General features: G+C 41.7%; 2 protein-coding genes across 4 annotated transcripts; both read right to left on the reverse strand.

Annotated features, from left to right (window-relative positions):
- Positions 1–1859: 1859 nt before the first annotated feature.
- On the reverse strand, positions 1860–12696 carry LOC106601487 (phosphoinositide-interacting protein). The gene is made up of 3 exons (XM_014193711.3): positions 12257–12696; positions 9156–11645; positions 1860–8752 (listed from the first exon to the last, which is right to left on the reverse strand). Exon 2 carries the CDS (start codon positions 11618–11620, stop codon positions 11216–11218), a length of 405 nt encoding a protein of 134 aa, XP_014049186.1. The 5' UTR covers positions 11621–11645; positions 12257–12696; the 3' UTR covers positions 1860–8752; positions 9156–11215.
- A 25116-nt stretch (positions 12697–37812) lies between these two features.
- Positions 37813–110823, reverse strand: LOC106601482 (protein shisa-6). Of its 3 annotated transcripts, none has more exons than XM_014193705.3 (9): positions 110575–110823; positions 109028–110025; positions 102644–102792; positions 95493–95585; positions 94630–94701; positions 52947–53012; positions 50309–50329; positions 49187–49327; positions 37813–41200 (listed from the first exon to the last, which is right to left on the reverse strand). In XM_014193705.3, exons 2-9 carry the CDS (start codon positions 109570–109572, stop codon positions 40572–40574), a joined length of 1716 nt encoding a protein of 571 aa, XP_014049180.1. In that variant the 5' UTR covers positions 109573–110025; positions 110575–110823; the 3' UTR covers positions 37813–40571. The 3 variants fall into 3 exon arrangements, with proteins under 3 accessions (XP_014049180.1, XP_014049179.1, XP_014049181.1); XM_014193704.3 differs by having other exon boundaries at positions 49160–49327; XM_014193706.3 differs by lacking the exon at positions 94630–94701 and having other exon boundaries at positions 49160–49327.
- Positions 110824–144179: the final 33356 nt, after the last annotated feature.

The raw sequence follows: 144179 nt of genomic DNA on the forward strand, positions 1-144179 counted from the left end.
CACTGAGCTAGGCTGAAACACCTGCATTTTGGAGCTGCCTTACTCAAGAAAGCAAAAAAGATAAAATTGTTTTAATTTTTTAAATATATATTTTTAGCTAAACAGGTGGGGCTCAAAACAGGTGACCTGCCCTGAGAGACGGTTCGTCTGTCACGTCCTGACCAGTAAAGTGGTCATTTGTCATTGTAGTATGGTCAGGGTGTGGCAGGGGGTATTGTTTCTGTGTGTTTTGGGGTTTGTTTGTTTCCAGGGGATATGTTCTAGTTTTCTTTTTCTATGTTCATTTTTCTATGTGTGGCCGAGTATGGTTTCCAATCAGAGGCAGGTGTCTTTCGTTGTCTCTGATTGGAAGCCATACTTAGGCAGCCTGTTTTTTCCTTTGGGTTTATGGGTGGTGGCTTTCTGTATAGTCTGCGAACCTTACAGAACTGTTGATTGTCGGTTTGTGATTTTTGTTTAAGTGTTCACTCTCTTTAATAAATATACGAAGATGAGCACTATACCCGCTGCGTTTTTGTCCCTTTTCATCGACGCCTATGACATCGTCACTGGTTCAGAATATAGGATAAGTGGAAGCAATATGGCAGAGACCCCCCAGGTGATTTGCTTTCCCCTGTGGCTCTTCAGATCAATGCTCTAAAGGCAAAGATAATTTGCCTCTTCCTCTCTGCTAAAGGTGAGGAATAAGGCTTAGGTCTGGTCCAAAAACAACCCCTAGGCCCATACTCCCTTAGGCACAGAATTTGTTCTTAACTGACTTGCCTAGTTAAATAAAGGTTAAATAAAATAAAAAGTCAATGACTTATTTCCATTGAGGTCCCTAAAGTGCATGGTGCAAAAACATTACATACAGTAGATACAGACATAGAAACATTCTTACATACAATAGATACAGACATAAATACATTATTACATAGGTACAGACATTAAGATAGTTCTATTTTTCAATCATCAGCTAGCTTTTGAGATTCTTTTTAAATTAAGATATGGTCGGTATGGCGTTAAGTTGTTGTGGTAGTTTGTTCCACTCCACAGCTCCATATATAGAAAGGTATTCTTACGTATAGACTCTTATGTTTTAAACAAATCAGAGGCTCTGGGTTAAGAACAATTCTTACATGCTTGTTTTGGCTGGTCTGTAGCTTATTCTTTAGATGTTTATGGATGTGAACCATTATGTGTATGCATAATTAAGGTGACACTGAACCAGTGTACATGTCAGTGCCATGGTATCACCAGTCAGGTACCTATCCAATTCACACCCGTGGTAGCAGACCACGAGTAGCCCCCTTTGACACTTAAACCAGGGAACCTTGCAATCTTTACTCTAGAACCAAATCCGATGGATTCTGTTTTTCCAAGATGCAGAGAAAGTCTGTTATTTTACAAATGCCTAAATTCTTTATTAGCTACACAAGTGCCTAGGGGTAGGGGTGAGTGGTTGTTTCTGGGAAGACACTAAACTATTCTTTTGAGATGAATGCACCAATAAACTATATGAATATCCAGCTACCACTGGAGGGAGGCATGCACCTTCCTTAACAATATTCACAAGATGGGAGAACCGCAGCAGAATGCTGGTAAACTGTACCAGGGGTTTACAGGAATAATACATATCCTGGCATAATAACTGATTTGATAAATCATGTTCAGTCATTTCATAACATTATTTATGGACATGAAATGCTTTGAAGACATATGTTACTGGTTTTGTAACATGAAAAACACGACAGTATTGCATCAGCTAGTGTTTCGCTAAAACCAGTTTGTTTTAGCAGGCCATAGAATGTGACGTGCACTCTCCATTTTAACTGTTTGTGTTCGAGTCAGAAGCCATATGAACCATATGAACAATGTGGATCATTGCAACACATGTTTATTTTTCCTATACGAATCTCTTATATGCTGGCAACATACAGTAAGCAGTAACCCTTTCAATAGATTTGGCAATCATACAATCGAAATGATTTGATATTTCAGGGTACAAGAGCAAATATTTGTGAAAGGATTATTCTGTTTTGTTATGGTTCATATGTAACAGCTTGTACTTATTTGTATACAAACTGCTTGTATACCAAAGAGTGATACGCAGGTGTATGAAAAGACTGGCTCACCTGTGTGAGAATATGCTAGAGTATATATTTGTGGTAGGTTGATGTACAAGCCCATAATTGTAAACATTGTGTAAAACAGGCAACATAACTCTTGCCTCACCTCTCCAACATGTCAAGGCCTTATAATATTCTGCCACTGGAGTGTGAAGTGATAATGTGCTACTGATGTTTATGACTCACGCCACCATGACAACCTAAAATCGAGCATTAGCAGGAAATCCAGGGTCCCGCGAGGCTCTGAGCAGCGTGGTTTCCATACCACTGCTCCTGGGGAGAAGCTGCTCTAATGTCTCTCCTCCATTTCCTCTGGCCGGGGCCACAGCCAAATGGACTCATTAATAACACTCTCCATGAGGGCATCATAGGGAGCTAATGCTGCCCAGAGTGCTGATTATAGGGCAAGGGGAATCCCAGGGGGCGAGAGGCTGAGGATAGGCATAATGAAAACGTCCTCTCCTTAGTCAAACTTCAACTCAGAGTGAATAAAGGGAACACACATTGTATACACACATACAACAACTAACACAAGCACACATGTAATTGTTACTTGTTTGAGTTTGACTGAATCAATATTCTGAATGTTTGTATACCGTCTATTGCGCAATATTCTGTACTTACAATAGATGCTACTATACTGAACAAAAATATAAACGCAAGATGTACCTTCCATGTTTCATGAGCTGAAATAAAAGATCCCAGAAATGTTCCATATGCACAAAAGCTTATTTCTCTCAAATTCTGTGCACAAATGTGTTTATATCCCTATTAGTGAGCATTCCTCCTTTGCCAAGATAATCCATCCACCTGACAGGTGTGGCATATCAAGAAGCTGATTAAACAGCATGATCATTAGGTCAAAGATGTATAAAGTTTTGAGGGAGCGTGCAATTGGCATGCTGACTGCAAGAATGTCCACCAGAGCTATTCCCAGATAATTTTATGTTCAATTCTCTACCATAAGCCGCCTACAAAGTCGTTTTTTCGAATTTGACAGAACGTCCAACCGGCCTCACAACCACATGTAATCACTCCAGCCCAGGACCTCCATATCCAGCTTCTTCACCTGTGGGATTGTCTGAGACCAGCCACCCGGACAGTTGATGAAACTGAGGAGTATTTCTGTCTGTAATAAAACTCATTCTGATTGGCTTGGCCTGGCTCCCCAGGGAGTGGATCTGGCTCCCCAGTGGGTGGGCCTATGCCCTCCCAGGCCCACCCATGACTGCACCCCTGCCCAGTCATATGAAATTCATAGATTAGGGCCAGATGAATTTATTTAAATCTACTGATTGCCTTATATGAACTGTGACTCAGTGAAATCGTTGAAATGTTCCATGTTGTGTTTATATTTTTGTTCAGTATAATTTTGAGGTAATAAGTTTGACTATAACACTATTTTGTGTTCTCTGTCATGTCACACAAATATGATTTTATGTCACTAAAAACAGTGCCCACTACGGTTGATATGTCCGTCAAACGATTCTGCAGTCTCCCTGCTTTATTCAGCTAGATTTCTCTGTCGCCGTCCTTTTAGAAATCCTTAGTCATTGCTGGAGTTTACTCTTTTTGTTGGTCTCTTGGTTGGGTGGATCTACTGTCACATCCTAAAGCAGAACCTACATTACTAGTTAGACTAGTTTCAGGCAGCCTCACTACTAATACACTCCCGTATGTATTTATTTAGACAGTGAAGCTAAAACTTTTAATTTGATTCTATACTCCAATATTTTGGATTAGAGATAAAATGTTTTATATGAGGCGACAGAAAATGTTACCTTTTATTTTAGGGTATCTTCATACATATCTGTTTTACCGATTAGAAATGAAAACACTATGTGTCTAGTCCCCCCATTAGGAGTTGTCATTAGTACTTGGACAAATTAATGTATAGCAGGGGTCGGCAACAGGCCGACCCCGGGCCAAAACCGGCCCACAAGTGATTTATTTTGCCCCCCAAAGTTTTTAGTTGGAAATCTGTTTAAACTAGGAAACCTGTTTCCAATTATTCCCTCAAATAAAGAGAGACATATGTGATCATGTCTCAATATAACCAAGGTATGAAATGATTGTATTTGAAAATACATTCTCTTTTTGGGCTTCCTTGTAATCAATTTGAATTTTACTAATTATTATATTTATGTTTCGGCCCCCCCGAACGACAAAAATTGTCCCGCGGCTGAATCTAGTTGTCTACCCCTGACTTATAGTGTTTTACATTTAGTCAAAACTTTAGTATTTGGTCCCATATTCCTAGCACACAATGACTACATTAAGCTTGTGACTCTGCGAACTTGTTGGATCCAAATGCAGGTTGTTTTGGATGTGTTTCAGATAATGTTGTGCCCAATAGAAATGAATGGTAAGTAATGTACTGTATTGTGTCATTTTGGAGTCACTTTTATTGTAAATAAGAATATAATATGTTTTTTAAACACTTTTACATTAATGTGGATTTGTCCAAATAGTTATGAAACCTTCAAATGGGTAACTAGATACATAAAGTGCTTTCATTTACTAATGTATGAAAATATCCTCAAATAAAAGATGACATTCTAAACTGTCGCCTCATATAAAACATTTGATCCAAAAAGCTGTAGTATAAAGCCAAACTAAAAGTTTTCACTTCAATGAATAAATATGTAGGAGGGTGTACATTTAGCACTCATCTTCTTCAAATAAATCAAATAAAAATCAAATCAAATGTTATTTGTCACATACACATGGTTAGCAGATGTTAATGTGAGTGTAGCGAAATGCTTGTTCTTCTAGTTCCGACATTGCAGTAATATCTAACAAGTAATCTAACAATTCTCCAACAACTACCTAATACACACAAATCTAAAGGGGTGAATGAGAATATGTACACGTAAGTATATTGATGAGCGATGGCTGAGCGGCATAGGCAAGGTGCAATAGATGGTATAAAATACAGTATATACATGTGATATGAGTAATGTAAGATATGTAAACATTAATAAAGTGGCATTATTTCGAGTGCATTGTATAAAGTGACTAGTGATTCATTTATTAAAGTGGCCAGTGAGTGAGTCTCAATGTAGGCCGCAGCCTCTCTGAGTTAATGATTGCTGTTTAGCAGTCTGACGGCCTTGAGATAGAAGCTGTTTTTCAGTCTCTCGGTCCCAGCTTTGATGCACCTGTACTGACCTCGCATTCTGGATGATAGCGGGGTGAACAGGCAGTGGCTCGGGTGGTTGATGTCCTTGATGATCTTTTTGGCCTTCCTGTGACATTGGGTTCTGTAGGTGTCCTGGAGGGCAGGTAGTTTACCCCCGGTGATGCGTTGTGCAGACCACACCACCCTCTGGAGAGCCTTGCGGTTTATGGCGGTGCAGTTGCCGTACCAGGCTGTGATACAGCCCGACAAGATGCTCTCGATTGTGCATCTGTAAAAGTTTGTCAGGTATTTGGTGACAAGCCAAATTTCTTCAGCCTCCTGAGGTTGAAGAAGTACTGTTGCGCCTTCTTCACCACACTGTCTGTGTGAGTGGACCATTTCAGTTTGTCTGTGATGTGTATGCTGAGGAACTTAAAACTTTCCACCTTCTCTGCTGCTGTCCCTTCGATGCTGTTTCCTGAAGTCCACGATCATCTCCTTTGTTTTATTGACGTTGAGTGAGAGGTTGTTTTCCTGACACCACACTCCGAGTGCCCTGCATGGCCACGCAGTCATGGGTGAACAGGAAGTACAGGAGGGGGCTGAGCACCCACCCTTGTGGGGCCCCAGTGTTGAGGGTCAGCAAAGTGGAGATGTTGTTTCCTACCTTCACCACCTGGGGGCGGCCATCAGAAAGTCCAGGACCCAATTGCACAGGGCGGGGTTGAGACCCAGGGCCTCCAGCTTGATGATGAGCTTGGAGGGTACTATGGTGTTGAATGCTAAGCTATAGTCGATGAACAGCATTCTTACATAGGTATTCCTTTTGTCCAGATGGGATAGGGCAGTGTGATGACGATTGCGTCGTCTGTGGACATGTTGGGGCGGTATGCAAACTGAAGTGGGTCTAGGGTGGCCGGTAAGGTGGAGGTGATATGATCCTTGACTAGTCTCTCGAAGCACTTCATGCGTCAATGAGTCATTCAAAATGTTGAGTCTGTCACATTTTGAAGCTTCTCTTTCTGATATTATTTTTGAGGATATAAGATGAACATTTATTTGAACAAATATTTATTATTTTACACATACTATAAAAGGAGTTAAACATGTGCTGATGCAGTCTTTAAGGATGGACCCAAGTGCTTTAGAGTTCATGTCCCACTTCAACCCAGCACAGATGAAATCCTGGCTGTCTGTACATGACATCTTGTCATTCTACATCATAGGTAGAATAAGGTGCATATGCCATTCTTCACTTACAACTGGAGTTGTTCCAGGGTCCAACAGGTTCCTGAACAGAGGAAAGTATATATATTTTTTGAAACAACAGCCATGTCTTCATCATTATTCATCATCATCAGAAACAGACACACACCACTTGAACTAAAGCTCAAACCTTTTTTAAAGAAAACAAGGGCCTCTGGTTCACAGTCCAATGAGAAACATGGTCAAACACCCAGAATCCAGAATTCTGTCAACTCCTTAAAGTTGTGAGGGTCAAGCTGTCAGTCCAGGGGGACCAGCCATTGGTCACCTTTGACCATGTTTGGGTGTCACTTTGGCAACTTGAGCTCTTCGTAAGGCACTGTGAGACTCCCCAGGTACCAGAATATCCAGAAGACCAGGCTGAGGAAGATGAGCAGGGGCCCCGACAGCACAAAGAAGTCCCAGAAACTCAGAGGAGCAAAGATCCCCAGGAAAAATAGGATCAGACCGACAACGTCAAAGACCAAAGCCAGGATGAGAAAGAAAACACAGCGACCCATAGAAGAGGTATCCATAGCAGGGACATGGACGCTGTCTGGGTTCCTGTCGGCTGAGGACTTTACAAGAATGAGGAGAAGCCTTTCCAGCCACAACCTTTTTAAAACGTAAGTCGCATTCTTCTGATTTTCAGCACGCCTTCAAATTCTTCCAAGTAGGAAACAGCAGCAAAACTGGTATCCAACCACATCAACAGGTTGTACTACTCTGAATGATCCATTAAAACATAAAAACCAAATGGTCCAACCTCATTCCTTAGCAATCCCTGACTTGCAGCAATGTAATTACAGTGCTTGAAATGGATCATCTCATTAGATAACTATTTTTATTTTGGATGCTTATCAAGATCATTGGATGTATATTTTAAATAAATACAAATCTAATGCACCATGCGTCTGTGTATAAAATAATAATGCATTTGATAAGATTTAGATGCACTATTGTAAAGTGGTTGTTCCACTGGATATTATAGGTGAATGCACCAATTTGTAAGTCGCTCTGGATAAGAGCGTCTGCTAAATGACTAAAATGTAAAAAAAATAAAAAAAAATAAATAAAAATGTAAATATGAAAAATATGACATCAGCATATATGTATAACATCTAAAATTATGAACAGTGTGGGAAAAGATACTGTATGTTGGGAAGATATATTTCAGTGATTCTATCAGCAGTTTATATTTAGCCTGCAGTAGGCCTACTGGACGCATTCCACAATTATTTACTATTTCATGCTTCTTACATCATGACCGAAAGAGGAACTGCAGTGAAAAACCTCTCCCTTTAAGTACCTTGTTTGACCAGTCAGACAGTCGTGGGAGTTTGGTTTACCTCTGTGCAATACCTATTCAACTGAGGACCGCAAAACAGAGTCAACAGGCCAGGATTAGGTAACATTAGCGTACAGACAGGCAACGCCCTGAGTACAATGACTTGATATGCACACGCTCATTATCAGTCATGTTAGACAAAACCTGTATGTTGGTAAGGCAACTGAAATCTAAAGAATATTAAGAAATAAAATATAAAAGAAATCACAACATAAAAAAAATGCAGTCTGGTGGAATATACATTTTATAAGTTTGTGCACATGAATAAAAACAAAATCGGCCTACTCATTGAACAGTTAAAAGAGTATAGCCCAAATGTCCATGTAATGTCAACATGCAGGTGAAACCAAGCTCAGTGCCCCAGGCCACACAACGTTTTGTTGAGGGTTTACGGCCTGCTTTGGCAATGCAATTGTTGTGGCACAGACAAACCTGCCTGACTACTGTTTTTATGTAGTGTCAACAATTGTAAATGCAGGTGATTGCATTTCTGGGTCTGGCTTGGAGAGAGTCTGTGTTCAATTACCTGCCGTTCAGACAGGGGCCTCTAGGATTTCCGTCTGAGACTATTCTAGAAAATGGCTACGATGGACCTTAACATGTCGATATGTTTATATGACAAAATATAGCCTTTCCACATAATATTGATCCTAGAACATAAAAAGTTCACATAGCATCACATGGCGATTATATTAATAATTGATATATAAATAAAAAACTAAAACAATATAATATGCATTCAGAGCAATATCTACAGTAGGCCTATATCCCTAGGACTATGGCTCATTTCACCCCATAATGATGAGTCTTTGTTGTCAAGAACTGATGTCCAGGCCAGCACTGATTAATGTCCTGAATTGTCTGTAGTCCCATTCCGTGAAGTGTACAGTGTTGAAGGTAGTCTTGGGATCAGAAAGTGCTACAGAGAACCTTGAAATTCAAATGAGAAAATACCAAATCAATAGACTGAAAACGTTTCTTCCCGAATACAGATTTATACATTTTCCAGATTATCATTTTACTTTACATTTTACAATTAGGCAATACAGTCCCCTAATTCAGGGTTTCCCAAACTCGGTCCTGCAAAACTGCACCCGGGTCGCCCCAGGACCGAGTCTGGGAACCCTTGCCCTAATATGAGTTACCTGTGGTGAAGCTAATATTTGTTACCTAGGCCTACCGGTTTTATAATGTTCTTAGAGCAAAATAGCTGAATGAGGTTAGTGTGTATATCACAGAGGACTTCTTTTTCATTAGTGAAAATTAAATATAGTTTATTTTCCTGAAATTATGCACAATTTATTAGAAGCCTACATCTTATCCCAAAACGTACAATCAGAACAGCCTTTCAACATTACCCCTAGCGAGGGTCTGCACATCCACGTTCTGTATATCTGGTGTCTGTTTCTCCTTCTCCATCGAAAAGGAGTCCAAGCTGGAGTCATAGCCGCCATTCTGATAACCGAAAGATTTCCCCCACGTTATTCGAGAGGCGACGTGAACAGGTGAAGGCGTCACAGCTTTAACCTTGTTTTCCTCGGCATACTTTGTGGTTACATGTTCAGGTTTGCATTTTTTGGAAAGCCTCTCTGACAACTTTCTGGCCAACTGTACAAAACTCCGTTTCTTTTTCATTAAGCTTGTTCCAAAGCTGTCTTCTGAGACCTGTATATTTCCCACGTACCACATAATCCACCAAGCCAAACTTATGAAAATTATAATTGAACCACTGTAAATCAAGAAATCACCATAAAACCTGCCATCGATACGCAAATTGGCAAAAATTCCAATGAATAGGATAATGAAACCAATAACATCAAAACCAATAGCCAGACAAAATAACGGCACACACCCGCCTATGCATCTAAGGTCCATCATTGTGTCGATACACCCTGAAAATAACGGAAGGTGCGTCTATTCTGTTGGTTCTATTCTTCTCGCACCCAGAGAGCACACCTGCTGTGAGAGCCGCCCCAACGTGACGTGTTCAGAGCGAAAGGTAGACAGTACACCATTTATTTTCTTCTTCTTTTAAAAAAGTCCTTTGTCACGATAGACTATAATTTCATTGATTAACAAACACATAAAATAGACAAACAAAACGAGCTATACTTTCTTGTGGCGCACTTATTTTACAGTAGCCTATTCACCAGAAGTGGTTGTCTCGCATATGGTGTTGTTGCTTGATGCAAATGATGCAGCTTGTGTGCAGGTCAACTCAGTTCTTTCGACGTAATGTAATTTGCCAGTCAAATGAGTATTCACCTACAAGTGAAAATACATAAGGGAATGTCGTGGAAATAATAGTCGGCCTACCCTATACATCAACAAAATCGACCACGTTGATATAATTTGCCACATTTAGACAAACCTAGTCAGTCACATACGGCATTCTGAACAGAAACAGAATTATTCTAATAGTATTTTATAGTCACTCTAAAATTGAAGTTGTATGAAATCAAAGTTTCAGTCCAGTCACGAGAAGGACATTCAAATGCTATGAAAAGTGATGTTCTTCACTTTCCCTTGGCACTAAAAACTTTCCATTTGTTGGGCCAGTCACAAGTGTCACACTGCCCATCACAAAGTTGACATCTAACACACATCACTGGAAGTCTATAATAGCTGTGGATGTGATGAATATAGCCTGCAACTGAAAAGAAAATGCATCCATCACCAAATGTTATTTATTTATTTAACTTTTATTTAACTAGGCAAGTCACTTAAGAACAAATTCTTATTTTCAATGATGGTCTAGGAACAGTGGGTTAACTACCTTGTTCAGGGGCAGAACAACAGATTGTTACCTTGTCAGCTCATGGGATTCAATCTTGCAACCTTTCGGTTACTAGTCCAACACTCTAACCAATAGGCTACCTGCCGCCCGAAATAAGCACTTATGTTATTTATTTAATTATTCATGAATCAGTAGCCTACCACAAAAACATGCTGTCAATACTCAATCCTGCTCTCATCAATGTACATGCACACATCTTTCTTCTCAATATGCTTGTCACTCATTCTAATAATTATGCATAAAAGCAGTGGACTACATTTAGAATTGTGGTATTTGGCAGCATGGTCATTTTCTAGTACTTTCAAATGCCAAAGAACCACGTGTAACTTGGTTATAATGTATACTTTGTCATGCAGATATTAAAATACTGTATACATCCGTAGTGGTGGAAGAAAATTGAACGATTCCTGTCCCCCTATAAGTTCATTGTCTTTAGAGCAAACATTCATCATGTGAACGTGTAGCCATGCTCAGCAGGGAAGTATCGAATCCTCCATTGTGCTTTTGGGAAACGAAATGGTCTGATAACCAGACTGAGCCTGAGGACTCTCCAGGATCACAGCATACAAGACAGGGATACCCCGCCCGTGCCCACCTCATAATTTAAAGACTGGTTGCCTGTAGTAACTGAAGGGCTTCTTCATGGTGGGCTGCTTCCTGTTCTCCTTGGTGATGGGGATCAGCACCACGCCCACCACCAGCACCATCAGGCCAATGGATACCAGGGCCGGGCCCAGGATGTTGGTGGCCTTCCTGCAATAGCCAGCAAAATACAGGCCACTCAGGATGAAGCCGCAGGCAAAGATGCTGCCCCCGGTGGACATTAGGTGGAATGGGAACCAGTAGATCTCACATGTGCTGCGGGCCGACTCGTTGGTCCAGAGGGACTCGCTGCGTGACAGGCTGAACACGGTGCTTTCTGTCTGGGGAGTGAGCTGCTCCTGGGACTGGGAGTGTAGGGTGCACTCCCCAAGGGGGATGTTCTCTGGTAGTCCAGGCATAGCCTTTAGCCTTACCCCTCCTCACCTGGGAGTCAGTGGAAGAAGGTGAAGGTTCAACAATGACCCATACATCCCTCTCTCTTTCTGTCTATTTTCACCTGATGCTGGAATTTAGAGTGGAAGTAATTATTACCTAAAGGATAAGGGGTCCAGGTTGGAATAGATTCTACTCTAAACAATAAAATGTATACCGGTGTCATATTTTCGAAGTTTGCATTTCACATTACATTCCTTGTATTTTCAAATAAAATGAATGTAAAAAAATGGAATAAAAATGTGAACGGCACTAGTGCGTTAGAATGCATCCATTAAGAGGAAATTGCCTCTTGTGCTTCTTGGACGCACCCTATTTTATCTTGGATCTCTCCTCTGTGAGTACAACATGAAGCCGATATCGTATCACCTCAGTGATACACATCAGTGTATCATATCACTTTCACTTAATACTTCAATGTCATGATAAAGGGTCGATATAATACTATACAACAGATTGCAAATTCAAGTTTCCGTCTTACTTTCCAAGCCATAAATCGAACACAGAGCATATTACCAACTTTTAGAATGTATTTGCTCTTGGCAAGTCTTGAGAAAATACAACTCAAGGCCAAAATCTAAAGAGATCAGATAACGACCTACCTTTGAGATGCTGAGTAACTTGCTGCTTTGATGTTATCCCTGCGGTGGTAACAGTATCTCAGTGATCTTAGAGACCATTCCAAAAGACAGAGAAAAAAAAATGAATAAAAAGCTTTGGGTGTGGATGTTTGTGGACCGCAAGCCCAGTGTGGCCAGCTGATGCACTGCAGATAACCTCCAGAAAACAACCCCCCCTTATGGTCTCTCCACCCCCTCAACAGACCCTTCTGACTCCTATTCATGCTAGCCCTCACAGCATCTGCCATGGCTGGTATTAAATTAGTACTGATGATGCTTCCTGCCTGGGCTAGGGGCTTGCCTTGCTGTCCCTAGAGAGCTTTCATCCAGTCTCCCAAGTATTGAGTTGCGCCTTCAGAATTCATGTGAAGATGCATGTCGTGGTTAGAGAAACCTCTTCCCCAGATCCACAGGGTAGTGTTTGTTGATCTGAATGTCTGAAAGCCTTTATAACTGACCAGAAGAGAGAGCGAGAGAGAGAAGAAATCAATGTACAGGAAGACTATTAGAGATGAGAGGGGAAAGCAGGGCAGGGCACTGGAAATGGCTGACATCACCCACGACTGTGACTTCTCAATGCCTCTGTATGGAAATCATCTAGTATTTCACATTTTATTATATGTAACCAGGAAAATTAGAAACCTCATTGGCAGGGGGGGCCTGGCAAGAGGTCACTAGGAAGTAGTCAGTGTGTAGACTCAACACACGAGCATAATACCAGCGGTAAACCGTGGATATTGGGCCTTCAGTGGGGGAAAAAAAATCTTCCAAAACATTGTACCAAACAAAAAAATGAAGAAAAACACAGAGCCAGCACCCACACTAACGTTACCAGCCACAACTACCACAATGCTTACACAACCTATGGTAGCCTAACGCCATCACTATCACCAAAAACGACAACAGTGACATATCAAAGGATACGAGTTTGACAGGCTTGTGATGCTGAAAGGACAGCGACTGTAATACCGGCACACTCCCATGTAGAAGAGCGCACTTTCTGTAAAACACATAGGCCAATAGAAAGACAGCAGTCACACACAGTTAAAGAATACTCCAGTAAGTCCCAATCATAAGAATACAAAAACACAAACATTAGGCTAAGCAATTCCAAATATAAGTGTACAACCATTACTTCCCATTGCAAATATCGTTATCATGTTCAGCACATAAAGTTACCAGTGATCTAAAGTTTAAATGCAACAATGTTTCACACACATAACAAATTATTTTCAGAGAGATAGCTAACAACAAGTGAGCTGCAATTTGAAAAAAATAACAGTTCCAATCACCAGATGATGATCATTTGAAATGTTACTTCTTGTTGAAAGTTAATCTTGAAAAGGGCGACGCTAACACATTAGCGTCAACATCCTCTTCGAAAACACTTGCTACTTAAGCCGCCATCGCACACCAGCCTACAACAAAAAAATAGCTAGCTTAGACCTTGGGAAAACTACTGCTCTTGAGAAGGTGTAAGTTTCCATAGGTTTCTGTAAAAATAGTCTCACCCATTACAAGTAAAAGTGTGATTGATTGATTGATTGATTCCACGGTCACTCCAAAATTCTGCTCTAATACAGTTGAATGGAAGATGCTTTCTATCAAGCTTCTGAGGGCCTAGCCAATAGTGACCTATTTAGCTAGATTTATCTCCTCAGAGCACCAAAGAAAAATTATCAGTGCTATCCGGGATCCTTGGGACATCCCTACCCTAAACACTAACACTAACCCTAATTGGATCATTTTTCTCCTCAGTTTTAACCCTTTCCTATCCAACACAAACTGAAGAGATTAAATAAGAATGTCATTTAAAATAATAATATAATAATATTATTGAGAGTCGAAATAGAAATTAAAACAAAATCCTTGGCCTTCTCTGAAGGTGTAGAAGGCATTGACATATAAAAGAACTGAAGACTGCTTCCAGAATGGACACCCTTGTTTTCAACTTAATCTACTCGCGTTCGCATACTGCTTCCAGAATGGACACCCTTGTTTTCAACTTAATCTACTCGCGTTCGTGGTTGCTGCCATATGCTTTACAAAGCTTATTATGCCTGTGTACTACCAAAGGTGGTACAAAGGTGATAACAAAAATGTATTTTGTGGATTTTTTCTATTCTACTTCTCTATGGGGCCATCAACGGGAATATCTTTTGGGGCTCAACTTCAGCTAAACTGCAGTATTGAAAGTGCCCTCTGAGCACAGTGGATAGTGTGCTTCCAGACCGGAACCCTGGCCCCTGGTAGAGGGCCTTGACGGTTCCCACTGCACAATACAATACATTCACAATGGTCAACAACATTTTACTCTATCAGACCTTTAAACTCAGCAAGAAATTCCCTCTCCTGCAATTGTAAGGTATTTTGCAGCTCGTTCCAAGACCAAGGAGCATTGCAGGAATATGAAAATGTTCCACTTTCAGTCCTGGCCTTAGAAACTGTGAAAGTTAGTATCAGCTGAGAACAGGCTGGAGACTATAAATTAGTTAGGAGCACAGATACTGTAAGTAGGCAATAGTACAAGCACTGCTTTTTACACAAAGATGCACCAGTGCTTAATGACTTTTCATAGGAAGGGAGGGCCACTTCACCATGTCGTATAGATCACAGTGATGGGTGAGTGGTCATGCATTTGTTATAAATCTAAGCGCCCCGTGATACACAGTGCCCAGTATCTCAAGGGTTCTGGATGATGCTTTCATGTAAACAATATCCATATATTGGAGGATTTAAATATTGTTCAGAGAAAAAAGGATAAATTAAATATATTATCAGACTGGAGAAAGTGCCCTAAGACTCAGCAGATGCATCAAAAGGTGTGAAAATATCTGTTAACTGTACTAATTTCTGTGTTGTGTTAATTAAAGGTACACTGTAAAGTGGTTTCCATGAATTTGACAGTAACTTACAGGCAGCTCGTGGCAAGTAAAATTCTGTATTTCAAATTACCTTCTGTAATATAAATACGGTATCGAAGCAAGTACTGTGTAATGACACTGTACAATACTGTAAAATGTATTATATTATAATATAAAAAAGTAAATGCTACTGTAATCAGAATGAATGAATGGATAACTGAAATTCATTGAGGGAGGGGTTTGTATTTCAGAGTATTTTGGTTAGCTGCAAGGTAAAGTGTTTACATATTACAGCATATCAATTATTATTTGGTGTTTTATATAACTTGCACTTCTTGGGTCCTTAAGAAAGGCTTCCAAACTGGTTGCGACTACAGTGCCAAACAGACCAAAATGACATGGCATTGAAGGTTTAAGACTCCAATCTGTCCCCTAAATATTTTAAATTCATAGGGCATTATAACCACATACGAGTTATATTGGTACAGCATTCTCAGACGTGGGTGCAACAAATATAGCCTCTTACAAGACCCGCATCATAATATGTTAATGAGCCAGAAACAACAATACCGTGCACCCATTAGTGGTCAAAAGGTTTTTGCCTCTCACAATGCACCATCATTTACAGTATGATGCAGTAAAATGTTTCAGTTTTTTTTACTGTCGATAATAACAAAAATTACAGTATAAATGACAGTTTTCTGTTAGAGTGTAGGTAATGTTATTTTCAATACTTGATCATTGTCTAAACTCCAACTCTTTGTAATGCACCCATCTATAGCTAATAATTGACTTTAGTCAGGTTGTTGAGTCAATATACATTCTTTCCTCATTGGTGTTCCATTGAAGTGCCCTGTTATGATCTCATCGCTTACAGTTAGTTTAGCTTGGCACATTGTATGATAATTTGTGAAAAAACTTGGTGACAGTTGGTGACGATTGATCTTTGCAACATAATCCCTTTGTTTAATTCAATCAGGATTCACAAAGAGCTCCTTGGCAGGGAAAATGGCTCATTCGAATTGGCTAGAATTTGCTATAGAAAAACAAAATTTGCACAAGTGCTCACTATTGAATTATTCTCAAGTTTCTCTGTCATGAGTCGTGACTGCTCCATGTGAATGACTCGTGCTCCCTGACTGGGTGTGTTCTTACAATGTTAAGTCAAAATTCCATATTGTGTAGTCAATGTCTTTGTGGTGCAGTAGGCAATATTACCCACTAGAGGGCAATGCTGGTCTTTACTAGGTTTTGCTATATAGGCTCTGCGTTAGAGATTTTGCACCAGGATTCATACTTGCTCCTCCACCTAGCAGAATTCCCACTCAGAATGTAACAGTTTTGTGCACCGCTATATGTGAGACATGTATTAGCGGTTGCCTCTAATGTACCAGCTTCTGCTTATGATGTGTTAAATCTATCTTAAATGGTCCATTTACTTTGGTCGTAGACACCTAGAGTAGTCACCCACTGACACTCATTTATTATTACCTCATATTCTCTCAACATAAGTTTATGGATGAAGAGAAAAAAGACATTGACTGGTCAGTTGTAGTGTGTATACTATTTGCAGACATGTGCATCAAAGATACATGGTAAGACTCCCAGTTTTTTGGGGACGGAGAAAGAGAAAAATATGGGATGAGACCCTTCAGGTTTTGAAGATTCATTTGTCTCTTATTCACAAAGTACACCTATACTTGTTTGATCCAAACTCTGCGTTTCCCCTCTGTCTCACCTTCTCCTCAAAGGAAATAGATCATATTACATTTATTTGGTAGGCTGGATTTACTTATACTCTAATTCTCTCCCATATCCTTTGACAAGGCCTCCGTATTTATTTATCGCTACTGAAGAGAATCACGTAGCACACCACTCAACAGTCTCATATTATTGTGTATGTAAATCTGGGACACTCCATTTAGTATGATAGGTTACGTTTGGTATGGCTACACAAGACAGATGGTTACTTAAGGCAAAAACTTAAGGTGGGTGGTTTGTCGGGGTGGATGGGTAACCCAAAAGGTTGCATGTTGAAATCTCATCATGGACAACTTTAGCATTTGAGCTAATTAGCAACTTTACAACTACTTACTACTTTTTTGCTAATGTTATCGACCTAGCTAGAATTCATAACATACCATAAGTTTAGCAAATTCGTAACATATTGTACATTTAGCAAATTCGTAACATATAATACAAATTGTAATTCATAACATATCATACGAAATGGGTAATGGTCATCCACAAATTAAAACATACCATACAAAATGTAACATATCATACTAAATGGATTATCACAGGTTTACGTAAGGAATAATGCGAAATGCTCTGAGACCAGGTTGCACTCAAAGGAGAGGCATATGTAGTCTCCTGATGCTTCTTGTTCCTGGCCCCCATGCTATTGTGAAGTCAATGTCTTGCACTGTGCCACCCCTGATAAAGTGTGTCAGGGAGATAGATAGACAAAGAGAGAGAAAGAAAGACAGACAGAGGGAGTAACAGAGAGAGAAACAGAGAGGGAGAGAGAGCACTAATGCATGCAGTTGGGAAGGTGTGGATTGTATAAACAGATCAATAGCTCAGGCAGGTCTTATTTCTGACAGATTTGTTTTCCCAGTCTGGTAATTGGCAGGGATGGAGCCCGCCACACTCCCTGGTTGATCTCAAGGTGCTCTGTTTGCCTTCTTTGCTGATGTCTGCCTTGGATTGTTCATTGAAGGGTGTTGATGGCTTCCGATTGAACTGAGACTGGCCACATGGTTTGGCTCTATATTAAAGTATGGGGGCTCACTGAGGATTAAGTTTAAGAAAGCTGTCTTTCATTATATCCTCTTTGAATCTTTAAATCTCTTACGAGCCTGGCCTTATCTATTAGTAATGGTGAAGGATCAGACCCATCTCTTCATCTTCAGTCAGTGCATCTTTCTCTCTCTCTAGCTGAGTGGTTACTATCATGGGTAAAACCAAACCCTTCAGGTTATGTCTCTCGGATTACATTTTCTGAATGGATCTTCGACAGAGAAGATAAGAATCATTATGCAAACAGAGTTATGAAAAAGGTTTGATTTCAGGTCATAGTCAGTTTTGAGTTCCAGGGATTCTAAATAGCCTTTTTGAAAGTGAGTTTCTTAGGTAACTTTTTGGGACGTGCCCTGTAAGTGTCATCTCAGTTTAAACTCTGTCACTGCTGTTCTGCATGAGTGCAGTTCTTTCAGTGAGAAATACAACCATTCAGGCAGAACAGAAGACTTTCTTTATGGCAGAGGCTATGCCCGTATGGCACCATCAGAGTCCTAGACGAACCCACCTCGGAAGATTCAAAATATTTTCATTTAATTAGTCGGTGGTGACTCGACATCTTCCATAGTGGTTGAGATGGGCCATGGATATACTCCTATTGTCAGTTTGAACACTTGGCCCCAGTGTTGTTGGATATGTGGAGCAAGAGGCTGAGAAGCTCTAGTCAGCCCAACCTACACCACTGTCAGCATCCCCTAGATGTCATTTGAGGTAAAGACACTTTCAAGAGTGCCGATGCCGATGTTCTCTGCAGCCTTACACTTGAAAATGAAAATGAATTTAGCAAAGACAATACGATTTTAGAGGACTGCCATACATCCAACTCCCATTCACACAGACCTCAGTCCACTCTGAGTCCCAAACAAAAAGATTGAATGGCCTTTGGCGGTTAACAAACTTTTATTGTCTGCCATCCTTTCTGCTCTATATAATCCCCTTAAAAGCAATAAAGCCGGTATGGTGTCAGCACCAAAGTGGGGTTGAGAGAGTTTCATTCAGAGGTTGCAAGCTGTCCACGTCGGGTAAAGCAATATACTGCAAGTTATGATTGTGCTTCATGAGAATCTGACCTCTAATTCCAGGTATTAAGAGAAAGGCTAATGGTATCAAAGGGTCAGACCATCCTGAGCCATGGGAAATAAGAGCAATCGATAAGGGGTCAAAGAGATAAACAAGGTGCAGGCAACCCAGAAGTACGTATCTCTGCCTGTAAATATCTCTGTTCTCTGACCAACAACACTTTATCATGCCAGTGCTGTAGATTTATACTCTTGAAGGATGCCCATGAAGTGAGGAAAGGTCTGCCTGTGACACTAGAGGTCAAAGGGTACAGTATATTACCAACCGTGTGGGGAGGAGGGTTTGTTTGTCTCGACACTGCCAAACTAAGGCGAAGGATGTGTCTCCCTTGGACAGCCCCCCCCCCCCCCCCCGGCGGACGTAACCTCCTAGCCGTAACTATAGAAGCTTTTGAAATGCTAATCCCCCTGTGAGCGGTGGGTCCAGTCGATGGTATTGATCCAACATGCCCATCAGCATTGTGGAGAAGGTCCCTCGTTCTCATGGGAAAGTGCTCTACCATCCCTCCTCATTCTTACAGACCTCGATGACTTGTTTGTACCAAAAGGGGCACGGAGTGCTCAGAGTTTAGTCAGGGCTAACCTTCAATGACAGCTTGATGGCTAAGGCAGTGCAGATGTTGAAGCCTAATAAAGAAAAAGGAGGCCTATTTTGCATCATGCTTAAAATCCAGTATGGCAGCTAGACTGTTACCTGTTAGTATTCTCTGTGGGGTATGTAGCCTTGCAGACTTTAAATTAACAGGGAACTGTTAGAAAAATACCTATGTTAGTATGTAGAAAGTAAGTATAAAGTTTTCACACTAAAGTATTGCTTTTAAAGGGAATTTGCAACATTTTGGTATATATTGAACACTTGGCCTCTGTCACAATGGCTTCTCTAAATTGATTTGTGAGTGGAGGTATTTTTATCTTCAAATGCTTTTGAATGTCAGTCTGAGGGGAAGGTTCATCTTTGTGTCCAAGTGCAACCTCCTCCATTTTGAAGTGAGAGGGAACATGGCAGTTGGATATTACACTGCCCAGACAGAAACCCTGGAGACTAGCTTTCAATAACAATAAGAGGTGGCTAGCTGATGTGGCTCTCTGTCCCCTCAAACCAGTGTGTGTCCTCATGAGGTGAATTCATTACATTGTTTCACATCTTGTTAGATTATGCTAGACTTCCCATTCAGCAAAGTCTAACTATTGCTGTCAGCATCTATTCATCCTTGAAATGTGTAGCTGGCTGACATTCACAGTTTTTCGATTGTTTTCACAACCATTTACAAAGTGTTTAGATCGCACCAATAGTCTCAATGATTAAAAACCCTACAAATAGCAACAAATGGTTCTAAGACAACAAGTGAATGTTGTTAATGTCAAAACTGGTAACTATCAAACTCTTCCAAGATATATTGCCTAATAGTGGATGTTGTCAGGCAAGTCGGTTTTTGGACAACACCATGAAATGTATACACTGAGAATACAAAACATTAGGAACACCTGCTCTTTCCATGACATAGACTGACCAGGTGAATCCAGGTGAAAGCTATGATCCCTTATTGATGTCACATGTTAAATCCACTTCAATCAGTTTAGATGAAAGGGATGAAACAGGTTAAAGACGGATTTAAGCCTTGAGACAGTTGAGACATGCATTGTGTATACAGTATGTTCCATTCAGAGGGTAAATGGGAAAGACAAAAGATTTAAGTGCCTTTGAACAGGGTGTCAAGAACTGCAACGCTGTTGGGTTTTTTTCACGCTCAACAGTGTCCCTTGTGTATCAAGAATGGTCCTATGTTTGATATACTCATTGAACCTTTTGGGTAATATTTCACATTGATCAATTCCTTTGGCTGTGGAAGTCTCACATTTTAGTTTAAAGACTCTGTTGTTCTGTTCAGGCTCCAATTCTGATCTGTCCAGACAAAGGAACATTTATGCCCCAGGATTATGTCGATAATATAGATTTTGTCTCTTATTTTCATCCTTTTTTTGAGAGAAGATTTCTTTATTTCCTCACCAAAAAGGGAATGAAAATGTCATCACAGTGACTACTCAAGTCAAATCTCATGTTATTACATAATATATCTGTTTCTTAATTTGAATATAACTAATGTATATCATGCAATCAATCTAAGTATCATACTGTAACACATTTCATATTGGGTTAAAATATGATAGTCACAGCTTTTTGATTTATAGCCTTGTCAATGTACTCTGGGGATTTGTTTTATGAGAAACAGTTTTTGGTGGTACGTAATAACATGCTGAACATTGTCAGTATTAACATATTCTAGGAAGCCTTAATTTTTCTGCTCTCACAGTTCATTATAAAGTGGTGTTTACTGAGGGACTAAGATACTGAATAATTCATGAGTGTTTTTCTTCCTTTGTATCAGTTTTTGCCTTCTACAAACTGTCTTCCTGCATTTTAATCATTGTTAAGCCTCTTCAGACTTCAGGGACAGCTCAGCCATAATAATAAAAAATTATTTGACCTTAACGCTGTTATCTTTTCACAATGGGAAACGCACATTCCTTACTTCTGTGTGGTGTTTATCAAATAACATATTAGTCATAGCTTCAAAACCAGTTTAAAGGTCAGTATACAATTTATTCTCAAAAGATCTTAAGTTTTACCCTCTCCTTTTCTCTCCAGAGTTGACGGAGCAGCTTCAGTGTACTTTGACTCAATACTAAAGAGATTCTTCACATTAAATAATTAAGATAAGATGAAAGGTGTGTTCTCCAGTGTGGACTCGTAATGGTGAAAGAGTGACAATGGAAGGTTGAGTCTTTTAGAGGTGGTGTTTAGGCTTTTTAATAATCCGCACTCCATGGATTTCACTCCTGCAGAAATCAAGGTCACGGAGTGTCTTCAGAATCTAGGACGCCTCGCCCTGTGAGACCTGCCGTTCATCTCACACCTATTATCATGGTGTGGTGGCAGAACGGTGGTTCCAGCACGTGTAGACCGTGTGCACCACAATACTGCTTTGTCAGTTGCAATTGGGGAGATAACAGGATGTTCATTGTGTAGGCAAAATGGTTAGACCGCCTCAAAGTTTACTATGCAATCTGCTCAAATGTTAGTCGGATATTTGTTGCACAGGGAATAGTGAAATGGGACATGGGGACTTTGATAGGAGTTTTGGTAGATTGAAGTGGAATTTTGTGCATATATGCCAACCATTCTAGCTAAATTTCATAAACCTGTGTGTGCATTTGTGTGTGAGTGCGTGTGTGTTAAATATACCTAGTGCTTGGCGAATGGGTCTTAGGCCTCATGTTGCACTCTCCAATCCAGCTGTCACGGTTGTGTGGAAAGACGGACCAAGGCGCAGCGTGCTCTAAGTTCCACATATTTATTTAGTGAAACTTCACAAACAACCAAAGGAAACGAACAACAAACCGTGACGACAGCGGTGCTACATGCACTTACTCAAAATAAGATCCCTCAAAACACAGTGGGGAAATGGCTGCCTAAATATGATCCCCAATCAGAGACAATGATAAACAGCTGCCTCTGATTGGGAACCATACCAGGCCAACATAGAAAAAACGACCTAGATAACCCACCCTAGTCACACCCTGACCTAACCAACATAGAGAATAAAAGGCTCTCTATGGTCAGGGCGTGACACCAGCATTGTTGATTAATGGATTGGCTTTGTGAACTTTTGAACTACCGATCTGCTGGAGGCCTTTCAGCGTTGTTTGCTTTAGAGAAACTTAAAAGGGAACAAGAGTATTTTTCCTTTTGTGTGCTCCCGCAGTGAATTCCTCTGAGGGATCTCAGCCTAGTTCCCTAGATTAAATTGTTCTGCCGTAGTGGAGAGCTGTTAAACTAGCAGAGAGCTCTTGCAAAAGTAAATTGCCCCCTTTGCAAATATTAAAAAATATAGAGTGAACACACTTCTTAAGACCTTCATGGCCCTTGATGAGAATGTGTTTGTTGCATGCTGTAAGTCGCTCTGGATAAGAGCGTCTGCTAAATGACGTAAATGTAAAATGTAATGCTGTGCACACAAGTGGAACCACAAGAAGTTATGTAATACAGAGTCATGAGAGGATTTCTCTCTCTTTCTCTCTTCATGCACACACACACACACACACACACAATGGAAAACACCTCTGTTTGGTGGTTAGTCCCACATCTTGTTGACAGGAAGGTGCTGTGAACGCTCCATTTACAGCATATTAAACTACATGGAGGCTAACACCTCAACTTTAGTTCTCTCTTTAGACAGAGGAAACAGGTCCCAGCTCTCCGTTACCATCAGAAACAGTGTAGTTGATTTAAACAATCCTGCTCAGTTAAGGAGAGATTGAAATTTACACAACAGTTACCCAGAGGAAGATGGTGGAGGGTCATGCTTTTTAATTTCAGTCATGGGGAAGGTTTAGTATTTTTTAAATTTAGTCCTGGGCAAGTCAGTTAAGAACAAATTATTATTTACAATGACAGCCTACCCCGGTCAAACCCAGACAACACTGCGCCAATTGTGCGCTGCCCTAAGGGACTCCCAATCATGGCCCGATGTGATGCAGCCTGGATTTGAACCAGGGACTGCAGCGACATCTCTTGCACAGAGATGCAGTGCCTTAGACCGCTGCGCCACTCAGGAGCCCACAAAATTGCTCAGGGTTTGAGAATTAGTTGGTTATTATAGTACCCCATGTGTGCCCGATGATGCCCCTCATCCCTGATTCTCTACTGGGCGCGCAATATCAACTCCGCCTAGTGTGGTCTCAATCAAATGGTCCATAGCCTATTCTATAGGCTATAGGCCTAGGTTATACGAAGAGCATGCTTGGAGAAGCACAGGGCAAAGTTATATTTCCTAAGAAATTGTACTTCCTTCCCGAGTTTTTGAGCTGATGGGATCGTGTATATAAAATAGGCTACACTACGTTACACACTGCAATTCCCAATCATGAGCCTCGGCCTGTCCTTCTCTTGCTTTGTGCTGCCAAACCAATGATTGTGCTGTGTATGGTGGCACTTCAGGAGACGAGGCAATTTGCACAAAAAAATTAATATCTGTGCACGCTGACAAGGCCGACTGATGTCCTGTTCAGTTTGAGAGGGAGAGTGTGAAGATGGAAGGAGGACCGAAGGTAAGCATGCGGACCAGAGGTAAGCATGCTACAGCTATAATTAATTCAAATAAAAACTAATTCAAATAAAGGGCACACGCCTTCTCACCTCTGTTACAACGGGTTACACTGTATGATATCCAACCAATCTCAACTGATTGGATATGTTGTCTCATTCAATTTAACAAGGAAGTTAAATTGCCAAACAAACCTTCTTCTAGGTTGATCATTTGGATAAGGACCAAATGAGTTTGTTCCAACCAATGAGACAATTTAAACGTTCCCACATTAACCTAGATACAGCGACGCTTTCAGGTTAATTAAAGTTTAATTCCCAAATGGCCTATACAGGTATGATTAATCAATAACATTGACTAATCAATTAAAATTGTTTTTGCAAGTTCATTAATAGTCCAACTCCCACATTACTGATCCAGCATTGATGATTCATTGACGTCTATAAACGGATAAAAATTGTTTGTGCAGCTTCCAACAACCCAAACTTTACATACATTTAAATAGCTAATAATCATAATAATGAGCAAGCTGTCAGATGTGGTGCCACCCATTACCTCACTAATAAGTGAACCCCCACCCACGGAAAGATTGATCGCTGACGTCTGCAGCGATGCAAATCCTAACTATGCTGAATGGCTGAGAATGTTAGATCAATCAATCAATAAATCATCAGCTGATGTCACAAAGTTCTGTCCAGAAATCCAGCCTAAAACCCCAAACAGCAAGCAATGTATTTGTAGAAGCACGGAGGCTTGGAAAAACTCCCTAGAAAGGCATGAATATAGGAAGAAACCTAGAGGAGAACCAGGCTATGAGGGGTGGCCAGACCTCTTTTGGCTGTGCCGGGTGGAGATTATAACAGAACATGGCCAAGATGTTCAAATGTTCATAGATGACCAGCAGGGTCAGAACACTTGAAACTGGACCAGCAGCACGACCAGGTGGACTGGGGACAGCAAGGAGTCATCAGGCCAGGTAGTCCTGAGGCATGGTTCTAGGGCTCAGGTCCTCTGAGAGAAAGAGAGAGAGAATATGCATAACCTATCATTTATTAGCTAAATATAATGATAATACTGCATTGAATGTATTACCTGAAAGAGGTCATCTAGGACATATATATATATATATATATATATATATATATATATATATATATATATATATATATATATATATATATATATATATATATATATATATATATATATACACTGCAAAAAAAAAATAAAGGGAACACTAAAATAATACATCCTAGATCTGAATGAATGAAATAATCTTATTAAATACTTTTTTCTTTACATAGTTGAATGTGCTGACAACAAAATCACACAAGAATAATCAATGGAAATCCAATTTATCAACCCATGGAGGTCTGGATTTGGAGTCACACTCAAAATGAAAGTGGAAAACCACACTACAGGCTGATCCAACTTTGATGTAATGTCCTTAAAACAAGTCAAAATGAGGCTCAGTAGTGTGTGTGGCCTCCACGTGCCTGTATGACCTCCCTACAATGCCTGGGCATGCTCCTGATGAGGTGGCGGATGGTCTCCTGGGGGATCTCCTCCCAGACCTGGACTAAAGCATCTGCCAACTCCTGGACAGTCTGTGGTGCAACGTGGCGTTGGTGGATGGAGCGAGACATGATGTCCCAGATGTGCTCAATTGGATTCAGGTCTGGGGAACGGCTACCTCTGGCGAGCACATGGAGGGCTGTGCGGCCCCCCAAAGAAATGCCACCCCACACCATGACTGACCCACCGCCAAACCGGTCATGCTGGAGGTTGTTGCAGGCAGCAGAACGTTCTCCACGGCGTCTCCAGACTCTGTCACGTCTGTCAGATGTGCTCAGTGTGAACCTGCTTTCATCTGTGAAGAGCACAGGGCGCCAGTGGCGAATTTGCCAATCTTGGTGTTCTCTGGCAAATGCCAAACGTCCTGCACGGTGTTGGGCTGTAAGCACAACCCCCACCTGTGGATGTCGGGCCCTCATACCACCCTCATGGAGTCTGTTTCTGACCGTTTGAGCAGACACATGCACATTTGTGGCCTGCTGGAGGTTATTTTGCAGGGCTCTGGCAGTGCTCCTCCTGCTCCTCCTTGCACAAAGGCGGAGGTAGCGGTCCTGCTGCTGGGTTGTTGCCCTCCTCTACGGCCTCCTCCACGTCTCCTGATGTACTGGCCTGTCTCCTAGTAGCGCCTCCATGCTCTGGACACTACGCTGACAGACACAGCAAACCTTCTTGCCACAGCTCGCATTGATGTGCCATCCTGTATGAGCTGCACTACCTGAGCCACTTGTGTGGGTTGTAGACTCCATCTCATGCTACCACTAGAGTGAAAGCACCGCCAGCGTTCAAAAGTGACCAAAACATCAGCCAGGAAGCATAGGAACTGAGAAGTGGTCTGTGGTCACCACCTGCAGAACCACTCCTTTATTGGGGGTGTCTTGCTAATTGCCTATAATTTCCACCTGTTGTCTATTCCATTTGCACAACAGCATGTGAAATTTATTGTCAATCAGTGTTGCTTCCTAAGTGGACAGTTTGATTTCACAGAAGTGTGATTGACTTGGAGTTACATTGTGTTGTTTAAGTGTTCCCTTTATTTTTTTGAGCAGTATGTATATATATATATATATATATGTATGTATATGTATATTATATATATATATATATATATCAATCTTGAAGTGGATTATCTATTTTGGATGCAATTTGAATGGAATTGATGGAGAGAGAAAGACTAAAATCAAATCAAATTTTATTGGTCACATACACATATTTAGCGGATGTTATTTTGGGTGTAGCGAAATGCTTGTGTTTCTAGCTCCAACAGTGCAGTAATATCTAACAGTTCACAAAAATACACACTAATCTAAAAGTAAAAGAATGGAATTAAGAAATATATAAATATTAGATCAACCAATGTTGGAGTGGATTTGACTAAAATACAGTAGAATAGAATACAGTATATACATGTGAGATGAGTAAAACAGTATGTAAACATTATTTAAACATTATTAAAGTGACTAGTGTTCCATTATTAAAGTGGCCAGTGATTCCATGTCTATGTATATAGGGCAGTAGCCTCTAAGGTGCAGGGTTACGTAACCGGGTGGAAGCCGGTGTGTGATAGGCTGTTTTAAAACTGCAGCTGCAATCAAAAAATGTATGTTTACAATAAAATAATAAGGTGACCCTCGAAAGCCAGATGGAGATGTGTAAATTAGACGCACACTGAGTCCTTATATTACTGTAGCATAGACTGTGCTGCAGCAAATGCAGGCCTACCAGTCACAAGAAAAAAAGTTACCCTGATGAGATGATAGGTCTAAATGCATTGAGAACTGCGCTCCATGCTGAGATGTGCTTTCTGTCCCCACCCTGAGCGTTGATGACTGATCATGCAGATAGCAGAGAGGCCATAGAGAAGCCAGATTTAGACATTGCATATGATTTAACAGTTCCATTTTACATCATGCTGTTCATATAAATAATGTACTATAATTTACCAGTTTCTCACAGTTATTTATTCCTGGAAAAGGGGGTGGGTTTGGGTGGTAAATCTCAGTAACCCAGTTCCTGCTATTCAACCCTAGTCTCCATGCACTCCTTAAATATCCCAGTGTCAGTGAAGAGCTTGGTGTGTTGAGTTAAAACCAGGGCTCGAATTGAGGGGGTATGTGAGGGTATTGTGGCTTTTGTTAAAGGAAATGGCTGATTATATAACGCGATCTGTAACAACACTTTAGTCCGCAATGCTTTAAGGAAGAAACAAGCTGTAAAATGTGGCGAAAGACGTGACAGATGCATATAAGATATCTTTGATTTGTCTCTATGACATTCAGAGGCTGCGCTACAACCTTTGATAGGAGATAAAAAATGTACTTTGCTTGGGAATTAATGTGTGATTCTGTCACTATCAATTGATGTTTGACATTTCAACAGGCTATATATGTCACGTCCTGACCAGTATAGGGGTCATTTTGTTATTGTAGTTGGTCAGGATGTGGCAGGGGTGTGTTTGTTTTGTGTGTTTTTTTTGGGGGGGGGTTATGTTCTATGTTAACATATTTCTATGTTTGTTCTAGTTCTTCTATTTCTATGTTTAGTTTATTGGGTTGACCTTCAATTGGAGGCAACTGTTCCTCGTGGCCTCTAATTGAAGGTCCTATTTAGTAGGGGTTTTTTCCATGGGTTTTGTGGGTAGTTGTTTCTTTGTATAGCTGTGTAGCCTTACAGGACTGTCGCTCATTTTTTTGTTTTGTTTAGTGTTCACGTTTATAAAAATAAAAGTATAAGTATGGACACTTACCACGCTGCGTATTGGTCCGATGATTTCTCCTCATCAGAAGACGAAGCTTATGACAATATAACAACATACTGACTCTAAATCAGTCAGGAGCAAGCCAGGTAGCCTAAGAAGGAACGGAATCAAATAATTTGGTTTCTAATATTATTATTTCAAGGCTATAGCCTGCCATTTAAGAAATCAATTGTGAAGCATTTGTGACATGCTACAGGCTGGCAGGAGAACTCAGCATTTCAACAACACATCAGCAACAGCACTTCAACAACATGCCTATAAATAATTACTCAGAGTTAAATAATAATGAAACGAAAATGCCTTACTAGGCTATACCCTTAAATTAAAGCTGACAGTCTGCACTTTAACCTCATAGTCATTATATCATTTCAAATCCGAAGTGCTGGAGTACAGAACCAAAACAACAAAAAATGTGTCACTGGCCCAATACCTTTGGAGCTCACTTTATAGTATACAAAATGGGTTTTATGTATTTACCTGCCTGGGATTACATAAGAAACTGTAAAAAAAAAATACCCACCAAGGAATGACACCTATCAGTTTGTTGTTAACAAAATAGCATGCTAGTGGTTGAACACATTCCTGGTGATGTTCCTGCATCATAAGGTGAGTGGAGCCTTCTCGCTGAATGATTTTTGCTGGCATTTGATCAAATGGAAATATCTGCCAATCACACACCAATGACTTGAGGGATTGCCTCATCTCCAGTCTGAGGTGGATTGATTCGTTGCTTGACCCAGGCCATGTGAAGTCTGGATGGGAGGTGAAGCTCCTGACTTGAAGTTTAGCACGGAAATTCAAAGTGACTTTGCTGTGGTAAAAAAAAGATGAAAGGAAAGAAAGAAGTGAGAAGAGAGAAAAATAGAAAGAGCGAGAGAGAGAGGGAGAGGAGGAGGACCAGATGGAGAGTGAATTGTGGACTGTGTATGTATGTGTGGTGATTAATGGAAGCGGTTGTCAATAAGACAAAGCAGACAGCGTATTCATTAAGGTGGCAGAAACCACTGACAGTAATTAAAAACACTTCCTGAGTAGTGGAGAAGTCGAGAGTGGAGAAATGTAAGCAATTGCGAGACTTTTGACTTCAGCAGTACATGCATAATTAATCCATATGACTGCAGTTGTTTTGACAGGTTCTGAGTCACAACATGACAGAATTCATGACTGACTTTGTTAAACATAAGTTAACCCTTAAGGGGGGGGATTCCAACCTGATTTAAGTGCATGTAAATGGAATGTAATTCCCTTTTTATGCACTTTTCCAGTAGTGATTTTAGCATGTAAATCTTGGTGAGGCAAACCATTTTTTTTTTTTGGGGGGGGGGGGGGGGGGGGGGATGCATGCCAGCAAAGCCACTACACAACACAACACTAAACAATCAATTAATTGCACTATAACGGTGACAAACGGTGCCCATAAACTGTTAAGGCCTACATAAAGCTGCCCCAACAGCAGAGCTTTCTTTTCAGCACAATGGAGTGAATCCTTACCACCGCTACACTTGGCTATCAGCGGAGCCTTGTCTGGCAGCGAAACAGTTCATTCAGCCTGTCACGCCCTGACCTGAGAGAGCCGTTTATCTCTGTTTGGTTAGGTCAGGGTGTGACATGGGGTGGGCACTCTATGTGTCATATTTCTATGTTGTTTTTTTTCTTTGATTGGCCTAGTATGGTTTCCAATCAGAGGCAGCTGTCTATCGTTATCTCTGATTGGGAATCATACTTAGGCAGCCCTTTTTCCCTCCTTCAGTGTGGGATCTTGTTTTTGTCAGCTCAGTAAGCCTGCAGAACGTGACATTCGTTTTTTCTTTGTTTGTTATTTTGTTTGAGTGTTCTGAGTTACAATAAATATGAGCACTTTCCACGCTGCACCTTGGTCTACTCCTTTTGAGGATCGTCACACAGCCTCATTTACTGCCTTTAAAAAACATTGCTGATATGTCTGACTTGCTTAAACAAATGTGGTTTCTACTGACAATTGAGATATACAAACTATGGCATAAGGGTATGACAAGCAGATAAGAGGCAATCTGTAATTTTGATTAAGACATTAATGAGTGAGCTAGGACAGACGCAGTCAATATAACTATTTGTTCAGCACTTTTGAAATGTACAGCAACAGAGTTCAGAACATGGGCTGTTCTTACAGAGTTCTCCCTGTACACGAAGTCAGAACCGTAGGATAAATAAAGGGGGCATATAAGCAGACAATGAAAGCTCTTACAATATTCGATGCACCAACAAATCAGAACAGCAGGTGAAATTAAGAGGGGAAAAAATACTAAATGATTAGAGTGAGGCATATGGGCTACTAACAGGTTACTACACAACATACACTTAGTATTACTTTCTTAGCTACAGTATACATATCTCCCTGGCATATTACATCGTTAATGCAGCAGCAATCAAGACATTTTTGGACTTGTTGTGCTGTGCTCACTTGAACAGGAAGGTGGTGCGACGGTCCTTTGTGGGCAAATTTGCCATCAAAGTCTGCCATTCTCTGGATTTATGGGGCTTTCAAGACAACTGGGAATTTGGAAAGAAACAAGGTAGAATCATGACGCCAGTAATCTTCAGGCCATAGCTCTAGAAAGAGGCCCAGGTTCCCGACTTACAATTCCTCCGAGTTGGATGACTGTTCAAGACTTGTTTTCCCAGTCAGAGCTCGTTTTCCTGAGTTCCCAGTTGTCTTGAATTTACTGAAGTCAGATTTCCCAGTTCCGAGTTAACAGTTGTTTTGAGCGCGGCTGAAGTGATGCTGGATTGACAGCATGGCCAATGTTGGATGTTTATCATTTTAAGCTTGGAAAAGCAGGAGTGGCCCTAAACCCAGACTTAGGACCACACACCCACTCCACTGAATAGCAGGCTAGTGATTTTTGTGCAATGCTTGCAGTTAGCCACTGATTCCATCCAAACCACTCATTGTTGAATTTGCGATTTCAAAGTTGTTGTGTAATGTTAATGTTCAATGGCCGATGACCACCGATACATTTTATCTATAATTTCTCTTCATATGACAAGGATTAAAAAGGATTTGTCAGTAGATTGTCGACTTGATTCATGATGATGACTGCTAGATAAGATTTTGAAAGTATGAGGTTGACATGATCAGTCCAATAAAAGCTACTGTAGACATATTTTTTTCTGTGGCCAATGACCTTGAGCATTTCTAATGTAACTCTATGGCAGCACCCAAAGGGCTTCAATTTTCACGCCCAACCCTTAGATTTGGCTGTGACGTAGTGTCCCCATGAGTGACAGAACACTGAGCCAAATACAATGCAACTAGAGAACATTACCAATCCCTATGCTCCATATTTTCCGCTGGCTGCCCCACCACCACATAAAGCACTGAGCTAGGCTGAAACACCTGCATTTTGGAGCTGCCTTACTAAAGAAAGCATAAAATAGACCATCTTTGTATGCTGTTTTATTAACTCAATGATTAAAAAAAAAATGTTTTACATTGTTTGCAAACTGATATGTGACAAAACAGGTAACCCAAAATGTGGTGCTCAAACCATGTGGGGCTCTGCCCCACCTGCACTTTTCTCTCTATGCCTATTCTGACATTGAATTGAAGCATAAGAGTAGCATGCTATTCACACACTATTCGGCCGGGGTGGAGATCTAAGAAATGAAGGTGTGGTGGAGGTGTGTCTACAGATACGTGGTATTCTGACCTTGACTTAATTCCCTCATAATTCTACCAACTTTGTGGAAAAAGCAGTGGAAAAAGCATCTACTTTATCTTTTCTGATAGAAATAACAGCACTGTAATTTATAATATGATAAGAACTGTTGATAAGAGCTAGTTAAATAAGTAATCTGTTTGGAGAAGGGGATTGTAAATACACATAGCAATTGTTTTAGATGATTTTTCCCTATGATCCCTGGAGACGAATGTGAAACCAGTCATATGGAAGCTAACTGAAAATCATATTAACATGACATGTGTGGCGGCCCCATTTCCAAAGGGAAGTAGGCTATAAATAGCTGTGCCATTATTCAGAATTTGTATTGTATGCCCTCATAATTTGCGTGGATAAAATTTGGAGACCCAAGCTAAAGGCTTCTGTAGGGCTGAACCTGCCGAGTTGATGAATGCACTTTAGAATGTTAAAATTATATGCACAGACTTTAATCCATTTTACAATTTAAATCATATGTTAGCCACTATCAGGAGCCACCGTCAGTAATATCCACATACATTTATAACTGTGACTTTAGTGTTAGTTTTCTTCAATTTGTAGCTTACATTTGGCATCATTCCATTCCATTTACCTTTATTTCCTCTGTCAACCTGTGCAAGTTGTTCCTGAGGATTGCTAGCAATACTGGATCATATTAAGCTAACGTTGTGTGATAAATGGGGACACATAGTTTATTTGAATCATTATGGAACTCAGACCACATGTAGCAGTTTAAACCTGGAGCCTGGTGCACGGTTCACAACTACTGGACCGTTGACATCACATTTCCATGATTAGTGAGGATTAAGGTAGATTTATAAAACTATTGTTCATCCTTATTGTACACTTTTTTCCAACTTCTAATATTTAATGGATTAAACTTGAATACGACAACTTTCAGGATGAGCCAAACACTGTATTTCTGATTATTCAGTATATTTTGTGTATAAAGGCTCTCCAAACCAGTTTTTTTTTATGATTCATACATACTTTCCTCACCCCAAAATGTGCCTAAATAATCTACAAAATCAGAGTATTTTTAATCTACCAGTTGGTGCTGAAACAGAGACGAACATGCATCTATTTAGATGCATTTCTTTTTTTTTTCTTTTGGGGTGGAGTTTGTTTTAAAACATGCAATGTTTTAAAACATGCAATCTACCTGCAGTGAAGCCACTCAACATTTACATTACATTCAGTCATCTAGCAGACACTCCCATCCAGAGTGACCCACAGGAGCAACCAGGGTCAAGCGCCCCACCCAAGGGCACATTGACAAAAACCTCCCCCTCCACTGTATTTGATATAGTCATTGCATGTGTCAGAAAGGTGCTAATATAATGTAACACCATATGATGTAATATATCCCTATGAGTGTTCTGACCTAAATGCATGAGGTCCATAGGCCTACTTGCGAACATAAGAAAACATTTACATTTAAACAGGTTCTCCTGCACAAAATGCATAGCAGACTTGATTTACTTGCATGTGACAGAAGGCTAAATTGTAGCTGGTCCCATCAGATAACATGACATATGTTAACCCTATACAAATTCTTCATCAGCCTATCAGAGATCTGAGGTTTTATATCGACCAACCAATGGAATTTCTTGAAATAGGTCAACCCTGGCCACTAGAGGAACATTTTAAATCTACAAATTCAAGGTTTACTTTAGTTCAATTGGTCTGTAACAAAATGTTGTGTGCCAACATTGCATTGATGCGTCTTTGACTAGGCTACTTGCTACTAATAGGAAGTGTTTTCCTACATTGACTGTCGATTCAAGTCCTATGGATTTGCGATAAACTTCTTTAAAATAACTGCAATACTGCCATCTGTAGGATGATAACTAGAGTGCAAACTACAATCCTACTATACGTACACTTTGTAATGCTCACCCTCTTCGTGCCAAATAGAGCATATGTGACAAAGCAGATGATTATAAAAATGCATACGAAACGTTGCCTGCATTTAGGTGTACACGTCTATGTAATATAGCCTATGTAATATGATTACTAGGCAATAGCAGTCTGTTGTGTGCAACGCCAAAGAAATAGGTAGGGGAGAGTGGGGTAAGTTTAACCATTTTCTACATTCAGCATCACTCCGTCAAGGGAAATATTATATTCTTTCTAAAAGCGATATCTATACATATTGCAGGATGTTGTGTAGCGCTGGAAATATTCAGATTTCATGGAAACATTACAGTTTTGAAAACATAGCATATCCCCAAAAAGTGGTCTATTGGCACAATTTACGCTGGGTACAGGGTAAATTGAGCCTAGGACAGGGTGAGTTGAGTCGCCTACACATTTCTGTACTGAATAAAATTTTAAATCAACCTTTTTAAAACCATGTCTATCTTTATTTCCCAAACACAATTCAACACGACCACAATCACTTTTTTGTCTTTTAATCATTTTAAGCATCTTTTAACACAGGATTAACACAGGATTAACACCTAACAAAGACATTGTACGTTTTAAAAACACTTTTAACATAGGCCAGGCCCAGTTGTTACCTCATATCCCAGTGATAATGCCTTACATTACGCCTGGGAAGAAAACACTTCAATTTGCTCAAATTGCCATTGGCTCAAACATTGGCTCACCTTACACCCTATGGCCATTGGCTCACCTTACACCCTATGGCCATTGGCTCAACTTACCCCAAGGCAAACGTTTTAATATATTAACCAACATAGCTACAAGGATGAAACCCACGGCTGTAATGTTAATGTGATGACGCGTTATTTATTATTATGGTCTATGTAATGTGGTTTTTCCTAAACTCTTCTCGCTTACTGCAGTGCTCCATTGAACAGCTATTCTCATGAGCTGTACAGTAGAAAGGTTTTCCATAATTACTCTCCTGATTGTTGTAATTAGGGTTATTACAGTAATCATCATCATCATTTGCTGGGCAGATGCCCTTTCCCACTTAGTCCTCTCTCACAGTAGGCTCTTAACCTCACACTGTGGCTGAAAGCAGCCAAGGTGATGAGGTCCCAGATCAACGATATGAGAGAACATGGTTGGCCGCCCGTGGTCTGGTGGCGCTTCGTCAAGCCTCATTATGAAATGACCCTAATAGTATATCCATTATGTATCATTACCTGCATACAGCCACTTCTCATGATCGTCCATTAATTTACCACTCGATGAGGGGAAGTTCTGGCTGGCTAAGCAGCTGAGTAGCCGATGACTTGAGTTATTGGTTTAACTGAAAGTCGAACATCATCATAGACGCCCACAGGCTTTTACAACACAAAACCTCACCAACTGTAGTTACACTCGTTCTACCCTCTCCCCTCTCCTTCCTCCACCCAACCACACCATTCCCAAGAGAGAATACCTTGGCCGCCTACGAGCCTGCACGGTATCCAATTGACTGCTCTCATTTAAGTGGTGGCGAGGCAGTGTTGGGGGGGGATCAATACTTTCAGCCTGTGGGGGCTGTGTGGGGGCTGGGTGGGGGCTGTGTGGGGCTGTGTGTGAGCTTTGGGGATTTAGTGCTGGGAGCAGTGCCGGGCCCCGTTAGGTGCATTCATCATCTGACACCCACGGTCGGCTGGTCAGCGCTGAATGTCATGCTGTTAACACTCCTCACACACAGGCCTCCCTTAGCACCGACTTACTCTCTGCATTTACATGTTGCCCACATTCATAGCCTACATTGCACCCATGAGCATTGGCGCTGCAGTGTTGACCCATACATTACACACACCCAATCAATGTCGTCCAATCTTGGCTATGTTTCTGAATAGGTTATTAAAGTGTAATTGCTGTAGAGGAAATGGCTACTATTTCCGTTCTGGTTGGTCAACACCTGTCATTTGAGTTTTTACTGTAAGTGACAGGGCAGTGTGCTACCCCCGTCTCCATTCCTCATAGTATTCCTTCCCTGTACTGTGCTATCAATCCTAGACAACCTATTCTTCATAGTGTTGTGGATTCTGATCTGATCAGGTACGTAGGTGGTGAGACAGAAGGTCAACCCCAGTTCTCTGAATTCCTTCACCTCACAAGTCAGCTTAACCAACAAATGCCAACTGTAATACAGAGGAATCAAATACAGCGAGAAGTCTGTCATACTCTTAAGTTGTCATGTTGCTCAAATTCATCCCAGAAGGATAGAAAGGTCACCATAAAAAAACCTGGCCTCAAAGCAGTAGTCTGGCGATATGTGCAGTGAATGACAAGTGCCATGGCAGAAACAACATGGCCGTTTTCCTGTTGGCATTGGCATTTCCTTTGAACTGTTTACCCTGAGGTAAAGCCACAAGTTCTCTGATATCAGAGAACTCCCTTGAGTTGTGTGGCTTAGAATATACAGATGTTTGACCTATATTGTCAGAGCAAAATAATCTTGCAGCAACAGGAGTTGAACGTTTATTCTATAATGTTGCTTGATTGGTGGTTAGGCTATTAGCTGGCCAAAATTAGGCTACATGAAAAGCGCCATACTGTTAGTGTGGGTTTTCAGTGAATATATGTAAATCATAAAGTGTTGCAGGAAAATTCTTAGCAACTAAAGATTGATCAAATTGATCCTACATCTGTAAGTTCGTTTTTGGCACGACAATTTTTTTCATTTTAAAAACTATTAGTGGAAAAACAAGTTCAGTTGGTTAATGTACTCTGCCATGGACCAATTTGCGCAGATTCATTTCCCTTTCAGTCTGTTAATGTGTCTGACCACTGCTGTTTCCTTCTTACCTCACATGTTCCAATAGCCATGACCTTTTCCCATCTAAATGCAAATGGGAGGGTCCTACACAAAGTGAAAACCATAGCTTTTTCCCATTTATCTGTACACAATTGTAACCACAAGGCTTTTGTTTTCATGTTGCGAGGAAATGTTTTCTTCTGACTCTATGAATTTAAAGAGGCTTTGAAATTGCACTGGCTGTTCTGGAAACAGTGGGTATTAATATGTGTGTCATCAGAGTAATGGCAGTCATAATGTATTCTGTTGTTACTGTGAGTGCCATTAGGTCAATGACCTCTGTCAATAGTACAATACAGTAGATTCAAACTCTCAGGGGAAGAGGAGGGGAAAAAGAGTTGATAATGCTCCCCTATTGATTAATGTGTAGTTAACAACTTTACCTACCAATAGAATTATGCAAACTGCGGCAGTGGAAGAGCACTGGAAGCGTTATTTAATGACAAAGGACAAAGGGATATACTATAGCACGTCTTGTCATCAATGCACTGCATTGGATAAAAATGTTGTTTCTTTATCTTGTTTCATGTTTATTCCAAATGTGTGGCGTGTAATACCTTGTGGGTGAGGTTGCAATTTGGGCAACTTCTTGCAAAACTCTCAGAGTAGCATTTAGTCTAGTTAATATAGGTGACAGGATAACAACGATTTGTAACTCAACCTGGAGGTCCATAGTATTATATCTATGGGGTATATGCTAATTTGATGTTGAAATGTTTAGGTTTATAAATTTATTAGACTGTCAAACAAGTTGTATAATTCCATATGTACAGTAGATGTGGGTTATGGTTCTCTGTCATTCTTTACAAACAGTTAGTTATATGTTTATACCTCAGCCATGAAAAAACATAATACCAATATTACCAACTCACTCTCTAATTCGTGAATATTGTTTAAATGAACATGTGAAAAAATTCCCCCAGACTCCATATTTACTAAACTGATTATTGTTTTATACAATACACATGGGATGTGCTTTAATAATTCATTTGTAAACAAAAACATTTGCACAGGAACAGTCGTATACTGCTTGCTTTGAAGCTTTTCAAATTAGTCCTCCATTGTTTGTGCAACAAAGACACAAAGGAATTTTCATTCATACCACATTGACACATAAAAATACAAGCTTAATAAATGGCAAGGAATATTTGCAACAAAAGTAAACAGTGCTTTTACAGCAGATAGATCATGGGATGCAACAACTTAGCAGCACGTTACTCTCAGAACCTACTGCCAAAACTGAGCTCTAGCCTCATGTGTGTGGGAAAAGCTTCTTGTGGACAATATCATTGACTGACTGGAAAGTAAAACCGGAGCTCTGTAATGGGGTGGATGTATTTGAGCCAGACAGATGGTTGCTTAGAGACATGTCTGTAAGATTCCGGTGGTGTAACATCCGTACAACACAGTGTTGCAGCTCCACCATGTCAGAGTCAGGGCCATCAAATGTCCTTTTTCGTTGCTCAATTTTTTGTTGTTGCTCTGACATAGCTACAACAACAAAAAATGGCTATAAAACTATCATTGGAGCTTGACAAGGACTATGAAACTCCATATTGAACTATTACGGATTTTTTTGGTACTCTGGCCTTAATTTGAACCTCACAAGAAATTACATTTTAGTTGCTATCCTCTCAATATCTTAGCTGATTCAGGCGCTTGCAACTAGTGTAATTTTTGCTCTTATTATTTCAAGTGCATCAATTTCTACTGTGTCTACATTGCATGTGAACATACAGTATAGTATAGCTAGTCATATAATGATATAAGCATATCATTTACTAAGAAAAATTGCAATGTTAGAATTTGTCATTACAACAGAGGCTAAGCAAAATTAAGTCTTAAATATGGACACACTGCACAAGTTGTAACAATATTATGCAAGCTCCTAACATTTAAGGTTAACATTGTCACCAGTGACAATGTTGAAATTGTCAATGACCAGCAAATTTATATAACAACATCTCTACAGTAAATGTCTATATACCCATTTCCATGACCCAGGATTTCACGATAATATTTGGACTTTCTTGTTAACTGAAGAGATAGTTGATAAGTAAAAACAACGACAAATCATGTACTTGATGTGTCTGTTACTCTATAAGTATAAGAGGACACAGTGGGAGTCCACAAGGAAGTCTGGATGAATTCGATAATGTGTAAGACATTTTTTTTTATCATGTGAAAAAAAAAAATATATAGTTTCTTATGTTTTTTGCTTAAAATAATCACTTCCTTTGCTTCTTTTCAAATAACATTTTGTTAATTTAAGAATTTCATCCTTGTAAAATTTGTGTCCTACAGATTCTGAAGTATGTCACCGAAACTGATTCTGTCCTTTGCTTCTATAGTGCTGGTAAATCATCCATGATAAAAAATGACATACAAAGCTGGTTACGGATCAACACGTTAGACACAAGACATAAAAACACAAGCGTGATGGTACAATTAAGAACATGAGTATGGGCTTCCACACAATAAGGCATTGCTTTAATGAAAACATCTGGACATAAAAATCACAGTTTTAATCCTTGCTTAGCTAGTGATGATATTGATGTCCTCTTTGTCGATTGTTTCAGGTACGTCAACACACCTGCAACAATGTAAAAATTGTAAACACATAACAACAACTATTATTCTTCAACTCTGATGAATGGAGTCAAATATACAACAATACTGTATATCAAAATGAAAGCAGCTTTTCCCAACTCAAAACAAAATGGATGTCATCTACTTGGATTATATAGCGAGGGAATGAGTGCAGAAAATGAAGCTATTGAAAGAAGCATTAGTTTACATGGTCACCTGTGGAGTAGTGTGCCTACAGTCTAAAGCTGCCAATTAACAGTGGCATGAGGTTGATTCAACCCTAGCCATACACAATCATCCTACAAGCACAGTTACAAAAATATACACACATATGCACACACATTATTGTACATGTTTGTTAGTATCAAGTATTTGTTGAGGGGTTGGACTAATCTGAAATTGTGATCTTTAATTGTGAAAAGACCGTAGACTCTTGGGTAGAAACTCAACAATTCCACTTGTCCAGCTCTTCTCATTTAGTGTATAATTCTGCTAATATAGCCTATTTACAATCATTTATGCAACGGAAATTGCCACTATATCCACTAATAAGCTGATATGTGCTGGCCGTTACCAAAAACCAAGAATAAATCAACAGAGAAAAAAACCCATTAATTGTGCTTTTTAACCCACAAATCCACTTCATCATTGAAATGGGAACAATTTCGAGAGGCACCTCTTGAAGTTCTAACACCAGTTAAGTTCAATAAGAATCTCTAAAGCTATAACAAGGACTGAAAATACAAATAGTAAATATATGTATATATTTATAAAGTTGATCCAGTTCCTTTCCAATTCCCCTTTTTAAAAAATATTGTCTTCTTACGGATAACCTCACATAAAGCATTCCTTATGTGTCAACGTGCAAAGCCCTTATGTTGCCCTATAGAGAAAGTACAGATGTCCTTGTGGTTGTTGATTCTAGTTGTGAAAATCCAAATCTGAATGAAACAGAGAGCTTGAGCTGAAAGCAAGAAGGGTTAGTTGTTGGCTACTTTGAAAAGAAGACCTATGGTGAGGTTGCACACCTCTGGAAGTATGTGCTGTTTTCATCTGTTGACAGTCTGTTGACACAGGAATCCTTGGCCAGCCACCCTCTCGTTAAACAGTTACCTCGTTCTTACTGGCCGTGCGGTACTGGTTGTTGTGCTGGTGGCCTGGGATGTACTGTAGATGGTCCACCGTGTGTGTCCGTCGCGAGGCAAACTGCTGCCTCTTGTTGGTGGTCGGGTGGTTGACGGTGAGCGTGTTGTATGAGTCGTTGATGGTAGTGGGATGGGAGTGCATCTTTTGCATCTTAGCGTAGCGCTCACTGCGGTCCATGACAGGTGTGGTGGGCACAAAGTTGATATCTACATGGGACATGGCCCGCGACATGGCCTTCTCCCGGAAGTTGGAACGCCGCAGCGACAGCATCTTGTCCGGCGAGAGCAGGGGGTCCTGGGACTGGAGGCGGTCTGCGGAGAGCAGCTGCTCCTCTGAGAGAATGCGGCTGCCGTAGGTAGAGACGCCCATGTTGTAGGCTGAGAGGCCGTAGCCATGACGTGGGGTCCTCTCTGGGGACAGCACATGGTCCTGGGACATGGCCCTCTGGACACGGTGAGGCCGCTGACGGTGCTGCTGGTGGGGCTCTGTGTTCAGCTTCACCATGTGGGGCGGCTGCAGAATCTGCCGACCTGCCAAGTCTTGGTGTCGCTTCCGCATGTAGTACTCATCAATGTCCTTATCACCTGAGTGGGAAAGGAGGGAGGGGGAGGAGAGAGGGAGAAGGACAGGAGAAACATTACACTCAATATAAAGAATGATTCTATACCTCCTCCTGAGTGGAATCAGCTCAGCAGTTCTACTGTGACAACTCCTACAATTCCCTTTTGATTATGATTGCATTTTCTGTCCTTCTGCTTTCATGGGAGAAGGCAGGGGCTCTCTCGCATCACAATAATTCCACTCCTGTTCTGGTGTGGAAAGGACTATACGCCTGCCGCGAGGCAAAACAATCAAACTGTCAGTGATGCGAGTGTTGCACTGCAGGGTAGCCAGTGGTTTGACTCTGCCAAAAGCAGAGGGGCTCTACAGCGAGTGCCAACACTCTCCTGATGTTAAAGTCATTATATCTGCATGAGGAAAGCGGCGGGCTCCTCTCAAATGACTTTTAAACAGGCTTTTAGACCGGCTGGGCCTGGAAACATCAGATTGATGGCACCCTGAAACTACTGTGACTAACTGTCATCTCTGGGGGTTAGATACCTCAGCGGAAGCTAATTTCCCAAGGCCTCAAGAACACACAGAGGTGGTCTAAAAATGTCAGGACAAGACTGTGCTTGACTAAGATTTGGATGATAAGGATTTTGTTTTGGTATGGATATTTAAACCCTCCTCCTTAGATAGATGCCACGCCTGGATAGAGAAGATCCCCTTTTATTCTCTCCATAAGGGATTTATTTTCCCCAGCCATGCATCCCTAATGAAGAAGACCTGGGTTAGGCTTCTGGCAATAGCGTTTTATATTTTTCTCCAGGGGTCACTTTAGGTGTGACATTATGGTAATAAATGTCAACAACACTGACCCAGAGGCTATAGCTTGCCCACAATAGACAGGACATGTCCCTTAGCTTCATTTTAGTGCCTCATCGTTGCCAAGAGTTATAAGGATTATGGTTCAGTTTATCCTAAGCCTATAGATCAAAGATTTAGAATTGACATCATTGCATTGAAAATACTATACCATGTTGAAATAGGGGTTGATTTCATGTTGTACTCAGAGACATTTCCACCAACTCTCCTCAGATGCTTTAGTTTTGACATTTCAAAATCAATTTCAATTTGAACTGCTGTTAAAAATGTTAGGCCTTTCGTAAATAATTCACATAGGGCATTAGGCCACATTATTAGTATGAAAGATGCAACTTTGTAACTCTTAGCTCACTAAACTAGGCAATCCATAGGCTGGTCAACCTTGTGTGTTTTGTGTCCATGCTCATGATGTTACAAAGAACAAATGTATTTCCTTCCTTTTTACTTTTATGTTAAAGAAATATATGCTTGATTCATTTCTTTGCTGCTTCGAATAAGACGTTGCACTTTAACTTGATTTTGAGAGGGCATGCGGTCTCAAAGGTGAGGTGAAACCACAAACCTGCTAGCTGTGGCTAACTGACTAGGTATCCCCTTTCCCGTACCTTACCCTTAATTAAACTAAAGTCTCCACTCTCCCAGATTAAATTCGATATGGTGAGTATATTCATCTGTGGTAGCTATTGATCCCAATACGCCATCATCCGGCCCAGACGGAGCAGTAATCACATAATGCACATACACTTGTAAAAAACTTGTGAAACATCAATTATAAAGGGATCTTTAGAGGGGATTAAGATAAGCGTGGTAAGAGAAAGGGGCCCACAATAATATCATTTAGCTTTTTGCTTGGCATGAGGATTAAAGGGGCTCTGTTGTTCTGATGAGTGTTCTAATGCCTTTTAAGTTGATTACAGAGAGAAGGAGAAGACCGAGCCAAATAAGATTCCTGCTGCCTCCTCCCTTCCCCTCCACCCGCTAGCTCCTTGGAGGGTCTGAGCAGGTTATTTTAGAGTAGTGTCCTCCATCTCCATCCCTGGCTCCCTCCAGTCCTGTCTGACGGACAGGGGAGAACGAAGGAGGAGGAGGAGGAAGAAGAGGAGGAATCACACACAGACTACAGTATGTGCATTAACCATATTAATTTGATTTTCGTCGTCCTCTCCAGATGGTTTCATTAAAAAAGAAACTCATTATATACGTTTTTGCCGTTTTTCCAAAGCCTCTCTCCTTGCACAAAGCCACAGCATCTATCAGAGGTATGAGGGAACTCTCCTCTCAGAAGAGCTGTCACTGTACTGTAGGTAGGTAGAGAACTGAAATATTCACTTTTCTGACAAATCACTTTTCTGACAAATGGGTCCCAGCTCAAACTTAAAAAAAATTGGATTCCTCTCTGTGATTTCAGTGTGTTTACAATGCCCTATGACATTAAGAGAAGACCCCTTGGTTTGATAAGGGAGAGACACAATCTACGATCTAAAGGCATGTAACATACTATGAAGGGAGTTTAAATTGGTGTATAACATGTATGAGATTATTCATTTTTTCATCAAGCTTATGAAATATTTTATGGTCTTCTATCTACCCACTGGGCACAGACATCAATTCAACGTCTATTCCACGTTGGTTCAACGTAATTACATTGAATTGAGGAGGAATCTATGTTGATTCAGCCAGTGTGTGTCTAGTGGGTAATGTTTCTATTGAGCAGTACTAGATGAAGAAGCAGTACAATGCATTGCTGAGCATGGACAATTCAGATGTTATCAATGTTGTCCACATCTGGGCTGTGGCCAGGGCTGTGGCCGCAGAGGGCACACTGCTGGTCGGTGCTTGGGGGGTTCCTCAGGGAGTCGAGGCAGCAGGCAGGGCACTATCGTGTCACCCCAGGTGAGTCGTCACCAGGCTCACCCAGAGCCCCCTGTTGCTCACATGTATGTGTTAATTAACCTGTTGGGACTAGGGGGCAGTATTTGCACGGCCAGATAAAAAACGTACCTGATTTAAACTGGTTACTACTCTTGCCCAGAAACAAGAATATGCATATAATTAGTATATTTGGATAGAAAACACTCTAAAGTTTCTAAAACTGTTTGAATGGTGTCTGTGAGTATAACAGAACTCATATGGCAGGCCAAAACCTGAGAAGATTCCATACAGGAAGTGCCCTGTCTGACAATTTATTGTCCTTCTTTAGCCTCTCTATCGAAAATACAGCATCTGTGCTGTAACGTGACATTTTCTAAGGCTTCCATTGGCTCTCAGAAGGCGCCAGAAAGTGTAATGAGATGTCTGCAGTCTCTGGGCTAAGTACAGCAGCTCTGTTTGTTACTGGTCAGGCTGAGGACAGTGACACTGGAGATGCGCGTTCATGTGAATTCTCAATTTTGTTCTTTCAGTCTTTGAATGAATACAACGTCACCCGGTTGGAATATTATCGCTATTTTACGAGAAAAATCGCGTTTGACATGCTTCGAAGTACGGTAATGGAATATTGTGAAATTTTTTGTCACGAAATGCGCTCGCGGGTCACCCTTCGGATTGTGACCTGAACGCACGAACAAAACTGAGCTATTTCAATATAACTATGGATTATTTCGAACCAAAACAACATTTGTTGTTGAAGTAGAAGTCCTGGGAGTGCATTCTGACGAAGAACAGCAAAGGTAATCCAATTTTTCTTATAGTAAATCTGAGTTTGGTGAGGGCCAAACTTGGTGGGTGTCAAATTAGCGAGCCGTGATGGCGGGGTATCTACTCAGAATATTGCAAAATGTGCTTTCGCCGAAAAGCTATTTTAAAATCTGACACCGCGATTGCATAAAGGAGTTCTGTATCTATAATTCATAAAATAATTGTTATGTATTTTGTGAACGTTTTATGCTGAGTAATTAAGTAAATTCACCGGAAGTTTGCGGTGTGTATGCTAGTTGCTAGTTCTGAACATCACATGCTAATGTAAAAAGCTGGTTTTTGATATAAATATGAACTTGATTGAACAAAACATGCATGTATTGTATAACATAATGTCCTAGGAGTGTCATCTGATGAAGATCATCAAAGGTTAGTGCTGCATTTAGCTGTGTTTTTGGTTTTTGTGACATATATGCTTGCTTGAAAAATGGCTGTGTGGTTATTTCTGGCTATGTACTCTCCTAACATAATTTAATGTTTTGCTTTCACTGTAAAATCTTTTTGAAATCGAACAATGTGGTTAGATTAACCTCTTACATCTAGATGTTCCGCTAGCGGAACACCGCTCCAATATCCAATGATAGGGCGTGGTGCGAATTACAAATTCCTCAAAAATCCCAAAACTTCAATTTTTCAAACATATGACTATTTTACACCATTTTAAAGACAAGACTCTCCTTTATCTAACCACATTGTCCGATTTCAAAAAGGCTTTAAAACGAAAGGAAAACATTAGATTATGTCAGGAGAGTACCCAGCCAGAAATAATCACACACCCATTTTCCCACCTACCCTAGAGAGGTTACATTTCCTGAGTTTTCCCCGCATTCCCAGCACAAGGCGCTCGTAGATTCAGGCGCAGCTGGGAATATTGTTGACCGTTTATTTGCCCATAGTTTAGGGATTCCCCTTGTTCCTGTGGATATGCCATTCCCTGTGCATGCCCTAGATAGTCGACCATTAGGGTCAGGGCTGATTAGGGAGGCCACCGCTCCACTAGACATGTTTACGCAGGAGGGTCACAAGGAGAGAATCATTCTCTTCCTTATTGATTCTCCTGCGTTTCCTCTGTCACAGGAGGAGACGGCGGCTATGGAAACATATGTCTCCGAATCCCTGGGGCAGGGATACATTCGGCCCTCCACCTTACCTGCCTCCTATGGTTTCTTTTTTGTGAAAAAGAAGGATGGAGGTCTGCGCCCGTGTATTGACTATCGAGGTATCAATCAGATCACTGTGAGGTATAGCTACCCGCTGCCCCTCATCGCCAGTGCGATCGAGTCAATGCATGGGGCGCGCTTCTTCACAAAATTGGATCTCAGGAGCACTTACAACCTGGTGCATATCCGGTAGGGGGACGAGTGGAAGACGGCATTTAGTACCACCTCAGGGCACTATGAATACCTCGTCATGCCGTACGGGTTGATGAATGCCCCATAAGTCTTCCAGGCCTTTGTTGACGAGATTTTCCGGGACCTGCACGGGCAGGGTGTAGTGGTGTATATCGACGACATTCTGATATACTCCGCTACACACACCGAGCATGTGTCCCTGGTGCGCAGGGTGCTTGGTAGACTGTTGGAGCATGACCTGTACATCAAGGCTGAGAAATACCTGTTCTTTCAGCAGGCCGTCTCCTTCCTAGGGTACCGCATTTCCACTTCAGGGGTGGAGATGGAGAGTGACCGCATTTCAGCCATGCATTATCTGGGGTTTTGGTCAGGTAGCGGCTCCCATTACCTCACTGCTGAAGGGGGTACCGGTGCGACTGCACTGGTCGGCTGAGGCGGACAGGGCTTTTGGTCACCTGAAGGCTCTGTTTACCTCAGCTCCCATGCTGGCTCATCCGGATCCCTCTTTGGCGTTCATAGTGGAGGTGGACGCGTCCGAGGCTGGGATAGGAGCCATGCTCTCTCAGCGCTCGGGCACGCCACCAAAGCTCCGCCCCTGTGCCATCTATACGTTCCGTCTGCTGTCCGCGACCATTTGATCTATTGGACCCACACGTCACCCTCCTCTGGTCATCCTGGCATCGGTCGGACGGTGTGTTGCCTTAGTGGGAAGTACTGGTGGTCCACCTTGGCCAAGGACGTGAGGGTTTATGTTTCCTCCTGCTCGGTGTGCGCCCAGTGCAAGGCTCCCAGGCACCTGCCCAGAGGGAAGTTACAACCCCTACCCGTTCCACAACGGCCGTGGTCGCACCTGTCGGTGGACTTCCTGACGGATCTTCCTCCCTCACAGGGCAACACCATGATCCTGGTCGTTGTGGATCGGTTTTCTAAGTCCTGCCATCTCCTCCCTTTGCCCGTTCTCCCTACGGCCCTACAGACTGCGGAGGCCCTATTCACTCACGTTTTCCAGCACTACGGGGTGCCTTAGTACATAATCTCTGATCGGGGTCCCCAGTTCACGTCCAGGGTATGGAGGGCGTTCATGGAACGTCTGGGGGTCTCGGTCAGCCTCACCTCAGGTTTTCAACCCGAGAGTAACGGGCAGGTGGAGAGAGTAAACCAGAATGTGGGTAGGTTTCTGCGGTCATATTGCCAGGACCGGCCGGGGGAGTGGGCAGCGTTCATCCCCTGGGCAGAGATGGCCCAAAACTCACTCCGCCACTCCTCCACTAACCTCTCCCCCTTCCAGTGCGTACTGGGGTATCAGCCGGTTCTGGCACCTTGGCATCAGAGCCAGATCGAAGCTCCTGCGGTGGACGAATGGTTTAAGCGCTCGGAGGAGACCTGGGATGCCGCTCATGTGCACCTGCAACAGGCCGTGAGGCGGCAGAAGGCGAGCGCCGACCGCCACCGCAGTGAGGCCCCGGTGTTCGCACCGGGGGACCGGGTCTGGCACTCGACCCAAAACCTGCCCCTCCGCCTGCCCTGACGGAAGCTGGGTCCGCAGTTTGTGGGGCCATTCAAAGTCCTGAGGAGACTCAACAAGGTATGCTGCAGGTTACAGCTTCCCCCAGATTACCGTATTAATCCCTCGTTCCATGTGTCTCTCCTCAGGCTGGTGGTGGCTGGTCCACTTCAGGAGTCTGAGGTGCACTGGGGCCCCCTCTGGACATCGAGGGGGCCCCAGCGTATGCTGTTCGAGCCATCCTGGACTCGAGGTGTCGGGGGAGGGGCCTTCAGTACCTCATGGAGTGGGAGGGGTACGATCCGGAGGAGAGATGCTGGGTGCCAGTGGAGGACGTCTTGGACCCTTCGTTGCTGCGGGAGTTCCACCGTCTCCACCCGGATCGCCCTGCGCCTCGTCCTCCGGGTCGCCCCCGAGGTCGGTGTCGGCGCGCTGCTGGAGCTGCGCGTCAAGGGGGGGGGGGGGGGGGGTTACTGTCACGACTTTCACCGAAGTCGGTCCCCTCCTTGTTCGGGCGGCGTTCGGCGGTCGATGTCACCGGCTTTCTAGCCATCACCGATCCACTTTTCATTTTCCATTTGTTTTGTCTTTGTTTTACACACCTGGTTTCAATCCCCCAATTACTTGTTCATTATTTAACCCTCTGTTCCCCCATGGTTGTTTGTGAGTGATTGTTTGTCTTTATATGGTCCGTTATTGTGGGCTCGGAATATTGTGTTGTATTTGTGAATACTTGAGTAAATACGTTGATTACTCATATCTGCTGTCCTGTGTCTGACTCTCTACACCAGCTACACACAGGCCCGATTACAACATCAAAGGTTTTGTCACATTGATTCTCTGTGTCCACACTGAGCATAACATACAAGTCTGCACTAGAATACCACACCCTACTTATTTTAATACAGCACTATTGAACATTCGAGCAGGAAGGAACTAATGCTTTTGCATGACCCATGCAACGCAACCAACCACAGGATACTAGAGAAGGAGCATACTGTAGATCATGCAGCTGTCATAGGGGAATGGAGAATGGTGAAAGTCAAGCCATCATGCAGAGGAAGTATAATGATAATAATCGGGCTGACCCAGATCTCATCTCAGAGACATTAGTCCCATCTTGTTAGCGTCTAGACTCATGTGGGTATGGAGAAATGGCTTTTAATATGTCATTACCAGACATTAGCTACATGACATGGGCCACAGATGGAGCCAAATTACATGACAATTAGATGTAAGTCAATGGGTCGGTAGATGGGGACAATGGGGCTGAATCCAGTGACTTTAACATGTGCTTGTGCGTTTCAAGAAACCCATCTCACACACAGAGATGTCTTCCTATGGATTCAGCTCATAACCCCAATGACTTTGTGCTCATGACTTATGTTTGCATCCCTGTAATAGGCATCCATACAGGGACACTATTGCATCACAGTACTTGAATGCAATGTGGACTTCAACACAATGTGTTAAGATCAACCTTTTCTCCCCCCTGTGGACTGGCGGGGTCCAGGCAGGAGATCAAGCAAACATGATGGTGTATGTAATGAAAGACCACCTACTTAATTTGTGGAGAGAGGAGTATTTACTTAAGTCAGCTTTGCTCATTGCCGCCAGCTCGTAGTTGGGAGGCAGGTGGGTGAGGTTCTGGAAGGAGCGTGAGAAGGACATGTCCAGGTCGTACGGCTCTGTCTGCGAGGTTAGGATGTTGTTCATGCGCTGGGGCTTCTCTGCAGGGGAGACAGGAGAGATTGACGCAGTGCAATCAGGCTACAATCAGACAGCAGACAGTCTGGAGGATGCCACAGAGAGGGGCGCGTACACAGGGGGTCTTCACTGGAGGAGACAGGGGGATACAGAGTGTGGGTGTGAGGAGGGAGTGTGGGTGCGGTGGGGGTATCTGGGTGAGGATAGATGAAGTGGGGACTTTTATGTTCGACTCTTCTAACCTGGATTTAACATTATTTGTTGTGTTTAAAAAATATATATATTTCAGAGTGCAATTCTGGTGTGCTAGGATTGGTTGCGACTGCAAGTGCACTTGCCACACTGGCTGTCACTAGTATGCGTGGCGCCATTGCGGGTGGCTATGCTGCCTGCCTGGCTTCTGTGGCCATGGTTATGTGGGACAAGTGGTCATGGCGCAGGCAGCTGGAGCATTAGCAGCGGTAGGGTGGGGCGTTGCCAGTCCTCTGAGGTGCTGGTCAGCAGTGGCAGGTTTAAAAATAGGGCTGGGTGACTACTGTGATAGAGAGGACAGGGACACACAACACCAAGGACCATGTGAAACAGAAGTGAGGCATTCCGTGAGAGAGAGAGACAGAGTGAAAGAGAGTGCGAGTGTGAGCAAGAAAAGATGGAAGGGAGTAGAATGTGTATTTTGTGTAACAAAGGTCCGGTTCTGAAGCGTTAACACAGATCTTAATGAGATTCTACCATTGCAAACACTGTGTGGCAGCTAACCCAACAAAAAGAGATACTGGAGAGAGAGAGAAAGAGAGCAGAGCAGAGTGAGAAGGTAAGTGAGAGTTTGGTGTGTCAACTCTGGTTCATTCAGTCTGAACAAAAAGGAAGAGTGACCCCCCGCCTTGACCCCAGCGAAATACAAGACGTCACTGTCACCAACTGTCACAACAAGAGGTCGACATATACAGTACGTAAAAGAAAAAGGGAATACACATGTACAGCAGGTGTATATGCGTATTACTTACCATGTCTCATTTGTCTGTGGGCTACATAACAAATCCAAGTAAGAGAAAATGGATCAGTACAATAACAAACATTATTCATAGTATGTATTAATAACCAAACCAATGTGTCTGACATTTTCTGTTTAAAATGAGTTGTTGAAATTCTATGCTAATTATAATGATCGTACTAGTCAAATAAAGTAATCAGATTCCTATGTATTGTGGCCATTCTCAATAGTAGTTATTCATAATCAGCTGTGGTTTGATCCACCTTGAAAGCCATCCTTTGATGTCTGTGTTGGAGAGACCTATCTACTTATGGGGACTTTCAGTCCCTTTGCCTTTGAAAATGTTGGCCTCAAAACATACAATTGGAAAACTATCCTGCCATGAGGTTGGAGTCCACAGCTCCACTGACATTGAAACAGACAGTGTAGCATGGTGTAGCGTTTCAGTGCAGACCTCTTAGCATGAAAATCTTAAAATATAAACTTTGTTCTTAGCCAATTATGTAGGATAGATGGAGAGGCATCTAGCAACAATGCACAAATAGCTTTTCTCTCTGAACTCATGGTGTTTCACTGCAGTGTTAGAGCTGTGACCACTCAATAATTTCATGCTAAAAAGCATCTCTTTTCATTGAAAAACTCATGTAGGAAAATAGATAAGGCACAACATAAGTAATTGAAGTTTTTCAATAACTTGAGTAAGCCATACAGATGCCATTATAATTCATTTTCCACAAGTCCTTGTTTCATTTGCTATCCAAGCTATTCATTTCCCATCGAGAATTTTTTTTGTCCTCGCTTGAATTCTAAAAAAGCATATTCTGACTTATTTCGAATTTAGTCAAAGTTCTTGTGTCGTACTGGAGCTGATAAAACCATGCATTCAGGAAATCAATATGACCTAATCCTCCCTCAACTTTATTGGGGTAAATGAAGACATCTTTGTAGCATACCCAAGAGCCACTGTGTGTTGTGTGGCAGTATAATCTCACACTTAAAAGGGCATGGTTAGTATCCATAATGTACTTTCCATCTACCATATATCTCTACAGAGGGTTAGTTACTATCTAAACATTTTTATTATTCATTGGAAAGAGTGAAATATTGGCAACCAACCACAGTCATATAATATATACTGTACTTACAGTGGGGGGGAAAAAGTATTTGATCCCCTGCTGATTTTGTACGTTTGCCCACTGATAAAGAAAGGATCAGTCTATAATTTTAATGGTAGGTTTATTTGAACAGTGAGAGACAGAATAACAACAAAAATATCCAGAAAAACGCATGTCAAAAATGTATTAATTGATTTGCATTTTAATGAGGGAAATAAGTATTTGACCCCCTCTCAATCAGAAAGATTTCTGGCTCCCAGGTGTCTTTAATACAGGTAATGAGCTGAGATTAGGAGCACACTCTTAAAGGGAGTGCTCCTAACCGCAGCTTGTTACCTGTAAAAAAGACACCTGTCCACAGAAGCAATCAATCAATCAGATTCCAAACTCTCCACCATGGCCAAGACCAAAGAGCTCTCCAAGGATGTCAGGGACAAGATTGTAGACCTACACAAGGCTGGAATGGGCTACAAGACCATCGCCAAGCAGCTTGGTGAGAAGGTGACAACATTTGGTGCGATTATTCGCAAATGGAAGAAACACAAAAGAACTGTCAATATCCCTCGGCCTGGGGCTCCATGCAAGATCTCACCTCGTGGAGTTGCAATGATCATGAGAATGGTGAGGAATCAGCCCAGAACTACACTGGAGGATCTTGTCAATGATCTCAAGGCAGCTGGGACCATAGTCACCAAGAAAACAATTGGTAACACACTACACCGTGAAGGACTGAAATCCTGCAGCGCCCGCAAGGTCCCCCTGCTCAAGAATACATATACATGCCCGTCTGAAGTTTGCCAATGAACATCTGAATGATTCAGAGGACAACTGGGTGAAAGTGTTGTGGTCAGATGAGACCAAAATGGAGCTCTTTGGCATCAACTCAACTCGCCGTGTTTGGAGGAGGAGGAATGCTGCCTATGACCCCAAGAACACCATCTCCACTGTCAAACATGGAGGTGGAAACATTATGCTTTGGGGGTGTTTTTCTGCTAAGGGGACAGGACAACTTCACCGCATCAAAGGGATGATGGACGGGGCCATGTACCGTCAAATCTTGGGTGAGAACATCCTTCCCTCAGCCAGGGTGTTGAAAATGGGTCGTGGATGGGTATTCCAGCATGACAATGACCCAAAACATTCGCCTCGAAACCTTAATGACTTGGAGAAGATCTGCAAAGAGGAGTGGGACAAAATCCCTCCTGAGATGTGTGCAAACCTGGTGGCCAACTACAAGAAATGTCTGACCTCTGTGATTGCCAACAAGGGTTTCGCCACCAAGTACTAAGTCATGTTTTGCAGAGGGGTCAAATACTTATTGCCCTCATTAAAATGCAAATCATTTTATAACATTTTTGACATGCGTTTTTCAGGATTTTTTTGTTGTTATTCTGTCTCTCACTGTTCAAATAAACCTACCATTAAAATTATAGACTGATAATTTCTTTATCAATGGGCAAACGTACAAAATCAGCAGGGGATCAAATACTTTTTCCCCCCACTGTATGTGAACATGCAAACCTTAAATATCCTTACCAATTTTAGGTGTGTGGGCCTGGGTAAGATCCAGGTGACTATGTTGATAATCATGTTGGTGGTTGCCTATTGGGAAAACAATGAAAAGGTTAGGTTTGGAAATCAAATTAAACATTACCATAGATTCACATTATGTACATTTCATGTCAAATAAATGGCTGTTAATACATGCCCATATTATCAACTTTTCCCTCATTTTTAGGATCATTGACTCTTGTAATGCAGGCTGACTGGACACCACTGTGAATGATCACATAAACCTATGTTCCTTTGACTAAAATGTAAATTGTCTTTGCGTTTCTAAATTCAAAGTATGAGATCTGTCCAGAGATAGCAGGGGTGTGCTTTGATATCTGACTGATGATTTATGGGATTTTGTGCATCTTTACTCTACTACACAGTTTTCACATTTTAAGGCAGGCATTTTGTGCTATTCCCTTTTGAGCAACGAAGAATGAGGTAAGACAGATTTCATCAGAATCGTCAACTTCCTGACATCTGTGGGACTTCATGTCATGCGAGGGAGTGAATATGTTCCCTTTATTCGATGAAGTCTATTTGGTCAATGTAGAGCACAGCTTCTCCTCTACTACAGCAGCAGATGCAGGACACTGGACATTATTTGCATTTCAACAAATTCATTGATCATCCCATTAGAACCCTAAATACAAAAGACACTCAAATAAAATGTGAACTCTTTAGAATGTTTAACGTGAAGTGACAGGAGAGCATCTCCGTGGCGTTAGAAAAACAGTTGCTTTCTTTCCGTTACTGTGACTTGCTAATGGAGAGTTGTGACAGTTACAAAAAAGATGTGTGGCAACACAAGCCTTCATTTCATCTTCTGGTTTCGGGTAAGTAGCTGGAACTGCGCATAACATACATTTTGCAGGGAAAATTGCTTCCTGTTGGAGAGATTTATGTCAAAGCAATCAGCACAGTAGGGTAAAGTACCTTGTTAAACTGGATTTTAACACAGTTCTAAAGGAATAGCTTTTTAGAAACAATACAATGGAGTAGAACAACAACCAATGGACAACATCATCCAATTAAATGGCAATGTACCGGTATTCCAAATCCCAATATCCTTTACGAACATAAAACAAGATTTGTGCCCAATCTCCCTTCACACCATAGCTGTATTGCCCTGTTCAATCACCCTGTTTGATCAAGGGACCAATTACACGATCTTCAGATGGCTGAGCTAAACTAACCTGCTTTGAGCTTGCCAGGGAAAAAGTTTTACACTGAAAAGAAGAAGTTCTCTGCTATCTGCAAACTGTCTAACAATCAGGCCGTCCCAAAAAAACGTGTTGGAATACTTCAGGTTTTTAAAGATGGTTCAAAAACGTGTTGGAATACTTCAGGTTTTTAAAGATGGTTCAAAAACGTGTTGGAATACTTCAGGTTTTTAAAGATGGTTCAAAAACGTGTTGGAATACTTCAGGTTTTTAAAGATGGTTCAAAAACGTGTTGGAATACTTCAGGTTTTTAAAGATGGTTCAAAAACGTGTTGGAATACTTCAGGTTTTTAAAGATGGTTCAAAAACGTGTTGGAATACTTCAGGTTTTTAAAGATGGTTCAAAAACGTGTTGGAATACTTCAGGTTTTTAAAGATGGTTCAAAAACGTGTTGGAATACTTCAGGTTTCTAAAGGTTGTTCAAAAACTGATTGGAGTGACTGCTCCTATATCTGCCTTCCTGTTGTATTGGCTTTCCTTTGGCTTTTCATAAACGTTGGTAACATTCCGTTTTTCTTATACAGTATGTGCATCCATTTTGTATTGCATCAACATTGATTATCTTCTCAGAGCGGACCTCCTACAGTTGCACGCCTTAAAAAGTTAAGCAAATGTGAACAACCGCAGATGATGTTGTTTGCTGAAGAACACCCACATCCTGTCTGTTGTGTGTAAGGAGGTGGGAAGATGTCATGCCCCAGGACTCCCATATCCACCCACCACTATGTAAATGCATCAACTCATGAATCAGATGTACAGTAGATAAGTCACACGACTCTCAGAAATTCAGAGAAATTCAGAGGTGTCCAGTCATTTCATTCCAGTCTGTAACGTGTCCAGAAACAGGTCCTGGAATGTTTGGTTGAACAGCCTGCAGGGCTCTGGATCATAAAAATAAGAATGAATAGAACAGGCTTGGAACCTCTAAATCTGGCAATTTTACTGGTAAACTCATGGGTACACTCGCAAAGACCGCCATGCCCACCCCATAATGCCATCATTGGCTTGAATGGGAAAGCCCGTTCTATTCATTCTTATTTCTATGCTCTGGAGCCTGTCAGGGGAGGGGCTTTGTGAGAATTGGAAATAATGAATGCCATAAAACAGTATTGTTGGAGTTATATACATCTGCACTTCAGGTGTAGTCTATCTACTGTAATAGAGCTCATTTGGAATGGCTTTGGTGTGTGAAAGTCTTCATCCAGATGTGACAGGTCAATGCTTTACTTGATACCAACAATTGTTCGCATTTTACCCATTATGAGTCCACATTGTACTTTGTCATAACCCTCAAACCGATATCTCTGGTTATTATAATGAATAAACTTTTATTACATAGGAACTACATACATACTACATATCTAATGGTTTAACATCACCTCAACATGTCAAACATGCTTGGTTGAACATAATGCAGGCATTTTGGGCACCACTGAGTGAAACCCTTCCAGGTTCCAGCGGCTGGACAAGACAGAGGGGATACCACTGTTACCCAGTTCCATTTTGAAAGCCTCACTCTGCCTCTTTCAGTGAAACCTGATGGACTGCCTGTAACGATGAGAGCCCACGCTGTGTCATTACCCTGGCAGTGTGTAAAGTGCCATGTGGGCCCTGCAGGGTGGCTGGCTGGGGCTGAGGCACACCTCACCTCACCTCTCCCCCTTACACCCACCCTTACAGGAGCCTGCTGGGGCAGATGCACTGCAAGAACCAACCATCAACACAGACAGGTTCTGCATGGATGTGGGCTTTGTATCAATATGCGCTGTGACCAGAGGTTCTATTATGCACAATGCTTGCAGGATGTTTTTGGGGTGTGATTATGGTTTGCAGGTGCTGCTTTGTTTCAGTGTACAGCAGTGTAGTTGTTGCTACAATTCTGAATAAGTGAATATCCCAGCTCTTCACACATTCAGACGAAATCCGGGACTTCTAATTGTTAAGTTCAAGATGACTAACTGAATCCCTGTGCTTCAAAGAAAGAATATTAGTCATTCTACAGACAAAACAACAATGAAGCTCGGAAGAGAAGACAAAACAATATTGTGAGAGTAAACCTCACTTCATGTGGCACACGTCATGGGGCACAATGAAAGATGACACTTTGAACAGGTTGCAAGGAATGTCTGGATACATCACTGTTGCTTTAAGAAACTCTGAGCCACATGAGCTTGAACTAATGCTGGTCTATAACTGTATCTGCCCTACATTGACAAATCTTTAGGGGGTCAGGACATTTTTCATCCAGCTCATCTGCCAATGCCATCACAACGTCTGTTAGTTTTCTGCTTCACATACTGTAACGAGATCCCAGTGATACAACAATTGCATAGAGTAAAAAAGTAACAACCATATTGGGAGAGACATAAAAACCAACAGTTACATGACATAAACCACAAACATGCTGCAACTTTACCAAACCTCCTCCGGTGGCCTGAAGTTTGTTGATCTCGTGAGTTGCTAACAAGGATAAGCACAGATTTATCTGATGTCTCCTTCAATTCAAAAGAAGTAACATCATTCAAAGCTGCCTTTATCCCTGCCTTAGCATCTTATCATCTTCTTGAAGGATCCAAGTTGAATAGAACAGCAACACCTGGAATCATGTAGGAGTCATAGGAGAGAAGCATACAGTATCCACTGGCAAAAACAGCACTCTATAGATTGGATATGTAACTAAAAAAACAAAAACAAACATTTAAAAAACTGCAATTATAATGGCTAAACAGTCATATGATATGGATTGATGGGATTGGATCAGTTCTAATGGAAAGGTTATTTTCAAACTCTGAAAAGAAATGCATGAAGCTCAAAGACACAGAATTTGCCATTGAGCTCTACGTATTAAGTGGTAATCCAGAACCGACTAAATGTTTGACATACAGGAACATTTCTCCCATAACCTTCCCCAGATAAGATTTGAGGATCACAGCCTAATATCAGCCTTTTACACACCCTTTCTATGGCTGTTTCTATTGCTAACAGATGTCTATACTAAAGAGCTCTCATATTCATTGAATAAGCCATATCAAGAATGCTCAACAACCGAATTCATTTCATTTTCAGTGACGCTAATTAAAAATGAAAGGAGTCGGTTTTTCATGAAAGAGATGCAAAAATACCACCGAATACAAATGATCAATTAATTTCCCTTTTAATTTTCCTTTCTTTATTTTTTTTGTTTGAATAATTACTTTCTATGTTTTCCCGCAATTATATTTGTATTTTCAACATAAGGCAATTGTTAATGGGGGAGGTGATGAAACATTTTAATGAAGGAGAAATGCCAGGCTTTGTGAAGACACAACAAGTTGGAAAATAACAACTGAAATGACTTTGCAATTATGAGCCTGGGTTGACTGCGCACTGGCATTTAATCACAAAGGTATGGAATGCAAAGTGTAAACGTTTACACATTTCAGTTAAATTTGCTTTCATTTAGCTCAGCTAATTTATTTTCACCCACATTTAGAAGAGACAAAGTCAGTTGTGTAGCTAAGGTAGACAGGTCAACAACCTTGAGCGTGAGTATTGAGATCTCTGAGCACCTCTACTGCAGCTTTGTGCTGTGAGGTCCATCTATTACAATGACAGATCAGTGTGTCTCTGACTGTGTGAGGCTCTGAAGCTCTCTGTCAATCCTCCCTTCCCTCCGAGAGGCCAATGACAGCGGGTTGAGAGTGCTGGTCTAGTGTTCCACATGACGTCGTCCCTTTATGGGCCCCCGGGAATGAGGCTCTTTGATCCATTTACATCGATTCTGTATCACCTTCCCTATCGCCTCCAGACTGTCTTAGGCTGAGGTGAATCATGCTCTGGTGGCATACTGCTTCCAGTCAACTGGAGGCTAAAGCCTTCCTCTCCCCTTCAGCCTGACCTTGGGATTTCCTGTACATGAGTCCCATCTAATACTGAGCCCTGGACTGGCGGGAATCACATCTAACACTGAGCCCTGGACTGGAGGGAATCACATCTAACACTGAGCCCTGGACCGGAGGGAATCACATTTAACACTGAGCCCTGGACCGGAGGGAATCACATTTAACACTGAGCCCTGGACTGGAGGGAATCACATCTAACACCGAGCCCTGGACTGGAGGGAATCACATCTAACACCGAGCCCTGGACTGGAGGGAATCACATCTAACACTGAGCCCTGGACTGGAGGGAATCACATCTAACACCGAGCCCTGGACTGGAGGGAATCACATCTAACACTGAGCCCTGGACTGGAGGGAATCACATCTAACACCAAGCCCTGGACTGGAGGGAATCACATCTAACACTGAGCCCTGGACTGGAGGGAATCACATCTAACACCGAGCCCTGGACTGGAGGGAATCACATCTAACACTGAGCCCTGGACTGGAGGGAATCACATCTAACACCAAGCCCTGGACTGGAGGGAATCACATCTAACACTGAGCTCTGGACTGGAGGGAATCACATATAACACTGAGCCCTGGACAGGATAGCTTTTAAACTGCACTTTAAGAGCAATGTGGAGGTTTTAGCCACCTTAGTAAAAATAGTCTTCACTCACCTTGACACTCCACGATAAAGGATGGTGATATGCCATCAATGCCCAACCGTTTGACAATTACTTGTAGAAACTCTTAGCAGGAAGCTTTGTGTTATTATACATCTTTTTCAGGCAGTGAAAGATGACTTGGCTCAGTATCCCTTTGTTTATCAGTCGCTTCATCTCGCTTTTTTTTATCCCAGCCTCTTTTCCTACCCAACCCAATTTCTTACCCAGCCCTCCTGCGAGTAACCAATCCTGCAACAATCAATCCACAAGATGAGTAGACGAGGTGATTGTATCTATTTACATAATGACTGTGATAGATACTAGTCCTACAGAGTTAAGCTTGTTTATCGTGGCCAAGTATCTGCATGAATTGTTTGCTGTTCATCTTGTTATCCCCTCTTCAAAATATTTACCGCGTATCTCCCATCTTAAATTCGCTAATGAAATGATCGCTCACAGCCCGCAAACATTTGGGGACAATGATGACGCTAATTAATAGTCGTTGGACCCTGTGAGGCGCTACGTGTGACGTGTTGCACTGGATGACATTCGTCTACTAGCATTTATTAAGACACTCGTGATTAATGGTGTGCTGTCCTATGATAGGGTGAGAGCCAGAGCTGCAGCCCCAGACTTCGAGTGATGGAGAGAAGGCCACACTTGAGCGCCGCTGGAGAATATATGGACCACGTTGATTAGTCGCCTTTCCATGTGCCTTCGCCCATAATGATGAGTGCACTTCTACGTATCTCAAATAAACAGTGTCTGCAATCTGCACTCCAGTACAGTTATGCCCATATTAATTACAGATCCTGCACACTGGCAGGATTGGAGAGGCTTCTTTGGAAAGTGGTGGGTCTCCCTTAATTAGCATACTAGGGAAATAATTGACGCCATATGCCTGTCCCCCATGCTACCGTAGCGGGTGGTGGCACAATGCGCCGCAGCTCGTCTGGCATTCCACATCCCATGCTGACGGTTGTGTCACCCTTCTATCCCCATGCTTTCTAAATGTACAACCACAGAAACCTGGCATCACGAGGCACTTATTAGTGTGCATACATCAAGGTGATAACTATCGGCTACTGTCGGTTCATAGAGGCGGCTCATTAATTGACTTGTTTGGCGGAGGAGTGTTTGTTTGGGTGTCCAGTATTCTACCCAGGAACCCCTTCTCTGATGCTGTGTTGAGGAGTGACAACTAATGAAATAACAGCGGAGTAGCTCTGAGAAACACAGGCCTGGTAACTGTTCAGATACCTAACCACTCCTCTCCTCATAACAGTTCTTTTAATCACCTGATCTCCTTCCCAATCGGGAGGCAGAGAGACAGAAAGGGAGAATCTGTTTCTCAAAATATGGTATTGATGAGATGGAAGTGATTGGACCACGGTGGATTATATTCGAGGGAGAAACATTGATAGATGGCACTGGGAAATATTGATCGAACATAGATAAATGCAGTGATGTTTTTAGGGGCTTTCACACCAGACTGGTAGGATACGGACTGATTCCATCCACATAGAACAGTGTCAATGGAACATTGTCCTTTTTGTTTTCATAGTAGGACTGCATTAGTCTAAAATCTAACTAGCATAACATCAGAGAAGATGGTACGTCAAGAAGCAAGTGAAGGATTAGAAGACATTGAACATGTGATGGAGGTCAGGGAAGAGAAGTGAGGTGCTTAGGTTGAGGCTTATCTAAATGTATGCATGTTGAAGCCGAGATGTTGACGGACAGACCATATTTCCAAGGGAAACAGGAAAAGACAGGTCCTGCCAGATTGAGGGTGAGTCGAGGGAGGGGGGGTAAAAAATATTAGCTTTCATGATATGGGAGAGCGTATCATGAGAACACTTTTATTCTGAAATGTGAAAGGTTCAATCAGAGAAGCTGAGATGAGAAAAGGGACAAGAGGAAATGAGGGAGATGAGGGATAGGAGAGAGAGAGAGGCTAGAGAAATGATGAGAAGGAGGGCAGAGTGCATGAAAGAGACTGATGTGGGTGGACGGCTGTGCATTGCAGCAGAGGAGAGTTTGACAGGATCAGAGAGGAGAGAGGTGAAGGGGATGAGGGCCGTCAGAAGGGTGAAATTTACCAAAGACATATGGTGAAGGGAGCAGGAAATTACTAAACAAAGAGAATCAGAAATATTTGTGGGCAGAAAAGGGCAGCCAAGTCAATCAGTAGTATAAGGGGACGTTCATAGAGAAGCTAAAGACAATTTAGGTTGATGGTGAGATGCCAGAAAGGGAATACATTGAGCATATACTTGCTGTCTGCTAAGGGGGATGAAGAGTGGAGAGGATGAAATGTGATCTGATTGTGAAGGAAGTAGAAATACTCATGTCTACATGTCTCTGAATGGAGTAAGAAATGTATGTGAAACCTTCTAATTTACTGATAAGACCACAACCCTCTAGCTATAGTCATGATCTATATTATGCTTATGGCAGTTCACAAACAGAAGTTCATGTGATTGACATCAATGATTAGCAGTCAGTCTCCATTATTGCTTAGCTCTGTTCTTGATCATATTACTTAAACATTGTCTGAAAAGGATCAATATTTCTCACAAGAAAACCCGAGTAGCCACATCTCTTTGTGAGTATCAGTGAATCGAGCATTCTCTGTTATGGTCTCTAGTAATGGCATTTCTCTGATCACCACATCCCCCCTGCAACCTTCTTTTCTTCTTCAGGAGAGCCTGAGTCAGATACCTGATGTGGCGACTCAATGGGAAAATCAAAGAGCAAAGTGGCCCTAAAAGCATTTCTGAGAGGCTTTTTTCACCTCCAGATCGAGCCAGACATCCATCACAAAAAGAATCGGTGTGATGTTCTGTGTGATTGCAGCTATTTAAATAATGTTCTTGAATATACGTATAAAGGTACCTCTATGATGAGCATAAGTTTAGGCGTTAAATTAAACGTATAAATGTGACGGTACACCATTTTCAGCAATGCCTATGAGCTATGACAAACCATGCTTACTCATCGCACATAATTATCTGCATCCCAGTTTCTTCCTGAAAGGTACACGTTACTTACACTGGGAGACCCCAAAGTGTTCAGTAGCCCTTCCCACTCACAGCCCTTGTCATCCTTTATACGGGTTGAAAATGGCAGATTTTGTCATTAATAGGCGTTTTAAATGAAACGCAGTGGCTGTACAGTAAAATTATGTGCATGACGTCAGAGCTCAGGTTCTCTGCTCATCTGGTTTTGACTGACAGCCATTAGGGAAAGGGAAGGGGGATACCTAGTCAGTTGCACAACTTCCGCATTTAACCCAACCCCAATGCATCAGAGAGTTGCAGGGGGCTGCCTTAATCGACATCATCAGCAACCGGGGATCAGCTGTTTTGGGGTAAACTGCCTTGGTCAAGGGCAGAACGGCAGATTTTGCATATTGTTGGCTCAGGGATTTGAACAAGCAACCGGTTACTGTCCCACCACACTAATCGCTAGGCTCCCTGCCGTCCCAAGTTATAAACTTGAGCACTGCGCACGACAAGAGGATGCCCCCATCCCCCCCGCCAGTGGCGATTTTAGAGTGTAAATCTTGGTGGGGCAAACCCCCCAAACATTTTTCTTTTGCATGCCAGCAAAGCCACTACACATCACATCACAACACAACACTAAACAATACATTAATTGCACTATAATGGTGACAAATGGTGCCCACAAGCTGTTAGGGCCTACATAAAGCTGTCCCAACAGCAGAGTCCCAACAGCAGAGTCCCAACAGCAGTCCCAACACCGTACCACTGCTACACCTGCCTATCAGCAGAACCTTGTCTGGCAGCGAAACAGACCATTCAGCCTCATTTATTATTTTAAAAAACATACCTGATATGGCTGACTTGCTTAAACAAATGTGGTTTCTATTGACAATTGAGATGTACAAACTATGGCATAAGGGATGACGAGCAGATACGAGGCAATCTGTAATTTCGATTAAGACATTAATGAGCAAGCTAGGATGGACGTAGCCAAAATAACTATTTGTTCAGCAATTTTGAAATGTACAGCAACGGAATTCAGAACATGGGCCGTTCTTACAGTATTCTCCCTGTACACCAAGTCAGAACTGTACGATAAACAAAGGGGGCATATAAGCAGACAATGAAAGCTCTTACAATATTCAATGATTACATTTCTCTAAAACAGGTTATAGGCTGCATGTGCACCACCCAAGTCAGAACAATAGGCAAAATTATTAGGGTGCAGCACATGGACTACTAACAGCTTACTACACAACATACACTTACTATTACTTTCTTAGCTACAGTATACATATCTCCTGGGCATATTACATAAATAATGCAGCAGCATACAATACATTTTTGGACTCAGCTTGTTGTGCTGTGCTCACTTGAACAGGACGGTGGAGCGGTGGTCCTTCGTGGTCAAATTTTGTAATCAAACTTTGTCTGCTAACTACTATCTTGCTTTCCCCGGTCTGCTAACTGCTTGCTTGCTAGCCCCTGTCTGCTAACTGCTAGCTTGTTGGCCCCGGCCTACTAACTGCTAGCTTGTTGGCCCCGGTCTACTAACTGCTAGCTTGTTGGCCCCGGCCTACTATCTGCTAGCTTGTTAGAACCGGCCTGCTAACTGTCTGAATCGCCATGTCCCCAGCCAGCCCAACCACTCACTGGAACCATATGTTCACTTGGCTACGCATGCCTCTTTCTAATATCAACATGCCTCGTCCATTACTGTCCTGGTTAGTGATTACTGTCTTATTTCACTGTAGAGCCTCTAGCCCTGCTCAATATGCCTTAACCAACCATGTTGTTCCACCTCCTACATATGCGATGACATCACCTGGTTTAAACATCTCTAGAGACTATTTCTCTCTCATCATTACTTAATGCCTAGGTTTACCTCCAATATACTCACATCCTACCTTACCTTTGTTTGTACACTATGCCTTTAATCTATGCTATCGTGCCCAGAAACCTGCTCCTTTTACTCTCTGTTCCGAACATGCTAGACGGCCAGTTCGTATAGCCTTTAGCCGTACCCTTATCCTACTTCCTTCCTCTGGTGATGTAGAGGTTAATCCAGGTCCTGCAGTGCCTAGCTCCACTCCCACTACCCAGGTGCTCTCATTTGTTGACTTCTGTAACCGTAAAGGCCTTGGTTTCATGCATGTTAACATTAGAAGCCAACTCCCTAAGTTTGTTTTACTCACTGCTTTAGCACATTCTGCCAACCTGGATGTCTTAGCCGTGTCTGAATCCTGGCTTAGGAAAACCACCAAAAACCCTGACATTTTCCACCAACTTAAAACATTTCTGCCAAGATAGAACTGCCAAAGGGGGCGGTGTTGCAATCTACTGCAAAGATAGCCTGCAGAGTTTTGTATTACTATCTAAGTCTGATACCCAAACAATTCGAGCTTCTACTTCTAAAAATTCACCTTTCCAGAAACAAGTCTCTCACTGTTGCCGCTTGCTATAGATCACCCTCTGCCCCCAGCTGTGCCCTCGACACCATATGTGAACTGATTGCCCCTGTCATGACGTTGCCCTCTCTCTCTGGGAACAGGGAGTACAGTTGACCCCCTCCCCCTTGCACCATCCCCCTACCTACCTCTCCCTACCCAGGCCCTGTGAAGGCGGTCGTAAAATTCTAAAGGAGAATGTCCTGCCACATGGCCCAGTTGAGAGAGAGAGGGGTTTCATAGAGAGACAAAGGAAATTCTTCCAACTCACAGAATTGGGGAACTGAATGACATTTATGTTCTGGAGAAGGTATAAAAGATCGGTGAAGAATCCAGCTATGAACTGGTCCGCTTGGTACAATTTTGTGATACCCATTGGAGACAATAGTACCATATTACCATACTAAGGTTTACATAATAGCCTCAGCTATGGGACTTGCATCTAAATGGTTGTATACAATGATTTAATAAGATTAAAGCTATTTGGAATATGTTGAGATGCTGGTAAGATGTTAATGTGAGAGAATTGTATTTTCTGTTTAAAGTTTTACCAAGTCATCGGCACGCCCCCATGAACAGACGAGACCTGGCATCATGAGACAGCCTTTTTCTGTCATTCCGAATAAAACCCCCACCCAGGGTTACTTTCTTGAGACCAGGCCTCCACTCCATTACGAGTTGGCCAATAGGTTTGACCCTGCATCCCTCTACTTAACTTTAACCATACCACGTGGTTCAACTTTTAGACTATCGATACCGACAGAATAATAACAAGTCTTTGATATTAATTAATAGACTGCACTAGAAATTCTATAATTGAACGCGAAGACCGACGAAACATATACTGCTCAAAAAAATAAAGGAACACTTAAACAACACAATGTAACTCCAAGTCAATCACACTTCTGTGAAATCAAACTGTCCACTTAGGAAGCAACACTGATTGAAAATACATTTCACATGCTGTTGTGCAAATGCAATAGACAACAGGTGGAAATTATAGGCAATTAGCAAGACACTCCCAATAAAGGAGTGGTTCTGCAGGTGGGGACCACAGACCACTTCTCAGTTCCTATGCTTCCTGGCTGATGTTTTGGTCACTTTTGAATGCTGGCGGTGCTTTCACTCTAGTGGTAGCATGAGACGGAGTCTACAACCCACACAAGTGGCTCAGGTAGTGCAGCTCATCCAGGATGGCACATCAATACAAGCTGTGGCAAGAAGGTTTGCTGTGTCTGTCAGCGTAGTGTCCAGAGCATGGAGGCGCTACCAGGAGACAGGCCAGTACATCAGGAGACGTGGAGGAGGCCGTAGGAGGGCAACAACCCAGCAGCAGGACCGCTACCTCCACCTTTGTGCAAGGAGGAGCAGGTGGAGCACTGCCAGAGCCCTGCAAAATGACCTCCAGCAGGCCACAAATGTGCATGTGTCTGCTCAAACGTCAGAAACAGACTCCATAAGGGTGGTATGAGGGCCCAACATCCACAGGTGGGGGTTGTGCTTACAGCCCAACACCGTGCAGGACGTTTGGCATTTGCCAGAGAACACCAAGATTGGCAAATTCGCCACTGGTGCCCTGTGCTCTTCACAGATGAAAGCAGGTTCACACTGAGCACGTGACAGACGTGACAGAGTCTGGAGATGCCGTGGAGAACGTTCTGCTGCCTGCAACATCCTCCAGCATGACCGGTTTGGCGGTGGGTCAGTCATGGTGTGGGGTGGCATTTCTTTGGGGGGCCGCACAGCCCTCCATGTGCTCGCCAGAGGTAGCCTGACTGCCATTAGGTACCGAGATGAGATCCTCAGACCCCTTGTGAGACCATATGCTGGTGCGGTTGGCCCTGGGTTCCTCCTAATGCAAGACAATGCTAGACCCCGATATGCAACTTTTCAGGGAAGTTAGGAACAAATATACACAGGCAGTTAGGAAAGCTAAGGCTAGCTTTTTCAAACAGAAATGTGCATCCTGTAGCACAAACTCAAAAAAAGTTCTGGGACACTGTTAAGTCCATGGAGAATAAGAGCACCTCCTCCCAGCTGCCCACTGCTCTGAGGCTAGGAAACACTGTTACCACCAATAAATCCACTATAAATGAGAATTTCAATAAGCATTTCTCTACGGCTGTCCATGGTTTCCACCTGGCTACCCCTACCCTGGTCAACTGCTCGGCACCCTCCACAGCAACCCGCCAAAGCCCCCACCATTTCTCCTTCACCCAAATCCAGATAGCTGATGTTCTGAAAGAGCTGCAAAATCTGGACCCCTACAAATCAGCCGGGCTAGACAATCTGGACCTTCTCTTTCTAAAATTATCTGCCGAAATTGTTGCAACTCCTATTACCAGCCTGTTCAACCTCTCTTTCATATCGTCTGAGATTCCCAAAGATTGGAAAGCTGCTGCGGTCATCCCCCTCTTCAAAGCGGGTGTCACAGGCGTCAAAATGAGTAGACCAAGGTGCAGCGTGGAATATGTTCATCTTGAGTTTAATGAAAGAAATGAACACTTTACAAATAAACAAAAAATGACAGCAGACAGTTCCGTCAGGTACTTACAACTAAATGGAAAACAACTACCCACAAAAAACAAAGGAAAAACAGGCTGCCTAAGTATGGCTTCCAATCAGAGACAACGATAGACAGCTGCCTCTGATTGGAAACCATACCCGGCCAAAACATAGAACACAAAACATAGAATGCCCACCCACCTATCACACCCTGGCCTAGCTAAACAGAGAAAACACAGCTCTCCTAGGTCAGAGCATGACAGGGGTGACACTCTAGACCCAAACTGCTACAGACAGTTACTACATATCTATCCTACCCTGTCTTTCTAAGGTCTTCGAAAGCCAAGTTAACAAACAGATTACCATCCATTTCGAATCCCACCGTACCTTCTCCGCTATGCAATCGGGTTTCAGAGCTGGTCATGGGTGCACCTCAGCCACGCTCAAGGTCCTAAACGACATCATAACCACAATCGATAAGAGACATAACTGTGCAGCCGTATTCATCGACCTGGCCAAGGCTTTCGACTCTGTCAATCACCACATTCTTAGTGGCAGACTCAACAGCCTTGGTTTCTCAAATGATTGCCTCACCTGGTTTACCAACTACATTTTAGTCATTTAGCAGACGCTCTTATCCAGAGCGACTTACAGTAGTGAATGCATAAATTTCATATTTTTTTTTTGTGTGTACTGGCCCCCATGGGAATTGAACCCACAACCCTGGCGTTGCACACACCATGCTGGCGTTGCAAACACCATGCTCTACCAACTGAGCCACAGGGAAGGCTAACTACTTCTCTGATAGAGTTCAGTGTGTCAAATCGGAGGGCCTGTTGTCCGGACCTCTGGCTGTCTCTATGGGGGTGCCACAGGGTTCAATTCTCGGGCCGACTCTCTTCTCTGTATACATCAATGATGTCGCTCTTGCTGCTGGTGATTCTCTGATCCACCGCTACGCAGATGACACCATTCTGTATACTACTGGCCCCTCTTTGGACACTGTTAACTAACCTCCAGATGAGCTTCAATGCCGTACAACTCTCCTTCCATGGCCTCCAACTGCTCTTAAATGCAAGTAAAACTAAATGCATGCTATTCAATCGATCACTGCCCGCACCTGCCTGTCCGTCCAGCATCACTACTCTGGATGGCTCTGGCTTAGAATACGTGGACAACTACAAATACCTAGGTGTCTGTTTAGACTGTAATCTCTCTGTTACGAATCCCTTTGGCCCTGCAGTCTTGGGGGGATGGAAATGAGACCCGTAACATAACTCATGCAAATTATAATAGTGAAAAGAAACAGTGAGAACATAAACCACAGACAACTTAAATTACCGTCAAACACTAAAGGTTTATTTCTTTAAACACACGGTAATGGGGTGTGGGAAAAGGGGGCTGAGCTGGACCCAAGGAAAGAAACAATAATCCAAAAACACCCCTAAGCTAAACTAGCCTGCTTCAGTAACAGCTAGCTAACCAAAAATACAGTGGGTGGTCCGCTCAGTTCTAACTAGGGTACTTAGACAAAGTATTCCTACGGGTAATGTATGCCCATGGGCGACTTGTCTTGGTACCCCCTTTTCCCACCAACAAACAAACAGTCAACACTTTAACAAAAACAATACTCACAGGCTGGCGGACAAAGTGACATGTAGTTGCAAAACAAAAGAGCGATCAATACAGAAAGAGAGCGCGATTGAGAGAGAATGAGTTACAGAGAGAGATTGAACACAAAGAGATTGATCTCGGGAGAAAACAACTGACTGGATTTTTAAACCAAGGGAAAGGGGCTGATTGCTGACTGATTATTGTCACCTGTGAGGGGAGAAGGAGAGAAAAGAAATACACATACAGGATACCTGTATCCGTAACACTCTCCTTCCAGACTCACATTAAGCATCTCCAATCCAAAATTAAATCTAGAATCGGCTTCCTATATCGCAACAAAGCATCCTTCACTCATGCTGCCAAACATACCCTCGTAAAACTCTTACCGATCCTCGACTTCGGCGATGTCATCTATAAAATAGCCTCCAACACTCTACTCAACAAATTGGATGCAGTCTAGCACAGTGCCATCCGTTTTGGCACCAAAGCCCCAAACACTACCCACCACTGCGACCTGTACGCTCTCATTGGTTGGCCCTCGCTTCATACTCGTCGCCAAACCCACTGGCTACAGGTCATCTACAAGTCTCTGCTAGGTAAAGCCCCGCCTTATCTCAGCTCACTGGTCACCATAGCAGCACCCACTCGTAGCACACGCTCCAGCAGGTATATCTCACTGGTCACCCCCAAAGCCAATTCCTCCTTTGGTCGCCTTTCCTTCCAGTTCTCTGCTGCCAATGACTGGAACGAACTGCAAAAATCACTGAAGCTATAGAGTCATATCTTCCTCACTAGCTTTAAGCACCAGCTGTCAGAGCAGCTCACAGATCACTGCACCTGTACATAGCCCATCTGTAAACAGCCATCTATCTACCTCATTTCCATACTGTATTTATTTATTGAATTATCTTGCTCCTTTGCACCCCAGTATCTCTACTTGTACATTCATCTTCTGCACATCCACCATTCCAGTGTTTAATTGCTATATTGTAATTACTTCGCCACCATGGCCTATTTATTGCCTTAACTCCCTTATCTTACCTCATTTGCACTAACTGTATATAGACTTTTTCTTTTCTTTTTTTTCTACTGTATTATTGACTGTATGTTTTTGTTTATTCCAAGTGTAACTCTGTATTGTTGTATGTGTCAAATTGCTATGCTTTATCTTGGCCAATGAGAACTTGTTCTCAACTAGCCTACCTGGTTAAATAAAGGTTAAATAAATAAATAAAAATCAAAGTCTGGCATTCTCTGGATTTATGGTGCCTACAAGACAACTGGGAACTCGGAAACAAACAAGGTTGAATCATGATTATGCCAGTGATCTTCAGGTCGTAGCTCTAGAAAGAGGCCCGAGTTCCCGACTCACAATTCCGAGTTGGATGCCGTTCAAAGCGTATTTTCTCTGTCAGAACTCGTTTTTTTTCTTCAGATTTCCCAGTTGTCTTGAATTCACAGAAGGCAGATTTCCCATTTCCCAGTTTCCAGTTGTTTTGAGCACGTTAGAAGTCATGCTGGATTGACAGCATGACCAATGTTGAATGTTTATCATTTTAAGCTTGGAAAAGACACCCTTAAAACCAGACTTGGGTCCCACACAAACACTCCACTAAATAGCAGGCTAGGGATTGCTTTGCAATGCTTGCAGTTAGCCACTGATTCCTTCCAAACCACTCATTATTGAATTTGCGATTTCAAACTTGTTGTGTAATGTTAATGTTCAATGACCGATGAGCACCGATACGTTTTATCTATAATTTTCTCCATTATTTATCTTCATATGACAAGGATTAAAAAGGATTTGCCACATATAGAAGAAATCAAACAACAATTTGAGGGAACGATTTGTTTTGAGCTGTGACGTGTTTAGGAAGGCATCAAACTGCAGGGTAATTGAAGCACTTGCTATCTCTACACTGCTCTTGTTGTCTTCCGTCTGAAGACTTCTGCTGTCAATATGCCTGCACAGGTCAAATGTTGCTCTTCTCTTTTATGTCTCTCTTTCTTTCTCTCTCTCTTTCCCTCTCTCTCTTCCCCCAGCCAGACACCTCAGCTCTTTAATTAGACAACAGGAAGAGATCATTTCACTGTGGCTTTTCAAGGCTGCCTGTTTCAAGATGTCCCTGAAAAACCCATTTCCACTGAAAAGAGACCATGCTCAGCAAGGTAGTTTTCAGACTGTTTACAGAAAGTATAGGTCTGTAGCTAATATGTTTTGATCAGAGAGAGAGAGAGAGAGGGTGCTGTAAATCTGTGTTAATAGAAAATGACACCTGATCGAGCTGTGAGATGACTTTGAACACAGACTGTATGGGCTAAAATGGCTTGAGGGCATGGGGTTTTGGAGGCGAAAGCACCCCTATGACTATGAGTGGGATGATTTTACAGGTATTCCTCAAAGTCTCATATTTCCACCACACTCCTTTTTGCACATTTTGTGGTGTAAGGCACATCTATCCATTGGTTTTGTGGGTTTTGACTCCTCGGAGATGAATAGTCAACAGGCATAAAAGGACTATGATCTATCCGTTCATTCAATCTCATAGCTGTGCTGTCTGCTCCTGCCTTAGAACTCGGAACTCAATGTACTAAGGGAAACTTGGGGGAAAACAAAGAACTGCCTGTTGAGTCAGTCTTACACGCAGCATGTCTCATAGGGTACAGTAAACACCACTCCACCCACCAGTGTTGAAAATTACATAGCTGACACTCCACACCTGTCAGGACTTCCACATAGTCAAAGAAGGCGATGTAAATCCAATTACAAAAGGTCTTCAGCAACTTTCTAGAAATGCTGATCATAAGTGTGTTAGAGATAATGAGTCTCTAAGAACTGAACTGGCTGACACCGCCCTCTCTGCTGACTCCATTAAACATCTATTATCAGTCTGTCAGATTAAACAATCAATGGTAGATATGGAAATTCATCATTCACATCCCCGTTTGGGATATTGTATGGGGAAAAAACGGGGAGCGGCTCATCATTCACAGAGGCAGTCAGAGGAGAGAGCGTTGAGCATGGAAACAGACACAAATAACAGGGCACAATAGGAGAGACCATTTCAAACAACGCCCTGCTAATTAAATATTCTCATATGTAAGTCTGGTAAAGGCTATTCAAAATGACAGCAATATGGACCCGTGCAATATGGAACCGTGGCATTATGGAACCGGTGCCCCCGCACATTGACTCTGTACCGGTACCCCCTGTATATAGTCTCGCTATTGTTATTTTACTGCTGCTCTTTAATGACTTGTTCCTTTTATTTCTTATTCTTATTCGTATTTTTAAACTGAATTGTTGGTTAGGGGCTTATAAGTAAGCATTTCACTGTAAGGTGAAATTTTGTATCTGTTGTATTCGGCGCATGTGACTAATACAATTTGATTTGATTTTGAAATCACATTTGTCTGAAACTCATCAGAAGACAAAATGGTGCTATGTGAAATACTTTAACTGAAAGCCACTGCTGTGTTGGGTCATGATGATCATCAATTCACTTTTTCCTCTTTTTCATCAGGATACTTAATGCAAGGGCTTTCACCCAGGAGACTCAGTATTCAACAACAAATGTGCACGTTTATCTACTTATTATAGAAACTACCCTCTAAAAGGGTTTCACAGCATCAAACATTTTTCTTCTGATTCGGATTCAGTTATTGATGTATCATGCAATTTTTGCAAGTCATTCAATTACTTTTCATACCATTAATCATACAAGCACTTCAACATTGCAAGACAATGTCGCCTTCCCAATCTCACTCTTGTAATAGGCACTTCATTTGAATTCTTTGTTTAGCAGACAGCAATATTATTGAGTAGAACAGATCATCACTGACAGTGACAGCTCACTGGGCACAGACGTCTGTCTATACAGCGTCTAGTCCACGTTGGTTCAACATCATTTCATTCAAATTATGTGAAAACAACGTTGATTCAACCAGTGGGAGACCTTCTGTTTTGGTAGCAGTATTTGTAGCGTACAATTCACTGAGAGAAGACAGGTACATGGTGCCACAATATGTACAATGAGGCTGACTTCCTTACGCTGATTCCTTCAATCTGTAGGAGATGGATGCTTCAGAAGGAAGAAGAGGCTGAACTTAAGAAAGAGATAGACCGCTGTTAGAGGGCAAATAAACCCGTCTGGGAAGTCTTAAAATACTCCTTTAACTAGGGCAGCCTGTGCAGCGCGAGGAGGCTTGGGGTCGATTTGCACTACCACTACCCGCATCGACCCGCAGTGCCAACAACCTGTCCACAGACCCAGCAACTTGATCTCACGAGCTCATTTGGAGATTTGTCTGGACCCAGGACAGCACTTACCTAACACACAGCACGTCTCAGGACCTTGTGGTCCATAGAAAGGTGCAAGGGGAGGGGTGAGTGCCACGAGACACTCACAGATGTCATGACTTTGGGACCCAAATAAAAGTGAGCTGCCCCCAAAGCGATCTGGCAGAGCCAAAGATAAAGACTGGCACTTCCATTTTAAAGTTTAGGTTGCCAACTAAGCAAGTTCTGTAATCAGGCCTCTAAACCCAGCTGATATAGTAGGGTGTTTAAAGATGCATGGGCTCCGCATTCACAGCCATCCATTTCATTGATGAGGTCTAGCAAGGGATTAAGGATGCCCTGCATATTGTTAGAGTAAATTGGTACCTTTCAATTCGCCAGGCCTGTCCGCCAGGCCTGTCCACAGTGCATAATGAATTCTAGTAATGAACGGGCACTGTACAGAAGAGTACAGTATAAATTGTAAAGTGTTGCGCTGTGCAGGACGCATTTGTCACAATTAGCCAATATTTTGTGACTGCCACAAGACAAATGGGTTCCTTTGGGAACTATGAAAGAGGACTGTTCTAATCTAATGTGAGTCATGCTTTCACCAGCTCCAGGTAATGGCCTGGCATTACACTCCACAAAACTCTGTTGACTTGTCTTCCACACAGTGCCAGCCATGGGCTGGTCTTGGCTTCTGCTAGATTACCTAAGATTCACAAAAACACCCACCCAATTCTTACCAGTTCTTTTCAAAGATTAACTAGGTCAAAATGATTCAGCTGGTAGGAGCATGGTGCTGGTAACACTAAGAATATAAAGTTTAATATAAATAATAATTTAACGCGTTTACTTGTATAATAAGTTTGTAAATATATATTAAAAACATTTGTTTACGTCAGATCGAATTTACAGAGGGACTTATTTTAGGATAATTATTTGACCACATAATAATAAGAGCCTTCAAATGTAGAAAATCCGGAGATCTCTCATATTCAACGTTATTGAAACAAACAGCATGGTTGGCTGAATTATCTCTTGTGGCAGGCTATAAAAAGAACTGCTCTCAACCAATTGAAGAGTTTAATGGATTTGTGGTCCCTCAGTAACCAAACCTTGCCAAAAATGTACCCCTGTTCAGCCGATGCAACACAGCCAACGTGAATGTCAATTATCATCAGATCACTCTATCTTCCATTAAGCCCTGGTAATGAGAATATGTTTCATGCAATAGCCACTCCAGACAACGTAGTGTGCATTGAAATGTGTTCTGCATTCCCGACATAAAAAGCTAAACCGCTGCCTACTGAGCATCTGTCTTCCCTGGCAGCGTGGTGGGAAAACTCGATAATTTCTCCACCTCATTAAGCCTGTGGATCCCCTGGTTTCATTAGAATCCAGCCATTCCACACAGTATGTCAACATGCTGGCTGCAGCTGTGAGAACATGTCTTGGAGCCTCTCGGCACACAACCCAGGCAGGACCAGAGGGATATTACCATGCATATTGAGTGTAAACTTCAGGTCCACACCCAACCCCAAGTACGGTATATCAAACATCAATCTATTGCAAAACAATTTCCTGGGCCGTGTTTCTATGGTAACCTCATATATGGTGACAGCCTCTGATAGAGGTGTTGATATAAGAACGGCAGCTGCTGTGATAGTCTGCACCCTGAAAAACACACACACCCACAGAAATAAATAAAAACATGTAATAAATTGTATGATCTCTATGCACACACCTAAATAAACAAGTTATGTCATTGTTGGTAATTGTTAGGTTTAAAACTTACCTCAAAAACACATGAATCAGGAAGTTCTGTAGTTCTACTACATATTCGTAGATTCGAGTGGTAAAACAGAACAACTTTGAACAGTCTAAAACAATCCAATCTGAGGTCATTTCAAATAAAAATCTCCAATGAGGTGTCTAATCATAACTTCATTCGTTTCAGTGTTGAAACTAGGCCATGAGCAGCAACAAAGATCATATCATTTTCTCAAATAAACGCAGTCAGTGCAAAGGGCAATAAAGCCGAGACACACCTTCCTGCTCACTCTGAATAATGGGGTCAAGTGCCAGCACTCACTGTAGATTTCATTTCCTCTCCCTGATCTCGTTATCTGGCTTGGGCTTCATTGCGTCTTATTGTCAGTCTGCGTTTTTAAGCTTTTTCCTTGGCTCAGACATTTTAATTGTCTGTCTAGTCACTTCTACTGAGTACTGGCATTGCCAAGGCAAAATGTCAGACACCTATGCATCCTAATGAAGTCCTTTAAATCTTAATATGTGTAATCGTATTCTAAATGGCTTTAATTTGCTAAAGACCAACACCGCTTTGATTTAACATGCAGTAATCAGTACGTATATATAATTTGAGGGAGTTTTTTTCTTGTTGTTGGTCTACTACTCATTTCATATAGAAAATGCAATATTCAAATGTTTTTTTTCTGTAAAAAAAAACATTTACAATTTAGAGTTTGTTTCTGCTTTCTTACATCCCAACATAGATGTGTAGAGCTGAACTGCATTATTTTGGTTATCATAAATAACATTGACAAACTCCTGTGGGCAGATTTATCAAACCAGAGTGTGCACACATTTAATTAACTGTGCATGCAATGCCGGGCTCAGAGAAGAGATGCCCACCCGGCTATACGACTACAGCACAGTGCCTTGATGCATACAACGTCAGAAGACGTGAACAGACAGAAGCTAATGAAATTCTGTTCGCTCTGCCTGACTTTCTGGGCTAACAGCAAACTTTGGCCACAGTCTGAGGCCTTTTAAGGTTATGATATCAAGTCCAATAGAGAATGGTGATGTCTTCAAAGAGAAACAATCATGATAAAACCAGCAGAGCATAACTGGTTTCGTCAGATGGGGTTGAATGTGATGTGTTGTGATAGGCTATTCTACGTAGGCCAGCCGGAGGTCTTCCTGTAATAAAATACACTCTCTCATGAGCAACCCTGGCTGTTTTTCAGTGGTTATGATATACAACAATGTTGCTGATCAAACTTTACGTTGCCACCGATGACATCACTGCATTGGGATGCAGAACAAATCATCATAGGATGAGATGCTATAGTCCATTCAGACAGGATTCATCTTGGATCCCTGCCAACCATTTATGGCTAATTGCGAGAACTACTATGAAAGGTTCAACACTCTGGAACAAGTTCTGTAAATTATTTGGAATGCTGCGTACTGTGTGTGTGTGTGTGTGTGTGTGTGTGTGTGTGTGTGTGTGTGTGTGTGTGTGTGTGTGTGTGTGTGTGTGTGTGTGGTGTGTGTGTGTGTACGTGCATACACACAAAAACCCGGTGCAGTCAAAAACAAAGAAAATTATGATAATGCCATTTTAGTGTAAGAGCTGTTTGAAAAGACCACCTGAAATTTCTGTCTGTTTTGGTGGGATGGAGTTTTGGCCTGCCTGGTGACATCACCAGGTGGTAAATTAGTTAATAGTTTTGACAATTTTCCCCTCCCCACTCAGAACCCTCCCAGACCACTCTCGGTAAGAAGTTGTTTTTGTTTCTTTTTGACTTTTTGATTGAGAACAATCACAGCAACGGACTTAATTGCTACCCAGAAATGATTTGATATTGAGATAAAAACGACTGCATTGGGCATTTAAGCTATAATACTGTAAATGTCATTTTATTGGATGAATGTGAAAGTGATTCATGTTTGAGATCCCGTTAGGAGACATGTTAAGGCATGGTCAACTGGATCAGGCCTCAGGTTGACTTTTCATCTGCTGACTGGAGCTAATGGATCAGATGAAATGACGATTAAGCTTTAGAAGTGGAGTAGGGGTGGGGTGATTGTCTTAAGTACTGAGATGTTAAGATGACTGAAGAAATATACTCTTATTCACTTCCCTCCACTACAATGAATAGGCCTTTCCATCATTTGATTATTCTCTGGTGCAAAATAGGGCTTATGATGATCACTTTTTGTCTAGCACGTCTGGCAATTGTCAATCTCCTGCTGTGCATGAAAGACTTTAAAGTGGTCATTGAGCACCATACGCTACGCACCACAAGTAACATGATTTTGAAATGGAATAAGTGGACCATACCTGGTATTCTGTGGAACACTGGGTGAAATAATGTTATGGAGATAGATGTGGTGAAGAGTTGATTGGGTCAGAGGGCATTGGAGAAGAGGAGAGAGAATTAGTTTGGCTCATGGAGATGCTTCAGCCTCGAAGTAAAGCAGAAAACAGGAACTTTTGATACATCTTTTTTTATATATTGCATTACCACACTGCACAAATGACGAACACACAGACTTGTAAGTGGAAATCGGGCATCATGCGCTGTAAGACCAGAGAGCTGTTGAGAGGATTATCTCCTCCCGAATATAACACAGCATTACGCTGTATGCAATTGAAATAATATCTCAGATGATGGAGTGCAGTAATCTGAGTGTTAATGGAAAAACCTCCCACTGAGGGTGACACATGATGGGGAATACATGAGAGCTAAGTCTCCTTTACAGTACTCTTCTATGTCTTAATGTTTAAATGTCACCTGGCTGATCTCAAGTCAGAGAGCATATCTATCCACAAGCTATAGTTACTGTGGTACAATGATATGTTGTTGTTGTTAGGCCTTCCGAGTGGTGCAACGGTCTAAGGCACTGCATTGCAGTGCTTGACGCATCACTACAGACCCGGGTTTGATCCCAGGCTGTGTTGCAGCTGGCCGCGACCAGCAGACCCATGAGGCGGCGCACAATTGGCCCAGCGTCATCCAGGTTAGGGGATGGTTTAGCCGGCCGCGATGTCCTTGACAAAGTGTCTTTTCATGAACCTTGCAATAGACTGCATCACAAATACCGTACATGGCTGGAGCTGCATTCGTGCCTAGAATGAATCAGTCTGGTTTCAATTTTGAACTGACTGGCTGGTTTCTCAAAGAAAAGACTGATGCTTTCTTGTTCCCCTACAATCTGCCTTCCTCCATTTTCTTCTTCATTTTCTTCGGGGTCCTCTGAAGGATAGATTACAAATGATAAAAGTGGGTTTTGCATCCAATCTCCCCAACACAATGCCCAAGCACTCTGCCGTGCCTTCTGTAATGAGGTCATTATTATGCATATCTCAGATATTTGGAGGAATGCGGCTTAAAAGCTTAGAAGTTTTAATTGATTAAGTAAAGCAGCCTCCATTTGCAACACAGATGGCTGTGTTCATGAAGGTCATAATATTTGAACGCCATATTCAAAGCATTCTAATTAAATATTGCTATATTCTGAATGCTATACAGCGCATTCGGAAAGTATTCAGACCCCTTCACTTTTTCCACATTTTGTTCCATTACAGCCTTATTCTTAAATGGATTAAATCGTTTCCCCCCCCTTCATCAATCTACACACAATACCCCATAATGACAAGCAAAAACAGGTTTTAAGAAATGTGTTCAAAAATAATTTAAATTGACATTTTAGTCATTTAGCAGACGCTCTTATCCAGAGCGACTTACAGTAGTGAATACATACATTTCATGCATTTCTTTTTTTTGTACTGGCCCCCCGTGGGAATCGAACCCACAACCCTGGCGTTGCACACACCATGCTGGCGTTGCAAACACTATGCTCTACCAACTGAGCCACATAAATAAATAAAATCTTACATTTACATAAGTATTCAGACCCTTTACTCAGTACTTTGTTGAAGCACCTTTGGCAGTGATTACAGCGTCGAGTCTTCTTGGGTGTACAAGCTTGGCACACCTGTATTTGGGGAGTTTCTCCCATTCTTCTCTGCAGATCCTCTTGCAGGACACACCTATTTTCAGGTCTGTCCAGAGATGTTCAATCAGGTTCAAGTCCGGGCTCTGGCTGGGCCACTCAAGGACATTCAGATACTTCTCCGGAAGCCACTCCTGCGCTGTCTTGGCTGTGTGCTTAGGGTCATTGTCCTGTTAGAAGGTGAACCTTCGCCCCAGTCTGAGGTCCTGAGTGCTCTGGAGCAGGTTTGGAAAGCTCCAAGCGGGCTGTCATGTGCCTTTTACTGAGGAGTGTCTTCTGTCTGGCCACTCTAACATAAAGGTCTGATTGGTGGTGCTGCTGAGATGGTTGTACTTCTGGAAGGTTCTCACATCTCCACAGAAGAACTATGGAGCTTTGTCAGAGTGACCATCGGGTTCCTGGTCACCTCCCTGACCAAGGCCCTCCTCCCCAGATTGATCAGTTTGCCTGGGCGGCCAGCTATAGGAGTCTTGGTGGTTCCAAACTTCTCCCACTCAAGAATTATGGAGGCCACTGTTTTCTTGGGGACCTTCAATGCTGCAGACACAATCCTGTCTCTGAGTTCTACGGACAATTCCTTCGACATCATGGCTTTGGTTTTTGCTCTGACATGCACTGTCAACTGTGGGACCTTATATAGACAGGTGTGTGCCTTTCCAAATCATGTCCAATCAATTGAATTTACCACAGGTGGACTCCAATCAAATTGTAGCAACATCTCAAGGATGATCAATGAAAAAAGGATGCACCTGAGCTCAATTTCGAGTTTCTGTTTTCGCTTTGTCATTATGGGGTATTGTCTGTAGATTGATTTTATTTTTTAAATCCATTTTAGAATAAGGCTGTAATGTAACAAAATGTGGAAAAAGTCAAGGTGTCTGAGTACTTTTCGAATGCACTGTATATAAATGAATGCCATGCAGCCTTTCCTTAGTCCTGGAAAGCAACACCAAGATGATATTCAACCAGCATCGCCTTGAGACATAAACATCATATGCCTAGTAAAGCAACTCATTCACTATCTTCCTGAAAATTTTCCATAACAATGTATTCTGGAGAGGTATTAATATTTAATGTATGCACAAGACATTTTTGGAGGTAAAAATCTCGCGTTGACAAATGATCTGTGGTCAGTTTTGAACTGAAATACTGTTCAGATCAGGGAGAAGCACTAAGGTTGTTAATCATGACTTGTAGACTAGCCTGGAGTACAGCCTCTTGCAGTAGAGGGGTATTTTACCACTCATTCTCCAGTCTACTGTCACAGCTTTTTTATCACTCTTGTTAGTTTGTCTTAATTATGTTGCAATTCCACTGTACTTAGAGTTGTTAAAGGCTTGTCTCATTATCTTTGCATTACCATTTTTATCAGGATGCTCTTACTTGCAAGGTTTGACAGTTTTCAACAAAATGTTACCCTTCATTATGCACTCTTTAAAAAAAGGGTTTCTAAAGAGTTATTCTCTTCCCATAAGATAACCATTGTTGGTTCCAGGTGGAACACTTTTGGGAAAGGCTTTTGTAATTTCTACACGTGAGGATCACAATGGGTCAGATCAGCTTGGCAATGACTGACAATCACCAGACTCACTCCCACCCGCAAAGGGGGGGAAGAGGGAACGGTGGAGGTTTTGACACCTTCATACCCGGTCGTAAAATTTAAGCAGGAGAGAACTCTCTTTCTGTCTCTCTAGTATTGGGATTGAAATGTCCTTCGTCTCCAGAAGACTTTTACCCGCCAAAAACTCTGATGTCCAAAAAGTGGATAATGGAACAATAAATCTATCATAAAGAATGTGGGAAATGGTCAGTGGGGAGATGTAGAAAACTAATGTGATATTGCTTTTCATTTAGTGATTTTCCCAAAAACTGTATGGCCCAAAAAGATGGGAATGGGATTTTAAGAGTCATAAGGGATAACTTCTAACGTCCTTTGCACAGTAACTAGCCACACTCCGAGTGAGGTCAGAAAAGCGTGTAAGTGTGATGGAAGTGCCCTTTTCGACCAGAGTGTTTAAAAGGACTGGCCAAGAATGATCATATCAGACCAGAAAGATGTGAGACCGTGGTCCACACGTTTGAAATGGTTAGAATATAACCTCAACACGAGGTGAAGCAGAAACTCACTAGACTAGACCAGGACACCGCCAGTCTGCAGCTGCGCTTGTAAAGTGGTTTGGAACTTTGACTATCTACCCGAGTAAGAGGAGAAGAAAACTCCCCTCTCAGTGTTGTAACTTTAATGGGTTACAGAGTTAATGTTTAAGTTAATTCATTGAGCTGTATCTAAAGATATTTTCTTTAGATTTATTTACATATATGTTTTTGTATTAGAATTTGTGTGTTGGAGATTGAGAGAACTACATACATATTTTGTTGTATTGGTTAGTATTGAATTACGCTTTTGACTGCAAGTTCCAGAATGCCTTGCGACAAGAAGTACAGAGAGAACGCGCCAGTTATGTACAAGTGACAAGTGATTATCCTGACCTTTCGCTAGCAACTTACTTTTATTGTTTTATAGAATCTAAAGTTGTTAAATGTAACGTGAACAAGTATTATTACTAAAAGAAGCTTTCATCTCAAACCCGACGTCCCGAGTCATTACTTTGAAGATAGTTATTCTATACTCAGACAATCACTGGTACGGCTAAGTAGCTGTTCTTAGGAAACAGCTCATTGGAGACCAGACAACTAAGAAAAAGGACATTTTGACCTCTGGTGGACATTCAGAGCATGCACAAGTGGCCTACAGGAAAGGCTCACCAAAACAACATTCTTCCGAAGGAGGGCTCATTCCGACAGAGAAACAGCGAATGGTATTCAACACATAAATACATTCATTACTTCTTATTCCAAATGGCCGGTGGTTCATGTGCAAGGTATATAATTAATGTGTGGACAGTCCTAGAATGTATCCACGATAAATGTCCCTTTTTCTTACTCTTTTACCCACCCCCTCTCCATATATGTAACAAGCCGTCATATCTTGTCAGTACACTAGGGACCTTTGTCTCATGGAAGTGTGTATGTGTATTCTGTGTTATTATTTAGTTAGCTAATAAATAAATATTGAAACCAATTTGTGTAGTACTCAAGGCTGGAGTTTTTGCGTATCCAAGAAGGTTGCGACCATTCAGAATTATAAGACTGATATGAGGTAATGATTAATAAATTACTGTTATCCATATATAACTTATATATCTTCTAGAGTTTAATTCGGGAGTTGGTAACTCGGTAACAATTTATTCCATGGTGCCCCAAATCCTAATGAGTTAATTGTTACATGATTCATTTAATCGGGTAACAATTAAACATATTTAGTGGATTAAATAAATAACAGTCATCAGATTAATGAAGGTAAAGTCACGACAGGTTCTACATGGAACCCAATAGGTTTTTAGCTGGGACCAAAAGGGTTTTACCTGGAACCAAAAAGGGTTCTTCAAAGTGTTCTCCTATGGGGACAACCGAAAAACCCTTCCAGGTTCTAGATAGTTGTTATATTATTGCTCCTCTCACCATGTATCCTTGCATTAAAGTCCTTTACACTTAGCTGAATTAGTGGATGTAAATATATACATAGTGAAATCATGCTCTATTGGTTGCAAGTTTAGACACTTTTTTGCCCGATAGAGCCTTTTGTCACTTCCAAACTCTAAACCACAACCATCCACCTTAAGGCAGAGTCTTTCAGTGATGCTGCTGTGTGACTGGTGCAATTTGACCTCAATGTAGGTTTCAGGGTAGTTATCTAATGTGGGGCAGCAGAGATTGCATTGTATCCATGGGGCCTGCCAGAGACTGCATTTCTGGGAACCTTTGGAGGGACACAAACTTCTTAAAGCAATGCACTTGTGATGGCCTACTCTCCACACTGCATGCATCGGCAGTCTGTTTCAAGCCTCCATCCATCCCCTCTGTGTCGGGTGGGCAGACAATAAAAATATATTTTCCACTAAAATGTAACAGCCCCCTACAAATATTTATCAGTGTGTCCAGAAGCAGGCTGTACTGTAATTGAATTCTTGAGTCCACTGATAAAATTCTATTATATCCCCAAAATGGTGACCGTGTGTTCAGGCCGTGTTCTTAACCTTCTGGTCCCCTGTGTAATCATTGATTTACTGGTTGAAAGTCTATTCCTACAACAATAATGTGGCTCTTTGAAAGGTTATCATTGAAAGAATATTAATGATTGAAAAATATCTGACATGTTTAACACTACAGATTTTAACATTACTTTTTCCTAAAAAAATGTATCCCACACAAGAGCCAAATGAAAAAGCTGCAATGTCACCCAAGTCAACTGGAGCAGTAATCCAGCCATGTCCGTAGACATCTTGGTGTGGAAAGAAACTGACCTGGGATGCATTGCCTCTGGCCTCTGTTGTTCCTTTGTCATGGGCTAATGTTTGCGTAGACACACACATGCCTCCTCAGGGTGAATACTAGTCCCTACCCCTCAGATCACAAGTTCAATTAATTTCACAGTTGGCGGCACCCACAGTCCTTTTGCCCAGCCTGTTGTCTGGGGCTGGAGAGAGATGGAAGAATATGATGTGCCTCAAGCTGCAGTCTCTCCCCCCATGAAGACTCAACTCGCCCAGGGACAGATCTAGTCTGATAGAACCGCTGTGCTGCCTGCCTGCGTCCCTGCCTGCCTGCCTGGCTGACTGTCTGCCTGCACTCGCCTGCCTGCCTGCCTGCCTGCCTGCCTGCCTGCCTGCCTGCCTGCCTGCCTGCCTGCCTGCCTGCCTGCCTGCCTGCCTGCCTGCCTGCCTGCCCGCCTGCCTGGCTGTCTGCCTGCACTCGCCTGCCTGCATGCCTGCCTGCCTGGCTGCCTGGCGGCCTGCCTGCCTGCCTGCCTGGCTGCCTGCGCTCGCCTGCCTGCTTGCCTGTCTGCCACATATTACGAGAGTGTCCAGACACAGAGAAAAGAGAAAAAAATGTCCAGACACCTGAAATGATAAGGATACAAGTGGAGATGAGAGTGTCCAGAAACAGGGAAAAAAATGTCCAGACACCTGAAATGATAAGGATACAACAAGAGATGAGAGTGTCCAGACACTTGAAATGATAAGGATACAAGAGGAGATGAGAGTGTCCAGACACCTGAAATCATAAGGATACAAGAGGAGATGAGTGTCCAGACACTTGAAATGATAAGGATACAAGAGGAGATGAGAGTGTCCAGACACCTGAAATCATAAGGATACAAGAGGAGATGAGAGTGTCCAGACACATGAAATGATAAGGATGCAAGAGGAGATGAGAGTGTCCAGACCTGAAATGATAAGGATACAAGAGGAGATGAGAGTGCTAAATGCATCATTACTGCTCCATAAAGGCAAATTATTTATTTTCCTTTCCTATAAAAACATCTTAGATGTTATTTAGTCATGTTTCTGTATTTTACTCTATATTATTGAACCATATCACACCAAAAATATTCTGATGTGGTCATCTAAACCCAAGCCGATGCATAAGACTAATTTGACTTATAATTATTGTTGAAAGGTACAATTATTTGCCAGTAAATCATAGTTTGCCATTGTCAACAACTTGGTTATACTTTTTTTATGTTGTAACCAACTTTGCTATATAGAAAATAAAGATTCTCAAGATTTTGGTGTTAGAAAATGCCATTACTGATGGGCGGTGTCGACAGTTCATGAGAATGTGCACCACAATGATTTGTTTGAAGACAAATAGCTGCTATTATAAGATATGGCCTTCAAAGCCAGTGTTCTCCATGGCCAGATTAATGGGACCAGCCTCTTGCCGATATCACACTGCAACATGATGAACGGGAAATTAGCATAAAAGACTCCTTGCATTCTCTTAATGAGCTTTAATAAAAAAGTGGCCACACAGCACGAGGAAATGGTCCTGATTGATGTCTCACATTATTGGGGATTGCACCCTTCAGAACTCCAAAACCCTTGTCTTCTGCCTGGTTCTCCTGCCCTCTCTCCCTATCTCTATCCCTCTCCTTCTCTCTCCATCTCTCTCTACTTCTCTCTCATTCTCTCTGTCAGTACTGCCTGCTGCTGAAGCCTGGTTCCTTCTTTTCCAGGACAACACCCAAGGGACAGTCTACTGATAACAGGCCTGTCATACCGGCCCACTCTCGGCTCTCACACCTCTATTTTATTCAATAGCACAGTTCTGAAGTCAACCCGCATTTTCCTTCATGCCACAAATATTAGATTTTTCATATCCCTAAGCAACAACTCCCTTCATCAGGGTGTCTTCAATGTGAACATCACCGAGCTGTGTTTCTGAATGGGTTATGGATTTGTTTAGGATGTCAATACTATGTCTGTGTTACAGGTCTGAGAGAGAGTTAACACGCTGTGCTTCCCTGAATGAGTGAACACTACAGGATACAGTACAGGATATAGAGGATACACACTGAGTGTACAAAACATCAGGAACTCCTGCTCTTTCCATGACATAGACTGACCAGATGAATCCAGGTGAAAGCTATGATCCCTTATTGATGTCTCTGGTTAAATCCACTTCAATCAGTGTAGATGAAGGGGAGGAGACAGGTTAAAGAAGGATTTTTAAGCCTCAAGACAATTGAGACATGGATTGTGTATGTGTGCCATTCAGAGGGTGAATGGGCAAGACAAAATATTTAAGTGCCTTGAACAGGGTATTGTAGTAGGTGCCAGGCACACCAGTTTAAGTGTGCCACAAACTGCAACGTTGCTGGTTTTTTCACGCTCAACAGTTTCTCATGTGTATCAAGAATGGTCCAGCCAACTTGACACAACTATAGGAAGTATTAGAGTTAACATGTGCCAGCATCCCTGTGGAACGCTTTCGACACCTTGTAGAGTCCATGCCCGACGAATTGAGGCTGTTCTGAGAGCAAAAGGGGCTGCAAATCAATATTAGAAAGGTGTTCCTAGTGTTTTGTACACTCAGTGTGTGTGTGTATATATATATATATATATATATATATATATATATATATATATATATATATACACGCAGGATATGTGAGGGAAAATGTACTGCTCTAATGTATGGGCCTGTCCTTCTTCCTCTTGTCACTCTAAATCTACTCCGAGGCGTTGCCTAATGAAGCAGCCAGCAGAGAGTGTATGATGACTATGGATCAGACGCAATTGTGATTTTGGGACGCCATTCCACCGAGCTGCAATTACCAGCCATTTGTGGCTGGAATGAGAGCTTGTCGCTTGCAGCTCAATGTTCCACCACCACCATTATGCCGAAAAGCTAGAGGATTTAATGTGCATAACAAAACACACATCTCATTGCTCGTTCTCCACCCTACTGGGCACTGATTTGCACTCACTGCAGTTTCCTCTCTCTCTGATGAGCTGATTGTGGATATTCCTGTGTGTTTGTGTGTGTGTGTGTGTATGTGCGTGTGTGTTTGCATGCACCTGTGTCTCTATTTATGAGTAAATACATTCTGAAAAATGTAGACACTCCGTTGGCTTTCCACATTAGCTAAGACATTGTACACATCACAGCCAACAAACCCCCAAATACACAGCCTGGCCTGGGCTTGTTGCAGCATTTTGGTATTTGGGTGTCAGAGGGTTTGTATCTCTCAGCCATTTGCTCCATTTGTGTCAGCTTTGGTCCAGCTTTGAATGAGCTATCCCTTCAATGTAATGGCAGATCCTCCCTTTACAGAACAACAGCCTTTCTTCAATAGCAGCACTGAGTGTCTGGGCCACATACAGCACAGTACTGTAGCTGTCCTGCTATGCATGCTAGATCTGCTCTCCCTGGTATTAGTATTCAGACAGGTGTGGTATGGTCACTGCTGCTCTTCTGATGTCGGCTAGCTCGTTGGCGTCATGCTGACAGAAGCAATTCCATATCCACCACTGCCCTGTGCTGCTCTCTCCTCATAATAGATATTGACAGGTGGAGTGCAGATAACACTAATCTCCATCCTAACATGATTGGATATGTCATAGAGGGCTTTTGCATCATTATAGCATTCAATTCACAACTTTGTCGGCCCGCTAATAGCATTTCATGCTAGCATACGCCGTGCCCTGTAGCTGAATGGCTGTGTAATTGTCACCCTTCCTCTCTTCTCTGGTTCCTCGTGCTCCAGCCCAGCAGGTAATAAGCCCTGTCTTATACTTCATCTTTACTTCAACCCCCAAGCTGAAGGCTGCGTGGTCTCCTCATCTCTCGCTAGAGTCCGACTGTTTCCCTGTTTACATAAAAAATGCTGTTTTATACCTTGCCGTCAAAATGCACAGTTGATGAATAATGCATGTCTCTTATTAATGAGATTATGGAGCATGCAACACTAATGCAGATAGAGACAGCAATATATCCCTGCCCTAATAAAAGGCTGTGTATTTATATACAATATATAGATGTAAATTAATCATTCAAATAACCCGCCTGACATTGTCTTTAATATGGTATGATGTTTCCAACTGTATGAGCAAACTAATGAAATGTAAAGCTATACTGGGAAGACAGTGGGACATGTTTTACATTTTAGCAGATGCTCTTATCCAGAGTGACTTACAGGAGCAATTAGGGTTAAGTGCCTTGCTCAAGGTCACATCGAAAGATTTTTCACCTACTCAGCTCGGGGATTTGACCCAGTGACCTTTCAGTTACTGGCCCAACACACTTAACCACTAGGCTACCTTCCGCCCCTTCAGGAGCTCATAACATTAAGTCACACAGAGATAATCACAACGTTACAGTGTACAGTGTCCTTGCTTTTCAACATAGTAAGAGATACAGACAGTTTTGAATGGAATGCTATGTAAAGGATAGAATGAATAGGAGTCTCTTAAACCTGAGGAGAACTATAAAAAGGCATACTAGCCTCCCAAGGACTTTTACCTGCATCACACTTAACGTGTGCTTTAATGTGTGAGATCACAAATACAAATTCCCTACAATAGGCTATACAGTTATGTTTGTATTGCTGTGCAAGTTGGTGTATCATTTTCACAAAGCACATTCATACAACATGATACAAATGTGAAAATCATTTAACTGAATAGTAAACACTGTCGTACACACTGAATCCTAACTCAAGCTCAACAGGCACATTGGAATTCAAGGAGGCTCTGCGATTCTATTCTGAAGTGGTACGTCCTCAAGAATAAATGCACCAACTCCTGATATGGAGATGGGAGAAAGATAATTATATTTCCAATTTGAGATAAAGACACTTTGGGATAAGTAAGCAATGAATTAATGCATATCTAGCTGTTTCCATGCCAATTCATAATGCAGAGTACCATCAAAACTCAGATGGCATCAATATGCATATTGCTCTTGCACACGCACCATACATGCTGATCCATCTCCGGCCCTTCTAATGGGATTTCACTGGCCTAACACACACACCATACATGCTGATCCATCTCCGGCCCTTCTAATGGGATTTCACTGGCCTAACACACACACCATACATGCTGATCCATCTCCGGCCCTTCTAATGGGATTTCACTGGCCTAACACACACACCATACATGCTGATCCATCTACGGCCCTTCTAATGGGATTTCACTGGCCTAACACACACACCATACATGCTGATCCATCTCCGGCTCTTCTAATGGGATTTCACTGGCCTAACACACACACCATACATGCTTATCCATCTCCGGCCCTTCTAATGGGATTTCACTGGCCTAACACACACACCATACATGCTGATCCATCTCCGGCCCTTCTAATGGGATTTCACTGGCCTAACACACACACCATACATGCTGATCCATCTCGGGCCCTTCTAATGGGATTTCACTGGCCTAACACACACAACAGCAGTGCATAATGCATGAAATGACCATGGATCACTGGAGGTGATGTGAGGGTATCAGTGTGTTTATCAGTAAGATAAAGAAAAAATTATTTGTTCTTAACTGACTTGCCTAGTTAAATAAACGTAAAATAAAACAAATAAAATAAATAATACAAATCAGAAGGCTAGCGGATAGAGAGCTGAGTCCCAGCCCACAGCCACCCAGGCCACTGTTAAAGGCATGTGGGACTAAGGGAGCATGAGACTCATGAAGCCAACCTAATCACTTCCTTTAGCCTGCTTCTTTAATAGACAGGCTGAATAAGGATTATAATCAATTCATATTGTGCATTTGGCTGTCCCAGATTCCTACAGCACAGAGCAGAGGCTGTACTCTGCTCAGAGACATGCTCATCGGGAAAGAAAAGGAAAACACAGCTTGTGCCAATGTGGCTCTTGCTGAGAACAGAAAGGAACAAGGTCAGTGAGAGCAGTGTCGCTCGATAGCCTTTATGGGTTTGTGAACTATTCACAAGGATCTTTAATACACCTGAATTCATCTATGATTTACCTTCACCATGCTGCATTGATTGACTGATTGATTTTGGATTACGATCGAAAATAATGTCAAGATTATCTAAACTACCAGTTGCAAACAATTTGTTCACATTTCCACGTCTAACGCAACATTTGGCATGCTATGACACAAACTGTTATGTCACAACAGACATGACCTTAACAAGAAGCACTTTAGATGTCTTGCAAGAGCCCCAACTCTGAATAGTGCCCTGGTTCTTAAAATAAAAATGGATTGCGCCTCTTTCCAAAGACAGGCAACAAAGAGAATATTCTCCCATCAACTATCACCATGAATAAATCCTTTAGAATTTCTTCCTGTATTTTTTTAGACAGAAAACTCACAATAGTGGGGAGAGAGTCGTATGCGCGTGAAGGTAGAGAGTTCTGTGCCTCCGTCACAATGGCCCACTATTATTAGATTACAGTCCGTCTTGGTGCTCAGGCCTGTCCATTAGGATCTAGTTGGCAGGGCCATGCGTGGCATGCCTCTCCTCTTCCCCTGGCTGTCACACAGCCGAAGGGCACAGTGAAGTGGTCACAGTAGACTGGTCAGGAGGGGCGATGGACGGCTGGGCGGCTCACGCATCTGGGAGGTCACTCAGGGGTCAAGCTTTTAACACCCTCCCAATCTGGCGTGAACAGTAGAGGTCACAGCTAAGACACTCTGCCCAGCCATTTCCTTTTCCACTTGCCTTGGAACCGCAACACTTCACTACAGGGCGTGGTACCCCTTTACTCCTCTGCACTGGGTCTTTGACTGTACCTCTTAGTGATATAGTGGGGCGGCAGGTAGCCTAGTGGTTAGAGAGTTGGGCCAGTAACCGAAAGGTTGCTAGATTGAATCCCTGAGCTGCCAAGGTAAAAATCTGTCATTCTGCCCCTGAACAAGGCAGTTAACCCACTGTTCCTAGGCCGTCATTGTAAATAAGAATTTGTTCTTAACTGAATTGCCTAGTTAAATAAAAATATACTGTATACAGTCTCCTCTTCAGTACCTACCTCCTCTTACACCCCTCCTTTCTGGGATATCACTTAGCTGAAATGTCTGCCTTTTGTTTGTCTGCCTTTAGACCTGAGATCTTCATAATGTAGTCATGCAGGTGACACCTGCTTGGTGTACTTGACCTCTCCTACCAATGTGGAGCCTCAGGGATTACAGAAAAAGGGAGGGATGTGGGAGGGGTGCAGCACTGTCCCTATGAGACAAGGTCAGCTTAAATGGATTGGGATGAGAAGAAACCAATTCCCCCTGGGACAAAATCAGGGAGCAACTTATGAAAAAATAATTAAGCAGGATGCACATCAGTGGATGTCACAGCCAGAGGGGGAGGGGTAGGGGGGAGGGGTGGGGGGGGACACAAACAATCCTTAAGACAAGGGTAATGTTTGTTCACTTGATATCTGAAAGCGTCACGATGGACAAAGGATAATTTGTTTGACCTCAAAAACAGTTTGGTTTTGTGAAAGGAGTTACTTTTGAAGGAAAAAGGCCTGGGGTTCAGAATGACGTAATTAGATTTATAACAATATTATGAAATATTCAACCCATGTTAGTCTACGCCCACTGGCAATGCCCTCACATTTTTGTCTTAAGTCAGTTAGGACAAACAGATTAGCATTTATTACATTCGTGACATAACTTAGCTTTGGTGAGATTTTTATTTTCACAACCAATTAGTCATTTGCAAGGTTAATGTCTCATTTGAGGACAAATCATTTCTAACTCTTCACCACCTTTAAAAACACCTTTTATCAATTCAATGTTTGTCATTTAGATGAATGAAGTGGAATCTCTTGAAGTATTTCCTCTGTGGCAGCTGCTTGGCCGTTAGCTGTGTCTAATAAATCTGTTGTGGTCCACAGTGGCTAAATGGACACATCTGCCTGGCCAATCCATCATGGATATTCATTAATACATATTTACAGTTCCATGTGAATGCATGGGGAAAAGATCCAGAATATCATAATACACACTTGAAATGAACTTGAAAGGAATTTAGGGACTGAAGAGAGATGCGAAAGATACAGTTTGGTGTATTGTAGCAGGGTTACAGTATGGTGTATGTAGCAGGGTTACAGTATGGTGTATTGTAGCAGGGTTACAGTTTGGTGTATTGTAGCAGGGTTACAGTATGGTGTATGTAGCAGGGTTACAGTGATGTATTGTAGCAGGGTTACAGTATGGTGTATTGTAGCAGGGTTACAGTATGGTGTATGTAGCAGGGTTACAGTATGGTGTATTGTAGCAGGGTTACAGTTTGGTGTATTGTAGCAGGGTTACAGTATGATGTATTGTAGCAGGTTTACAGTATGGTGTATTGTAGCAGGGTTACAGTATGGTGTATTGTAGCAGGGTTACAGTATGGTGTATTGTAGCAGGGTTACAGTATGGTGTATTGTAGCAGGGTTACAGTATGGTGTATTGTAGCAGGGTTACAGTATGGTGTATTGTAGCAGGGTTACAGTATGGTGTATTGTAGCAGGGTTACAGTATGGTGTATTGTAGAAGGGTTACAGTATGGTGTATTGTAGCAGGGTTACAGTATGGTGTATTGTAGCAGGGTTACAGTATGGTGTATTGTAGCAGGGTTACAGTATGGTGTATTGTAGCAGGGTTACAGTATGGTGTATTGTAGCAGGGTTACAGTATGGTGTATTGTAGCAGGGTTACAGTATGGTGTATTGTAGCAGGGTTATAATGATGTTATGGGGACACGTAACATGTCTGTCAAGTTAGAATGTAAGCTTTATTGTCACATGTAAAAGTACAGTGAAATGCTTAACTTGCCAGCTCTACCCAACAGAGCAGCAATCAATATCAAAATAGTATAACTAATTAAAAAAACGAATATATACAGTGGCTTGCGAAAGTATTCACCCCCTTGGCATTTTTCCTATTTTGTTGCCTTACAACCTGGAATTAAAATAGATTTTTTAAGGGGGTTTGTATCATTTGATTTACACAACATGCCTACCACTTTGAAGATGCAAAATATGTTTTATTGTGAAACAAACAAGAAAAAAGACAAAAAAACTGAAAACTTGAGCATGCATAACTATTCACCCCCCTAAAGTCAATACTTTGTAGAGCCACCTTTTGCAGCAATTACAGCTGCAAGTCTCTTGGAGTATGTCTCTATAAGCTTGGCACATCTAGCCAATGGGATTTTTGCCCATTCTTTAATGCAAAACTGCTCCAGCTCCTTCAAGTTGGATCGGTTCCGCATGTGTACAGCAATCTTTAAGTCATACCACAGATTCTCAATTGAATTGAGGTCTGGGCTTTGACTAGGCCATTCCAAGACATTTAAATGTTTCCCCTTAAACCACTTGAGTGTTGCTTTAGGGTCATTGTCCTGCTGGAAGGTGAACCTGTGACCCAGTCTCAAATCTCTGGAAGACTGAAACAGGTTTCCCTCAAGAATTTCCCTGTATTTAGCGCCATCCATCACTCCTTCAATTCTGACCAGTTTCCCAGTCCTTGCTAATGAAAAACATCCCCATGGCATGATGCTGCCACCACCATGCTTCACTGTGGGGATGGTGTTCTCGGGGTGAGGAGAGGTGTTGGGTTTGCGCCAGACATAGCGTTTTCCTTGATGGCCAAAAAGCTCAATTTTAGTCTCATCTGACCAGAGTACCTTCATCCATATGTTTGGGGAGTCTCCCACATGCCTTTTGGCGAACACCAAATGTTTTTTGTTATTTTTTTCTTTAAGCAATGTTTTTTTTCTGGCCACTCTTCTGTAAAGCCCAGCTCTATGCAGTGTACGGCTTAAAGTGGTCCTTTGGACAGATACTCCAATTTCCGATGTGGAGCTTTGCAGCTCCTTCAGGGTTATCTTTGTTCTCTTTGTTGCCTCTCTGATGAATGCCCTCCTTGCCTGTTCAGTGAGTTTTGGTGGGCGGCCCTCTCTTGGCAGGTTTGTTGTGGCGTCATGTTCTTTCAATTTTTTTTATAATGGATTTAATGGTGCTCCGTGGGATGTTCAAAGTTTCAGATATTTTTTTCTAACCCAACTCTGATCTGTACTTCTCCACAACTTTGTCCCTGACCTGTTTGGAGAGCTCCTTGGTCTTCATGGTACCTCTTGCTTGGTAGTGCCCATTGCTTAGTGGCGTTGCAGACTCTGGGGCTTTTCAGAACAGGTGTATATATACTGAGATCATGTGACAGATCATGTAACACTTAGATTGCACACAGGTGGACTTTATTTAACAAATCATGTGACTTCTGAAGGTAATTGGTTGCACCCCTTATGCTTCATAGCATAAGGGGTGAGTACATATGCACGCACCACTTTTCCGTTCGTTTAAAAAAAAAAAATTGAAACAAGTAATTTTTTAAATTTCACTTTTTATTTATTTTATTTTGTTCATGTCCATTACATGAAATCCAAATAAAAATGTATTTAAATTACAGGTTGTAATGCAACAAAATAGGAAAACCGCTAAGGGGGGGTGAATACTTTTGCAAATCACTGTATATATTGTAATGACCTGGCTAGATCATAAATGAACAATTATTCAGACAGAGAATTGAGTTTACAAATCCCAATTTATTAACCAAACTCAACACAGGCTACTGTTTGGCCGTAGCCCACGCCAAATAAGGATACCCATATAAATCAACCGTGACCGTCTCTTGTTAAGACCAGACGTAAGAGAGAGAACAATGGCTAAGCATGGTCTTAAACTGGTGATGCTCCACCCCCAGCCAAACCCCCCCACACACCCCACACACCGCTCCACCAACCATCAGGATGCCCGGCACCAGAACATTCCAGGCATTCCCGTGGTTGGCAGATAGCAGTTTGACTGGCATGTCGGACCCCGTGAACACTGGGTACTGGTAAGTACAACACAACCAACGAACAGCATAACACATAACACACAGCTGTCTGTGCAGGTCGCTACAATATATATATATAAATATAATAAAGAAAACACGAGAAATAAGAAATAAGAGAGTAAGCTATATACTGGGTCAGTGCCAATACTGGCTGTCAAACTGGTGATAGTAACAGGAGGTACAGGGAGCAGACAGAGAGCCTGTTGACAGCCAGCTGTTTGAGGTGGAAAAGCCCTCGGCTTTGTAATGACAGTTACTGTAACACCAGGCAGCAGTGATGTGGCCTAACAGGAAGGCAGAGGATTGCTGTTCAAACCCCAATTAGCCTACCTAATTTTCACATACATTCTTTGTTTAAAGATATGAACATATTGAACAACTATATAGATTTTCAAGGAAATATTTGAATTTTAATTAGAAGCAAATGTAAAACAGTACTTGTTTTTGTCACTTGGTAAAATACCACTTACCTTGCAGACACCTAAAACTTACAAGAAGTGGTTATAAAATTGCAGACACAATAACACCATCAGAATGTGTCTCGTCCACACACACACACACACACACACACACACACACACACACACACACACACACACACACACACACACACACACACACACACACACACACACACACACACACACACACACACACACACTGTTAATCATGACATAGCAACCATTTTAATGCTTGTCACCCTCCTTGTCTATCCTAATCATCTACAGAACCCATGACTGCTTTATACTTTGGAGAACAGACCAGCACAGACATTCAAGCCTGCTTTCCACTCCTCCTTGTGTTGTTTCTCTATGTTTTGCATTAGGTACACCTGACAGCCACGCTTTCTGAAAGCTGTACTGGGCTGGTTAATGATAGTGGCAAGGCGTCTGCTCTGATGCCCTGCATTATGAGGAGCTGGTGCGATTAGCCGCCAAACCCACTCTATGGGCCCAGGGTCTAGGTGTGAGAAGTGTGATGAGAGTGGTCTTATCTGGCGGGAGCAGAAAGCAGGTGTGTGGCTGTTCTCCGGCAGGAAGCAGGGGTCTCCATAGTGAGAATATGTTACATACTGTAGGAGATATTAGGAACGTCCAGATCTCCCTGCCAGGACAGCTGCCCTAAATCGTCTACAGAGTGCTGCGCTGCAAAGACAGAGAACAGCCACTTGTTTATTACTTAGCTTTATGCACCAATTCTAGCTATTACCATCTTATACTACCAGATTAAGAACATTTCGTTTTCTATGTTCTACTGATAAATTCAATAGGTGTATATCATAATGTAGTTTTCTTGGCATTTGACAGGAAGTTACTTATGTACAACTTTCATCAATGATTTTAAACGTCCTTAGTGAGCGGAGACGAGACTCTGTCAGCTCAACTGACTCCATTGTTCTCGTACAGTAGACAGTTCTGTACACAGTGATCTGGCACAAAGAAGAGTTGGAGGATGTGACAAGTACAGCATGCAGTGCTGATAATGCTAAGTGTTATTTCATCCACACATGGCCATTGTGTAAATGCCTATATGAGTCAGTCAAGGGGAAAAACATAACAAAAAGGAGAGTACTTTTCACATCTGAACAAAGCAGTAACTCATTGAGGCTTTTCTCTTTTCAATTAGCTTTGAGAAATGCCGTTATTGTTCTGCCAAAAGCTTCAGTCCCATTTCCCAAGGTGACTGCCAGCTGAGAAGTGAGCAAGTAAAATTATTGGATGGGCTATTGCACTGTTTCCCCCTGATCTACTCAAACAGCGGTTCGAAAAATGGAAGAAGACTTTTTGGACAAAGAGTGGAGGAAATGTGTGGATGTGAGAGGCAAGGTGAAAATGAGAGTGAGATTTGTGTTAGAATTTTGTACCACAACGCTGTCTTTACTCTTGAAGACATAGTAATTGTCATCAGACCAACAGACAATGGAGATGGACAATACCTTTTAGGTGCGGTCGTCCCAGTGTCACGAATCCAGAGGAGATGAAGTTATGATCAAGTTGGCCTTGGCGGAAGTTCTCTTTCCCATAGTGCCCTGTGGAAGAAATGCAGAGTTAAGATGGCATGAGATGACCAATAACATTTATCTGACCGAGACAATTCACTAAGCATATTCGTTGCTGATTTTCGTTCCAACCCTCACATAGGAAATCACAAACAACTGTGTACACATATCAGCGTCTGGGACACTCTTAATCAGAGGTGTGGGCTCGAGTCACATGACTTGGACTCGAGTCAGACTCGTGTCACAAATATGATGACTTGCAACTCGACTTTGACTTTAACACCAATGACTCGTGACTTAACTTGGACTTGAGCCCTTTGACTCGAACTGACTTGATATCCTTCCCAAGCCCAAATATTAAAAATGATGCTATTAAAAAAGTGTGCAGCGCATCAACTCTTCGTTTAACTGATTATTGTTTGAATTGGACAGCAGCCAATCAAATTGTGCTAGCTGAGAAAAAGTTTTGCGTGGCAATGCAGAGGATCGTCGGCGAGTGAATTCAGATGGAGCCCTTGGAAACATGATTCCCAAAATTATTATTTTTAGATATGAAGACTACACTGTAGTCAACAAAAAACGGATTGCAATTTGCAAAACATGCGGTAACAAAATTAGACGGAGGCGCAACAACTTCCAACTTGGTTCGACATTTGAAGCTGCACAAAGAACGGTAAGTCGTGGCTAATATAGCCGACAGCTATATAATTTATAACTCTGCTAGTGTAGCATGTTGGCTAACGTAACATTAAGTCAATGAGCCTCCACACAGTCAGTCAGTGCGGAAACGTGATCATTGCACCCAAGACTGAGCTACAACATGGCTACCCATGTTGTCACGGCTGTCGTAGTGAGTAGACCAAAATGCAGCGGGTACGTGAATGCTCATATTAACTTTTATTAGAACATTACACAAAACATGAAACTGAAAAAACGAATGACAGCTAAACAGTATTGCAGGCTAACCATAGCAGTGCAAAAACAACTTCCCACAAAAGACAGGTGGAAAAAGGGCTACCTAAGTATGACTCCCAATCAGCAACAACGATGTACAGCTGTCCCTGATTGAGAGCCATACCCGGCCAACACAAAGAAATACACAACATAGAAAAAACATAGAAATACAAAACATAGAACAATACCCAAAAACCCCGACAACACAAAACAAACACACCACTGCCACGCCCTGACCAAACTACAATAACAAATAAACCCTTATACTGGTCAGGACGTGACACATGTATTTCCATGGAAATATAATGTTTATTTGGAAAGTAATAAATATATATATATATTTTAAAGCATTCATGATTTGCATAAATGTAGTATACTAACTATAACTCTAGTTAAAAATATGAAATGGTATTACATTTGGTGAAGAGTACATTTTGACTTGTTTAGGACTCGAAACTCAAAGTTAGGACTTGAGACTTGACTCTGACTTGCCTGCCTTGACTTGGGACTTGACTTGGGACTTGAGTGCTAAGACTTCAGACTTACTTGTGACTTGTAAAACAACGACTTGGTCCCACCTCTGCTCTTAATACTTCCAACCACCCTAGTTAATGAACGTATTATATGATGCATTAGCCTCATTCTTTAGTTAGCTGAATAGCTGTGTTCACGGGACTTTGTCGTTTATGGTGTCTTAGTTCAGTTCAGCCAGCACTCTGACAGATGGTGAGGAGGACTCTGTATTTCACTCCCTCTTTGGCTCAGCTAACTGGTAAAGGAACAGGGACACAGAGGGAAAGGAAGGTCTCACATTAACAATTTATGATGTCTGATGTACACTCAGGATCATCACCACCGCAAAAGGTCGCACTCCCCAAAGCTGCGAGCTGGAGGAGCTAGTGAAGACCTTCCCTTCTCATATCGTTCACAAATTAAACAAAGATTCCCATTCAGGGTCAAAAGCCCTGCCCTTTTGCCAAAGCAGGTAAAACATTCAAACTTTAATTGGGTGGAAAAATGTCTTTCAGGCTTGGGCACTTGACCCTGAAGATCAGTAGAGAGATTCTAAAGAACCCTTCTAACCGAGACTCTCCTGTGTTTTAGAACTGATTAATTCCTTCCTCAACTTATACAGTAGAACACTTTTACCCCACATAGACCTACACTATGGAGGGACCTTATATAATTGATTCATAAACTGTGTAATTGGATCGATCTTCATAATTATGACAGCTGCATTGTAGTACTGTATCTATGAAATGTCAGTTAATTAAAAATGTGCCTTGCAACAAAACATTTCATCCTGGATTTCCTTGGTCTTAAAGATCACTATGTAACATAATTTGTTCCAAGATGCTATATTGTGTCTGGCTGGAACAAGTCCTGTAATTGAGAGTGCAGAGGTCCACAATGGACCGTCAAAGTGCCTGCCAGCAGTCTGACAACCTCCATTTGTCCTGCCAATCGAACACCAAAATGTTGTGCACAAAAAAGATGCAGGTAGGCTGAGAAAGTGAGTGTGTATCAGACAGTGAAAGCTTAAACTGAAAATAGAGGAGAAACAACATGACGGTCTGTCTTACAAAGGCCTATTGAGTTCCCCTCCCGCCACTCTCTTCCTTCCTGTTAGTGCCAGTCTGCATTAGCTGGCAAATAGTTCAACAGCCCTATCTCAATGGAGCAACTTCAAAGTCAATAGCGTCACTCAGACCTTTGGGCCATAGAGGCAGAGATCGAACCGCATTTCAAATGATCATAATGAGAAGGAACACTTGGGACCATTAGCCCTGGTCTTCATTACACTGACGTTTGACACGGGCCTGAGCTCTCTAAAGCCTGTTTGGTTCTGTTTTCAAGCCCAACGGATACTGTAAACTGATTGCTGAAACATTTTGCCCATCACTATTACTTTGGGATTTTCATACTAAGAAACTAGTAAATACTTAATGACTCTCAGGATTTAAGAAGTTGACTGTGTCCAATTTATGCTGAATAAAAAGAGGCGTTTGTGCAAGTTTTTTTATCTGTTTGAAGTATGCCTTCATGAAGTGTTCTTGGCTTAGAATAATACCAAAGGGAAAACAACTACAACACATACAGTGCATTCGGAAAGTATTCAGACCTCTTCCCTTTTTCCACATTACAGCCTTATTCTAAAATGTATTAAATAATTTACACAGTCTACACAGAATACCCCATAAAAAAACAGAAATATCTTATAATACCTTATATGTATTCAGACCCTTTGCTATTAGACTTCGAAATTGAGCTCAGGTGCATCCTGTTTCCATTGATCATCCTTGAGATGTTTCTACAACTTTATTGGAGTCCACCTGTGGTAAATTCAATTGATTGGACATGATTTGGAAAGGCGTGAGACACCTGTCTATATAAGGTCCCACAGTTGACAGTGCATGTCGGAGAAAAAAACAAGCCATGAGGTCGAAGGAATTGTTCGTAGAGCTGCGAGACAGGATTGTGTCGAGGTACAGATCTGGGGAAGGGTATCAAAACATTTCTGCATCATCAAAGGTCCCCAAAAACACAGTGGCCTCCATCATTCTTAAATGGAAGAAGTTTGGAATCACCAAGACTCTTCCTAAATCTGGCCGCTCGGCCAAACTGAGCAATCGGGGGAGAAGGGCCTTGGTCAGGGAGGTGACCAAGAACCTGATGGTCACTCTGAAAGAGCCCCAGAGTTCCTCTGTGGAGATGGGACAACCTTCCAGAAGGACAACCATCTCTGAAACCCTCCACCTATCAGGCCTTTATGGTAGAGTGGCCAGACGGAAGCCTCTCCTCAGTAAAAAGCACATGACAGCCCGCTTAGAGTTTGCCAAAAGGCACCTAAAGGACTCTCAGACCATGAGAATAAAGGTGGAACTCTTTGGCCTGAATGCCAAGCGTCACGTCTGGAGGAAACCTGGCACCATCCCTATGGTGAAGCATGGTGGTGGCAGCATCATGCTGTGGGGATGTTTTTCAGCGGCAGGGACTGGGAGACTAGTCAGTATTGAGGGAAAGATGAACAGAGCAAAATACAGAGAGATCCTTGATGAAAACTTGCTCCACAGTGCTCAGGACCTCAGATTGGTGCGAAGGTTCACCTTCCAACAGGACAATGACCCTAAGCACACAGCCAAGACAATGCAGGAGTGGCTACTGAACAAGTCTCCGAATACCCTTTAGTGGCCCAGCCAGAGGCGGACTAATACATTTTAGAATAATGCTGTAACGTAACAAAATGTGGAAAATGTGAAGTGGTCTGAATACTTTCCAAATGCACTGTATCTCCACCAGTGTTTGACAAGCTGTGATGGGGATAATCAGCTTTCTAACCTTGGTCTACTCTAAGGACAGCGCCTAAGGGCTGAATTCAGGTTCTACTGTAGGAGACGTTGACTATGATACATTGTGTTCTTATGCTGAAATACACTGATACATTATCTCGAAAGGGTAATTTAACTGATTTTCCTTTAGCAGAAGAGTTTAGGGTCCAAGCACAGACCAACCAACATCAATGAGAAAATGATGTTAGAACATAATGTATTTCCAAGTGTGAAAATAAAACAACATAGAATACCATCTGAATTGTGAAAAACAGATATATTCATGAGGATCTCATGTATTACTGCAGATTCCCAGGTATATCCACATATAATCTACATGAGCCACCAAAGACACCAACTAGCATTGTAATACAGTATGTAATGGAACTTCATACTGTATGTGTTGAGGCTAGTTCAGTCAAGGCCAGTTTAAACCAGTATAGTACAGCTGATGCCAGACTTGAGGGAGACGCATACAGTATTTCACAACAGAAAGATGAGTCGTGTCAGAAAGGAGGCCACAAGGGATGAAGACCAATTACAGGACTGACATGAACCCAAACAAAATAGTCAGCCTCTAGGGAAGTATCCTGCATAGTCCACAATCTCTTAATGTAAAAATCTGGGGAAGTGTCCAGCACAGTTCACAATCTCTTAATGTAAAACACTGGGAAAGTAGGCAGCACAGTCCATAATCTCTTAAAGTAAAATACTGGGGAAGTATGCAGCATAGTCCACAAACTCTTAATGTAAAACACTGAGGACGTATGCAGCACAGTCCATAATCTCTTAAAGTAAAATACTGGGGAAGTATGCAGCATAGTCCATAATCTCTTAATGTAAAACACTGGGGAAGTATGCAGCATAGTCCATAATCTCTTAATGTAAAACACTGGGGTGTCATGGTAGTCTTGAGGTCACTTCGGGGTTAACATTATGGATTCATGAAACACAGTGAGAGCTGTTAGAGGGGATGAAAGCCGATAAGGGGTTAGACAATCCTAGTTTTGGGCAACTGTAAAATGGCAGTCAAAGTGGTTATTGATTCCAATGAGAATTATTGAAGTGTCAAGTGCTGGAATTCAGGCAAACATAACTGTAACTACCTCTGTTGGCTGGCCCTTACACTAGTTTCATTTAATAAACTGCACATACCAGCAGCTGTGGCTTTTGTGGCTTGAGTCAAGTCAGAAAAGCGGCTCACATCCCATGGTGTGTGTAGCACGTAACAGTTCTCCTCTGACACAATCCCTGGATGAGGAGGAGTGTCTACTTTGACACGAGAGTGAAACATAACACTGAATCTGGGACACCATACTAGGGCACTTAGCAAGCGATCCCCGGAGCAGGGATCTGGAGACCGGATAAAAGAAGGAGGAACAGCGATGCAAGACAGAATTATCTCAGGACAAAAGCCATGTGTCTCCCGAAGAACATGTTCATTTGCATCTCCATTTTGAGCCAATGCTGAGTAGGCTTATGGAACCCCAGCATGAAAATAGACTCAGCCGAGGCCCTTTGTCTAAGCTGCTATATCGTTTTCAGTCTTAAAAATGTATACTTAAGTAGCAGGGCCCCATCATCAGTTTGGGGGAGTAGTGAACTACATATGGTTCAACTAGCAGTTTAAATACATTTTTGCAGTAGCTTTGTGGTAGTTGACCTAAATTCAAATCTTGGAAGTGTTTTCAGTAGTTCATTACTTTGTTGCCATGTAGTGGTGTAGCTTACTACTGGAACTACATACTACTTTGTTGTCATGTAGTGGTGTAGCTTACTACTGGAACTACATACTACTTTTGTTTTGCAAAAAGAAAATATTGTTGAAGTAGGCAAGAATTGCCTTTATTTTTCAGCATCAAACCTGCCTAATTCTCACTTGAAACACTTTTTGTGTGCCTAATTCCACATTTGAGTTTAATAGGCCAGAATAGACATTCTGTTAACATCTGACTCCAGAGTGATATGTTCTTGCAATTTGTAGTCTGTGACATTTCAGATTCAGGTATGATCATTTTTCGCTAAGTCGTTTGGATGTAGTGAACTACTTTTCAAAAGTAACTTTAAGGTTGGCTTTAGTGTAGTTTAACTTACAATAGTGTGAAGTAACTGGTAGCTCGTTAATTATATTTTCAGAGTAGCTTCTCTAACACTGCCCATCATCTATTTCAGTGCGTGTGTCAAAGACCATTTTGACCAATAATGAAAGCAATAAGGTCCGACTTTACAATGCAAAGGTCGCATACCATAGAAATAACATTGTTGTACACATGTCAGCCAAGTATAATGACAGTAGTTATATATACTGTTACATAGAAGCGTGTACAATGGAGATTACTGTGTAGTCATAAAAAGCTATTGAACGTCCATAATATAATGTGTCCTTATTCAGTCATCCCTGCTTGTCTCGTTTCTATGAGATTTCTATACATCTACCTCCATAATTCCTACCAATCACTACTGTATAAATGAAATTCAGACTGGATCTCCATCACTCAGAGAATGTAACTTAGGGCAAAGAATATGGCTTTAATAACACCTTCTCTATTATGTTCTCATGACATTTATATTGAACCTCTTTTCATTTTATCTAACTATTTAACATAACCTCTGTTTCCATAGTAACTCTGTCATCTTGGGTATCGATTTTATACAGAGAAAGGACTTAGATTCAACTCATAGTGCACCGTGCAGCGTACTAGAGGTAAAGACCATTTCAGAACCTATGCTTAGGACAAATACAGTTTGAATCATTTTTGCAAGATATTCTTGGATATGTGAAGTAAAAACAGTGCAGGTACCCACCGTGGTTTGCTAGCATGGTGTGAACTGGGGTGTAATGGTTCTTGGACGTTCGGAGAGGCGTGTCTATGTCTTTGGGTGAACCCTCCAACGCTGCAATATTTTCATTCTCCTTATTTAGTCCTTGTTGCCTCAAAATGTCTGCAAGGGCTCTGCAAAAGAAATGTAAAAACACAGATGTAATTTTATCGTTTTCAGACTATACAAGCAGAACCAGAAATACTTTCCTGTTTTCAATCACCGACAACCATTACTCTCAACATCCCCAGAAGGTCTACTTAATTTATTTAGTTACATACAGCTCCAATTGTGTTGGTGGAGCTCCAGAACCAGGCACAGTGTAAAGTGTAATTACAACAAGGTGGCCAATAGGCCAGGTTTCAATACTGAGCCACACTGAGTACAGATGGGCCTTTCCCTTCAGGCCAAGGGAGAACAGCTAAAGCCATTCATCAATGTTCCTTGAAGAACGTTCTGCTAGAGCTATACGCCCCCACTACTAAGGTTCAAATGAATCTAACTCCTACCAAGTTACCAATTTCCAAGGGCTCTACACAAATCATCTTGCTATCACCATTTTCAACATTGGTCCCCATTGAAGTATAGTGGTGAGGATGGTGGACATATTGGTTTCTTCAAAGAGCTGAAAGGGTAATGTAACTGTGTCAAAGTCGACCTGAGTCAACTTCTTTCCATAACTCTCTGTGACTTTGGGAGCTATGTATTAATAGCCTTTCCCTTCTAGGATGGGCACACTTTAACCATATCCTTTTCACAGACTGAGGCGACCTGGTTTTCATCGCCCCAGTTGACTACTTTGTGTCTTGTATAGCAGGAACACGTTCAACCAGTCCCACACAAATATTGTGTTTGAAAGCACCAAAGTCGAGACTTGTCACAGTTTCCTCCCCTACAAAATCTCTTAGCTAAATCATGTTTCAAAAGCACCAGTACATTCCTATGTATGGGAAGGGGAAAAAAAACATCTACAAGAAATGGGAAAGTATAAAATAATCTTCAAACGATACACCCATCATCCATCGAGGGAGTAAAGTAAATATTGTAAAGAAGAGAAGTGAAAATAAATTGTAATTCCCTTTACACTGCACTTGCAGCACATGACAGAGGATGTAGTTCAGTCTTGTTGGTTATCAGAGGGACTTGCCTCCGCAGTGAAATTGGATTTTTTTCTTCTCTTTTTTTCTATTTTAACACATTTCTACATTGTCAAAAGAGATAAGGAAGCCTAGAATGTGTTTACAGATATGGCGACATGTTTGCAATTATTTCAGACTGAGACAGAGATTGAATTATTATGAGCATGTGGTGTAGATGTTCAACAAGTCTATCATCTCCATTCTAAACTGATTAGTTTAGTTTATTAGGATCCCATTAGCTACTGCACATGCACCAGCTACTCTTCCTGGGGTACACATACAATGTACAAATTCATGACAAAGTACAGAACAGTTATAGACAAGAAAAACATAAGATATTACATTAAATCCAAATTAAAAAGGCACATAAAAATAAGAGTTATATATTTGAAAGAGACCAAGAGACAACAGTATTTACACACTATTCATATATACATATTCATATTCTGTCACGTGTGTGTGTGTGTAGGAACGGACCAAGGCGCAGCGTGCGTATCGTTCCACATCTTTATTATATAGTGAAACTTAGCCAGAACAAACAATAAACTATAAACAAACAACAAACCGTGACGACAGAGGTGCAACATGCACTAACTCAAAATAATCTCCCATAAACACAGGTGGGAAAAACAACTACTTAAATATGATCCCCAATTAGAGACAATGATGACCAGCTGCCTCTAATTGGGAATCATACAAAACCCCCAACATAGAAAAAAGAAACAAGAACACAACATAGAAAAAATAAACTAGATAACCCCCCCAGTCACGCCCTGACCTACTCTACCATAGAAAATAAGAGCACACTATGGTCAAGACGTGACATATTCTTATATACAATACATTAAATCTTTAGAAATAGGAGAGATGATGTGATGCAGCATACATTTTTTTCTTCCGTTTTTTAAAGCTAAACTTACTTTTTGCCTGAGTAATGTCTTGTGGCAGAGCATTCCACAATGACATGGCTCTAAACATACAGTAACTGAGTGATGCATTAAATCTGTCTTTGGTTTGGGTACTGTGAAGAAACCCATAGTGGTGTATCTGGTGGAGTATGTACAGTATGTCTGTTTGAAGTGTATGCATATAGATTATACAAGTGGTTAGGCATTTTCAACACACACACATTTATTAAAAAGACTAGAAGAGAAGTAACACATCTCTCCTCAACCCTGAACCATGAAAGACTCATGCATGCTATTGATGTTAGTTCTGTGTGTACAGTTAAGGCCAAGGCGTGCTGCTTTGTTTTGAGCCAGCTGCAGCTTTGCTAGGTCTTTCTTTGCTGCACCTGACCATTTACCAATTAAAATAGGTTCAAAAGCATTGGGGAGAAAAAAATGGAAACCAATGTGAATTTCTACTTCCCTTGGATCCTGAACTCCACAAAATGTTTGTCAAGCCATGATTCATGGCTGAATGAATATGTTAGAAAGGTATTGCAGCATTGACCCTGCCTATCAGGTTGTCAGTAATCTTGGTTAATGCAGAACTAAAATCTTTTGTAATTTGGTCAGATGCTCGAGGTCCAGTGCCAGTACCAATTAGGTATATATAGTCTGTCCATGAGAGATTAGGTTGTCAGGAACACCAAAAAAATGAATATTCCCAATGTGAGCAGAGAGAAGCATATCACTGACTTGCCAACCACTAATGGAGTAGAAGCAGAAACTGGAGAGGAAATAAATCCATGTAGGTGTGCTTTACATACATTAAAGTTATACAAGAGACATTGCAAAGCCATACTATCTCACCTACCTCACCCAATCTGCTTTCTCTGCCCAATATTATGGTAAAATCTCTCAAAAATGACATATTGAATCTCACTGCATGCAGGTCAATTTAGAAATCCCTTTTGAATGTATTGGAACTGACTCTCACTGGCATAACAAAACCTAATATGTACTCAATCTGAGAGTAGATACTTTTTTGCAACAGATCCATCTTAAATTGCATCCAGGTTTGCTTTCGAGAAAGTGATCAATATAGACCACTCAAATCCCTGGCTTTGGCTTTCACTCGACATTTATTGTGCCTCCGTGAAGGTCACAGAAGAAACAACAAAGGTCTGCCAATGCCTTAGCATTCCCCTCACAATCCAGCATTAATGTCTCAAGCCAGCCACAGAAGTACATTTTTTCCCCCGGCAGAGATCATTATTACCAGATGTGCCAAATGATTGTTGGAAATAAATCATTAAAAAAGCTATTGAATGTCCACTATGCAATGTCACCTCGTTTAGTCATCCCTACTCAGGCTGCATTTACACAGGCAGCCCAATTCTGATTTTACACTAATTGGTCTTTTGACCAGACATGAGATATTTTCACATTCTATATTTTTTGAGCTGATCTGATTGGTCAAAAGAACAATTAGCTCTAGAAAGAAATCAGAATTGGGCAGCATCTGTCTCATCTCTCTCACCACCACTCATACTGATGTGGTGGTCGCAGTATGCATCTCCATTTGAAAGTATGCCCCATGGCTAGGATAGGAGAGCATTAAGGGACCAGAAATCCTCACAGTCTCCTCAGTTCTGAGTACTGAGATGGAGGCACTGCCACAGCCTCAGAAGTCTAATAGTCTTTAGTGGGATCAAAGTGAGTAATTTGGTAGGTTGCGTGAAATAGCTTTGACTAGAACTGTAGGAATACACTAGAGACAGACAGATATTGGTATCATATTTTCTACTTGTACTGTCATCGTTGAAACTGTCAAGGTAATGGCTTGGCTTGCATTTAAGGATTGTATATTTGAATGTCACTCTACGAGCAGAAAAATGTGTCTGAGAACATTATCTCTTAAACCAAAGACCTGTACTTGACACCATCTTTTGGTGTGACTATTAAATCAATAGCTAATGAGGTTGTAGACATAACCATGAATTTCCGAAAGGAAAAATGAATGGGGGGCACTTATCCAAGCCTTGTTCTCGTATCTGTATTTTGTCAGCAGAACCGTCCACCTGAAAGATTTCTCTTCAGAACCAGACGTTTAATAAACTGAGGGGAACAAACAGGTTTCCTTTCTAATGCTTTGATATGCATTGTTCAGCTAGGAGTCAATGACATTTGACAGGTTGAAGTATGGACTTCTAACAACAGTGTGAGTGTGACTCATCTAACAGCAGAAGTATTAATGCTGAGGTTAATGGATGTTGTGGAAGAGAGACAGATCTATGGTTGTAGATCCCTGTCATGAGAAGATGACAGTCAGTGTCATCCTTGGAACTTACCCCATATTGAACATCTGGCCACCGCTACAGCTCAAGCTGCATTTAACTCCAGACAAAGGTCTTCCAGTCTGCTAGAACAGCCACTATATCCACTAGGCTTGTGGTACAAATGATCTCTAGTGGAGAAACATACATTTTCTAGCTAGGATTGATGCCATGGGAGGGGCTTGCTTAAGAATGGGTACAAATTAATGCTGCATGGACTCTGAGAACAATCAATCTGAATTCCACTCACTGCCTTGATTTTATGGAGCCAGCAGGTAACGAGGGTACAGAAGCCAGTCCTAGCAAGGCACAATTAGCCTCATATGGGCTTTAATCACGATCTTAGCTTTGGCTGAACAGGTAGACAACCCCCTCTGCTATGGGCTAATAGACACCGGACCACCATTAGACAACCACAATGACTGGCTAACCACATGTGGTTTCTCCACCCAAACCATCTCTTTGGGTACTGTCTTGTTATAGCTTTTCTTGCAAGGCATAGGTATACTACTCAAATACAACACCGTGAGTGAATGAGATAGCTGCTGGCTTAATCTGCAAAATTCATCATGGCGGGTTGATGTCAGAGCACAAAATCCCTAACATACTCCTCCACTTGAGAAGGTTAACTGTCTTTCAATTCAGACTACAGTACATGAGTTACTCTCCTAGCTCTAGGAAGTGCTTAACAATATAGTCAAGGCTTCTAATGTGTCATGGAAAAAATCACCAGCTTCAATAATTGCGGAGGCAATTTGTTATTTTCAGCACATATACAAATACTTGGAAATTGTTGGACTTCAGAGTGCCTGATTATAAGGATTGTTGGTACAGTATGCATTCATTCCATTCATAGGAACATAATATAATTAATACATTGAGACATTGATTCCTCAGCAGTTAGATGTATTCCACCATAATGTGTTTAGCTCATACTTTCCCAACAGCAGTCCATCCATGGGCCATTATCCCGTAAGATACAAAGCCAATCAAAAGAAGGGAGAGTGACATCTGTACAGTATGTCCTCTGGGTTGTTAGCAGTGAAGCAACCCAACCTTGTTCCTAGCCTGAATGTTATACCGTGTCCATGAATGTGATGCCTTTTCTTTGACAGAGACATTAAATTCCACACCTGCCTCATGGAGGTTTGTTTGTGCTGCTGCTGAAAACGGAGCAATACTTTAGTTGACAAGAGACATTTAATGTTCCAATGTATGGTGGTGGTGGTGTTGGTAGTGGTATTGGTGGTGGTAGTGGTGAACTGGGTTGACTGTCAGTTGGGGGATTGTGTATATCTGCATAAGAGAGGTATTTGAAAAGGAGTTGATTGTAATGATCAGTTTCTCTTTGCATAATGGCTTGCAGGTGGTGTAACATTATTTTCCAGAGAGAAATGAAATTGAGCATCATTGTGAATTAAGGCTTCATCCCTATTCAAAAGTTGAGCATATAGCTGCACACCTGTGATGGTCAGATTCATATGTATCATTGTGATGAAGTGCTCATGATTTAGTCTACTGACAAATCTAATTTAGCTTTCTATACCCATTGTACTCATTTTTACTGTCATCAGCAGACTTTCATGTCTGTGAAAACTGAAGCTGGTGTTTCTTAACAATGATTGCACACACAATCATACACACACACACACACACACACACACACACACACACACACACACACACACACACACACACACACACACACACACACACTCTACACACACACACACACACACACACACACACACACACACACTCTACACACACTCTACACACACACACACACACACACACACACACACACACACACACACACACACACACACACACACACACACACACACACACACACACACACACACACACACACACACACACACACACACATCATACACACACACACGCACACTACACACACACACACACACACACACACACACAGAGGAAAAAAGTGACCCCCATAATAAATTACTATTTCTTAACCTGAATGTCAGGGTGACTTACCTATGGACATTCATTTCCTGAGGGGGCTTGGTTGCTTTGTCGTAGGCAACTTTTGCAGAAACTCCGATGAGTATGATAAAAGCTATGACACCACAGGTGATGTATACCGTTGTGTTAGTCTGATCCAAGTCAGGGTCGTAAGTGTCACCTGTTGGTGCCGGGGAGGGAGGCTGCGTTTTGATCCAATCTGGGGTGTTATAATTTGTGCAAGTGTTCTGTTCTATGCGTTTCCCTTTTTCTGCACAGCAATAGCGCAGGAAACAACTTCCACAACAGTAGCGGTGCTCAGTGTTGTTGCACTCGAACACTTTATCGTACGCTCCGCTCACGTCATAGTAGCCCAGACACGTGTCATGGGTAGCGATCGAAGGTGCCTGGACCTGAGTGTTTCGCCGCGGAACCGCAGTAGGCGCCTCCGTGCCGTTCACCTCCTTCATCTTTTGATTCCGCTTTGGAGCGTTTTTCTTCTTGTTGGCTGTAGCCGCGCACAGTACATTCAGCGGGTCCAAGTAAATCAAAAGAAGCAGAAGATGCTGTATCCCCATGATTTGAGGTTGTATGTCTTTGCTGATGCGATCGTTTGCCCCCCACTTTTTTTAGTTGTATGCTTTCTCTCCTCGCATGAAGACCTCTGCTTCTTTACCTTGCCGTGCTCCTGCCACTGACCCAGTCTTGCGGCTGTCCACGGGGGTTCATTTCCGAAGCCCTTTTCCAACTGTCCACTGCTGAGAGTGTCATGCTCTGGTTGAGGGAATGACGCTTCTTGCACCAATCAATTGCAGTCGGACGACCGTGTCACACATTGTGCAGCATCCTCCGAATATAAGTGGAGTTCTGTGGTCATCCGGGGACGTTTGGGTGGAGGAAGTGTCATTTGGATTCAGCTTGAGAAATGGGCTGAAGAATCCCCTCCGGCTGTCTCCGACAATGCCATCTACCATAAGTATATCTTTATTAGCAAAGCTCTAAATCTTGCACAGTTGACCGCTGATTGTTTTCTGTAGAGAAAGCAGGAGAGAAAGACAGAGGATTCAGTCAATTCCTACTGTAAAAAAATACTTTGTTAAAAGAAAAGAAAGGACCAAACATTTTGCATAAGAAAAATAACAACCATCTGCACCACATTAAATCAAATTTTATGAATTGCGTATCAATGCTAACTAAACAGACGCATGTGAACGCGCGTAAAACAATTCTGCTCAGTCAAACAAACGTTCCCTCGCAGACGCAAGAGCTGTTTCAGCACCATGGACAGCGCAACCCAGCGCGGACACTATGCGGATATATCCTTGAGTAGTTCTTGGTGCTATGCTTTCTATTTTTGAATGTCTACTTCAAAGTTATAACGCAAACAAATAAAAAGTCTTAACTCATTTTCCAGAGAAATAGCCTAACATATTCAATGCTGGTAGTTTCCCCCCTCTTTTCTTGTACGAAGTTTACTTTTCTTCAGCTCTATTCATTGAGAGAAGAAGACGAATCTAACGAAACTTTTGTACAAACAAGACAACCAAAATCACACAGCAACGAAACAGATAAGCACTTACCCGTTGATGGTGTCCGGGAACTGGGTGTCTCGACTCTGCCACAGACTGAACCAAAGTACCTCAGCTCCGCGTGAGACCCCGCTCTGCTCTGCTCCGACCCGACTCCATCCCTCACTCCCCCCTCCACATGAGCGCGTCTACGTCACCAATACAGGTACCTCAGTTAATTAGAAATCGGCCCCTAACAGTGCGCTCGGTCATGCCTACAGGCTGCACTCAATAATCTGGACCATTCTAGAACTGCATTAGAGCTTTCTCTTTCAGAGTGCGACGTTGGTGGTGTAAATCTTCGCTCTACTGCACAATGCTGCGTTCACTCATACCATGTAACAGCAGCATGTTGCAATTGTTGGTGCTTCTATATAGTTGGCTTTTATTATGCCCTATTATGCGAGAGATTGGGAATGATCTGCTTTAGGTAATAAAATAACATGCCACAATATGCTGGTAATACACAGTTGAACATGCCATGATAGCAGAGTTTGTCTCCAGGCTATTGGAATGTTCCATTCTGGTGTTCAGAAAAGTGGCTATATTTCCTAAGACATTGATATCTAATCTGGAATGTGGCTCGTTGGAAAGAGAGACAACATACATTACAACGGAAAGCAGTTGGTTAATATTCAGTGAAAAAGCTGCATTAAAGCTAACACACTTACTTATAGGAGGCTCCAGAAACCGCAATAGCCTAATTTTCAATGAAAGGCACTGCATCATGTTCAACCTCCATGTAATTTTGGATGAGGCAGTGGAGACTGAAAAAGAACAATGGCCTACATAATTGACTTCAGCCCCTAGTTCAGTGGAGGTTCCTGGGAGACCTTGTGCAATCTAAATCTAACAATCCCTATCGTTTCAGACAACTCTACATATTTGATGTACTTTCCCCCCTCATTTTTCATTTTACAGGTTTGTGTACTTTCAGTTGTGTTTGACCCATATTACAGTATGAGTATAAGGCTACTGTTACTCTCCAAGCACAGTAAGTTACTTTGTGGCCCATGGTTGAATGAGGTAGCCTTTTTTAACCTTGTCCACACATTGAGTTGCATGTTGAAAACAGCGAGGCCTTTGAAATGAAATCCATAAACTCCACGCTGCCCTGACAGTGTTCAGAAGCTAATATGACAAGGAGACAAGAAAAGGGCACAGGGCTTTTGATAAATGTGTTTCTTCACTGGATGCTATGGATGGCAGCATTTGCAAATTAGCCCCTCGACTCTCTGTCAGTCAAAATGACACATCAGATGTCATATCGAGCACAAAGGGAAGAAGGATTGTCCATTAATGTTTAACAGCTTAGGGCGGAGAAAGCTAGCCTCAGCAAAAAGCATTGACAGGTAACGACTGGGTCGACATTGGCTCAGGAATAATGAGACCATTCCTCAGAAGAATGAAATCATTAGGGTTCCAACCTGGGAATTCTGCTCTCTTGTTTTCTCCCAATTAAGTGGAATGAGCAACATCTTGAAACAACAACTAATTGGAAACAATACTGTCTAATGTTATATTTTCTCCAAACAGAAGACTAAGTGACTATAATGAGGTGTCATTGTTATGACATCATGAAAAGGCCCCACCTACTGTACCACATCTGTTTGCTGTGTGTCTAAAAACCTGCTCTTTAAATCAGGGACTGTATGTGGATCCTGTTTGGGCTTCAGCTCAGAGCATAACCAAAATGTCTGTCCCAGTTCTTATGTAAAACAGAGTAGTGTGTAATGTTGAAATGTTTGGGTACGTTTGAGTTCATGGAACTGTCCAAAAATGTTTCATCAAAAAGCAAATACTATTTGAAAAATGAATTGTTTAAGGCATTTGTATAAGATTTTATAAGATTTGAATTCCTAGAAGTACCATCAGCCCACATCCATGTATTCCAAAGTCCCAAAATCATGGAGTCTGGAAGGGTTATGCTAAATCTACATGAATGTCCTCTGAGATGTAGAAGTAAACCCACTTCAAACTACCAATACACCTTTCAATTTAATGAGAACACATGTAATGGCACCCTATCTCCCTCATATTGACAGGCCCAAGCGATCTCCTCTCAAGAGCAGATAGGCATGGGGAAATTAGTCGATGTTATCAAAGCTGATGTTATCAAAGTTAGTCATTTGAGGCATACTAGGCAGCTTCTGTGTGGCCTACTACTTATCTCCAATTTCAGAGTGAAGCCAGAACGGCATAGTTGTTACTGACTTCAAACACTTTTGCCGTATCTATATGGTTGCTTTCATGCCGTTTTTCGGGAAACGCACCGGAACATAGTAAAGAACCACAACATGGTCCAGTGGGATGTGTCAAAGGAAGTTTGGACCCATGTGGCATGTGGGGAGAAAGTGAGCATGGAGGGATGGAGGGAGAGTGTTATGGTTAGAGAGAGGAGGAGGAGGCGGTTCTCGCCTGTGTCTGTTCCACCACACCATGCTATCAGAGAGAGACAGAGTAAAGACGAACAGCAGCCAGTCTGGGGAAAATTAGAGCAAAGCTGTAGCAGCACTGTCTCTCTCTCCCTCTTTCGTTTTATCAGCCCCAGCAAAGCTGCACAGCCAGCACTGACTGAGGCTACTGCTGCTGCTGCCACGCTCAGACCATGAAAGGAGTGGCTGTCTGTGTGGTGTGCTGTTAGCGGTTAACACCAGCAAAACCTTATCTCCCTCCAACACGACAGTGCTCTGTGATTCAGAGGAAGGGCATAGTAGAAGGGTCGGTTAACTTCCATGTGGACTGATTGGTTACTTACTTGACGTGACACTGTGTGATGTAGTTCACTATGTGGGTCTTGAACATCATGATAAGTCCAGGACACAGTTAATGGAGACATAACAACATCAATGCACAATCGAGGTGGACATATTGGATGTGGACATGTCGACCTTGGGGGTTAATTTTATTTCTGTAATGGTAAAACACATTATAAGAGTTTATCTGCCCACATGGTGGAACCTCAGTGCAGCAAAACACACTGAAAGGAAACAAAATATGTGAGTGTAAAAAGCACTAGTAAAACAGAAACAACCCCCCAGACAGTAATAGGGGAGGGTGGGAGAACAGAGGACAGGCAGCACTGTGTGTCACAGTTGCTTTTGGATGAACAAACATGCAATTCTGGGAAGGCATCATAGCAGCTAAGATTGGTTGTTGTGTGGAAGAAAACACTGTTTTAATAACTCCACCACTGTAGGGATAGACAATTCTACACTAACCTGGTCCTTCACTAACAGAGACTGACATTCCATTACCTCCAGCACAAGTAGGCTACGGACACACGAACACAGTGAAAATGTATACAGGACCATTATGAGTGTTCTCTATTTATCATTCTGAACAACATTAAGAGAACAGATATACAATTTTCTTCTGTTGTGATAACATTATGTTTCCTTAATTGTCACTTAATGCGGTTCATGATAAATGAGTAGCTATAAGCACATTGGTATACACAGCTGTTATAGAGAAGTGTAATGAGGACAATAGCACAAAATGACCACTGCTGATGATCGCCAAGGGTCATGTTTTATGCCCGTCATTACTGCAATCATGTCATCTTTATAAATGACCATGGTCAATACTGTTGAGAAGTAATTGTGAGGGACTCTTTAAGCATTTTCTGGAATCCTGGGTGGTTTGTACTGAGGTTGATGCCAGACTTTCCTTGGGAAAAGCTTGACAGCGTCTGTGGAAGTTGGAGGATTACTGTTGCTTGTCTGTCCCTGTTGTGGCGGCCTGGCTTTGCAGTGGTGGAGACTATGCCGCACCAGTAAACACAGCACAGAGCTTGGATAGCATGCACTAGGTTCCTTTTTTCCTGCAGCCGCCAATCAATAGTAGCCTCACAACCAGGGTTGTCTCACTACCAGGGTTGTACTGGGCCTGGATGTTTGTAGAGTAAGGTAAGCCGCTAAGCAGAACGTGGAGAACAAGAAATCTGTTCCAATCTCCTCTTACACAGTTCCCCGGGCTTGGCTGCCCTCTCTGTGGTGTGGAACGTGGGCAGTCTCAAATTGGCATTCGGTAAACATTCAGTACAACTCATTTCCTGTTTCTCCTTCTCACAGCTTGACATCCCCTGAGACGGGTTGTTAAATTGTTGCTGCATACCAACAGCTTCCTCTGAATCAATTACCATTTGGACTTAAATGTCACAGCTTTGGAATTACATCACAAACTGTCGCTGACCAGGATTGAGAGGAAACCAATGCTTGGTGGAAAGAGAGTCTCTGGGGGAATTTGCACACAGTTTAACATGCATGAAACTGTATACATCTCAAATTACCTTAGCACTTGGAGCGACAGTAACCATGACCAGCCCTGGCAGTTCCTTAGATTTTATGAACATATCAAAACCTTACAAAAGACACTGCATTTATATATGAATAATTAATAGTGTAGTGATAAGTGACGGGTGAGGCTATAGGCAACCAGGAAGGTAAAGCTTTCTTTTTTCAAAAAAACGTTTTTATAAAAAAATAGGGCCAAAGGGAATTTCATAAGATACGCGATTGTCAGTGAATTGAAGAAAAGAAAGTTTACTGATTGAAATGCCAATGGTTTTTGTAAGGAGGTGTTGAAGTAAGATAGTTTAGAGAATTGTACAGCTTTAACCAAGCAGCTACAGTAGTATGACTAGGAATAGGCCTGTTCCCATAGTGGCCATACCCTCTCATGTCTTCTCAATAGATTGTTCACGGGCTCTGAATTTTTAACTGACCGTTTTTTTTCAATGTCTGCGGCAGTAGCAAAATAGATCTTTGAAACTTCAGTGATTCATGTAATGGGCATCTTGTCATGATGTGGTTCATATGAAAGAGTAGTTATCTGTTAATCCTGAACTACCAGCTAATTCTTATATGCCAGTCCCTCTCTCTCTTCCTCCAACTCTTTCGCTCCCTCTCCCTCAGATCACAAGGCATTATTGAGTAGCTTCTGCAAAATGCATCTGGCGGAGTTTTCAAAGTGCTACTTAAGACAGACAGTGGATGAGATGAATAGTAGGGAAGGAGAGAGAGAGAGCACAATGTGGTCTAATGTGGCTTTCACACATACCATTTGCTGAGTTTGATTTGATTTGATTCGAAGTCGTGATCAGATCAGAGGTCATTTGCAAGTTATTTTTACCCAACTTGCCTGCATTAGTTCCACACTACAAAATGTGTAAAAACTAGCAGGCACATTTTTCAGGGTAAATCTGATCTGAAATGACTCAACTAATTAAACCAGGTGTAAGAGATACCTTAGACCCACAACCTCAATGTGACTCTCTCCACACATGTCAAGTCTTCATCCCACCCCAACCTGTCAATACCAAGTTTCCAACTACCTAATTTCTTTCAGAGACCGCTGTTCCTAAATTATACTGAGAAACCTGACCGTTGTGTTTAGTGTGTGTGTGTGTCTGTGTGTGCCCTGCTGTGTATTGGCAATGTAAAATGTCCTATCAAGATGGCCAGAAGATCATGCAGGCCCTGGCCTACAGGGACCAGGCGGACCCAGCAGGGGTGCAGGGGCACACTGACAAAGTCGCAGAGTACACAGCACACATACAGTAAGTCATTGGAATAGAGCCAAGTAACAAACTGTTTTGTGGCATCCAAATTTAATTATGGCACATGCCCTCAGGATCTCATAGAAGCCTCTCCTCTCCTTTTCTTGTTATTGTTTTTAAATTGAATCATACTTTTGTTCCAATATCTTTCAAAGAAAATGGTATGCTATCTGCCAATTACAAGTGCTGTATTGTGCCGTGAAAAACGTTGGTTTAAAGAAGATTATTCTCAAATCATAAGACTTGAGAAAAATACGGCGAATAGTGAAGAGTTGACCTAAACAAGATGTACTAGAGAGCTGTTAGATTATGCATATTATACGAATTATACCTTCTAGCATCAGATCAGGAATGAAATGTGGTTTGTCAGTTCCTAGAAGCTCCTAGAGAAACAGATACAGCAGGCAACATACTGTACTGTAGACACAACTTTATATTTGTAGATATAGATAATGTAGATGTGACTTTATATTTGGAGATGTAGATACTGTAGATGTGACTTTATATTTGTAGATGTAGATGTGACTTAATATTTGTAGATGTAGATACTGTAGAAGTGACTTTATATTTGTAGAGTGCTGAGCTTTAAATGTGTAGATGTAGATACTGTAGATGTGACTTTATATTTGTAGATGTAGATGTGACTTTATATTTGTAGATGTAGATACTGTAGATGTGACTTTATATTTGTAGATGTAGATACTGTAGATGTGACTTTATATTTGTAGATGTAGATACTGTAGATGTAAGTTTATATTTGTAGATGTAGATACTGTAGATGTGACTTTATATTTGTAGATGTAGATACTGTAGATGTGACTTAATATTTGTAGATGTAGATACTGTAGAAGTGACTTTATATTTGTAGAAGTAGATACTGTAAATGTGACTTTAAATTTGTAGATGTAGATACTGTAGATGTGACTTTATATTTGTAGATGTAGATACTGTAGATGTGACTTTATATTTGTAGATGTAGATGTGACTTTATATTTGTAGATGTAGATACTGTAGATGTGACTTTATATTTGTAGATGTAGATACTGTAGATGTAAGTTTATATTTGTAGATGTAGATACTGTAGATGTGACTTAATATTTGTAGATGTAGATGTGACTTTATATTTGTAGATGTAGATACTGTAGATGTGACTTTATATTTGTAGATGTAGATACTGTAGATGTAAGTTTATATTTGTAGATGTAGATACTGTAGATGTGACTTTATATTTGTAGGTGTAGATACTGTAGATGTAAGTTTATATTTGTAGATGTAGATACTGTAGATGTGACTTTATATTTGTAGAAGTAGATACTGTAGATGTAAGTTTATATTTGTAGATGTAGATACTGTAGATGTAACTTTATATTTGTAGATGTAGATACTGTAGATGTGACTTTATATTTGTAGGTGTAGATACTGTAGATGTACCTTTATATTTGTAGATGTAGATGTGACTTCATATTTGTAGGTGTAGATACTGTAGATGTAACTTTATATTTGTAGATGTAGATGTGACTTCATATTTGTAGATGTATATGCTCTAGATGTAACTGTACATTTGATGGCTACAGCCCATAATGATTTCATAACGATTGATGTGTTCATTTCTTTCTCTCCCTGTGATGTGGTGATGGAGGAAAATGTGAACTCCCCTTCATTCTGTCCATCTAATGGGCCTGGCCCACCTGACAGGCAGGCTTTATCACCCCCATCACTCCACTTAATCAAAAGTGCCGGCTTAGGAGTTCCTTTAATCAGCCCAATTAGGCACTAAGACCATGCCATTCTAGGGGACGGTTTCTCAGCCCGGGAAACTTTCAAGCTTTCTCTTGAAGTATGTGGTTCATTGACAGGCTCACTGAAGCCCAGCGGTCTTGGCTTGATCTGCTTCAGTCTTTTCTTTGCTCCCATGTCACTGCTTTCTCCATTTATCTGCACTAGTAATTGAAGCACTGACAGACTTCAATCACACAGCCTGTTTGAAACCTTTGAGACCTTTCGAGAGCTAGATATTTTCTGATTGCGAAACTTGAACTGCGAGACAATCTGTGTTTTCACATGACAGGCAAGGCAAACTAAGGAGTAGTTTTCATGTAGTTGCAATGTGTTTACAAACAATATGTTGTTGGATAGGTTTTGCTGGCTATGCTATATGGAAGTTGTTGGAAGGCTGTCAACTACAGGCAAGACAAAATAGAAGAAAATTGTGTCTGGGTAAAGAGGAAATATCCTGAGAGTAAACCTCACATTCTTCAAATGTTTACTTTCAAATAAATGACTGATCAAGGAACCATAGCAACAGGTCTTTCTTTCACTTCTTTTACTTTTTAATAGTTTTTGACATTTGAAATTTCTGAAACATGTTTAATCTCAATATAATTATCATAAATACAGGAGCATTATCCATCATTGTCAGGTGTAATAACCTCCTTATAAATCAATGTCATATGAAAAAGATCATCAAGGGGGAGTCCTGTGTTGTATGGAATGGAGAAATGACATCAAAACACACAGGCCCAACAGCCAGACACAGTGATGGTACATGAGTCTTAATAAGGCCAGGTATCTCCTCTCAGACAGCTCCAGGCACAGGACACAGAACTGACAGGTGCATCAACAACTCTATCCCCATGGATGACTGAGCTCTACACACAAGCTGTTCCTATATCCAATGCACTGTTGAATCTGTTGAATGGTGTGGTCATAGGTCATATAGAGATGAGGGAGATCACTGTATTGCTATTGCTATTTTTTTAAGAAGCTAAAAATAGATCTAGGAATTAATTTGGCATGTAGAGAGCACTGTATTGCATCATTGGTTAAACCATAAAATGCTGAGAGGTTTTGGCTCCAACACGGTTGTGACTGAGTACATCCACACAAGTCTAATAGTGTATTGACACAGAATCAACCTGTGCCAGACAGTCAGTAAAGTTATCCCCCAGCTTAAATGCAGAAGGCCCATAGTAAAACAACCCAATGGCCAGCTGTTTCTAAGGCTCTAATAATGGAGGCTCTCTAAACTACTGATGAAAGATATGATGTTCCCACAATGAATGAAAGATAATTAGACAGAAAAGTAAAAAGGAAGAGAGGGGGGTTCATTTGAAACTAATTGAATTTGGGTCTAATCACACTAAAGGATTAGAATGGATGGTTATCAGATGCTGGTAAGGAAATACTTTTCAATATTTCACTAGCAACTATTATTCAGAATAGTTGAAGTTGAGGACAGGATGAGACAAGATAGAACAGAGTGAATGGTCAAGACTGCATTCAACTTCAAGATCTCAAACTTTCAAAGTGAAAATATGGACTTAATTGTTAACATTTTAACAAAGTAGATATGAGTTCACAGACATAGCAGCAAGGTGCTATATTGCCCTATTCATCTCTCTTACTGTTAAAATCTATTTAAAACATTATTTTAAAGTATTTTTTCTATTTAATAAGCTCATTTTATTTGATGTTCCTTTCAAAATGTGAAATTGGGTTGCCCTAATCCCTTAGACTTGGTATGAAATCAATATGCAATATTTTAAGTGCTAAATCTTGTCAGCTAGTGAGAATCCCAATGGAGTTTTCTGTTTCATCAGGTGCAGTCGCTTCCTTTCTCCGACTTGGAGTACCTGGGCACAGATACCATGAATACAGTCTTTCTCTAAAGTGCAGTGTTCTTCTGCCAGGTTGTAGGTCCTCTGCCAAAATGGATGCCATGACTAGTCTTATACAGAATTAACTGCTGTTAAATACAGCAAGTCTCTTGACAAGCTAAGAAATAAAAAATAACTAAGTTCACAATTTTTTTATATGATGGCCACATCAGAAGTCAACAAATGCCGTTTTTGCCTTCGTCTGTCATTAGAAGGTTGGCACTATAGAAAGCTGTGGCAGTGCCAGTGTGGGGGGATGGTGTGTGTGCCCCAGCAAATCAAATGTATGTGCCCACTCTGGATCTGGTGTCCTCCCCACTGACACTGTGCTGGTGAGAGTCTATGAACTGGGTCACAGCTGCACAGAGTGGCACCATGGAACATTTCTCATTGCTCTAAATGGGGACTATCTGAGGGCTGGGTGAAAACAAGCATGCTTGTTAAACTCTCTCTTCCCCCCCTTACAAGTGAGATGAGAAGAGCAAGAAGGCTGTGCAATAAATCATTAATCCACCGCAGGGGAGGCATCTCACTCTCTTTTCATGTAAGGTACACAATGAAGCTGATGGCAACGGAGCTGCTCTCCCAGGCACCTCGACATGGCACACTGGAAAAAGAGGGAGGGACAAAAAAGAATGTAGACAAAAAAGTATATATAAATAAATCACACAATATCTGGGTTTCTTCACTAGGCTCCTCCGCTGTTCTGGGAATTGGCCAAGGATAAGGGCTGCATCGTGGGTAAGTTCCCCAGGAACATCCCCAGGAATCATCAACAGAGACAGGAATCTTGTGGATCCTATTGAAGAAAGTCACTCAGACCCCTGTGTCACGTCCTGGCCAGTATAAGGGTTAATTGTCATTTTAGTTTGGTCAGGACGTGGCAGAGGGTATTTGTTTTATGTGGTTCAGGGTGGTGTGTTAGTTAGGAGGGCGTTTGATTTATTATTTCCGGGTTTTGAGTTATGGTCTATGTTGATGCATTTCTATGTGTAGTCTGGTTGATCTGTTTCTATGTTGAGTTAATTGGGGTGGACTTCCAATTGAAGGCAGCTGTGTGGTGTTGCCTTTGATTGGAAGTCCTCTATTAGTTGGGTGTGTTTGTCTGTGTATTTGTGGGAGATTGTTCCGTGTTTAGTGTGTGTAAACATAACAGGACTGTCAGTGTATCGTGCGTTTGTTATTTTGTATGTTCGTTTTGGAATTTATTAAAAGTTCAAAATGAACCATCTCAACTCTGCTGCATATTGGTCCTCATTTTCCGATGATGATTTCGCTATATCGTCAAACGACGAAGAAATCCCTGACACCCTGCCTCTGTCACTGAGAAGCCCCAGATGGATGGCTCTCACTGATGATTCGCATTTAGAGTAAAGACACTGTGGGTTTCTTCTACTTACTACAACTACAATATTTACTGAGAAGACAATGCAGATAAAGAAACAGGTCTATACGGCTGCATTTAGACAGGCAGCCCAATTCTGATCTTGTTTCCACCAACTGGCCTTTTCATAAATCACATCAAATATTTTTTCAGAGCTGACCGGATTGGTCAAAAGACCAATTAGTGAAAAAAGAGCAGACTTGGGCTGCCTGTCTAAACGCAGCTTACATGACTCAATCAATCAGACCATGTAACATCAAAGGGCTTGTACATTCTTAGAAAAAAATATGCTATCTAGAGCCTAAAATGGTTCTGCGGCTGTCCCCGTAGGAGAACCCTTTGAAGAACCATTTTGGGTTCCATGTAGGACCCTTTCCACAGAGAGTTCTAAATGGAACCCCCAAAGGGTTTATGTGTAACCAGAAAGGGTTCTCCATGGAACCAAAAAGGGTTCTCCTAAGCGGACACCCAAAGAACCCTTTTGGAACCCTTTTCTCTAAGAGTGTACCTTTTAGGTTACATTAAGAACAGAATGGCGTGGGGCTGCCGCGAGGGGAAAGATGTAACAAGGCAGTTACATGAATAATGAGTTGCCGTACACAATACACACACTTATATTTGTGTGCTTGTGTTAGTGAATGTTTGGTACCCATAAAAGATTAAGCCTATATAACATGATTTATAATACAATATTGAGGTATCACCAGTCACTGTGAAATTGGAATATAGATTAAGAGAAAGTTCAGGTAGAGGTGGTCATTTTCTAGTCACTGGAAAGAGTTTAACTTTTTGAACAAGAAAAATGCATTTACACAGAGACCACGGATTATCATCAAGACAAAATCTCATGTACTGCTTTGAGGGCTTTATACGATAGCTTCAAGAAGAGTATAAATTTGGTCTCTTTGCATTCAGCTCAAGATTATCTTTGAAGCCAAGTTAGTTGTTGGAGATAAAACAAAATCAAATCAAATTGTATTTATCACATGTGCCGAATACAACAGATGTAGACCTTACAGTGAATGCTTACTTACAAGCCCTTAACCAACAACGCAGTTTTAAGAAAATCCCCCAAAAAGCAACAGATAAGAATAACAAATAGTTAAAGAGCAGCAGTAAATAAGAGTAGCAGGGCTATATACAGGGGGTACCGGTACAGAGTCAATGTGTCAATGTGCGGGGGCACCGGTGTCGAGGTAATTGAGGTAATCATGTACATTTAGGTAGAGTGATTAAAGTGTATATGCATAGATAATAACAGAGAGTAGCAGCAGTGTGGGGGTAGCCATTGGATTAGCTGTTCAGGAGTCTTATGGCTTGGGGGTAGAAGCTGTTTAGAAGCCTCTTGGACCTAGACTTGGCACTCCGGTAACGCTTGCCGTGTGGTAGCAGAGAGAAAAGTCTATGACTAGGGTGGCTGGAGTCTTTAACAATTTTTAGGGCCTTCCTCTGACACCGCCTGGTATAGAGGTGCTGGATGGTAGGAAGCTTGGCCCTGGCATATGTACTGGGCCGTACGCACTACCCTCTGTAGTGCCTTGCGGTCGGAGGCCGAGCAGTTGTCATACCAGGCAGTGATGCAACCCTTCAGGATGTTCTCGATGGTGCAGCTGTATAACCTTTTGAGGATCTGAGGACCCATGCAAAATCTTTTCAGTGTCCTGAGGGGGAATAGGTTTTGTTGTGTCCTTTTCACGACTGTCTTTGTGTGCTTGGACCATGTTACTTTGTTGGTGATGTGGACGCCAAGGAACTTGAAGCTCTCAACCTGCTCCACGACAGCCCCATTGATGATAATGGGGGCGTGCTTAGTCCTCCTTTTCCTGTAGTCGACAATCATCTCCTTTGTCTTGATCACGTTGAGGGAGAGGTTGTTGTCCTTGCACCACACGGTCAGGTCTCTGACCTCCTCCCTATAGGCTGTCTCATCATTGTTGGTGATCAGGCCTACCACTGTTGTGTCATCAGCAAACTTAATGATGGTGTTGGAGTCGTGCCTGGCCGTGCAGTCATGAGTGAACAGGGAGTACAGGAGAGGGCTGAGCACGCACCCCTGAGGAGCCCCCGTGTTGAGGATCAGCGTGGCGGATGTGTTGTTACCTACCCTTACCACCTGGGAGCGGCCCTTCAGGAAGTCCAGGATCCAGTTACAGAGGGAGATGTTTAGTCCCAGGGTCCTTAGCTTAGTGATGAGCTTTGAGGGCACTATGGTGGTGAATGCTGAGCTGTAGTCAATGAATAGCATTCTCACATAGGTGTCACTTTTGTCCAGGTGGGAAAGGGCAGTGTGGAGTGCAATAGAGATTGCATCATCTGTGGATCTGTTGGTGCGGTATGCAAATTGGAGAGGGTCTAGTGTTTCTGGGATAATGGTGTTGATGTGAGCCATGACCAGCCTTTCAAAGCATTTCATGGCTACAGACGTGAGTGCTACGGGTCGGTAATCAGTACATACATGTATATTTGTGTGCTTGTGTTAGTGAATGTTTAGTACCCATAAAAGATTAAGCCTATATAACATGATTTATAATACAATATTGAGGTATCACCAGTCACTGTGAAATTGGAATATAGATTAAGAGAAAGTTCAGGTAGAGGTGGTCATTTTCTAGTCACTGGAAAGAGTTGAACTATTTTAACAAGAAAATGCATTTACACAGACACCACGGATTATCATCAAGACAAAATCTCATGTACTTCTAATATCTAAATGACTTAATCAAACCATTACTTAATGCTTTGAGGGCTTTATACAATAGCTTCAAGAAGAGTATTAATTTGGTCTGTTTGCATTCAGCTCAAGATTATCTTTGAAGCCAAGTTAGTTGTTGGAGATAAAACAGGAAGACTTGAATTCTCTGGTCCCTTCACTACAGTACTGTTGGTACATCAAAGCCCTGGTCCCTTCACTACAGTACTGTTGGTACATCAAAGCCCTGGTCCCTTCACTACAGTACTGTTGGTACATCAAAGCCCTGGTCCCTTCACTGCAGTACTGTTGGTACATCAAAGCCCTGGTCCCTTCACTACAGTACTGTTGGTACATCAAACCCCTGGTCCCTTCACTACAGTACTGTTGGTACATCAGAGCCCTGGTCCCTTCACTACAGTTATATTGGTACATCAGAGCCCTGGTCCCTTCACTACAGTACTGTTGGTACATCAGAGCCCTGGTCCCTTCACTACAGTACTGTTGGTACATCAGAGCCCTGGTCCCTTCACTACAGTACTGTTGGTACATCAGAGCCCTGGTCCCTTCACTACAGTACTGTTGATACATCAGAGCCCTGGTCCCTTCACTACAGTACTGTTGGTACATCAGAGCCCTGGTCCCTTCACTACAGTACTGTTGATACATCAGAGCCCTGGTCCCTTCATTACAGTACTGTTGGTACATCAGAGCCCTGGTCCCTTCACTACAGCACTGTTGGTACATCAGATCCCTGGTCCCTTTACTACAGTTCTGTTGGTACATTGGAGCTCTCCCCCTTGTCCTCCTTCCTGACAGCATGCACCAGACAAAAATCAGCACGACTATGACCCTCTTTCTCTTCATCTGTGCTGTGGCTTACATATTTTGTTACTGTTACAGGAGAAAGGAGAAATATATCAATCAAACACACACACACACACACACACACACACACACACACAAACACACACACACACACACACACACACACACACACACACACACACGCACACACACACACACACACACACACACACAGACACATGCGCACGCACACATACAGACACACACACACAAAGGCACACGCACACACACACACAAACACACACACACAAACACACACATACACATTGGTGTTGCGCATAGAACAAATGGTTCCCGGAAAGAGTCTAACAGCTTGCATGTTTTTTATTGTTTTATTTTATTTTTTAGGGGGTAGATCAGCTTTAATATTGCAGATAGATTGTAGCTTACATCAATGTCTGCGTCACTTCCAATCCCCCATATATTTTTTTGCAAATATATATACAGTTGAAGTCGGAAGTTTACATACAACTTAGCCAAATACATTTAAACTCAGTTTTTCACAATTTCTGACATTTAATCCTAGTTAAAGGAAAAAAATTAAATAGTCAAAATAAATAAAAACCCTTGAATGAGTAGGTGTGTCCAAACGTTTGACTGGTACTGTATGTATATGTATGTTTGTGTCTGTATGTACAGTTGAGGTCGGAAGTTTACATGCACTTAGGTTGGAGTCATTAAAACTCGTTTTTCAACCACTCCACAAATTTCTTGTTCACAAACTATAGTTTTGGCAAGTTGGTTAGGACATCTACTTAGTGCATGACACAAGTCATTTTTCCAACAATTGTTTACAGACAGATTATTTCACTCATAATTCACTGTATCACAATTCCAGTGGATCAGAAGTTTACATACACTATGTTGACTGTGCCTTCAAACACCTTGGAAAATTCCAGAAAATGATGTTATGGCTTTAGAAACTTCTGATAAGGTAACTGACATCATTTGAGTCAATTGGAGGTGTACCTGTGGATGTATTCCAAGGCCTACCTTCAAACTAAGTGACTCTTTGCTTGACATCATGAGAAAATCAAAAGAAATCAGCCAAGACCTCAGAAAAAAATTGTAGACCTCCACAAGTCTGGTTCATCCTTGGGAGCAATTTGCAAACGCCTGAAGGTACCACTTCCATCTGTACAAACAATAGTACGCAAGTATAAACACCATGGGACCACGCAGCCGTCAAACCCCTCAGGAAGGAGATGTGTTCTGTCTCCTAGAGATTAACATACCTTGGTGTGAAAAGTGCAAATCAATACCAGAACAACAGCAAAGGACCTTGTGAGGAGGCTGGAGGAAACAAGTACAAAAGTATCTATATCCACAGTAACATAACATAACCTGAAAGGCCGCTCAGCAAGGAAGAAGCCACTGCTCCAAAACCGCCATAAAAAAGCCAGACTACAGTTTGCAACTGCACATGGGGACAAAGATCGTACTTTTTGGAGAAATGTCCTCTGGTCTGATGAAACAAAAATATAACTGTTTGGCCATAATGACCATCGTTATGTTTGGAGGAAAAAGGGGGAGAAGCCGAACACCATCACAAACGTGAAGCACAGGGGTGGCAGCATCATGTTGTGGGGGTGCTTTGCTGCAGGAGGGACTGGTGCACTTCACAAAATAGATGGCATCCTGAGGATGGAAAATTATGTGGATATATTGAAGCAACATCTCAAGACATCAGTCAGGAAGTTAAAGCTTGGTCGCAAATGGGTCTTCCAAATGGACAATGACCCCAAGCATACTTCCAAAGCTGTGGCAAAATGGCTTAAGGACAACAAAGTCAAGTTATTGGAGTGGCCATCACAAAGCCCTGACCTCAATCCTATAGAATATTTGTGGGCAGAACTGAAAAAGCTTGTGCGAGCAAGGAGGCCTACAAACCTGACTCAGTTACACCAGCTCTGTCAGGAGGAATGGGCCAAAATTCACCCAACTTATTGTGGGAAGCTTGTGGAAGGCTACCCAAAACGTTTGACCCAAGTGAAACAATTTAAAGGCAACGCTACCAAATACTAATTGAGTGAAAGTAAACTTCTGATGCACTGGGAATGTGATGAAAGAAATAAAAGCTGAAATAAATCATTCTCTCTACTATTATTCTGACATTTCACATTCTTAAAATAAAGTGGGGATCCTAACTGACCTAAGACAGGGAATTTTTACTAGGATTAAATGTCAGGAATTGTGAAAAACTGAGTTTAAATGTGTTTGGCTAAGGTGTATGTAAACTTCTGACTTCAACTGTACATACAGACACAAACATACATTCATACACACATATACATACACATATAAATACATACATATATACATACATATATATACATATATATATTTATATATATATATTTTAAACAGCTTGCACATGTTTCTAAAAGGCAGAAATTGCAATGTTTCATGGTTACAGTTGAGTGGTGACAGCTCGATGGCAGAGAACATGTTATGTTCAGAGGCATAGAGAAGGCGAGAGGGGGGAGAATGGAGAGTAATGAACATGAATGACCCATATGGATGACGGAGTCATGATGATCCATTGGAGGTCAACAGCATACTATTATATGGGAATGTTTTTTCAGTTCTAAATGATTACTGCCAGTTCATAGCTGTTTTGTGAAAGACATCTGCAAATGTCCCTTTGAGCTGTGAAGGAATACACATTTTGTCCATGTTATGGCGTTTGGGAAAGTTTTACTCGTAAAAATAAAGGACAACATTTTAAGTAGCATCCCATTAAGTGGAACACTAGATCGTCCACAGAGAAAACCAGCTATGTCTCAGCTGTCTCTTCCAATCACAAGCTAATTGCCGTGCAACACCACAGCTAATAGCCGTCAGCTTGTGGCCAGCCTAGCCGTTGGCTGATTGCCGCACGCCCACTTTCTCTTTAATATAAATTCCTAAGAGAGAAAAAATTATGGGTGAAACACAATATTTATTTTCTGGGCTATTCAGAAGCACACAGATTCAGTAGGGTCCCAACTATAGAACTCTTTAATGAGTCTTAACCAACCGCCAAAGACACTTATAATTCCATCCTGCTGACTGCCCCAATCACATGTTTTTGCAGAAGAGGCACTTGGAGAGGTAAATATACTGCATTTTAATTTACTGTTTGGGAACAGCCATAATCCATAAACCTTTGTATCTGCGGCAAATATAATTGATCCCCCATACTTATCTTGTCTGTATGACTTAATACATGATCCTCTTTCCTTGGTCGACTCTATTGTTTAAATTCATCAGTGGCCTTGTCACATCTCTCATGCTCTGCATGGCCAAGGCTGTGCTGTTCTTCAAGTAACCCCATTTTGCAAAACCTATGCCAATTAATAACAGGCCGACTGCAGTCATACTCAAATACAAGTCTGCGATTTATCATCTGTAAACAGAGACAGTCACAAATCTGGCAATATGAAAACATCCATTGTACAATGAGGTTCCTGTTTTTGCATTTGTTTTTAGGGATACACAGTTCTCTGAATTCCAAGTTCACATTTGTGCGGAATTAAAGTTTCTACATTTGGGTCATTGTTATGATGGACTGTCTGTTTCCCTTGTTCTGATTTAGCATTAGAAACCATGACAGAAATTCTGCCAGGGCCTCTTCATGCATGCCATTATTACAACAGCGACAACTCCCTTCCTTCTGTCCCCAGTTCTTCCCTATCGTGGATACTGTAGGTACTCCAGCTGTCACGCCCTGATCTGTTTCACCTGTCTTTGTGCTCGTCTCCGCCCCCCTCCAGGTGTCGCCCATCTTCCCCATTATCCCCTGTGTATTTATACCTATGTTCTCTGTTTGTCTGTTGCCAATTCGTTTTGTTTTGTAGAACCTACCAGCGTTTTGTTTCCCTGCTCCCACCTGTTCCTTGCTCCTGTTTTCTAGTTTCCCAGTTCTGACTGTTCTGCCTGCCCTGACCCTGAGCCTGCCTGTCGTCCTGTACCTTTGCCCCACTACTCTGCATTACCGACCTCTGCCTGACCTGACCCTGTGCCCGCCTGCTGTTCCGGTGCCTTACACCCTCTCTAGATTATTGACACCTGCCTGCCTTGACCTGTCGTTTGCCTGCCCCTGTTTAAAGAATAAGCTTTTGTTTCTTCAACACTGTCTGCACCTGGGTCATACCTCAAAACGTGCACCTTGCTCTCCAGTGCCCCCGGAATTGACTGTGAATAGTGGAACAGACCCTGTGCAGTAGGAGCCCACAGACAGACAGCCTAGCTCCTATTAGATCCAGGGGAGATGCCTGCTGTCACTTCGGCTCTCTGGCTACAGCCGATTTACAGGCCTAATCTCCTCTCGTGCTGCTCTGTCACCTGCCCCAATATGTCCTCATTTAAGAAATCGCCCAAGCTGATAAATGGCCATACTCTCTCTCACCATAACTAACGGGCCACCAGCAGCCTGTAGGCTCAACAGACAGGTGCTCATTCTACTGTGACAAAATTACATCTCATTGGCCATTGGGACGTTACCAGGAGCCTTTAGATGGGCAAGAAAATCATAGCTCCACAATAATATAATTCCTCTCTATTGCTTTCTAACTGTGTTATCTGGCTGTCTCACTCTCTCACAATATTATCTGCTTCCTTCAACACACTCCCAGCTAGACGAGAACTAACTGGAGAGATCTCCAAAGTCTGGGCCCTTGAATCGATACAAAATCAATGCAGTCCGCTTCTTTGTGTCTTTGTGTGAAAGGAAGCTGTCTACATCAGAGAGGCCTGAGTCTTATCTCCCCAGAACAATCAGGCCCATCACTCTGGAGCCATGCTCTGGGTAGGTTTGGTGCTGCAGTGTGTTTACACTGTAAATGGCATCCTATTGGTCACTCTGGAGCCAGTTTCCCTAAAGGGAGATTCTGGGTAGGTTTGGCGCTGCAATGTGTTTACACCGTAAATGGTATCCTATTGGTGCATCAGATCCTCTTCTTCTATACACTTGTTTACAGGTTAAGTATTTTGACCCTGGCAATGTAGCCTCTATTATTTCAATGTGACAAGCAGCAATGCAAAGTAGCCTAGATTGTGTAATCAATCCAACCACAAAGTCATCAGCATAACAATACCATATAGTGCTTCAGCCTGCCAAAACCAACTTCATATTTTCGCATAGTAACTGTTCAGGGAAGTGAACCTTAATATCAACAAAGGGAAGATTCTCTTGAATAAAGAAACAGGGGGAGAGAATGGAGAGGGGGAGTGCAGGGGGTGACATATGGAGGGAGAGGGAGAAGTGGGCCAGGGTATTCCTGGGGAGGCGGAAGCAACCTTTCAGTAGCGGCTAAATTTGGTGAAGTGTTCATTTTGGACTCACCCCTTGTCTGCTGGACGGGGTTGATTAATGTAGCTGTTCGTCAGTGTTAGGCTGGCAGAACCAGGACAGGTACATCCAGTTCATCCTCCTTTTTTAAACCTCTCCTCCACGGCTGCCAAGTTACAGGTGCTCCGATTCTGGCCCATTCTGTCTGATTCAACATGCTGCACCATGAAAAACAACAGGGAAGATCATATTTTACAGCTATTTCCACTTTACTTGTATAATCCTATTTAAGTACTACAATTCCATTCATCCTCACTAAGTATGAGAGTTTAATAGTCACAGTACGTACTAAAAAATGCCCCCAGGCAGCAGTTAGACCTCATAGAACAATGTTAGCGAAAATGCAGAAGGGTAGACAAACAAACAGAGGTCTGTACAAACACCTGTTCATAAAGGTTAATGTGGGTGGGGAGGCTGGTAAAACATGATTATCATTCAGCCCTGTTCACTTCGCTGGGGGATACTAGGTCAGGCCAGATGTTCAGTGTCAGTGGACAAGGACAGCAGCTTATCAATAGGTGTGTCTCTTCATGATTACAAGAGTGAATACTCACACACACACACAGACACAGACACACACACACCGCACGTACACACACACACACTCCCTGCCTCCTGTCTTCCTCTTCCTGCTCGACAGCCTCTCCTGATCTGGGATTTGACGGCTTCTGATCCCACAAGGCAACCGCCTCCTTATCTCTGCAACAAGATACGCTGCTGTGATGGTGTGGAGGACAAGTGCAATAGGCCCACTGTCTTTATCAACTGCATACATTCTCAGCTTTACCCCAGGAGAACTTTGAAGGGCAACTTCCTATAGACTGAACTCATAAATGGTAGAACAGAGCTAAGGGAGCATTCGATACATTTACAAATGTGAGTTACTTGTATATATCTATAAGAAATGTAACACTGTATGTACATACTCTACATCAACCAACTGTAGACAAGGATGAAATAGTGGCTAAAAATAATTGCAATACATTTACACTGAAGGACACGTGATTACATAATGAATGGATTTAATAAAGGTATCACTAGTCACTTTAAATAATGCCACTTTAAGAATGTTTACATATCCTACATTATTCATCTCATATATGTATATAATGTATTTCATACCATCTATTGCAGCTTGCCTATGCCGCCCGGCCATCGCTCATCCATATTTATATGTACATATTTTTATTCCATCCCTTTACATTTGTGTGTATAAGGTAGTTGTGAATTTGCTAGATTACTTGTTAGATATTACTGGACTGTCGCAACAAGAAGCACAAGCATTTCGCTACACTCGCATTAACATCTGCTAACCATGTGTATGTGACAAATAATATTTGATTTATACAACCACTCGATCTAACAAGTATGACAGAAATGCTGTCTTGCTTGTTCAGTTAATGCTTCATAGTTACAGTATAATGATTCATGCTTCCTGTACAGGTTAGCCTGTAAAGAATAGCCATTGTATTAGCCCTGCTTATTCAGCCCATGCTTTTCATGCTCCTAATTAAAGTGCATATCTCTATAAGTTCCACTGCATTGTCTTCCATTACTTTTACATTCTTGGTTTTTCTTCCTTTCTGATTTAAAACTAGTTTGATTGACAGTTTCTTGAAGGAAGCAGAAACTTGGGATTTACCTCTATTCCAGTTTTACATCCATGTGTAGAGCTAGACTGTTATCTCGCCAGTTGCGATGCTGAGCGAAGTCTATCCAGCTTGGAGCAGACACAAAGACACAGAGATAAATGTTTAAGCATACAGAAATAAAGGGGAATCCTCCAGCGCCAAACACTATATTAACAATGGGATTTTCCTTTGAGTCTACTTCATGACACCACACATCCAGAGGACACAGGAAGACTGAGATCCTTTCATAATGAGCAACACTTCATAACGAATTACTCATTTAGCTTTGACCCTTTCTATTTCACATTTACTATTTCACATTCTCTCTCTCTCTCTCTCTCTCTCTCTCTCTCTCTCTCTCTCTCTCTCTCTCTCTCTCTCTCTCTCTCTCTCTCTCGTCTCTGTCTCTGTCTCTGTCTCTCTCTCTCTCTCTCTCTCTCTCTCTCTCTCTCTCTCTCTCTCTCTCTCTCGCTCTCTTTCTCTCTCTTGCTACAAAATACATCCCGAGTTTCTGATGCCTTCAAGAAACTGTCAATCAAACTAGTATTGAATCAGAAAGGAAGAAAAACCATGAATGTAAAAGTAAGGGAAGACAGTGGAAGACAATGCAGTGGAACTTATAGAGATATGCACTTTAATTAGGAGCATGAAAAGCATGGGCTGAATAAGCAGGGCTAATACAATGGCTATTCTTTGCAGGTTAACCTGGACAGGAAGCATGAATCATTATACTGTAACTATGAAGCATTAACTGAACAAGCAAGACAGCATTTATGTCATACTTGTTAGATCGAGTGGTTGTATACACGTGTCCTTCGGTGTATACAGCATGAATTTAAAATTGAATAAATTGAGATTTTGTACAACTGGCCGACACACAATACCCCATAATGTCAAAGTGGAATCATGGTTTTAGAAATGTTTACAAATGAATTAAAGTAGAAAAGGTGAAACGGTTTGAGTCAACAAGAACTCAACCCCTTTGTTATGGCAAGTCTAAAGTTCAGGAGTAAAAATGTAATTAACAAGTCACATAATAGGTTGCATGGACTTGTGCAATAGTGTTTAACATGATTTTTTAATGAGTACCTCATCTCTGTACCCCACACATACAATTACCTGTAATGTCCCCCAGTTGAGCAGGCAAAACAGGAGAAAACTTAACAAGTGCTTTCTGGTCACAAATCTGTATATGTACACCTGCCTTTGCACACCAATACTGATGACTGGTCATTGGTTAACAGTCAGGTTGCACAACGTTTTGGTTCTGAAGCACAGATTAGGTGTTTTGGAGACAAGAATTTGGTGCAATGCCGTAGGCCTATGTTAGTGACCAGATTGAATAGGCAAAGGTGTAACTATAAAATACATATTGTAGGATATATGTAGCCTCTTAAAATATCTATGAAAAAATATATACAAATAATTGTGATTTGTTAAATTGTTTCAGTTGCACACTGACCCTCCAAAACCTTGCGACCCACACTTTGAGAACACCTGATCTATAAGGAATTTAAAAAAATCGAATTAATGTATTTATTCTTTCACAACTAGGATTTTGCTGGGCTCAGTACAGGCAGTGTGGTCCCCTGGTCTTCTGGTACCAGTGCTGTGAGAAATGATGCTTAGCAGAGACAGCTCAGGGACGAGTGGATGATACTAGGATGATACTGGGGCGGCAGGTAGCCTAGTGGTTAGAGCGCTAGACTAGTAACCGAAAGGTTGCTAGATTGAATCCCCGGGCTGATAAGGTAAAAATCTGTTGTTCTGCCCCTGAACAAGGCAGTTAACCCACTGTTCTTAGGTCGTCATTGAAAATAAGAATTTGTTCTTAACTGACTTGCCTAGTTAAATAAAGGTAAAATGATAGGATGATACTAGGCCTAGCACAGACAGCGAACCAGATAATGATGATACCAGACCTAGCAAAGACAGTGAACCAGATAATGATGATACTAGACCTAGCAAAGACAGTGAACCAGATAATGATGATACTAGACCTAGCACAGACAGTGAACCAGATAATGATGATACTAGGCCTAGCACAGACAGTGAACCAGATAATGCGAGGTGTGTTCTGCTTCCTCATTAATTTACATAGAAGTAGCCAATTTCTGCTTTGCGGACAATTTATGTTTGACAACTTATGTTTGAGGCTTTACTGAGCCGGATAAACTTCTCTCTTTGAGGAGAGCCCACCGTACTTCACTCATGTTTGCGCAGATCAAGTATGCATATATTTGCGCAGTCTTGCAAGAAATATTTTCTTGCTGACGCTCGCTTTGCCTTCCTTGTTGTTTTCCTTACACATAATAACTTTGGACATGTGTGTGTTCCTGTCAAAGTAAGTTCCTTATTTTCTTTATATCGTGTAGTCGTTTCTACTGTAGGCGCATACAGTATGTACGTATGTATGTATGGAGCATAAAGTATTTACAGTTTTATTCACGTTTTCCATTACAGGTGACAAATAATGCATTCCGATTATTGCATATATTATAATGGACACCTATGATGTGTGGAAAATACTTTTTTGAAGGTTGTATTGATTATAATGAGCTAAGCTATTTGCCAGCTATGTGTGGCGCCATGTTTGTTGACATTATACAATGCATTCTGGGTGTCACGTAATCTGCCAGACCAAAGATGTTATAATGAGGTGAAGGAATGGTTCACTCATCTTTCAGGTAAACTTCCGGAAATGAATGAAGGGAAGTGGATGATCGTAGACGACACACCCCCTTCAACATGCATACTAAAAACAGACCAAACTCATTTTGTCTCCTCTTATTATCTTTGGTTGATGCGAAAAGAAAAAAAACATGGCGGCGCGCAGAAACTACCCATCCTCAAATTAAATTTGATTTCTATAAAGTGTTTTACTCAGTTATTTCAATCAATGGTGAGCTCACCCGTGATGTGATTAATTATAAATAGTAATTGCTATGAGCTAATTCATATTGTAGTTTCTGTCAGCCGAGAGTTATAAAAATATGACCACTTGTGTTATGTCAATCTTTTCTCAGTAAGCGCTAGGACAAATGTAGCCTACATTTTCCGGTTTGGATGATTGTGTTATGCTGTAGCTACTTCTGTGAATGTCTGAACATTGCATCCAAAAATAAACTGCTCACATTATGGACATACCTTTGTAAGGACTGTGTTTGTGCAAAATGTTTCTGAAAGAACAGTGTGGCCAGCTCAAATGCTGATTGTTGCATCATACCGAAACTGGACATTCTAAATAAGGGTTCTAATCAAACCGGTTTGATCGTACACTACAGGGACCACTGTAGAATGATCACACCCGTGTGTTGGTACGTGTGAAAAGGTTAACAATGGGGTTTTCCTTTGAGTACTTCATGACACCACACATCCAGAGGACACAGGAAGACAGATCCTTTCATGAGGAGCAACACTTCATAACTAATTACTCATTTAGCTTTGACCCTTTCTATTTCACATTCTCTCTCTCTCTCTCTCTCTCTCTCTCTCTCTCTCTCTCTCTCTCTCTCTCTTTCTCTCTCTTGTTAAAAATAAATCCCAAGTTTCTGCTGCCTTCAAGAAACTGTCAATCAAACTAGTATTGAATCAGAAAGGAAGAAAAACCAAGCATGTAAAAGTAATGGAAGACAATGCAGTGAAACTTATAAAGATATGCACTTTAATTAGGAGTGTGAAAAGCATGGGCTGAATTATCAGGTCTAATAAAATGGCTATTCTTTACAGGCTAGCCTGTACAGGAAGTCCTAATCATTATACTGTAACTACTGCAGTAGGCCCCACAAGCATTATAGCATTTCTGTCACTACTTGAAAGATCGAGTGGCTGCATACACGTGTCTTTCAGAGACCATCGAGAGCATTCTATCGGGCTGTATCACCGCCTGGTACGACAACTGCAGAGCTCACATCTGTAGGGCTCTCCAGAGGGTGGTGCGGTCAGCCCAACGCATCACCGGAAGCACACTACCTGCCCTTGCCCTCCAGGACATTGTGGTGGATTTATTATAATCAAAAGGACAGATTTTTAGATTAATTCAAAACAATCAAACTTTCTTATTTAATTACTGCAGTAATGGAGCTGGTAGGTAATCACCAATGGAGGTGATTACTGAGAACTCAACGAGCTGGTTTGAGCCACAGCATTTTATAGCAAAGTCAATCCTCCTTCAGTCTACATGACAAACATCAGATGTATGGAATGAGTCACAAGGATCTGCTGTAAAAACTGTCCTCATTGTGTGGAGACCCCCAACTCTATAGTGGAGCCATCTCCCCCTGGTACCCCAGTACAGAAACATTAACTCATGCTCTGGAATGCGCTATCACCCAAAGACATGGTAAATCTTCCAGAGGCCCATTCTCAGTAGAACACACATAGATGAGCGTTCTAACAACCCCTTATTCTGTTGCATAAAACAACCATTTGATGCAATAACAGCATTATAATACCTTGCAATTTTGTTCTCACAACATCTACAGCACCCAGTGTCACAGAAATGCCAAGACGCTCATCAAGGACCTCAGTCAGCTGAGCCACGGCCTGTTCACCCCGCTACCATCTACAAGACGGAGACAGTACAGGTGCATCAGTGCTGGGACCGAGAGACTGATCATCTCCAGGCCAGCTGGCTTCCGCCCAGTACCCTGCCATGAACCTTGTACTTATAGTCATTGAACACGGGTCACTTTAATGTTTATATAGCACTTAATATGTATATACTCTAATCTAGTCATGGCTCATCCAATATATCTACTGCTGTACACATATTTTCTATTCCTATACTGTCCATACTGTCTATACACACCATTCACATACATATATATTTATATTCCGCACTCTGAAATTGCTCGTTCTGCTATTGCTCATTCTGGTTTGTCAAAAATTATATATATACTTTTTTTACTTTTTGGATTATGTGTGTTTTGTTATTGTATTGCTAGATATTGCTGCATTGTTGGAGTCAGAAAAATAAGCATTCCATTGCACCTGAGATAACATCTGCAAACGTGTGAGTACGCGACCAATAAGCTTTTATTTGATTTGATTCAGTGTAAATGTATTGCAATTATTTCAAATAATTATTTCATCATTGCCTACAGTTGCTTGGTATACAGTAGGCCTAGACTCTAGAGTAAGTGCATACACTGTTGCAATCCTTTATATATATATATATACTGAGTGTACAAAACATAAATGGTGCGTTATACACCCCTTTTCCCCTAGGAACAGCCTCAAATCGTCAGGGAATGGACCCTACAAAGTGTCGAAAGCATTCCACCGGGATGCTGGCCTATGTTGACTCCAATGCTTCCCACAGCTCTGTCAAATTGGCTGGATGTTTTTTGGGTGGTGGACCATTCTTGATACAAATGGGAAACAGTTTAGCGTGAAAACCCAGTGTTGTAGTTCTTGACACAAACCGGTGTGCCTGGCACCTACTGCCATACCCCATTCAAAGGCACTTAAATATTTTATCTTGCCCATTCACCCTCTGAATGGTACACATACACAATGCATGTCAAATCAAATCAAAGTTTATTTGTCACGTGCGCCGAATACAACAGGTGTAGACCTTACAGTGAAATGCTTACTAACCAATAGTGCAAAAAAGGTTTTCGGTGAACAATAGGTAAGTAAATAAATAAAACAACAGTAAAAAGACAGGCTATATACAGTATACAGTAGTGAGGCTATAAAAGTAGCGAGGCTACATACAGACACCGGTTAGTCAGGCTGATTGAGGTAGTATGTACATGTAGATATGGTTAAAGTGACTATGCATATATGATGAACAGAGAGTAGCAGTAGCGTAAAAGAGGGGTTGGCAGGTGGTGGGTGGTGGGACACAATGCAGATAGCCCGGTTAGCCAATGTGCGGGAGCACTGGTTGGTCGGCCCAATTGAGGTAGTATGTACATGAATGTATAGTTAAAGTGACTATGCATATATGATAAACAGAGAGTAGCAGCAGCGTAAAAAGAGGGTTTGGGGGGGGGGGCACACAATGCAAATAGTCTGGGTAGTCATTTGATTACCTGTTCAGGATTCTTATGGCTTGGGGGTAAAAACTGTTGAGAAGCCTTTTTGTCCTAGACTTGGCACTCCGGTACCGCTTGCCATGCGGTAGTAGGGTGGCTGGGGTCTTTGACAATTTTTAGGGCCTTCCTCTGACACCACCTGGTGTAGAGGTCCTGGATGACAGGAAGGTTAGCCCCAGTGATGTACTGGGCCGTACGCACTACCCTCTGTAGTGCCTTGTGGTCAGAGTCCGAGCAATTGCCGTACCAGGCAATAATGCAACCAGTCAGGATGCTCTCGATGTTGCAGCTGTAGAACCTTTTGAGGATCTCAGGACCCATGCCTAATCTTTTTAGTTTCCTGAGGGGGAATAGTCTTTGTCGTGCCCTCTTCACGACTGTCTTGGTGTGTTTGGACCATTCTAGTTTGTTGTTGATGTGGACACCGAGGAACTTGAAGCTCTCAACCTGCTCCACTACAGCCTCGTCGATGAGAATGAGGGCGTGCTCGGTCTTCCTTTTTCTGTAGTCCACAATCATCAGTCCACAATTAGTCTTAGCTACGTTGAGGGATAGGTTGTTATTCTGGCACCACACGGCCAGGTCTCTGACCTCCTCCCTATAGGTTGTCTCGTCGTTGTCTGTGATCAGGCCTACCACTGTTGTTTAGTCTGCAAACTTAATGATGGTGTTGGAGTCGTGCCTGGCCATGCAGTCGTGGGTGAACAGGGAGAACAGGAGGGGCCTGAGCACGCACCCCTGTGGAGCTCCAGTGTTGAGGATTGTCTCAATTGTCTCAAGGCTTAAACATCATTCATTATTAACCTGTCTCCTCCCTTTCATCTACATTGATTGAAATGGATTTAACAAGTGACATCAATAACAGATTTTAGCTTTCACCTGGATTCAACTGGTCAGTCTATGTCATGGAAAGAGCAGCTGTTCCTAATGTTTTATATTGAGATGGTTTGGGATGAGTTGGACCTCAGAGTGAAGGAAAAGCAGCTAACAAGTGCTAAGCATATGTGGGAATTCCTTCAAGACTGTTGGAAAAGGATTCCAGGTGACTACCTCATGAAGCTGGTTGAGAGAATGCCAAGAGTGTGCAAAGCTGTTATCAGGCAAAGGGTGGCTACTTTGAAGAATCTCAAACAGAAAATATATAGTTTGATTTCTTTAAGACTTTTTGGTTTACTACATGATTCCATATGTGCTATTTCATAGTTTTGATGTCTTCACTATTATTCTACAATGTTTAAAATAGTCAAAATAAAGAAAAACCCTGGAATGAGTAGGTGTGTCCAAACTTTTGACTGGTACTTTATATATATGGTATATACAGAGCATTCGGATAGTATTCATCCACGACATTGGTCCCATTACGCCTGGCGAAAACCAAACACTGCATTACAGAGTAAGAATCTTATACCAACGGTCAAGCATGGTGGTGGTAGTGTGATGGTTTTGGGATGCTTTGTTGCCTCAGGACCTGGATGACTTGCCTTAATAGAAGGAATCATGAATTCTGCTCTGTATCAGAGAATTCTACAGGAGAATGTCAGGCCATCCATCTGTGAGCTGAAGCTGAAGCGCAGCTGGGTCATGCAACAAGACAATGATCCAAAACACACAATAAAGTCTACATGAAAATGGTTTAAAAGCAGTCCAGACCTAATCCCAATTGAGATGTTGTAGCAGGACTTGAAACGAGCAGTTCATGCTTGAAAAACCACAAATGTGACTTGTTTCAGGAAACTAGGCATACAGTATGTCACACGTCACTACAGTACTTCACAGGAGCAGCATTTGAACGTTAACATTTGTTTTTTATCAACATTTGTCTTTGGGCTGAAATTCCTTCTGGAACATGTGAACCTTCATGTGCCTTAATAACAAACATATATTCCATCCATAAATACGAATACAATTGTTAACCTGTTATGGTGTAGGGGGCAGTATTTTCACGGCCGGATGAAAAACGTACCCAAATTAAACTGGTTACTACTCTGGCCCAGAAACTAGAATATGCATGTTATTGGTAGATTTGGATAGAAAAAACTCTGAAGTTTCTAAAACTGTTTGAATGGTGTCTGTGAGTATAACAGAACTCATATGGCAGGCAAAAACCTGAGAAAAATTCTACCAGGAAGTGGAAGAGCTGAGAATTGTAGTTCTTCTTTTGAATGCCTATCGAAACTACAGTGTCTGTGGGGTCACGTTGCACTTCCTAAGGCTTCCATTGGCTGTCAACAGCCTTCAGAAAGTTCTTTCAGCATTCTCCTGTCACTGGGCAGAGAATAGTAGCTCAGTCAATCAGTGGACTGCCTGGGGACAAAGGGATTGGATATGCGCGATCCCGCGAGCGCGCCGTTCCTTCTATGTCTTCTTGAATGAATATGCTATTGTCCGGTTGGAATATTATCGCATTTTTACATTAAAAATACCATAAAGATTGATTTTAAACAACATTTGACATGCTTCTAAGAACGGTAATGGAACATTTTGACTTTTCGTCTCTGGTACCACACTCTGCCTTTGGATAGTGCTTTGTACGCACGAACAAAACGGAGGTATTTGGACATAAATATGGATTATTTCGAACAAAAACAACATTTCTTGTGGAAGTAGCAGTCCTGGGAGTGCATTCTGACAAAGATCAACAAAGGTAAGAGAATATTTATAATACTAATTCTGAGTTTAGGTGACCCCGAACTTGGCGGGTGTCTGTATAGCTTGCTGTGATGGCAAGCTATGTACTCAGAATATAGAAAAATGTGCTTTCTATTTTTTTTTAAAGCTATTTTAAAATCTGACACAGCGGTTGCATCCAGGAGTAGTCTATCTATAATTCTTTAAATAATTGTTACATATTTTGTCAATGTTTATGATGAGTATTTTTGTAAATTGATGTGCACATTCACCGAAGGTTTTGGTGGGAATACATTTTCTGAACATCACGTGCCAATGTAAAATGCTGTTTTTGGATATAAATATGAACTTCATCGAACAAAACATACATGTATTGTGTAACATGATGTCCTAGGAGTGTCATCTGATGAAGATCGGCAAAGGTTAGTGCTTCATTTAGCTGTGTTTTGTGTTTTTGTGACATATATCCTTGCTTGGAAAATGGCTGTGTGGTTATTTTTGTCTATGTACTCTCCTAACATAATCTAATGTTTTGCTTTCGCTGTAAAGCCTTTTTGAAATCGGACAATGTGGTTACATTAAAGAGAAGTGTATCTTTAAAATGGTGTAAAATAGTTGTATGTTTGAGAAATTTGAATTATGACATTTTGTTGTTTTGAATTTGCCGCCCTGATATTTCACTGGCTGTGTCCCGCAGGGGGGACGCTAGCGTCCCACGTAGCTCATAGAAGTTAAATTACAAGCCTAGTTGGTTTAGTCATGGAAAAAGGCAGGAACTTTCCAACTAGCCATGATTGGCTGAGATAATGTATGGGCTGGACGTGTCAGTAGATGAGTTTGGATTGGTCTGCCATGTAGCATGCTTCTGTCTATAACGTGAGCTGTTCAGTATGTGTTGACAGTCCTTTCTACCATGCCGTTTTTGAAAGATATGTTAGCCATCGTGAACTACAAAAGTTTTGCTACCTTTCTCAGAAACATTGATGCCCTGAATTTAGCAGGCGCTATCGACAGATCAGTAGGAAAAAGTGATGGGCTAATTTCTGCACACGTCACGGTCAGTGTGAACCGGAGTGACTTGACACAAAGCTGGCCAAACAATATGTAGCTACAAATAAAACGGAGTTTAATGGTTCCAGTTCGCCGTGAAGTGTTCATCCATGTATACAGGTAAGAGTCTAACTACATTTTCCAGATATAAGTTTCTAATTTTGTCAGAAAGTTGTTTTTATTACAAGTTAAAGCGTGCTGTTAGTTAGCTAGCAAACGTTAGCTTGCTGGCTCGCTAGCTAACGTTACGTTACGTGTATGATCTGTGTAGTAATATTATTTGAATCAGAAATGAATTTGCATTGCTAGTTATAGTCTAATGTTAACTCGCTAACATTGAACCTAGTTTGTTAGCTTTAGCTACCTGCAGATTCATACTACAGCTATGACCATTTTTGCATTGGTAGTTGTATGAGTTGGGGTTATGCCAGTTCATTGTTTAGCTAGCTAGCTACCTAGCTAGCTACCGAGCTAGCTACATGTCTAAACAAAAGACTCCACTTCCGCCGGATTATTACATGACCCATCAAATTAGCACGTGTGATTACGGCCATCTATTGTATTTAATGAACATGTGTACACACTGTTTTTGATATTGCTACTATGACAGTATGCAAGTACTACCACTGTACCGTTTACACCTTCTGTATCCTGTGCGTGTGACAAATAAATGTGAATTTTATTTGATATAGCGTGTGTTTACCACATGGCCTCACATGAATCCTTAAAGAGATGGGTGGGGCTAAGGCTTAAGAGGGTGTGAACGATGCTGAATGGGTGTAGACAAAGAAGAGCTCTTCAGTATGTGTACCAAAACATTTAAGGGCCATTTTGTCAAAAGTGGGGTTACAAGTTTATCAGCATTCAAAGCAGAATTACTTTCCCATTGTTCCTCAACTGCAGTGTATGATATACCATTTTTTAGCTCTACTTTTATCCAATGTAAAAAACACAATTTCAAATGTTGCTACATAAGACCGAATCGAAGTGGTCATGTCACGTCCTAACCAGTAAAAGGGGTTATTTGTCATTGTAGTTTTGTCAGGGCGTGGCAGGGGGTGTTTGTTTTGTGTGTTTCTGTGTTTTTGGTTTATGTTCTATATTTTCTATTTCTATGTGTATATCTAGTTTTCTATTTCTATGTTGGGTTTTTGGCAATGACCTCCAATTAGAAGCAGCTGGTTGTCATTGTCTCTAATTGGAGGCCATATTTAGTTGGGTTTGTTTTCACTTGTGTTTGTGGGTGGTTGTTTTCCTGTATAGCCTGTGTTGCCTTACTGAACTGTTTCGTCGTTTTTGTTTATTTTGTTCAAGTGTTATCTTTAAATAAATTAAGAAGATGAGCTCTTTACCTGCTGCATCTTGGTCCAATCCTTGCGACGCTCATGACAGGTCAGTCACAAATGTCGCTGAGTTAAAGCAGTTCTGCATGCAAGAGTGGGCCAAAATTCCTCCACAGCGATGTGAGCGACTGATCAACAACTACAGGAAGCATTTGGTTGTAGTCATTGCAGCTAAAGGCGGCACAACCAGTTATTGAGTGTAAGGAGGCAATTACTTTTCCACACAGGGGCATTGGGTGTTGCATAGCTTTGTTCATGAAATAAATTAAATAAGTATGTAATTGTTGTGTTATTTGTTCACTCAGGTTCCGTTTATCTAATATTAGGTTTTGGTTGAAGATCTGATAACATTCAAAAGTAGAGTAAATTAGAAAGGGGGCAAATAGTTTTTCACAGCACTGTATATACAGTATATATACTGTATATGTTAATGTATTTCATTGAGATAGGACAGTGAAGAAGAGACAGGAAAGGTAAGATAGATTGTGAGTCAGAAGGGCATAGAGCAGATTCAAACTCTGGTAGCCTAGGCTATACATGTGTGCCAGGTTACTCGGCACTAGCCATTGGACCACACAGGCCACCAGTGTTGCATTTCGAAGTTAAAGGCCAAGGAAAGTAATCCTAAACTCTTTAAAACGTCTAAGCATTTGATTAATGGTCTTTCTATCCTAAAGAAACCGCAGCCCACCTGACAAGCACTGACATCAAGTTATAAATGTGCTGGTCCATGAGTTAATCCTGGAGAGCACTCCAGGATCATTAAGAAAACATTTACTGTATACAGTATTATGTAAATAAAGTTTATTAAGTATAGAGTTCACAAAAGTAAACCTCGCCAGTAGCCTATCCAAAAGGGCTTTTTAGAAGTTTGTAGTCGGCATGACAACATTAATTTTGTTTTAGTGGCAAACAATTTGTCTGTTGCTCCACTAATATTGGGTGTGTTTTAGCAGAAAGGCTAACGATACCGACTATAGATGGAAATTGGCGAGTGAAGTCGTGGGAGGTACATCTGTGACAGCCAAAAGTCAGACATGGTAGTGATTTTCCAAACAGCAAGGCTCAGATCAAAATGGTAGTGTCGACATAGCTGCTATTGTTTATAAAAGTTTGTCTTTATAAATGTCAAAATAAACGTTTCTATACTCCAATATCACGCACTCACAAACTAATCGACCTGGACCGGGCATCCTGGAAGGATATTGACCTCATCCCGTCAGTAGAGGATGCCTGGTCATTCTTTAAAAGTGCCTTCCTCACCATCTTAAATAAGCATGCCCCTTTCAAAAAATGTAGAACCAGGAACAGATATAGCCCTTGGTTCTCTCCAGACCTGACTGCCCTTGACCAGCACAAAAACATCCTGTGGCGTTCTGCATTAGCATCGAATAGCCCCTGTGATATGCAACTTTTCAGGGAAGTTAGGAACA

The sequence above is a fragment of the Salmo salar genome, chromosome 03 (assembly GCF_965601325.2).
Source record: "Salmo salar chromosome 03, fSalSal1, whole genome shotgun sequence".
Taxonomy (NCBI): domain Eukaryota; kingdom Metazoa; phylum Chordata; class Actinopteri; order Salmoniformes; family Salmonidae; genus Salmo; species Salmo salar.

Coding starts and splice junctions, on each gene's coding strand:
- LOC106601487 (XM_014193711.3), bottom strand. CDS start 11,620: ATGCCTGGACTACCAGAGAACATCCCCCTTGGGGAGTGCACCCTACAC.
- LOC106601482 (XM_014193704.3), bottom strand. CDS start 109,572: ATGGGGATACAGCATCTTCTGCTTCTTTTGATTTACTTGGACCCGCTG. Junction 53,013..94,629: donor CGTTCCTAATATCTCCTACA/GTATGTAACATA, acceptor TTTTCCCAATAG/GCAACCACCAACATGATTAT. Junction 41,201..49,159: donor CTCCTCTCTCCACAAATTAA/GTAGGTGGTCTT, acceptor TTTCCCACTCAG/GTGATAAGGACATTGATGAG.